General features: G+C 43.9%; 1 protein-coding gene across 10 annotated transcripts; it reads right to left on the reverse strand.

Annotated features, from left to right (window-relative positions):
* Window positions 1–25,094: 25,094 nt before the first annotated feature.
* arnt2 (aryl-hydrocarbon receptor nuclear translocator 2) lies at window positions 25,095–120,355 on the reverse strand. 10 transcript variants are annotated; one of them, XM_045223998.1, is made up of 22 exons: window positions 120,048–120,355; window positions 115,734–115,848; window positions 115,340–115,381; window positions 112,635–112,682; window positions 110,989–111,036; window positions 108,319–108,520; window positions 107,960–107,992; window positions 107,177–107,390; window positions 87,384–87,486; window positions 84,617–84,682; window positions 82,791–82,876; window positions 78,319–78,395; window positions 73,311–73,445; window positions 57,038–57,112; window positions 52,193–52,344; window positions 44,443–44,518; window positions 41,757–41,880; window positions 40,687–40,789; window positions 40,138–40,276; window positions 38,670–38,820; window positions 28,166–28,311; window positions 25,095–26,670 (listed from the first exon to the last, which is right to left on the reverse strand). In XM_045223998.1, exons 1-22 carry the CDS (start codon window positions 120,076–120,078, stop codon window positions 26,572–26,574), a joined length of 2,265 nt encoding a protein of 754 aa, XP_045079933.1. In that variant the 5' UTR covers window positions 120,079–120,355; the 3' UTR covers window positions 25,095–26,571. The 10 variants fall into 10 exon arrangements, with proteins under 10 accessions (XP_045079933.1, XP_045079932.1, XP_045079935.1 ...); XM_045223997.1 differs by having other exon boundaries at window positions 108,319–108,532; XM_045224000.1 differs by lacking the exon at window positions 115,340–115,381 and having other exon boundaries at window positions 108,319–108,532.
* Between the last annotated feature and the right edge of the window lie 5,565 nt (window positions 120,356–125,920).

Genomic DNA, 125,920 nt, shown 5'->3' on the forward strand with positions numbered 1-125,920 from the left:
GAAAACGGAGCAAAGTAGGGTACAGTGATGAGAATGACCATTCGTATCTAGTAGGAGTACGGTTTGTTAATAAGGAGCAGCTGAGCAGAGGACCAATCTTGAAGAAGCAATTTGAGTTATCCAAACTGGTGGAGAGAGTGCTGGGTAAAGTGAAGGCTGTGAGGATCACGAGAGGCGGCCATGTTTTGATTATTTGTGTTTCTGCGGATCAGAAGGAACGTGCGTTGTGTCTTAATCAATTTGATACGTTTGAAGTGTTGTGTGTGTCTCTCTGGCGTTTCGTGGGAAGTTGATTTGGAAGAGATACAAAATATTCCTGGAGTGATTGAAGCACGTCGGATGAATCGAGTGGTAAATGGGGAAAAAGTGAAGAGTTTATCTGTTCTTTTGTTTTTTGAAATGGAGTCTCTCCCTAATGAAGTGCAGTTAGGGTATATGAACTACAGAGTTAGAGCATTTATCCCAAGACCAATGCAGTGTGAACATTGTAAAGCTTTTGGTCATGAAGAAAGTGTTTGCAGAAGGGAGAAGCCGAGATGTACAAGATGTCGAAAATATAATATTAAGTGTTATAAAAGTTTTAAAAAATGTAACATGTTGTAATTGCGGTGGGAATCATGAAGCCATGTATTCTGAATGCCCCACAAGTGTAAAGGAGAATGAGGTGGTCAAAGTCAGGGTTGTACAGAGTATTTCATATGCAGAAGCTGTGAAAAGGGTTGAGGGTTTGACTGTTGCGCCAGAAGAGTCCATGGTAGTGGATAGGCCTTCACTGCAGGCTGCAGGGGTTGTCTTAAACCAAGAGGATCCTGACATTTTAAAGGTTAAAAAGGTGGACTTTGTGGCCTTTATCGCAATGGTGATAAATGGCACTGCCAAAGTGGAGAAAAGGTCTAGGAAGATAGAAATCATTGTGATTGCGGCGAAGCAGTTCTTGGGGCTGAAAGATTTCACAGCAAAGGAGTTACATGGAATATTAGCAAAAGCCGTACCAAATTCTCAGGTCCTAGAGCCTGAGAAGGGAGACATGGAGAACTAAAAGAAGGAAGAAGTGGGAGTTTTGTTTGTTTTGGCAATGTACTATTTTTATTAGGGTGGATTGTTAGTATCACTATTAAGTATGGATTTATTTTTATTTTAGGTTTCAAACCGTCCAGTTGGTGGCAGCAATACAACTTTTGGATGTAGTCCGCCATTAAACCCACAGAAGAAGAAGAAGAAGAAGAAGAAGCGATCAAAAGTACAAATAGGATTCCTTAGTTTCAATGTTAGAGAATTTGTCCCATATGCACTGCAGTGTTTTAAATGCCAAAGAATGGCATTCAGTGTAAAGGAAAGAAAAGATGTGCCAAGTGTGGAGGGGCACATGATTACAGTGAATGTGAAAGCAATGTGAAGGTTAAGTGCTGTAATTGTGGCGGAGAATGCAGTGCAGAATTCGGTGGATGCCAGGTACAGAGAGAGGCTCAGAGATATAGGATCAGTCATGATGTATCATATGCAGAGGCCGTAAAACAGATTGGTAGAACTGCAGTGTGGACTGATGGAGCTTACATGGATGTACCTGTAGTAAGTGGACCTACTGGCGGGGCTGGTGCTTCTGATGGTCCTGGCATGGTTTCAAGGCCTGTTCAGAAATATTGTGCTCATGAATGTGCGGTGTCAAAGGACACTTTGATAATGAATAAAGTTGACTTCATAAGGTTGTCAATACGTCTCGGGTTGTGGAAAGCAGAAATGCTAGGTTGAAGGTTATTGTGGAGACGGCAAAAGAGATATTGGGGTTAACAGATGTTACTGTTGAAATGGTTGTTGAAATGCTGAACAATCCTAAGGGTGGAGTGTTTCAGCATGATATAAAGTGATAATGGGGGAGGGGTTTTGGGGGGAGGGTGTGGTAGAAGTTAGGGATTTATTTGGTTTTGAAATTTATTTTCATGGTAGTACAGAATTGGGCAGATCATGATTGATCGTACATTCCAGCACAGTAGGTGGCGGCATGCACTTAAATGGATATCCGTGGAAGAACCTAAGAGATACTAGATAGAAGGTGGAGATGGGATGCACAACTTGATAAGGCTAGTAACTTGACATGCACTGCAGAGCAAAGAGGAGGAATGTTAGTTTGGTCAGGTTTAGGTAGGGAGGCAGTGGTGATTAAGGAGAGTGCGGACAGGTGTGGAGGCTGATTAGCAATTAGCTGCAGCTGATGCTTGTTGAGTTGCTAGGGAGCTGCGTACAAGACAACTAGTTAAAGTGTTGCAAACTGGCGTGGAGGGTGATTGGCAATTAGTAGCAGCTGGTGCTTGTTGAGTTGCTAGGGAGCTGCGTACAAGGCAACTAGTTAAAGTGTTGCATTCAAGTCTAGTCCTCTCACCTGAATTTTAGTTCATTCTTAACACCAAAGTGTTCCTCGTGAATGGAAACGTGAATTAGCGTGAAAGCATATTTGAATACCATAGAGCACAGGCGCCAAACTCATTTCACAGAGGGCCGAGTGGCTGCGGGTTTTTGCTCCTCCCTTGTACTTGATTGATGAATTAAGGTCACTAATTAGTAAGGAACTCCCCACACCTGGTTGTCTAGGGCTTAATTGAAAGGGAAAAACCAAAAACCTGCACACACTAGGCTGTCCATGGAATGAGTTTGACACCCCTGCCATAGAGGTTGCAACTTGCATTCTTTCCTTGTATTTACAGAGTTGGGAGTGGTGTGTCTGCAGTATCATAGAATCCCTCTGGTGGGGCTCCACTAACGTTATACACATACACAGTTGCACTCTCTCAAACACACATTGCAATCTCAAACACACTGCACATACTGCCACAATCAGTAATAACCATATGGCGTCGAGACTGGGCTGGATTTATCATAGCTAGAAGGATGAAGCACATTACCAGATAGTCTAATGTGCTTAAAGCTGACAGGATGCAGAGACACGTGGCCTGGGACTTCGCTGAAAACGACTCGGCTGCCTGGGAAATTAAGTGGAGTATAATGTGCCGATTGCGCCAACCCATCTGCTTAATATTCGGATGAGATAGGCATAACTTCAATTCCCGTGCAGAGCCCCGTGCAGCTGTAAAGTGTAGGCATGTGCCCATCACAGGAGGTTGGTGGCACCTTAATTGGGGAGGACGGGCTCGTGGTAATGGCTGGAGCGGAATTGGTGGAATGGTATCATGTGTTTCCATGTGCTTGATGCCATTCCATTTACTCTGTTCCAGCCATTTATTATGAGCCGTCCTCCCCTCAGCAGCCTCCACTGATGCCCATATGCACCATATAATTAACATGTTACAGTGTGTTCTGTAGTCTAGGCATGCACCAGTCACTCACGGACACGCACCAGTCACTCACGGACACGCACATGTTAGAAGAGAAGCATCCTAGAATGTCACATTCCTACTCTCCTCTTCATCATCTGCCCTTCATCATCCCTAGGTAGGTATACACACACACTCCTCTGCCCTATGTTCATATACGTTGACGCGCATTCTCAAATTAATGAAAGGAGACCGACAGGGATCAAGCATTTTAACTGCATCAAACGTCTAGTTGTCCGATCAAAGCAGATCTTTAACCTCATACAATGGCAATACACATCATTATCCTCGGATGAAAGATGAACCAGATAAATGAACGTTCGAGTAAACCCTGATGATCTTGCAGGCACATTGCTCTGAGTCCTAGTAGTCGTCACATGTTGTGTATTTCTCTGAGTTTCAGTGCGCTATGATAGGCTAAACACAAACTGTGGGAGAAATTAGCAATGGCCAGATTGGGCACCATGTCCTTTGTTTTATACCATGTGACATGATCTGGACACTGAGCAAAGTGTGTCACACACTGCACTTGAGCAAAAGCACTAATAAGAGATTTGAACAAGTTCACACATTTCAAGTTTACAAAAGCCTCATTAGCCAACCCATTAGAGAGTGTAAACGTTTAGTTTAATACGTGCTATTAATGCCCAGTTTAAAGCGACAATCAGCAGTTGAAACAATAACAAAGCATTTTCCCCACCCCTGTTTCGTTAAAAAGCTGAGGGATAGGCCTGGAGAAATGTAACCACTCTCAAATTCATAGACAGAGCTATGGATGCAAGGACTGACCATCCATGATATCAACATGATAGGCTATATGGTGATTTTACATTTACTTTGTTTACAAACATTGGAGTGAAACAAGCTTATGTTCTGATGGGGTACAACGGTTGAACTAAGTTCAAGAGGCATACGTTATATTCTTCAACAATCAATGGGTATCAATTGCATCAATTCAGAAGTCCAAAAATGGATGAAGCAACTGCAGATTTCCCCTTTTTATATGGGTAATTCAGCACTATTGAAACTCATGTTCATTATCTCCATCACTTTACCAGTGTCTAAATATGTGAAATCTGCAATTTTCTGTTCTGTGTAAAAAGATAAGAAAAGGTCCTAAGAAAATGATCTCCTATGAAAATCAGCTGATCGAATGCATTAGAACAGTGTTTCCGAACTCCAGTCCTCGAGTTCCCCCAACAGTACACATTTTTATTGTAGCCCCGGACAAGCACACCCGATTCAACCTGTTGACTAATAATCAAGCCATCAATGAATTGAATGAGGAGTGTTTGTCCGGGGCTACAACGAAAATGTGTACTGGTTGGCAGCAAGTTGATTCAGTTCAGTTGCACAAGCTGCCCTCTAGTTATGAAATTCTGCCCTTAGGACAGAACAGGGGTTTGTCTATCCCAAGACAAATAAGATCCAAAGACAGCCTGCTGATCATTGCCTCTACCCAACTGGGAAGGCCATGGCATGGCTTCCCCCCCATATGGTTTGTTTGCAGAGTAGTATGACACTGATCTTAGGCCAGTTTTGAGTGTCCCCTTAGTGGTTAAGGGTTGGATGTCGAGAGTGGTAAGCTGATCCTAGATCGGTGCCAAAGGGCAACATTAACCTGGAGTGAATGTTTGTTTAAATAGATCTGATTCCAGCTATGAGAGAGAGAGGTTTAGATCTTTCTCTCTAAGGCCGATGAGTATGAAGGGTTGGGTTAAAGTCCGGTCACAAGCAGGGACAACAATAACAGTCTTGCATTGCTGCTATAAAAGACCTCTTGCTGCCAAGCCGTCTGCACAGTAATCCATCTCATGTTTTGACACATTGCAGTATTTTTATTCTGATGGTATCTCATGTCCATATTCTCAGCTGTGCCTGTGGTAGACGTGAGAAGAAGAAGACAATCTGCATTTGAAACAGTAAGTGTAATCAAAGGAAGCAGAATATATTTTTAAAGGAACACATTATTTCGTAAGACCCTTTTCTTTATTTTGGAAGTTGAGGCGCTACTCTGGGTGGTTCTAAGGCCTGTACTCAGACCAATTCACCACTCACACCCCAGCCCAAAGGATTTGGTAACAATCCCCCATCATATAATTGGCATATACATTACTCTTACTGAATTTCCACGTGGGCGAGGATATTGGAAATTTAATCAAAGCCTATTGGATGATAACTTGTTTTTAACTAGGACAGAGGAATTTATAACTGATTTTTTCCGACATAACATAGGTACAGCAAATCCCCTTATTGTATGGAACACTTTTAAATGTGCTTTTAGAGGCGATGCAATTCAGTACTCATCTCGAAAACAAAAGCAATTTAGGTCAAAAGAGTCCATACTAACAAAGGAAATAGAAGGTCTAACAGAACAGATAGATATCAATAAAAACTGTAACATAGAGGCTCAGAATAAATTAGAGGAAAAACAAAAAGAAATGGAGAAACTTATTCAAGAAATATCAAGTGTAATATATTATAAAAATAAAGCAAACTGGATGGAATATGGGGAAAAATGCACCAAATTATTTTTAAATCTTCAACATAGAAATGCTACCAAAAAGAATTTACTGAAACTGGTTACAAATGACGGAGTCACCCATGATTCACCAAATGATATTTTGAAGGAGGAAGCAAAGTACTTCAAGCATATGTTTTCGTTTCAGTCACCTCCATCTCCTCTAACTGAAGCTATTTGTAGGGATTTTTTTTCTGTTGATAATGTAAAATTAACAGACATACAGAAAGACTCATGTGAAATTACAGAGAAGGAACTTCTGGATGCAATTAAAGACTAAGTCCGGGAAAACTCCAGGGTTGGATGGCATACCAGTCGAGGTATACCAAACCTTTTTTTATATACTCAGAGGACCGGTATTAGCATGTTTTAACCACTCCTATGTAAATGGTAGATTATCAGACACTCAAGAAGAAGGTCTGATTTCATTATTACTGAAACAGGATACAAGTGGAAAATACAAAGATCCAGTTCATTAAAAAAATTGGAGGCCCCTTACAGTTTAGTGTTGTGATGCAAAAAATCTAGCAAAATGTATAGCGCATAGAGTTAAAAAGGTATTATCGGACATTATTCATTACATTTTTTTACATTTTAGTCATTTAGCAGACGCTCTTATCCAGAGCGACTTACAGTTAGTGAGTGCATACATTTTCATACTGGCCCCCCGTGGGAAACAAACCCACAACCCTGGCGTTGCAAGCGCCATGCTCTACCAACTGAGCTACAGACAGATTTTTTTACATGGACGATACATTGGAGATAATATAAGGCAAGTATTGGAAACAATAGAACACTATGAAAAACCTGGGAAACCAGGCCTGCTATTCATAGCAGACTTTGAAAAGGCATTTGATAAAGTACGACTGGAGTTTATATATAAATGCCTGGAGCATTTCAATTTAGGAGAATCTCTTTATAAAATGGGTTAAAATCATGTATAGTAAGCCTAGGTGTAAAATAGTAAATAATGGCTATTTCTCAGAAAGTCAAGAGGAGTAAAACAAGGTTGTCCACTATCGGCATATCTATTTATTTTGGCCATCGAAATGTTAGCTATTAAAATCAGATCCAACAATAATATCAAGGGATTAGAAATCCAGGGCTTAAAAACAAAGGTGTCATTGTACGCTGATGATTCATGTTTTCTTTTAAATCCACAACTTGAATCCCTCCACAGCCTCAGAGGATCTCGATACATTTTCTAACCTCTCTGGATTACAACCAAATTATGATAAATGTACTATATTAAGTATTGGATCACTAAAGAATACAATTTTTACATTACCATGTAGTTTACCAATAAAATGGTCTGATGGTGATGTGGATATACTCGGAATATGTCAACCAAATGACATAAATTATCTCACTCCAATACATTTTAATAGAAAGTTAGCAAAAATAGATAAGATTATGCTACCATGGAAAGGGAAATACCTGTCTATTTGTGAAAAAATCACCCTGATTAACTCTTTAGTATTATCCCAGTTTACCTATTTGTTTATGGTCTTGCCCACGCCTAGCGAACAGTTTTTAAAATTATTCCATTTTATTTGGAACGGCAAGCTAGACAAAATTAAACGGGCCTATTTATATAATGAATATAAATTCGGAGGCAGAAATTATTAAAATTAAAGCATTATACCTATCACTAAAAGCTTCAGTCATACAAAATATATACTTAAATCCGAACTGGTTCTCTAGCAAATTAGTAAGATTGTCTCACCCCATGTTCAAGAATGGCCTTTTTCCCTTTATTCAGATTACATCCTCTCACGTTCAGTTATTTGAAAAGGAAATAATCTCCCAAATATCATTATTTCTAAAACAAGCCATAGAAAGTTGGCTGCAATTTCAATTTAATCCTCCAGAAACGACAGAACAAATAATGCAACCAATATTGTGGTTAAACTCAGATATACTAATTGATCAAAAACCTTTTTTTTTTTTTTTTTTATGTTTAAAAAAGGTATAATCTTCGTAAATGATATCATAGGTAGGACTGGTGGAGTTATGTCGCACATGCAGCTAACAAAAACATATGGAAATGTCTGCTCTACCCAAAATTACAACCAACTAATTGCAGCATTACCGCAAAAATGGAAAAGGAAAGTGGAAGGGAGAAAAAGTAAGGCCCTGCATAAAGAACATAATTGGTTAAAGAAAATTGTGATAAATAAAAAAGTATACCAGTTTCATTGAAGGACCAAATGATTGACAGCCGTCCCATATAGATTGCAAAATAGTTGGGAAGAGATTTTTGACGTACCGATTCCATGGCATAGTGTTTATGAAATGTTTTTTGTTTTGGTACTGTCCATTTGTAGCTTGTTTTTGGTCACAGGTCCAGGAATGGCTAAAGGATTGCAATATTTACCTGGAGCTAACCCTGCAGATAGCACAACTGGGTGATCTGAAAAGTCATAGTCAATCGATCAATAATATAATAATACTTTTAGCAACAAAAAAATATTTTCAATTTACAATCTGTAGAAACAATGAGAATAGAAGGGTTCAGAACATTTGTGAAACATCACAGTACAGTTGAAAAATATATGGCAAATAGAAATCCAATATGGATGGTGTTAAGAGATAGATGGGAGGTGTTGAATGGAGCTGAAGGATGGGACTAATAACAACTAACAACAACTAATAACAACAAGATAACTAATGTAAAGCATACTGTGTCCATAATAAGTATATAGGTTATAGGTTGAGAGCTTTTGTGAAAGAGCACAGTTAGAAAGATGTGGCATATAGAAGCAAACCGGATGGACATCATGAAAATGATCAGAGAGGTTGAGGGTAGAGGAAGTTCAGGAGTAAAAACAAACTAAATAGATTTATTGTAAAATTGACTGTGTCCATAAAATGTACAGTGGGGAAAAAAAGTATTTAGTCAGCCACCAATTGTGCAAGTTCTCCCACTTAAAAAGATGAGAGGCCTGTAATTTTCATCATAGGTACACGTCAACTATGACAGACAAATTGAGGAAAAAAAAGCCAGAAAATCACATTGTAGGATTTTTTATGAATTTATTTGCAAATTATGGTGGAAAATAAGTATTTGGTCAGTTACAAACAAGCAAGATTTCTGGCTCTCACAGACCTGTAACTTCTTCTTTAAGAGGCGCCTCTGTCCTCCACTCGTTACCTGTATTAATGGCACCTGTTTGAACTTGTTATCAGTATAAAAGCCACCTGTCCACAACCTCAAACAGTCACACTCCAAACTCCACTATGGCCAAGACCAAAGAGCTGTCAAAGGACACCAGAAACAAAATTGTAGACCTGCACCAGGCTGGGAAGACTGAATCTGCAATAGGTAAGCAGCTTGGTTTGAAGAAATCAACTGTGGGAGCAATTATTAGGAAATGGAAGACATACAAGACCACTGATAATCTCCCTCGATCTGGGGCTCCACGCAAGATCTCACCCCGTGGGGTCAAAATGATCACAAGAACGGTGAGCAAAAATCCCAGAACCACACGGGGGGACCTAGTGAATGACCTGCAGAGAGCTGGGACCAAAGTAACAAAGCCTACCATCAGTAACACACTACACCGCTAGGGACTCAAATCCTGCAGTGCCAGACGTATCCCCCTGCTTAAGCCAGCCCTGCTGTCCAGGCCCGTCTGAAGTTTGCTAGAGTGCATTTGGATGATCCAGAAGAGGATTGGGAGAATGTCATATGGTCAGATGAAACCAAAATAGAACTTTTTTGGTAAAAACTCAACTCGTCGTGTTTGGAGGACAAAGAATGCTGAGTTGCATCCAAAGAACACCAAACCTACTGTGAAGCATGGGGGTGGAAACATCATGCTTTGGGGCTGTTTTTCTGCAAAGGGACCAGGACGACTGATCCGTGTAAAGGAAAGAATGAATGGGGCCATGTATCGTGAGATTTTGAGTGAAAACCTCCTTCCATCAGCAAGGGCATTGAAGATGAAACGTGGCTGGGTCTTTCAGCATGACAATGATCCCAAACACACCGCCCGGGCAACGAAGGAGTGGCTTCGTAAGAAGCATTTCAAGGTCCTGGAGTGGCCTAGCCAGTCTCCAGATCTCAACCCCATAGAAAATCTTTGGAGGGAGTTGAAAGTCTGTGTTGCCCAGCGACAGCCCCAAAACATCACTGCTCTAGAGGAGATCTGCATGGAGGAATGGGCCAAAATACCAGCAACAGTGTGTGAAAACCTTGTGAAGACTTACAGAAAACGTTTGACCTGTGTCATTGCCAACAAAGGGTATATAACAAAGTATTGAGAAACTTTTGTTGTTGACCAAATACTTATTTTCCACCATAATTTGCAAATAAATGCATAAAAAATCCTACAATGTGATTTTCTGGATTTTTTTTTCTTATTTTGTCTGTCATAGTTGACGTGTACCTATGATGAAAATTACAGGCCTCTCTCATCTTTTTAAGTGGGAGAACTTGCACAATTGGTGGCTGACTAAATACTTTTTTCCCCCACTGTATATAGTATGCATCAGCTGGAAGTAGAGGCCTAGGCGTTGTTATTCACTAATTTACTCCAATTAGGGAAGGGGTCGTGGGGTTGGAAAGTAATAAAGGGAAATATATATTTTTTAAAGGATATGTATATAAACTCAGCAAAAAAAGAAACGTCCTCTCACTGTCAACTACGTTTATTTTCAGAAAACTTAACATGTGTAAATATTTGTTTGAACATAACAAGATTCAACAACTGAGACATAAACTGAACAAGTTCCACAGACATGTGACGAACATAAATTGAATAATGTGTCCATGAACAAAGGAGGGATCAAAAGTAACAGTCAGTATCTGGTGTGGCCACCAGCTGCATTAAGTACTGCAGTGCATCTCCTCCTCATGGACTGCACCAGATTTGCCAGTTCTTGCTGTGAGATGTTACCCCACTCTTCCACCAAGGCACCTGCAAGTTCCCTGACATTTCTGGGGGGAATGGCCCTGGCCCTCACCCTCCGATCCAACAGGTCCCAGACGTGCTCAATGGGATTGAGATCTGGGCTCTTCGCTGGACATGGCAGAACACTGACATTCCTGTCTTGCAGGAAATCCCGCACAGAACGAGCAGTATGGCTGGTGGCATTGTCATGCTGGAGGGTCATGTCAGGATGAGCCTGCAGGAAGGGTACCACATGAGGGAGGATGTCTTCCCTGTAACGCACAGCGTTGAGATTGCCTGCAATGACAACAAGCTCAGTCAGATGATGCTGTGACACACCGCCCCAGACCATGACGGACCCTCCACCTCCAAATCAATCCCGCTCCAGAGTACAGGCCTCGGTGTAACGCTCACTCCTTCGACGATAAACGCAAATCCGACCATCACCCCTGGTGAGACAAAACCGCGACTCGTCAGTGAAGAGCACTTTTTGCCAGTCCTGTCTGGTCCAGCGACGGTGGGTTTGTGCCCATAGGCGACGTTGTTGCCGGTGATATCTGTTGAGGACCTGCCTTACAACAGGCCTACAAGCCCTCAGTCCAGCCTCTCTCTGCCTATTGCGGACAGTCTGAGCACTGATGGAGGGATTGTGTGTTCCTTTTTAACTCGGGCAGTTGTTGTTGCCATCCTGTACCTGTCCCGCAGGTGTGATGTTTGGATATACTGATCCTGTGCAGGTGTTGTTACACGTGGTCTGCCACTGCGAGGATGATCAGCTGTCCGTCCTGTCTCCCTGGAGCACTGTCTTAGGCGTCTCACAGTACGGACATTGCAATTTATTGCTCTGGCAACATCTGCAGTCCTCATGCCTCCTTGCAGCATGCCTAGGGCACGTTCACACAGATGAGCAGGGACCCTGGGCATCTTTATTTTGGTGTTTTTCAGAGTCAGTAGAAAGGCCTCTTTAGTGTCCTAAGTTTTCATAACTGTGACCTTAATTGCCTACCTTCTTAACGACCGTTCCACAGGTGCATGTTCATTAATTGTTTATGGTTCATTGAACAAGAATGGGAAACAGTGTTTAAACCCTTTACAATGAAGATCTGTGAAGTTATTTGGATTTTTACAAATTATCTTTGAAAGACAGGGTCCTGAAAAGGGGACATTACTTTTTCTGAGTTTATATGTATGTATATGTATTTATATGTATGTATGTGTATATGTATGTATGTATATGTGTGTGTGTGTGTATATATATATATATATATATATATATATATATATATATATTTGCGAGAGAAAAAAACATATGGGGGATTGGAAGTGATGCAGACAATTACATTGATGGAAGTTACAATCTATCTGCAATATTAAAGCTGATCTACCCCCATCCCCCCCCCCCATTATATATATATTTAAAACAATCCCCCAGACACACAATCACTGCAAATGTATATCAGCACATTGTGCTAAAATGGCTGTCTGACTTTGTCTTAAACAAAGGACGTTCTAAGAGCGTCATCCTTACGACCACAATATCTAGAAGAGTACTCAACTTATCTTTACCCAAACATTATTTTGACTCTAGACTTACAATGGCTACCACAAAAATGTGCATAGTGCCATATCTATTAAATCGACTAGACAAATACTAGACTGCAAGAACAAGACTTTGTTCTCACGTCAAACAACTTTAAAGTAGGTTTTTATGTGAGGTTTTATGTGAGGTTGGCTAGTTCATCATTTTGTACCGCCACCTCGTTAAATCCATTACAGGTTTAATGGAGGTGAGGGAGAAAGTGACCAGGAGAAAAAGAGACGATATGGGGGGAGTGAGAGAAAACAGAGAGGCCATCAAAAAGAGAGAGCTAGAGAGAGACAAAGGAAGATACATACTGTGAAGAGTGTGGTAAGGAGACTGTCATAACCAGTGATGTAGTGCTAAATAAAACCTGTCATAACCTGTCATAACCAGCCGTGTGTCATAACCGGTCATAACCAGCTGTGTGTCATAACCATGGCTTGTTCTTTCAGAGGGCACAATGAGGATATGACCCCTTTAGCGTCACACTCTAGCCAGCTTCCCGCTTTGTGAATCAGCACTCCCATCCCGTACCTCTTCTCTCTGCCAACTCTATCAGCATCTACTTCCTGTATGTGTTTGCTCCCCTCCCTCCCTCTGCCTGCCATGTCTATCGTCTGCCAGGGGGAAATCTTCTGCCCAAAAACTCTAACTCCAATTTCCGGTTCACTCAATGCTGGGGACCGTAAATCCTTTCATTGCCATATCCTAGCCTGCATCCCAAATGGCACCCTATTCCCTATATAGTGCACTACCTTTGACCAGGGCCCCTGGGCAAAAGTAGTGCACTGTATAGGGAATAGGGTGCCATTTGGGACGCAGCCCTCTTGTATTAGCATAACAAGACAGTGGCCGACGCGCCCAGATGGTGCAATAAAAAGGGCTTTGAGCAAACAGGGAGAAGTCACCGGGTAGCTTACGTTTGCAATTGACCAGAACTCTCCCAAGGCTTTTGTTCGGGCAACGTCAAAGACACCAATATAACCGGGTTCCTTCACCATATCCACACAGTATTCACATCAACAATGGAGGGAGCCAATTCAGCTGTTTACTCAACAGTACCTGACTCACTCCTTCTGGGAAGAGAAGCGTTCTCAGGCGCACACACACAGAGCATACAAACATGCAGACGCACAAACACACACACTCTCCACAATCACATCACTACCAACCACTGAGGGACTTCATCTAAAATCCTCAGAGTTAAATAAGTGTTTTATTTCAGCCAGAGAGACGGAACATCATCCATTCTGAGGCACTTAATGATCAAAGGGAGCAAGACAAATGATACTTTACCCACTGGGGAGACGGAGAAGAGAGATGTTTACCCCCCCCCCCCAGAACAACAACAATCCGAGGTCATCAGACTGCAGTCTACAGCTGTGCTAGCACAACACCAGTACTGAATGTGATGTTCTGAGCTTGCCCTGATAAGACTTTCATTATGTAAGTCCAGATACACTCAATGACACCTAGACAAGCAGCCAAAGTTCATCGTTTTTTAACCTGAGATGTCTTGCAGGGGGGTGGATTTGGACGCCAACATCTGCACTTAGATCGAGGCGGATTCATTTTCTGTGGGAATGATGCCTTAATGGGCCTATGGGAGTCCTTTCTCAGGCAAGCTGAACGCTTATCGTCTGAATTGTCAACACATGCTCCATTATGCAAACACACACACACACAAACGCCCTGGCAAAGTGGTGCAAGGAAAATAACCTCTCCCTCAACGTCAACATTTACGTCATTTAGCAGACACTCTTATACAGAGCGACTTATAAATTGGGGCATTCAACTTATGATAGCCAGTGGGACAACCACTTTTATTTATTTTTGTGGGGGAGGGGGGGGTAGAAGGATTACTTTTATACTATTCCAGGTATTCCTTAAAGAGGTAGGGTTTCAAGTGTCTCCGGAAGGTGGTCAACAAAACGACGATGCTGATCATGGACTACAGGAGACAGCAGAGAGAGCACGCCCTCATCCACATCGATGGGGGTCGCAGTGGACAAGGTCAAAAGCTTCAAGTTCCTCAGCGTGCACATCACTGACGACCTGAAATAGTCCCTTCACACACACAGTGTGGTGAAGAAGGCGCAACAAGAGGCTGAAGAAATTCATCTTGGCCCTTAAGACCCTCACAAACTTCTACAGATGCAACATTGAGAGCATCCTGTCAGGCTGTATCACCGCCTTGTACGACAATTGCACCGTCCGCAACCGCAGGGCTCTCCAGAGTGTGGTGTAGTCAGCCCAACGCATCATCAGGGGCACACTGCCTGCCCTCCATGACATCTACAGCACCCAGTGTCACAGGAAGGCCAAGAAGATCATCAAGCACCTGAGCCAAGGCTTGTTCACCCCGCTACCATCTAGAAGGAGGAGACAGTACAGGTGCATCAAAGCTGGGACCGAGAGACTGATAAACAGCTTCTATCTCCAGGCCATCAGACTGTTAAACAGTCACCACTAGCACGGCCTCCGCCCAGTACCCTGCCCTGAACATTAGTCACTGTTACTAGCCAGCTACCACCTGGTACTCTACCCTGCACCTTAGAGACTGCTGCCCTATGTACATAGTCATTAAACACTGGTCACTTTAATAATGTTTACATACTGTTTTACCCACTTTATATGTATAGACTATTCTAGTCAAGGCTCATCTTATATAACTAGTGCTGTACACACCTTTTCTATTCATATACTGTCCATACTGTACGCACATTATATATACAGTGCATTCGGAAAGTATTCAGACCCCTTGACTTTTTCCACATTTTGTTACGTTACAGCCTTATTTGAAAATTGATTAAATCGTTTTTTCCCCTTCATCAATCTACACACAATACCCCATAATGACAAAGCAAAAACAGCTTTTTATCATTTTTGGCTGGGCTACTCAAGGACATTCAGAGACTTGTCCCGAAGCCACTCCTGCGTTGTCTTGGCTGTGTGCTTAGGGTCGTTGTCCTGTTGGAAGGTGAACCTAGCCCCAGTCTGAGGTCCTGTGTGCTCTGGAGCAGGTTTCATCAAGGATCTCTGTGTACTTTGCTCCGATGATCTTTCCCTCGATCCTGACTAGTCTCCCAGTCCCTGCCGCTGAAAAACATCCCCACAGCACGATGGTGTAGGGATGGTGCCAGGATTCTTCCAGATGTGACGCTTGGAATTCAGGACATAGAGTTCGATCTTTGTTTCGTCAGACCAGAGAATCTTGTTTCTCATGGTCTGAGAGTCCTTTAGGTGCCTTTTGGCAAACACCAAGCAGGCTGTCATGTGCCTTTTACTGAGGAGCGGCTTCCGTCTGGCCAATCTACCATAAAGGCCTGATTGGTGGAGTGCTGCAGAGATGGTTGTCCTTCTGGAAGGTTCTCCCATCTCCACAGAGGAACTCTGGAGCTCTGTCAGAGTGACCATCTGGTTCTTGGTCACCTTCCTGATGAAGGCCCTTCTCCCTGATTGCTCAGTTTGGCCACGTGGCCAGCTCTAGGAAGCATCTTGGTGGTTCCAAACTTCTTCCATTTAAGAATGATGGCGGCCACTGTGTTCTTGGGGACCTTCAATGCTGCAGACATTTTTTGGTACCCTTCCTCAGATCTGTGCATCGAAACAATCCTGTCTCGGCGCTCTACGGACAATTCCTTTGATCTCATGGCTTGATTTTTGCTCTGACATGCACTGTCAACTGTGGGACCTTATATAGACAGGTGTGTGCCTTTCCAAATAATGTCCAATCAGTTGACTTTACCACAGGTGGACTCCAATCAAGTTGTAGAAACATCTCAAGGATGATCAATGGAAACAGGATGCACCTGAGCTTAATTTTGAGTCTCATAGCAAAGGATCTGAATACTTATGTAAATAAGGTATTTATGTTTTTATTTTTAATACATTTCAAAAAACCTGTTTTCGTGTTGTTGTTACGGGGTATTGTGTGTAGATTAATGACATTATTATTTTAAATCCATTTTAGAATAAGGCTGTCACGTAACAAAATGTGGGAAAAGGAAGGCGTCTGAAATCTTTCCGAATGCACTGTGTATGTGTGATATATAGATATATATACATACATACATGCATATATACATACATACATACATACATACATACATACATACATACATACATACATACATACATACAGTACCAGTCAAAAGTTTGGATACCTACTCATTCAAGGGTTTTCTTTATTTTACTGTTTTCTACATTGTAGAATAATAGTGAAGACATCAAAAATATGAAATAACACATATGGAATCATGTAGTAACCAAAAAAGTGTTAAACAAATCAAAATATATTTTATATTTGAGATTCTTCAAATAGCCACCCTTTGCCTTGATGACAGCTTTGCACAGTCTTGGCATTCTCTCAACCAGCTTCATGAGGTAGTCACCTGGAATGCATTTCAATTAACAGTTGTGCCTTCTTAAAAGTTAATTTGTGGAATTTCTTTCCTTCTTAATGCGTTTGAGCCAATCAGTTGTGTTGTGACAAGGGTATACAGTAGATAGCCCTATTTGGTAAAATACCAATTCCATATTATGGCAAGAACAGCTCAAATATGCAAAGAGAAACGACAGTCCATCATTGCTTTAAGAAATGAAGGTCAGTCAATACGGAACATTTCAAGAACTTTGAACGTTTCTTCAAGTGCAGTCGCAAAATCCATCAAGCACTATGATGAAACTGGCTCTCATGAGGACCGCCACAGGAATGGAAGACCCAGAGTTACCTCTGCTGCAGAGGATAAGTTCATTAGAGTTACCAGCCTCAGAAGTTGCAGCCCAAATAAATGCTTCACAGAGTTCAAGTCACAGACACATCTCAACATCAACTGTTCAGAGGGGACTGTGTGAATCAGGCCTTCATGGTCGAATTGCTGCAAAGAAACCACTACTAAAGGACACCAATAAGAAGAAGAGACCTGCTTGGGCCAAGAAACACGAGCAACGGACATTAGACCGGTGGAAATGTGTCCTTTGGTCTGGAGTCCGAATTTGAGATTTTTGGTTCCAACCGCCGTGTCTTTGTGAGACGCGGTGTGGGTGAATGGATGATCTCCACATGTGTATTTCCCACCGTAAAGCATGGAGGAGGATGTTGCATGGTGTGGGGGTGCTTTGCTGGTGACACTATCTGTGATTTATTTAGAATTCAAGGCACACTTAACCAGCATGGCTACCACAGCATTCTGCAGTGATACTCCATCCCATCTGGTTTGGGCTTAGTGGGACTATCATTTGTTTTTCAACAGGACAATGACCCAACACACCTCCAGGCTGTGTAAGGGCTATTTTACCAAGAAGGTGAGCGATGGAGAGCTGCATCAGATTACCTGGCCTCCACAATCCCCCGACCTCCACCCAATTGAGATGGTTTGGGATGGGTCGGACCGCAGAGTGAAGGGAAAGAAGCCAACAAGTGCTCAGCATGTGTGTTATTTCATAGTTTTGATGTCTTCACTATTATTCTACAATGTAGAAAATAGTAAAAATAAAGAAAAACCCTTGAATGAGTAGGCATGTCCAAACTTTTGACTGGTACTGTATATATATATAAACATTACACACTAACAAACACGTATGTGGACACCCCTTCAAATTAATGGATTCGGCTATTTCAGCCACACCCGTTGCTGACAGGTGTATAAAATCGATCACACAGCCAAGCAAATTCCATAGACAAACATTGGCAGTAGAATGGCCCGTACTGAAGAGCTCAGTGACTTTCAACTTGGCACCGTCATAGAATGCCACCTTTCCAACAAATCAGTTCGTCAAATTTCTGCTCTGCTAGAGCTGCCCTCAACTGTAAGTGCAGTTATTGTGAAGTGGAAACGTCACAATAACGGGACCGCCGAGTGCTGAAGCGCGTAAAAATCATCTGTCCTCAGTTGCAACACTCACTTCCGAGTTCCAAACTGCCTCTGGAAGCAACGTCAGCACAAGAACTGTTCGTCGGGAGCTTCATGAAATTGGTTTCCATGGAGAGTAGCCGCACACAAGCCTAAGATCACCACGCCCACAATGCCAAGCGTCGGCTGGAGTGGAGTAAATGAGAACGAGATGTTCGACGAGCAGGTGTCCACATACCTTTGGTCATGTAGTGTGTGTGTGTGTATATTCCTGACTCTGACATTGCTCGTTCTGATATTTCTTAATTGCTTTCTTTTTACCTTTTGGATTATGTGTCTATTGTTTTGTATTGCTAGGTATTAAAACTGCTGTCGGAGCTAGAAACACAAGCATTTCACTGCACCTGTGATAACATCTGGGAATCTGTGTACGTGACCCATAAACTTTGATTTGACATGCACTCACGCACATATTTGACCCCCACGGGTTCTCACACTGATAGGCTCCCAGCTGGAGGAGATTTGACCCCCAGAAGGCCCCTGGCAGACCCCAGCCCTGCATACCTTCTCCCTGGGTTCAGTCCAGCTGGGGCCTGGGCCGATCAGGATAGAAGATCGGGAGAGGATTCCTGCTTTCAGCAATCTCACTCCCCTGGAGTTAAAAGACAGAGGTTTGACTTGAATTGAATGAGTTTAACTCAATAACTTTAGTGTAAATCATCCAATTGACGTTAAAATAACAAATTATATTTATTTACCAAGGCAAATGGACATTGGTGACTTCGGCAAGTTGTTGTATTCAGTATTCAGCTAGTAGCCTAGCTGCTAGTAAGGTGATACATTGAATGGATAAAGTACACAAACATGTTACTAATGGTACTAGTTTTAAAGTCCTGAAGCTACAAACACCTGAATGAGACAGCAGTGATATGCTTTATTAAATCCACTGTAGAACTTTTAACAGTTGAGTGCACAGATAAAGGCATAAAAGAGAGAAAAACATGGAACAAGCAGAATCCAATTCACTCCTCCCCAAAGATTTGTTATTTGAAGCCTCTCTTCCTGTGAGAGATATGACAAGGAAACAAAGTCACACATTCTGCCTGAGGGTAAACCTCCTAGCCAATGAGCGACCTCTCCTTCCTGCCCATCTCAGTGTATGTGGTAGAAACCTATTATGAAACAGTCATATTCATGTACCTGTGCTGTAAAAGCACTCAACCACGAAGCACTGCAATGCGGCTGATTATAGAAGTGGGTAACACCAGTTATAATTGATGCCCTAAGGCAGGGTTTCGCAAACTCCCCCCCCCTCCCGTGTGCATGTTTTGGTTTTGCCCTAGCACTACACAGCTGATTCAAATAATCATCAAGCTTTGATTATTTGAATCAGCTGTGTAATGCTAAGGCAAAAAACAAAATGTGCACCCTTTGGGACCAAGTTCGGGAAACGCTGCTCTAAGTTGTTCTTTCCTGACTACGATTGAACACCACCGGACTACATTTACATTTACATTTACATTTTAGTCATTTAGCAGACGCTCTTATCCAGAGCGACTTACAGGAGCAATTCGGGATAAGTGCCTTGCTCAAGGGCACATCGACAGATGTTTCACCTAGTCGGCTCGGGGATTAGAACCAGCGACCTTTCGGTTACTGGCACAACGCTCTTAACCACTAAGCTACCTGCCGCCCCACCATTGGAAAACACTCCCCTCTAGAAAATGTTTTTTTTTTTTTTTAGCAAGGTTGTAATCTGGTTATCTGATAGTGTGAGGAATGTAGAAAAGTTCCCTGCAGAATATACAATTCTCACACATTCCTTCTGAATATGAAGTAGTATCCTTTCAGCACAAAACTCATTGTGTTATTAGGCAGGGTTTGGGCTGTGCAAAGCAAAACAGAGAATTTCTCTCACCAGAATGAGATCTGATGATTTACCATCCATCAGGTAAATCAGTTGTCAGAGCACCTTACCAATCACTGCACCTGTACACAGCCCATCTGAAATTAGCCCACCCAACTACCTCATCCCCATATTGTTATTTATTTTGCTAATTTGCACCCCCAGTATCTCTATTTGCACATCATCTCTTGCACATCTATCATTCCAGTGTTAATACTAATTGTAATTATTTTGCACTATGGCCTATTTATTGCCTTACCTCCACATAACTTGCTACATTTGAACACACTGTATAAATATTTTCTGTTGTATTTTTGACTTTATGTTTTGTTTTATCCCATGTGTAACTCTGTGTTGTTGTTTTTATCGCACTGCTTTGCTTCATCTTGGCCAGGTCGCAGTTGTAAATGAGAACTTATTCTCAACTGGCTTACCTGGTTAAATAAAGGTGAAAAAAAAATCAGGACAGAGGTGGTGTCACTAGTGTCTTATTTTTAGGACCAGGTTTTCCTGACCCTGTGCCCTGACCAGGAAAAACTGCTACAGTATGATATCTACCTCATAATAGTAGATCAACAGTTACCTTTAAGAGGCAATGTTTGTTCACAGCGCATGTGTGAGATGACATTGCCCAAGATATGCTTTGATTTCTCTGTCAGCTCAGTTTCACATGCACGCACATTGGCAAGCTCACTTGGTAACACCTCTCCAGAATCTATTTACGAGGTCTTGAATGTACAGGTAGTCAATTATAAATGACTGCCTGGCCTGCATTCCTTCCTGACATGACACGCACTCAGATTAGCCTGTAAATACCTATCTGACATCTGCTAAACTCTGCAGCATTTCAGATGGACTGGTGGAGGAGCCTGAGACAGAGAGAGGGGAAAGAGAGAGATGGAGGGAGAGAAAGGGTTAGAGTGATGGATAGTGTGAGAAAGGAGAGAGAGGGAGGTATGGAGTGAGAAAGACGGAGAGAACTAGGGGCGTGGTCTTTCTGTAGCTACATGCACTGGTGTTTGTCTGGCGCAGTCTATCATGCCTGATTGTCATACCCTCATGGAAGGTAGCCTCGTGTTTATTTGAAAGAGTCAAGCTGAAGTGTTGTTAATGGTGTTTGTGTTTGTGTTCGAAAGGCATGTCGTTCACACAGCTCTCTGCTCCAGGCCCTGCAATCATCGCTGAGATGAGATTTGGAATCCGCTGTGGGGTGTGTGTGTGGAATTGTGCTTGTGGAATCTGTCGTGTTTGCCAGGGCTGGGTTTTGAGTCTGTCTTTCTGTTTGTCTGACAGTCTGTGTGCTGACAGGCTTGAATCACGCTCTTCTGCTTCTCAGCCATCTGAACGTACAACGGCAACAAACCCCAACACACCAACAACCTGTTTACTTGGGGAATCGTGTTGCTTCGGCTGTGCTTTGGAAGTCACCCATTCCACACACTCTCATTAACGATACACTTTGGGCTGGTTCCCTAGACACAGATTAAGCTTAGTCCTGGACAAAACATAATTTTCAATGGAAAATAACAATTGAAGTGTGACAGACTAGGGTTCAAACCCGGGTCTCCTGCGAGCCACAAGACTGTGTTAGCCCGTTGAGCTAACACAGTCATCGAGGAGCTAACACAAGTCTTCAGGTCTCAGGCAAAGTTACTCAGCACTTGAGCGTGGTTAATTAGCCCACTGCACATCGTTGTGGTTTTTTGCTTATATCAATTGTCTTTGTATTGTGATAGGCCTACTCTTTCACCACGTTCCAGGCTGACTACATTGCAGTCGCCTGCCAGATCGCACAACGCCTTGATAGGTGTTAAACATACTGTATCAGCTAACCACATGGTATGCTATAGCAATCTGATGCTTGACTGCACAGTCGATGATGTGGCACACAATCATTGGTTTCTGCGTGCAATGTGACTACAATAATCGTCCTGGAACGTGACCACTGTCATGCCCATGAATTTCAGTTTGTATTGGTGCGTTCCAGGCCAACTACATGCATAAGCATCAACAATGGTTATGCGCCACTTCATCGACTGCGCAGTCGGACATCAGATTGCTATATCACATGATGTGGTTAGCTGATATGTTATACACCTATCCAGTCGTTGTGAGATCTGGCATGTGTCTGCAATGTAGTCATCTATGACCACGGACATTGTGATATAGCAATCTCAGTGAGGATCTACCTGGATCCCTCAGAGTTAATGATAACCTCACAGTTAACCCCAGCCTGGGGGAACAGGCCACCCCTCAGAGTTAATGATAACCTCACAGTTAACCCCAGCCTGGGGGAACAGGCCACCCCTCAGAGTTAATGATAACCTCACAGTTAACCCCAGCCTGGGGGAACAGGCCACCCCTCAGAGTTAATGATAACCTCACAGTTAACCCCAGCCTGGGGGAACAGGCCACCACTGCTTTTCTTCTCTCCCTCCCTGCTAGCTCATGTCATAATGGTGGGTGGAAGATTCCACCGTTTGAAAGCAAACAGATTCAGTACAGTAGTTACTAGTGTCAGGAGAACAAAGTCCTAGTAGGTTAAATACACTATAGCCAACTGAAAACACACACATCCATCTCCTGTGAAGTGTTATTGAATCCTCCCATAAACCCTGCTCACACTGAAACCCTTTTCACCCTATTGTGCCATCTCCAATATTTTCTTCAGACCAAGTTTCGGCAACACCTTTCCTTTTTGACCACTGAATAACGTTCAATAGGTCAGCAGTGCTTTTTTTTAAAAACCATATTGCCTCATCTTGTCATCTCAGTGTGTTCGTGAAGGAAAAGAGAAAGGAAGAGGTAGCCATTTGTTCTTTCTGCAGACTCATCTCCCGGTACTCTAGGGTAAGTCCACCTTAATGAAAACAGACAAACGCCCATCTTGTCTTGTGTGAAGTGATAGTGTGGAAAGAGAGGGACATGCCTGCGAACTCTCCACACACAAATACTAACTCATGGACGTGCGTGCGCGCGCGCGCGCTCACACACACACACACACACACACACACACACCATCAGACTGAGAACTATGGGAGAGAGCCCAACTCAGCGCCTCCCTCACGTTCACCCTGATTCCTTCCGGAAAGGAAGGGCACACTGATGCTCCTGGCACTAGGACAGGGCTCGGAGGACACCAATGAATGAGTGATACACACGTCTTCATGACGATATGTTTTGACAAGCAACGGAAACCTACAGTAGAGACAGATCTAACATATCCCTTTGTAAATCCAAACTGTAGACTAGATTGGAGAGTTGCCATTACAAAAACACAGGACAAGGATGTGTCTCAAACAATGGAACACTACAGTGAGGGAATAAAGTATATGATCCCCTGCTGATTTTGTACGTTTGCCCACTGACAAAGAAATTATCAGTCTATAATTGTAATGGTAGGTTTGAACAGTGAGAGACAGAATAACAAAAAAATCCAGAAAAACGCATGTCAAAAATGTTATAAATTGATTTGCATTTTAATGAGGGAAATAAGTATTTGACCCCCTCTCAATCAGAAAGATTTCTGGCTCCCAGGTGTCTTTTATACAGGTAACGAGCTGAGATTAGGAGCACACTCTTAAAGGGAGTGCTCCTAATCTAATTTTGTTACCTGTATAAAAGACACCTGTCCACAGAAGCAATCAATCAATCAGATTCCAAACTCTCCACCATGGCCAAGACCAAAGAGCTCTCCAAGGATGTCAGGGACAAGATTGTAGACCTACACAAGGCTGGAATGGGCTACAAGACCATCGCCAAGCAGCTTGGTGAGAAGGTGACAACAGTTGGTGCGATTATTCACAAATGGAAGAAACACAAAATAACTGTCAATCTCCCTCTACCTGGGGCTCCATGCAAGATCTCACCTCGTGGAGTTGCAATGATCATGAGAACGGTGAGGAATCAGCCCAGAACTACACGGGAGGATCAGAACTACACGGGAGGATCTTGTCAATGATCTCAAGGCAGCTGGGACCATAGTCACCAAGAAAACAATTGGTAACACACTACGCCGTGAAGAACTGAAATCCTGCAGCGCCCGCAAGGTCCCCCTGCTCAAGAAAGCACATATACAGGGCCGTCTGAAGTTTGCCAATGAACATCTGAATGATTCAGAGGAGAACTGGGTGAAAGTGTTGTGGTCAGATGAGACCAAAATCGAGCTCTTTGGCATCAACTCAACTCGCCGTGTTTGGAGGAGGAATGCTGCCTATGACCCCAAGAACGCCATCCCCACCGTCAAACATGGAGGTGGAAACATTATGCTTTGGGGGTGTTTTTCTGCTAAGGGGACAGGACAACTTCACCGCATCAAAGGGACGATGGACGGGGCCATGTTCCGTCAAATCTTGGGTGAGTACCTCCTTCCCTCAGCCAGGGCATTGAAAATGGGTCGTGGATGGGTATTCCAGCATGACAATGACCCAAAACACAAGGCCAAGGCAACAAAGGAGTGGCTCAAGAAGAAGCACATTAAGGTCTGTGGAGGGAGCTGAAGGTTCGAGTTGCCAAACGTCAGCCTCGAAACCTTAATGACTTGGAGAAAATCTGCAAAGAGGAGTGGAACAAAATTCCTCCTGAGATGTGTGCAAACCTGGTGGCCAACTACAAGAAACGTCTGACCTCTGTGATTGCCAACAAGGGTTTTGCCACCAAGTACTAAGTCATGTTTTGCAGAGGGTTCAAATACTTATTTCCCTCATAAAATGCAAATCAATTTATAACATTTTTGACATGCGTTTTTCTGGATTTTGTTGTTGTTATTCTGTCTCTCACTGTTCAAATAAACCTACCATTAAAATCATAGACTGATCATGTCTTTGTCAGTGGGCAAACGTACAAAATCAGCAGGGTATCAAATACTTTTTTCCCCTCACTGTATAACTTGTATGGAAATATATTTTTTATGTTCTTCTTGTACTTTAAGGTTGTGTGTTAATTATTTCTACACTATATTCTGTGACACAAAAATCTGCCCAGAAACATATCTTTGATTGGAAGCCACATAACCAATAAAGATTTATTTTCACAAGCACAAAAATGTGTTAAACAAAAATAAATGGGTAACATTTACACAATTTTATACAGGTTCCTTAAACTCAATGTACAATTAACAGACTAAACTAAATACCGATAGTTAAATATGTACTCACAATGCACACATTGATGACCTACACAAACATACACAAAAAACAACGTATACTGTGTAAAAGTAACACGAGTCAACATAAAAATCACATTATTTACAAAAACATCAATTTTGAGATTTTTTTTTAGCAAAAGGATTCCAGTTCTAGATTCTGTCCCATCAGTCGTTTACCAGAGACACGGTACACAATCTATCATGTAAAAGTTCCCTCGCTATAAAGTATTATTCAGTCTCTGTTAATAATCATAAAAGATAATAATATTATAAAGTTATAAAGTAGAGCAGTGAGAGCCACAAGGATACACTAGACTAGTATAATATACTGTACTGCGTTGCTTTGACGGTATGGCGTTTTTTTTTCCCTTTTTTGCAAGCTGGTGAGTTTTAGCCGTTAGCTTCGATGAAGTGCACTTAAGCATTGTAGCTTAGACTCTTTTTCCGGTGAGTGAATTCATTTTTTACGTTTTCTTTTTATACACAGAATCCTTCTAGACTTCAGTAGGTTTTAGCCAGGGGTTATGAACATCACTACATATAGGTATAATTTACGTCATAAGCTTAATGTAATACTGAGGGAAGAGCAGCAGCGACATACTGTATGATAATATGTATCGATGATATCAACATTGATCAGCGTGGTGAGTGTCTCTTGGCCTGGGGCAGTTTGGCAGAGTTGACTTCAAATGGAGTGCAAAGTGGATATTGGCAGCTTAAAAGGTGCAATCTGTAATTTTCATTTCCCCCAAAAAAGTGCTGCCTGCCTCTGCAAGTGTTTGCAAATGGAAGGGGGGTGCCTGCATTGTTGAATTTTCTAGTCTTTGTATTTTTTACTGCTTCTTGGCATATTTTGTAGTACTTCAAGATGCCACTAGGGGAAATGAAAGATTACAGATTGCACCTTTAAATTCACAAGGCTTTGATAAAAGAGTTTATGAAAACAGCCATCATTTGAGTGAATTAAGACATTATTACAAAGGAAAAGGTCAGTACACCACTAGTAATGTACCGGTCTTCTATAGAACCAACTCTCCTCTCGTAAAGGAAAGAGGTATGTGTCAGAGAGATAAACTTGGCCTCAATGCCTTAAAACGTAGTGTGTGTGGGTGTGTTTATGTGAGGGTGTGTGTATGTGTGTTATGACAAGTGCATCTGGACATTCACTGTGCTCTACTGCATGTGTGCGATAACAAACTCTCTGTGTGTGTGACGATGGGTAGCCATGAAGGACGGATGCACATCGTGTTCTGTTCCTTTCTCCACCATCAGTGGGTTCTAGTGGAAGAACAGAGCAGCGTTCCATTGATAGAACGTAAAAGGGTTCTACTCAACGGGTTCTACTCGGAGAAGGGAGGGAACATGCCCAGGTCAGCAAAGTCTTCGATGTTGTAGTTGGCTGTTCCTTGTGTTGGGTCTCCTGCCATCGGCAACATGTCCTACAGAGAGACAGACGGGGGAGGGAGAGAGAGGAAAGGTTAGACTTTCATGTGGAGCCATATCAGACAGCACTGTGTACACTGGGCTCAGGCCAGGAAAGGAGAGGAAATAAGCCATTGAAGCACAGTGTGTCCAAGGTGGCCTCTCTTCCTGGCTCCCATACACATGGATTACTGTAGGATATTGGCGCTCGGTGTTGGTGTGCATGTTACCTGGAAGGGTTAGAGTGTGTCTCTGTGTGTGTGAGTTACCTGGAACAGTGCTGTCTGGGAGGGGTTAGGGTGTGTCCCTGTGTTACCTGGAACAGTGCTGTCTGGAGGCGGTTAGGGTGTGTCTCTGTGTTACTTGGAACAGTGCTGTCTGGAGGCGGTTAGGGTGTGTCTCTGTGTTACCTGGAACACCTCTGTCTGGGAGGGGTTAGGGAGTGTCCCTGTGTTACCTGGAACACCTCTGTCTGGGAGGGGTTAGGGAGTGTCTCTGTGTTACCTGGAACACCTCTGTCTGGGAGGGGTTAGGGAGTGTCCCTGTGTTACCTGGAACACCTCTGTCTGGGAGGGGTTAGGGAGTGTCCCTGTGTTACCTGGAACACCTCTGTCTGGGAGGGGTTAGGGAGTGTCCCTGTGTTACCTGGAACACCTCTGTCTGGGAGGGGTTAGGGAGTGTCCCTGTGTTACCTGGAACACCTCTGTCTGGGAGGGGTTAGGGAGTGTCCCTGTGTTACCTGGAACACCTCTGTCTGGGAGGGGTTAGGGAGTGTCCCTGTGTTACCTGGAACACCTCTGTCTGGGAGGGGTTAGGGAGTGTCCCTGTGTTACCTGGAACACCTCTGTCTGGGAGGGGGTGAGGTCGCCTGATATGGAAATGAGTCGCGGGAGAATTAAATTGAAATATAAAATTCAACCAGAGAGTGCCCTTAGATCATGGGGAAAGGCTGCCCTTGACAGTTGCAGAATGATTCAAGTGCAGCCTTTCGAGCTGTCATGTATGCTGCAGACAATGCATTCACAGTTCACTACGGAGGAGTTTTGGTTCCTGACTCAAAGGGAATACCCTGCAGTCTCCCTCAGAGCAATAAAACTCATGGTACCCTTCGCCAGCTCATATCTGTGTGAAGCTAGATTGAGCAGTGCGCTCGTCTGCATTAAAACTAAATATTGATCCAGGTTGGATGTGACAGCAGAGATGAGGTGTCACTGCTGACCACGGCCCCTGTCTTTGAGAAGCTCCAACGTGACATGCATCAAGCACACCCATCTCATTAGCGGTGGTGAGAAAATTGTGCCTTCAAGACAACTGGGAACTGTGAAAAAAAACTAGGTCAAACTAATTTGCAATTGACTGTCATAGCCCCACATTAAAAGGATGTGATGGTGAGTTGAGCCCCAAATAAAAAAGGAAACATTGGCTGTTAATTACATCATTTTTTTCACATGGTTGGGGTCGCGGGCAAAAAAAGTTTGGGAACCCCTGTGTTAGGGTGTGTCTCTGAGTTACCTGGAACACCTCGGTCTGGGAGGGGTTGGGGTGCGAGTGTGGCTCTCCTCCCTGCTGGCTGTGGTGCTGGTTCTGCCACTGGGACCAGACCTCACTGGGCCGACCCTGGAACTGACCCCCACTCTGACTGCCCTCTCCTGACACATCTAGAGAGAGAGGAGGGGGGGGAGAGAGAGATAGGGAGGGGGAGGGGGAGAGAGAGAGAGAGGGAGGGAGGGAGAGAGAGAGAGGGAGAGAGGGAGGGGGGAGAGAGAGGGGGGAGAGGGAGGGGGGAGAGGGAGGGGGGAGAGGGAGGGAGGGAGGGGGGGAGAGGGAGGGAGGGAGGGGGGAGAGGGAGGGAGGGAGAGGGAGGGAGAGGGAGAGGGAGGGAGAGAGGGAGAGGGAGGGAGGGGGGAGAGGGAGGGGGGAGAGAGAGAGGGAGGGGGAGAGAGAGAGGGAGGGGGAGAGGGGAAGAGGGAGGGGGGAAGAGGGAGGGGGGGAAGAGGGAGGGGGGAAGAGGGAGGGGGGAGAGGGAGAGGGGGAGGGGGAGAGAGGGAGGGGGAGGGAGGGGGAGAGAGGGAGGGGAGGGGAGAGAGGGAGGGGGAGGGGGGAGAGAGAGAGGGAGGGGGAGGGGGGAGAGAGAGGGAGGGGGAGGGGGGAGAGAGAGGGAGGGGAGGGGGGAGAGAGAGAGAGGGGAGGGGGAGAGAGAGAGAGGGAGAGAGAGGGAGGGAGGGAGGGAGGGAGAGGGAGGGAAGAGAGAGGGAGGGAAGAGAGGGGGAGGGAGAGAGAGGGAGGGAGGGAGAGAGAGGGAGGGAGAGAGAGGGAGGGAGGGAGAGAGGGAGGGAGGGAGAGAGGGAGAGGGAGGGAGGGAGAGAGGGAGAGGGAGGGAGGGAGAGAGGGAGAGGGAGGGAGGGAGAGAGGGAGAGAGGGGGAGGGAGGGAGAGAGGGGGAGGGAGGGAGAGAGGGAGAGAGGGAGAGAGGGAGAGAGGGGGAGAGGGAGAGAGGGAGAGAGGGAGAGAGGGAGAGAGAGAGAGAGAGAGAGAGAGAGAGAGAGAGAGAGAGAGAGAGAGAGAGAGAGAGAGAGAGAGAGAGAGAGAGAGAGAGAGAGAGAGGGAGGGAGGGAGGGAGGGAGGGAGGGAGGGAGGGAGGGAGGGAGGGAGGGAGGGAGGGAGGGAGGGAGGGAGGGAGGGAGGGAGGGACAGCGAGAGAGAGCGAGAGGGAGGGAGGAGGAGAGACAGTGAGCAGTCGGCAGATACATTGCATAAGTGTGAGGAGACACTTCACCACCCTTGGTGTTCAGACAGGATCAAATCAAATCAATCAAATCAAATCAAATTTTATTGGTCACATGCGCCGAATACAACAAGTGAAGACATTACAGTGAAATGCTTACTTACAGCCCTTAACCAACAGTGCGTTTATTTTAAACAAAAAAAGTAAGAATAAAACAACAACAAAAAAAAGTGTTGAGAAAAACAAAGAGCAGAAGTAAAATAAAGTGACAGTAGGGAGGCTATATATACAGGGGGGGTAACGGTGCAGAGTCAATGTGCGGGGGGCACCGGCTAGTTGAGGTAGTTGAGGTAATATGTACATGTGGGTAGAGTTAAAGTGACTATGCATAAATACTTAACAGAGTAGCAGCAGCGTAAAAAGGATGGGGTGGGGGGCAGTGCAAATAGTCCGGGTAGCCATGATTAGCTGTTCAGGAGTCTTATGGCTTGTGGGTAGAAGCTGTTGAGAAGTCTTTTGGACCTAGACTTGGCACTCCGGTACCGCTTGCCGTGCGGTAGCAGAGAGAACAGTCTATGACTAGGGTGGCTGGAGTCTTTGACAATTTTGAGGGCCTTCCTCTGACACCGCCTGGTATAGAGGTCTTGGATGGCAGGGAGCTTTGCCCCAGTGATGTACTGGGCCGTACGCACTACCCTCTGTAGTGCCTTGCGGTCAGAGGCCAAGCAGTTGCCATACCAGGCGGTGATGCAACCAGTCAGGATGCTCTCGATGGTGCAGCTGTAGAATTTTTTTGAGGATCTGAGGACCCATGCCAAATCTTTTTAGTCTCCTGAGGGGGAATAGGCTTTGTCGTGCCCTCTTCACGACTGTCTTGGTGTGCTTGGACCATGATAGTTCGTTGGTGATGTGGACACCAAGGAACTTGAAGCTCTCAACCTGTTCCACTACAGCCCCGTCGATGAGAATGGGGGGCGTGCTCAGTCCTCTTTTTTTCCTGTAGTCCACAATCATCTCCTTTGTCTTGGTCACGTTGAGGGGAGAGGTTGTTGTCCTGGCACCACACGGCCAGATCTCTGACCTCCTCCCTATAGGCTGTCTCATCGTTGTCGGTGATCAGGCCTACCACTGTTGTGTCGTCGGCAAACTTAATGATGGTGTTGGAGTCGTGCCTGGCCATGCAGTCATGGGTGAACAGAGAGTACAGGAGGGGACTGAGCACGCACCCCTGAGGGGCCCCCGTGTTGAGGATCAGTGTGGCAGATGTGTTGTTACCTACCCTTATGGATGATATAGTCATCCATGTTCTCTGTTCCCTACAGGCCCAACACTAATACATATCTACATCCCAAATGGCACCCTGTCCCCTATATAGTGCTATATATAGAAGGCTCTGGTCAAATGTATTGCACTATGTAGGGAATAGTACATGTCTCCCTCAGGGGAGAGGTTAGAGATGCAGTTAGGAATGTTTCAGGAGAGCTGGACGCAAGCACAAACACGCTGGTCTGCATTCATGTATGTAGGCATGTACTTTATCAGGCACACAAACACACACACACCTCCCTATCCCATAAAACGCCTACATGCCACGACGGGGGAAGTTATGCAGTAGTTAGTAAGGCTGTAAAACCATCATAAACAGCTTTGAAGTCTTGACCTGACTAGACAATAAATCCTTATCTGAGAGGAGCTGAGGGAGCGCCACGCACCGTTGGCTTCCTAGTGCTGTGTGTGTGTGTGTGTGTGTGTGTGTGTGTGTGTGTGTGTGTGTGTGTGTGTGTTTCTGTACCGCTAATGTGTCAGAGCCATTGTAATGAGGACATCCTACTCATAAATCCATTGATTTGCTGAGTGTGCCCAAGGTCTCTGATATTTCACGTAGGTGTTCCTAACGAACAATAATGTGTCTGTGTAGGATACATCATGAGTCACCAGTGAACAATGCACAAAGCCATAGGCCTAGGGGTGCATCCCAAATGGCACCCTATTCCCTATATAGTGCTCTACTTTTGACCAGAGCCCTATAAAGTGCACCATATAGGGAATAGGGTGCCATCTGGGACACACAGAAGGAATAATCCACAGGCAGAACTCATACTAGGAAATACATTGAGGTATGAGGTATTGGGGATATCTAAGCTACATGTTCCTCCTAGCTGGAATATGAAAAACAGGGAGATATCTAAGTTACATGCTCCTCCTAGCTGGAATATTAAAAACAGGGAGATATCTAAGTTACATGTTCCTCCTAGCTGGAATAATATTAAAAACAGGGAGATATCTAAGCTACATGTTCCTCCTAGCTGGAATATTAAAAACAGGGAGATATCTAAGTTACATGTTCCTCCTAGCTGGAATATTAAAAACAGGGAGATATCTAAGTTACATGTTCCTCCTAGCTGGAATAATATTAAAAACAGGGAGATATCTAAGTTACATGTTCCTCCTAGCTGGAATAATATTAAAAACAGGGAGATATCTAAGTTACATGTTCCTCCTAGCTGGAATATTAAAAACAGGGAGATATCTAAGTTACATGTTCCTCCTAGCTGGAATAATATTAAAAACAGGGAGATATCTAAGTTACATGTTCCTCCTAGCTGGAATAATATTAAAAACAGGGAGATATCTAAGCTACATGTTCCTCCTAGCTGGAATATTAAAAACTGGGAGATATCTAAGTTACATGCTCCTCTTAGCTGGAATATTAAAGACAGGGAGATATCTAAGTTACATGTTCCTCCTAGCTGGAATATTAAAAACAGGGAGATATCTAAGTTACATGTTCCTCCTAGCTGGAATATTAAAAACAGGGAGATATCTAAGTTACATGTTCCTCCTAGCTGGAATAATATTAAAAACAGGGAGATATCTAAGCTACATGTTCCTCCTAGCTGGAATATTAAAAACAGGGAGATATCTAAGTTACATGTTCCTCCTAGCTGGAATATTAAAAACAGGGAGATATATCTAAGTTACATGTTCCTCCTAGCTGGAATAATATTAAAAACAGGGAGATATCTAAGTTACATGTTCCTCCTAGCTGGAATATTAAAAACAGGGAGATATCTAAGTTACATGTTCCTCCTAGCTGGAATATTAAAAACAGGGAGATATCTAAGCTACATGTTCCTCCTAGCTGGAATATTAAAGACAGGGAGATATCTAAGTTACATGTTCCTCCTAGCTGGAATATTAAAAACAGGGAGATATCTAAGCTACATGTTCCTCCTAGCTGGAATATTAAAGACAGGGAGATATCTAAGTTACATGTTCCTCCTAGCTGGAATATTAAAGACAGGGAGATATCTAAGTTACATGTTCCTCCTAGCTGGAATATTAAAAACAGGGAGATATCTAAGCTACATGTTCCTCCTAGCTGGAATATTAAAGACAGGGAGATATCTAAGTTACATGTTCCTCCTAGCTGGAATATTAAAGACAGGGAGATATCTAAGTTACATGTTCCTCCTAGCTGGAATATTAAAGACAGGGAGATATCTAAGTTACATGTTCCTCCTAGCTGGAATATTAAAAACAGGGAGATATCTAAGTTACATGTTCCTCCTAGCTGGAATAATATTAAAGACAGGGAGATATCTAAGCTACATGTTCCTCCTAGCTGGAATATTAAAAACAGGGAGATATCTAAGTTACATGTTCCTCCTAGCTGGAATATTAAAAACAGGGAGATATCTAAGTTACATGTTCCTCCTAGCTGGAATAATATTAAAAACAGGGAGATATCTAAGCTACATGTTCCTCCTAGCTGGAATATTAAAGACAGGGAGATATCTAAGTTACATGTTCCTCCTAGCTGGAATATTAAAAACAGGGAGATATCTAAGTTACATGTTCCTCCTAGCTGGAATATTAAAGACGGGGAGATATCTAAGTTACATGTTCCTCCTAGCTGGAATAATATTAAAGACAGGGAGATATCTAAGCTACATGTTCCTCCTAGCTGGAATATTAAAAACAGGGAGATATCTAAGTTACATGTTCCTCCTAGCTGGAATATTAAAAACAGGGAGATATCTAAGTTACATGTTCCTCCTAGCTGGAATAATATTAAAAACAGGGAGATATCTAAGCTACATGTTCCTCCTAGCTGGAATATTAAAGACAGGGAGATATCTAAGTTACATGTTCCTCCTAGCTGGAATATTAAAAACAGGGAGATATCTAAGTTACATGTTCCTCCTAGCTGGAATATTAAAGACAGGGAGATATCTAAGTTACATGTTCCTCCTAGCTGGAATAATATTAAAGACAGGGAGATATCTAAGCTACATGTTCCTCCTAGCTGGAATATTAAAAACAGGGAGATATCTAAGTTACATGTTCCTCCTAGCTGGAATATTAAAAACAGGGAGATATCTAAGTTACATGTTCCTCCTAGCTGGAATAATATTAAAAACAGGGAGATATCTAAGCTACATGTTCCTCCTAGCTGGAATATTAAAGACAGGGAGATATCTAAGTTACATGTTCCTCCTAGCTGGAATATTAAAAACAGGGAGATATCTAAGTTACATGTTCCTCCTAGCTGGAATATTAAAGACAGGGAGATATCTAAGTTACATGTTCCTCCTAGCTGGAATATTAAAAACAGGGAGATATCTAAGTTACATGTTCCTCCTAGCTGGAATATTAAAGACAGGGAGATATCTAAGTTACATGTTCCTCCTAGCTGGAATATTAAAAACAGGGAGATATCTAAGTTACATGTTCCTCCTAGCTGGAATAATATTAAAAACAGGGAGATATCTAAGCTACATGTTCCTCCTAGCTGGAATATTAAAAACAGGGAGATATCTAAGTTACATGTTCCTCCTAGCTGGAATATTAAAGACAGGGAGATATCTAAGTTACATGTTCCTCCTAGCTGGAATATTAAAAACAGGGAGATATCTAAGTTACATGGACGTATGTGCACACACACAGAGCGTTGAGGATTGGCCTGGTTGTGTCCCACTGTGTTGACGTCACCCACAGAGCGTTGAGGATTGGCCTGGTTGTGTCCCACTGTGATGACCTCACACACAGAGCATTGCTGAGCGGCCTGGTTGTGTCCCACTGTGATGACCTCACTCACAGAGCATTGAGGAGCGGCCTGGTTGTGTCCCACTGTGATGACCACAAACACCCTCACTCTCAGATGTGAGAGACACAGCAGCAGTCGCTCCACTTCATTTCCTCTCTCCTCTATACAGACAGACACATACTGAGCCAGACAGACAGATAGACAGACCGACACACAGGGAGACAAATACTTTCTGGTGCGCTAACACACTGCATGACACACCCTGTAGGGGGATGCTTTCAGAGTTATGTTCTTCTGTGTGCGTGTGTGTGTGTGTGAGATGGGTGGGGGTCGCTCCACATTAAACAGAAGCAGATTGATAAGCTCTACAATATCATATCCCCTAGCATAACTCATATCCTGCTGCTGAGAGGGATAACCATAAACACACTCACACCTTGACAGTTTAGTGCCGTAAATAATGGAGGGAGGGAGGGAGGAATGCGAGCAGAAATAAAGGAGGAGAGGAACAATTAGTCAGGAGAACGGAGGGATGATTGTTTGTTTATAGAATGGAAACAAATCTGTAAATGACTACAATAAAGGGAAATGACAAAACACACAACGACAGAGGAAGTCAGAGGTGCTGAGAAACAGATTGGCTGTAACTCACTTCTATTCCTTAGTATCTCTCCTCACCTCTGTCTCTGCACCAAGACTAGCCCGGAGGAGAGAGGGAGAAATAAAGAGAGAAGGAGAAAGAGAGAGGGAGAGTGTGTGTTAGAAAGAGACAGAAGGAGAGCGAGAGAGAGAGAGAGAGAGAGAGAGAGAGAGAGAGAGAGAGAGAGAGAGAGAGAGAGAGAGAGAGAGAGAGAGAGAGAGAGAGAGAGAAAAAAGAGAGAGCTAGTCCATTAGTGTAAAGATTGTCAATTAAAAGCTCATCAGATGGTCATGGCTAGACCAGACCTCCATTCCCCCCAGCTGAGAGATGAAGAAAAAGAGAAGAGAGAGAGAGAGAGAGAGAACACAGAGAGAGAGAGTACAGAGAGAGAGAGAGAGAACAGAGAGAGAACAGAGAGAGAGAACAGAGAGAGAGAGAGAGAGAGAGAGAACAGAGAGAGAGAGAGAGAACAGAGAGAGAGAGAGAGAGGGAGAACAGAGAGAGAGAGAACAGAGAGAGAGAGAGAGAACAGAGAGAGAGAGAGAGAGAGAGAGAGAGAGAGAGAGAGAGAGAGAGAGAGAGAACAGAGAGAGAGAGAGAGAGAGAGAACAGAGAGAGAGAGAGAGAGAGAGAACAGAGAGAGAGAACAGAGAGAGAGAACAGAGGAGAGAGAAACAGGGAGAACGAGAGAGAGAAAGGACAGAGGAGAGAGAAACAGAGAGAGGGAGAGAGATCTATGACGTCCTGAGATGTGCCACTACTACTAATGCATTCTAATACACTATTTAAATGCACAAGCTAGATTTTCTGCTCCAACAGTAAAGTATGGCATGGACAGTTTTTGGACGACTGAGGGGGGGTTTCGAAAGTGCTGCCGTCTGTTCTTTTCCATTTCCTAAGTCTCATACGTAACTACAGCAACATCTGTCATAAAAAACAGTCTACTTTCCTCCTATAGCTGCCGAATATCTTGTGTGGATTCCATTCCCCTTGGTTGGACTGCAAGGCAACCCCAGCATACAGTACGTTTAGCTTTGACCTTTTACCTCTACCCTATGAATGACTTGTCCAAGAGAGATAGTCAGTGCACAGCCCACATGGAGAGGTTTAGGTATGTTACCAGGTTTCCTTTATGGAGATGCTACATTGCTAAAACATGACCCGACTTTACATAACATATCCCAAAAGACATGGACATACACTGTACTGTCAATATTTCCCTTCCAAAATCACCCAAAAGGATATATTTAAAATCTTTTCACATTCCTGTGTGTGTGTGTGTGTGTGTGTGCGCGCACATGGTTGGGTAACTTCATTTGGCGTGCCTTGGATCCTCTCACCCGATCTGATGTCATGGGGTGAAAGGGGTAATGGCTGTGTGTCGATGTGTGTTAAATGTATGGAAAACAGATTTTGCCAGCGAAGCGTTAAGAGGAGAGAAACATGACATCAATGAAAACCCACTGCTGTCCCACAGGAACGTTTGAATGTCAGACAGTGTGTGCGAGAGTGTGCGCGTGTGTGTGTCTGTGCTCACGTATGTGTGTGAGTGTGTGTGTGTGGTAAGCTGGTATGTCACTATAGAAAAGTGTAGACAGTTTGATGATACGGGCCGACACCTGTGAAGTAGCAAAAAAACATGCCTTTCAGCAGATGTACTGCTCACACATGAACATACACACGTTCAACCAAGCCTCTACCACACAGACACATGCTATGAGAGCAAGAACAAACATTTCAAATTCCTACTCTTTTCAGGCTTTTCAAGAGAACAGATTCCCAGTGGCTTTTTATGAGAGCTGATTCCCAGTGGCCAATCATGAAAGATACAGGCTGTCCCAGGCTTTGGGTTCAACTCATCAGAGAAGAGTCAGGTGTGCTAGTGCTAGGCAGGAACAAAAGCCTGCACCAAAACCTGTAGGTTAGGACTCGGGTTTGGTTAAGTAAGTTAAGTTTCACAAAATGTCCAAGGTTTCCAGAAATCCCGATTGGAAGGTTCCCGGAATCAAGAGGGAATAAGCAGGAACTCTGGGAACTATCCAACCAGGATTTCTGGAAAATGTGGGAATGTACGGAACATTACTGGAATTTTGCAACCCTAGCAGGGTGTGTGTGTGTGTATATATATATATATATATATATACACACACACACACACACACACACACACACTCAGCAAAAAAAGAAATGTCCTCTCACTGTCAACTGCGTTTATTTTCAGCAAACTCAACATGTGTAAATATTTTTATGAACATCACAAGATTCAACAACTGAGACATTAACTGAACAAGTTCCACAGACATGTGACTTGCAGAAATTGAATAATGTGTCCCTGAACAAAGGGGGGGGTCAGGATCTGCATTAAGTACTGCAGTGCATGGACTGCACCAGATTTGCCAGTTCTTGCTGTGAGATGTTACCCCACTCTTTCACCAAGGCACCTGCAAGTTCCCTGACATTTCTGGGGGGAATGGCCCTAGCCCTCACCCTCCGATCCAACAGGTCCCAGACGTGCTCAATGGGATTGAGATCCGGGCTCTTCGCTGGCCATGGCAGAACACTGACATTCCTGTCTTGCAGGAAATCACGCACAGAACGAGCAGTATGGCTGGTTGCATTGTCATACTGGAGGGTCATGTCAGGATGAGCCTGCAGGAAGGGTACCACATGAGGGAGGATGTCTTCCCTGTAACGCACAGCGTTGAGATTGCCTGCAATGACAACAAGCTCAGTCTGATGATGCTGTGACACACCGCCCCAGACCATGACGGACCCTCCACATCCAAATCGATCCCGCTCCAGAGTACAGGCCTCGGTGTAACGCTCATTCCTTCGACGATAAACGCAAATCCGACCATCACCCCTGGTGAGACAAAACCGCGACTCGTCAGTGAAGAGCACTTTTTGCCAGTCCTGTCTGGTCCAGCGACGGTGGGTTTGTGCCCATAGGAGACGTTGTTGCCGGTGATGTCTGGTGAGGACCTGCCTTACAACAGGCCTACAAGCCCTCAGTCCAGCCTCTCTCAGCCTATTGCGGACAGTCTGAGCACTGATGGAGGGATTGTGCATTCCTGGTATAACTCAGGCAGTTGTTGTTGTCATCCTGTACCTGTCCCGCAGGTGTGATGTTTGGATGTACCGATCCTGTGCAGGTGTTGATACACGTGGTCTGCCACTGCGAGGACGATCAGCTGTCTGTCCTGTCTCCCTGTAGCGCTGTCTTAGGCGTCTCACAGTACTGACATAGCAATTTATTGCCCTGGCCACATCTGCAGTCCTCATGCCTCCTTGCAGTATGCCTAAGGCACGTTCACGCAGATGAGCAGGGACCCTGGGCATCTTTCTTTTGGTGTATTTCAGAGTCAGTAGAAAGGCCTCTTTAGTGTCCTAAATTGTCATAACTGTGACCTTAATTGCCTACCGTCTGTAAGCTGTTAGTGTCTTAACGACCGTTCCACAGGTGCATGTTCATTAATTGTTTATGGTTCACTGAACAAGCAATGGAAACAGTGTTTAAACCCTTCACAATGAAGATCTGTGAAGTTATTTGAGAACGAAACAAACATTGATGGAATGCTTTGCTGTGATTGGCTGGTGCTTACCGAATGCCGTGCTGCGGTTGGCCAGTCCAGAGTAGGCGTTGCCGCTGGGCGATGAGGTGGCCGGGGAGGACAGGGGGCTGTAGGAAGACGGGTCTCCTTGGTAACTGTGGCCGGAGCCTATCCCAAACGGACTGGACTGGGCCTTAGTGGACTGGATGGAGAGAGAGAGAAAGAAAGAAAGAAAAAAGAAAGAAAGAAAAGAGAGCGTGTGTGTATTACTAGACTAGCAGAGAGACGTGTGTGTGTGTGTGTGTGTGTGTGAGTGTGAGAGACTGGTATAGGGTGAGGAGAAGACAGATGAGCTGCTCAAGACCATATGCTCAACACACTACCCTTAGCATGCATGTTGTGTGGTCCGTTATGCAGATCAGAGAACACACACACACACACCATCTATCCATAATCAGGCTCTGCTGATGCGATTCACTAAAGTGAGAAGAGAGAGCTCTGCATAGCGAAAAGAGAATCTGCATAGCGACCACAAACGCATTTCATTAGAACTACTACTGATGCTTTTGGCTAGCAGTAGAGGATTCCTGTTGTAAACCAAAGGAGAGATGACTACATTCTGTAGCTATGGGAGTCAGTTTGTGATCAAGTGTGTCGTCTGCCTGACTGGAAAACACCTAGAACACCTAGGCATTAGATCTGGAATGGAACCAGTCTCCACGTCTGGATTGATTCTACAGATATTTGTTCAGTTTCAGATTTCTGGATTCTATCTGGCTCTACACACAATGCAAACCACCTCTGCTACATGTTCAGGCCTGTGTGTGTGTGTGTGTGTGTGTGTGTGTGTGTGTGTGTGACCTGGCCAGAGAAGGGGGGTCTGTTGCTAGTCCTGTGTGTGTGTGACCTGGCCAGAGAAGGGGGGTCTGTTGCTAGTCCTGTGTGTGTGTGTGACCTGGCCAGAGAAGGGGGGTCTGTTGCTAGTCCTGTGTGTGTGTGTAACCTGGCCAGAGAAGGGGGGTCTGTTGCTAGTCCTGTGTGTGTGTGACCTGGCCAGAGAAGGGGGGTCTGTTGCTAGTCCTGTGTGTGTGTGACCTGGCCAGAGAAGGGGGGTCTGTTGCTATTCCTGTGTGTGTGTGACCTGGCCAGAGAAGGGGGGTCTGTTGCTTGTCCTGTGTGTGTGTTTTTTACCTGGCCAGAGAAGGGGGGTCTGTTGCTAGTCCTGTGTGTGTGTGACCTGGCCAGAGAAGGGGGGTCTGTTGCTAGTCCTGTGTGTGTGTAACCTGGCCAGAGAAGGGGGGGTCTGTTGCTAGTCCTGTGTGTGTGTGACCTGGCCAGAGAAGGGGGGTCTGTTGCTAGTCCTGTGTGTGTGTGACCTGGCCAGAGAAGGGGGGTCTGTTGCTAGTCCTGTGTGTGTGTGTAACCTGGCCAGAGAAGGGGGTCTGTTGCTAGTCCTGTGTGTGTGTGACCTGGCCAGAGAAGGGGGGTCTGTTGCTAGTCCTGTGTGTGTGTTTTTTACCTGACCAGAGAAGGGGGGTCTGTTGCCGGTCCAGGTCACCTGTCCTGGGTTGAGCTGTCTGGAGATCTGAGCTAGGTTCTGATTGGACGATCCCGACGGCTGGATTTCATTAACCCCCGGGACATGGATCACTGAAGAGCTGTAACACACACACACAGAGAGAGAGACAGCATTCCAAGTTAATGTGTGACATGTGAGCCTTTATATAGGCCCCTGCAGACAGTCATATTTAGACTTTAGACTTTAACAAAACAACACATTTAACTGTTCACATCTGTCAACTCTAGTCTGCTCAATTGTTTAACCATCACCTGCGGCCCTGTCTTTCCCCATGGCTTTCAACTTTAAACACACGTATATACACACACACCAATGTGCATGCACGCACACACACACACACACACACACACACACACAGGGCACACACACACACACAGGGCACACACACAGGGCACACACACACACACAGGGCACACACACACACATAGGGCACACACAAACACACACACAGACAGTCAGACGCACCCACCCACACACAGAGAGGTGTACCTGAAGCTCTTGGCAGAGTGTCCGGGCTGGAAGGGAGAGTTCTGGGAGTAGAGCTGCTGACCTCCCGCCGTAGACGAAGGAACCATCATCTTCTTCTCGCCAGCTAGAACCACACAATACACACACTGTTTAGAGAGAGAGCGAGGGAGAGAGCGACAGAGAGGGGAGAAAGTCACACAGACAGACAGAGAGAGAGAGAGAGAGAGAGAGAGAGAGAGAGAGAGAGAGAGAGAGAGAGAGAGAGAGAGAGAGAGAGAGAGAGAGAGAGAGAGAGAGAGAGAGAGAGAGAGAGAGAGAGAGAGAGAGAGAGAGAGAGAGAGAGAGAGAGAGAGAGAGAGAGAGAGAGAGAGAGAGAGAGAGAGAGACACATTCAGAGAGAGAGACAGATAAAGAGACATTCATTAACTCCCGAGTGGCGCAGTGGTCTAAGGCACTGCGATGCAGTGCTAGCTGTGCCACTAGAGATCCTGGTTCGAGTCCAGGCTCTGTCGTAGCCGGCCGCAACCGGGAGACCCATGGGGCGGCGCACAATTGGCCCAGCATTGTCCAGGATAGGGGAGGGAATGGCCGGCAGGGATGTAGCTCAGTTGGTAGAGCATGGCATTTGCAACGCCAGGGTTGTGGGTTCGTTTCCCACGGGGGGCCAGTATCAAAAATTAAATTATGAAAAATAATAATGTATGCACTGGATAAGAGCGTCTGCTAAATGACTAAACTGTAAAATGTAATTCAGAGCGAGAGATAAAGAGACATTCAGAGAGAGAGAGACAGATAGAGACATTCAGAGAGAGAGAGAGACAGATAAATAGACATTCAGAGAGAGAGAGAAAATACACCACACAGTCAGAGATAGAAAGAGGGAGGGAATGGAGAGAGAGAGAGGAGAAACTGCAGTCCTGATTGAGTTGTGGGGAGGTTGTTTTACATTTCTCCCCTGGATGAAATACCACCACCACAACCAACTGCCTACCATGGGCCTTACGACAAACACTGGCTGATTAATGCTTGCTTATCTAAACACACACACGTAACAAGACAAGTAGAGGTGAGAATATAACTAGATAGCGTACAGCCAGAGATGCCGGAGTACATGTCAGCGAAGCGCGGGTCTCTCTCCTGTGAGAACATGGTGTCCGTCTTGTCAATGTTCTTGCCCGCCTCGTGAACCCCTCCTCCCACACTGGGAACGGGCACCTGGAGGGAGCGGGGAGGGAAGAACAACTTCATTTAATAACACTACCTTTATTTATACAAGGGTGTGAGTATATCCCTCTTGCTGATGTACAGTCAACAGCTAGAGGAGAGCGAGTGGGAAGGACATCTTCACTTAATGAAACCCAAGTAACTGTTGGGTTGGGCTCAATTCCATTTGAATTCAGTCAGTTCAGGAGGTGAACTGAAATTCCAATTCCAAACGTTTTTTTCCTCATAGACAAGCATTGAGGAAGAATTTGATTTCAAATGGAATTGACCCCAAGCCTGTTATACAGTTGAGCCCTTTTAAATGTCCAATGCAGCCATTTTTTTAAAATCACAATATCAAATCATTTCTGGGCAACAATTAATTACATGACTGTAATTGTTTTCAATTAAAATGGTCAATAAGAAACAAAAATAGCTTCTTAGCAAAGAGACATTTCTCAAGCAAGAATTTTGCTAGGATTGTCTGGGAGTGGTCTGAGTGGGGAGGGGAAAACTGAAACTAGCTGTTATTGGCAGAGAGGTTTGGAACTCTTTATTATTGGTCTATTAACTAATTTACCGCCTGGTGAAGTCACCAGTCAGGCCAAAACTCCATCCCACCAAAACAGGGTGACATTTCAGGTGGTCTTTTCAAATAGCTCTTAACCTAAAAGGGCATTATAATAATTTTCACAATTTCAAGAGGGATATACTCACAGTATTATTCCAACCTCATAGTATGTTAATACACTGCTCAAAAAATAAAGGGAACACTTAAACAACACAATGTAACTCCAAGTCAATCACACTTCTGTGAAATCAAACTGTCCACTTAGGAAGCAACACTGATTGACAATAAATGTCACATGCTGTTGTGCAAATGGAATAGACAACAGGTGGAAATTATAGGCAATTAGCAAGACACCCCCAATAAAGGACTGGTTTTGCAGTTGGTGACCACAGACCACTTCTCAGTTCCTATGCTTCCTGGCTGATGTTTTGGTCACTTTTGAATGCTGGCGGTGCTTTCACTCTAGTGGTAGCATGAGACGGAGTCTACAACCCACACAAGTGGCTCAGGTAGTGCAGCTCATCCAGGATGGCACATCAATGCGAGCTGTGGCAAGAAGGTTTGCTGTGTCTGTCAGCGTAGTGTCCAGAGCATGGAGGCGCTACCAGGAGACAGGCCAGTACATCAGGAGACGTGGAGGAGGCCGTAGGAGGGCAACAACCCAGCAGCAGGACCGCTACCTCCGCCTTTGTGCAAGGAGGAGCAGGAGGAGCACTGCCAGAGCCCTGCAAAATGACCTCCAGCAGGCCACAAATGTGCATGTGTCTGCTCAAACGGTCAGAAACAGACTCCATGAGGGTGGTATGAGGGCCCGACGTCCACAGGTGGGGGTTGTGCTTACAGCCCAACACCGTGCAGGACGTTTGGCATTTGCCAGAGAACACCAAGATTGGCAAATTCGCCACTGGCGCCCTGTGCTCTTCACAGATGAAAGCAGGTTCACACTGAGCACGTGACAGACGTGACAGAGTCTGGAGACGCCGTGGAGAACGTTCTGCTGCCTGCAACATCCTCCAGCATGACCGGTTTGGCGGTGGGTCAGTCATGGTGTGGGGTGGCATTTCTTTGGGGGGCCGCACAGCCCTCCATGTGCTCGCCAGAGGTAGCCTGACTGCCATTAGGTACCGAGATGAGATCCTCAGACCCCTTGTGAGACCATATGCTGGTGCGGTTGGCCCTGGGTTCCTCCTAATGCAAGACAATGCTAGACCTCATGTGGCTGGAGTGTGTCAGCAGTTCCTGCAAGAGGAAGGCATTGATGCTATGGACTGGCCCACCTGTTCCCCAGACCTGAATCCAATTGAGCACATCTGGGACATCATGTCTCGCTCCATCCACCAACGCCACGTTGCACCACAGACTGTCCAGGAGTTGGCAGATGCTTTAGTCCAGGTCTGGGAGGAGATCCCTCAGGAGACCATCCGCCACCTCATCAGGAGCATGCCCAGGCGTTGTAGGGAGGTCATACAGGCACATGGAGGCCAAACACACTACTGAGCCTCATTTTGACTTGTTTAAGGACATTACATCAAAGTTGGATCAGCCTGTAGTGTGGTTTTCCACTTTAATTTTGAGGGTGACTCCAAATCCAGACCTCCATGGGTTGATAAATTTGATTTCCATTGATAATTTTTGTGTGATTTTGTTTTCAGCACATTCAACTATGTAAAGAAAAAAGTATTTAATAAGATTATTTCATTCATTCAGATCTAGGATGTGTTATTTTAGTGTTCCCTTAATTTTTTTGAGCAGTGTATATATAAAACAGAGGAAAATCACATTTTTGACTGCACTGGGCCTTTAATGATATACATGCAACAGCTTCAAAGTCTGTCTAGCATGAAAAGCCAGGGGTATGGATAGGTAATGGGGCTACACTGGGTACTGTGGGTATAGGGCATATTTTATATTATGAACAGGCAGGTATAAGGGCAGCTATAGGGGTCCTGTGGGTAATATGAACAGGCAGGTATAAGGGCTGATATAGGGGTCCTGTGTTATACCTGTGATAGATCATATGCTGTCAGGCCGTCTCTCTGATGGACCTCCAGCTCTGCCTGCTGCTGCTGTTGGAGCTGCCTGGAGAACACACACAATGACAACACATTAATACACAATCACACAATACCATCACTACAACACAATACCAGCACTGTAACACAATACCAGCATTACAACACAATACCAGCACTATAACACAATACCAGCATTACAACACAATACCAGCACTACAACACAATACCAGCACTACAACACAATACCAGCACTACAACACAATACCAGCACTACAACACAATACCAGCACTACAACACAATACCAGCACAAATACCAGCACTACAACACAATACCAGCACTACAACACAATACCAGCACTTTCACACAATACCAGCACTATAATACACTATAACACAATACCAGAACTATTACACAATACCAGCACTACAACACAATACCAGCACTATAACACAATACCATCACTATAACACTATACCATGGTGTTACCACTAGACCATGGTGCTTGCCTATGGAGCAGTGAGGGGAACGGCACCTCTGTACCTTCAGGCTCTGATCAGTCCCTACACCCAAACGAGGGCATTGCGTTCATCCACCTCTGGCCTGCTGGCTCCCCTTCCTCTGCGGAAGCATAGCTCCCGCTCAGCCCAGTCAAAACTGTTCGCTGCTCTGGCACCCCAATGGTGGAACAAGCTCCCTCACGACGCCAGGACAGCGGAGTCACTCACCACCTTCCGGAGACATTTGAAACCCCACCTCTTTAAGGAATACCTGGGATAGGATAAAGTATTCCTTCTAACCCCCCCAGCCAGGGCGTTGAAAATGGGTCGTGGATGGGTATTCCAGCATGACAATGACCCAAAACACACGGCCAAGGCAACAAAGGAGTGGCTCAAGAAGAAGCACATTAAGGTCCTGGAGTGGCCTAGCCAGTCTCCAGACCTTAATCCCATAGAAAATCTGTGGAGGGAGCTGAAGGTTTGAGTTGCCAAACGTCAGGCTCGAAACCTTAATGACTTGGAGAAGATCTGCAAAGAGGAGTGGGACAAAATCCCTCCTGAGATGTGTGCAAACCTGGTGGCCAACTACAAGAAACGTCTGACCTCTGTGATTGCCAACAAGGGTTTTGCCACCAAGTACTAAGTCATGTTTTGCAAAGGGGTCAAATACTTATTTCTCTCATTAAAATGCAAATCAATTTATAAAATTTTTGACATGCGTTTGTCTGGATTTTTTTGTTGTTATTCTGTCTCTCACTGTTCAAATAAACCTCCCATTAAAATTTTAGACTGATCATGTCTTTGTCAGTGGGCAAACGTACAAAATCAGCAGGGGATCAAATACTTTTTTCCCTCACTGTAAGGGTGCTTTGTGTACTATTAAATACAGACTACAAGCTGGTCTGTACATCTGTGCTGTAGGTGTTTTTTTCTTCTCTCTCTCTCTCTCTCTCCCTCCCTCCCTCCCTCCCTCCCCCCTGTACACTGGAAAACAACAGATTCTAATTCGGTACTCTCAAAAACAAGCCTTTTTTTTAGCGTAGGGGAATGGTTATGTTATGAACAACATCAGCTGTGTCCCAAATGGTACCCTATTCCCTTTATAGTGCCCTATGGTCCCTGGTCAAAAGTAGTGCACTCTTAAGGTGCCATCTGGGACACATTCATTGTTGCAGAGTCAGTATATTGTGAATGGCTAAACGAGAAGAGCAACACCTGCACGCAAACAAATATTTAGAATAGTCAATGTGGTGGCAATAAGATGTTCTTAACTCAAAACCATTTCTGGACAGAATGTCTCCGGTCAGCTCTTATGCACCATTAGTAAGCTGGCAACAGAATGACTTTATTTCTCACACACAAACAGGCAGATTAACTTTACACAAACACACACTCTTGTGCCTCGAATCCATTTGTTGTTGGAAAATTGCACCACAGCAGCACAATCTAATTCAGGCCCTTAATTTCAAAAGCCTTGGAGTGATTTCCTGCTAAGTTCTTTTCTGGAGCATCCAACCCTGACATTTCCTGTTTCTTTCTTTCTGGGTAAACTGTTTTTCTTCTTCTGCCATGAGAAGTAGGCAGCACTCTCTCTCTCTCTGAGGAGATGCGATGAGGAGAAGAGATGAGGAGAGGAGATGAGGAGGCCACTAGACTACAGAGGACCAGTTGGGTTTGAGACAGACCGAGACAGACAGACCTCAGGAATTTGACAGCTCATCTCTCTGTCTCTTTTTGCTTTCTCTCTCTCCAAGTACATCACAACCTTCCTCTTTCCCTGCCTCAAATAAATTCCTGAATGTCAAAGAGAGCGAGCAAGAGAGAGAGAGAGCGAGAGATGGAAACACGTGTGTTAACAACATGAAAGCGTCCCCTGGCAGTGTACATAGACTGGTGCTGTGCTGAACTTAGTGACCCTGGCCGCCACAGCCTATAAGAGCCTAGCGTCTGACAAGAGACCTAATGGGAGTAACTAGAATATATTACGGCCAGAGCGCCAGTGTGTGTATGCGTATACTGTATGCCAGTGTGTGTGTATACCCGTGTGTTTGTGTCCAGATCAAAAACACCTGTCACTAGGAATAAAGAGCTTCCATTGAGGAAAACAAACTACTCTAAAACCCCATTATGTCAAGTGCTGCTTAGTGGTCCTCTCAAAGAGACACTTGTGAGTGAGAGAGAGATAGAGATAGAGAGAGGGAGGAGTAGAGGAAAAAAGGAGGTAGAGATGTAGGGGGGAGGAGGGGGGAGCACAGAGGGGTCACCTGGACTGAGAGAGGACAAAGATGGATAACACTTGGCCAGGAAAACTCCAGAGGATATTTGAACTTCTGAAGAATGTGCAAAAATACGTCCAGCCAAGCAGACTCCAAGTTTCCACCAGTTTCACAACTCTCCTGTTTAACTACCTCTAATGCACTCAGCATCACATGGTCGGGAAGAAACATTATTATGAAAATGTAACCGGTTCAGAGTGTGTGTGTCTGATGTTTGTGTGTGTTTGTAAGTGTGTGTACATGTGTGTACGTGTGCACTTGTACATGCGTGTGTGTGTATGCTTGAAAGTGTGTGTGTGTGTGTGAGACGCAGATGGAGTTGCTAAGGTTTATAATTTGTTGTTGTTCTGCTCTGGTGCCCCTGGGTAAACTCCAGCAGTAATAAACAGCGGATGGGGAATGGCTTCATTGGTGACTTGGCTGCTATGGTGTGTGTTGTCTCTGCCCACACATTCAGAGCTGGCCTGATAGTGGGGTTCTGAGGGAAGCAGCCAGGTCACACAGCAGTGGCTGATGGGATGTAGCAAGGGTGCAAGTGGGCAGCCTGAGGCTTGTAGCCATGGTAACAATGCCAATGCACGCACGCACACACAAAAGCCCTCCACAGATTGCTTCCTAAACAGAAACAGTTCCAGAAACAGGGCCAGAAGTGGAGGCTAGCCTCTTTAATATCTCAGTTTATGGTTCAAACCTAGAGCCAGCCAACATTACTAACCAATACAGATGGCTCTGTTTGGCTTGCCCGTCAACTGAGGCACACAGATGGGGCAGTGTGTCAGGTGTGTCATGGTTCCACAGTCATCTCCTTGTACAGTCCTGCAGGCTAAACGAGACTCAGGAAGCAAGTTGGAACATTGACCACATTACCATGCAGCTGCTAAAATACTATTCGAGTTGTTAGAATACACACACAATCTCCATTACAATGTTGCCATTCCCTTTAATCCAGATACACTGCATGACCAAAAGTATGTGGACACCTGAACATCTCATTCCAAAATCATGGGCATTAATATAGAGTTGGTCTCCCCTTTGCTGCTATAACTCCACTCTTCTGGGAAGGCTTTCCACTAAATGTTGGAACATTGCTGCGGGGACTTGCTTCCATTCAGCCACTAGAGCATTAGTGAGGTCGTGCACTGATGTTGGGTGATTAGGCCTGACTCGCAGTTTGCGTTCCAATTCATCCAAAAAGGTGTTCAATGGGGTTGAGGTCAGGGCTCTGTGCAGGCCAGTCAAGTTCTTCCACACTGATCTTGACAAACCATTTCTGTATGGACCTTGCTTTGTGCACGGGGGCATTGTCATGCTGAAACAGGAAAGGGCCTTCCCCAAACTGTTGCCACAAAGTTGGAAGCACAGTAATTGTAAGCTGTAGCGTTAAGATTTCCCTTCACTGTATCTAATAGGCACTATGCGTTCTCCTGGCAAACCCAGATTGGTCCATCAGACTGCCAGACGGGGAATGGTGATTGTGTTTCCACTGCTCCACAGTGTTCCCGACCAACAGTTCTGGTGCTGACGTTGCTTCCAGAGGCACTTTGGAACTCGGTAGTGAGTGTTGCAACCGTGGACAGACGATTTTTAAACGCTACGTGCTTCAGCACTCAGCGGTCCTGTTCTGTGGACTCGTGTGGCCTACCACTTTGCAGCTGAGTCATTGTTGCTCCTAGATTTTTGCCCTTCACAATAACAGCACTCAGTTGACCAGGCCAGCTCTAGCAGGGCAGAAATTGTATGAACTGACTGGTTGGAAAGGTGGCATCCTATGACGGTGCCACGTTGAAAGTCACTGAGCTCTTCAGTAAGGCCATTCTACTGCCAATGTCTGTCTATGGAGATTGCATGGCTGTGTGCTTAATTTTATACACCTGTCAGCAACGGGTGTGGCTGAAATAGCCGAATCTACTAATTTGAAGGGGTGTCCACATACTTTTGCATATATAGTGTAGATGCAGATTCACCATGCATGGTATGGTATTTTCATTGTCCAAGGTCCACAGCGTGTGTACTGCAACCGGCTCTGAAACAACAGGGTTTTTCCCACTGGCTTCCCCCACAACTACATCTTACTTTATTTACTTGGTCCAGTAGTAGTAGCTACCACGGTAATGAAATATGGCCTACACTGAGTGTGTGTGTTTTGTTGGCTGTCTATACATGGGCTGGCTATACATGGGCTGTCTATACATGGGCTGGCTATACATGGGCTGTCTATACATGGGCTGGCTATACATGGGCTGGCTATACATGGGCTGGCTATACATGGGCTGGCTATACATGGGCTGTATGCATAGATATATGCCCAGCTAGTTTTCCAGAAATGATTGAGTGTGTGTAACCTATAGTTTGCGAAGAGATATCCACTATGAGAGGGGAATATAACCCAGGAGAGTAAAGACATTGTCCAGATCCCTATATTCTTTCCCTATTATATGAAGTGTGCATTCATTCACTCCCCCTCAAGAATTTGAACGCATTGGACTGCATCCCAAATGGCATCCTACTCCCTCCATAGTGCAGTGGTTTTGACCAGGGCCCATAGGATAGGGTGCCATTTGGGAAGTATCCTTGGATTGGTGTAAGAAATATGGCAGTCGCTCTACATCAAACACTCCTAAATCTTGGAGGGGAAGTGAACTAGTGCCCACCAGAGAGAAGTCAGAAGAAACAGAGTGGTGTCTCTCATGGACAGCAAATTTACTGCAGGGTAACACTCAGCTATATCAACGACCAGATGGTCTGTCTCATAACCCTGTGTGTGTGTGTGTGTGTGTGTGTGTGTGTGTGGTGTCGCTGGGTGAGACTTGCTCAGGTACCCCGGTGGTCAGATGCTGAGCTTCACAACTGTTGTATAGGGTTGATGAATAAGATTAGATATTTTATGGAGCCTATAAATCAAGTACACAGTCTGTAGCCAGCCAGGTTTCCACTGCCCTGGCTCTCACCTCAGCTAGAGAGAACACTGGCACACAATGGAGCGCACACACACACACACATACATATGCGTACCCACACACACAGACACACACAATGGAATGTTTACTCCGCTAATCTGATCTCCAGACAGAAACATTATGTTACTGCCTTCCTTAACTCATTATAATGTCTGAGGAAATTGAGAAAATGATGTTTCAGACCATGTTTCCACACACACACACACAGACAGAGACACACACAGAGACACACACAAACACACAAACGGGTGGAGGCAAAACAATCACAATCTAGCAATCTAAAACAAACGGAATAAGGGAACTCTTCCAGTGTTTCCGGAGTGTTCCCCAGTTCTCCGGAGTGTGAGTGGGATGTTAGTGTTGGAAGCGTCAGGATCATTCATAAAGTGTAAAGTCAATGTTGATGGTCCTGGGGTATGAGGTTTGCACCCATTCTCTGATTCTTCACCCACTCTAAAAGGCCTTTCCTTTTCCTCTCTGGTCTCTATTTAGGCACAGTGACAAAATCAACAGTGACGCCACCGCCCCCTACTGACCAGGACCTGGTAGTGCAGCTGAAACGCGCAGGTAAGCAGCCCCGCGCACGTTAACAGTACGTAAACACAAACGCTCAGGAGTACACATACACACAAAAACATGCACAAACTCACACACACTCAACAATACAGTATCTGCTACAGTTAGAGGGGATAACTGGGCCTGCTACAGCTAGAGGGAATAACTGGGCCTGCTACAGCTAGAGGGGATAACTGGGCCTGCTACAGCTAGAGGGGATAACTGGGCCTGCTACAGCTAGAGGGGATAACTGGGCCTGCTACAGCTAGAGGGGATAACTGGGCCTGCTACAGCTAGAGGGGATAACTGGGCCTCTACAGCTAGAGGGGATAACTGGGCCTCTACAGCTAGAGGGGATAACTGGGCCTCTACAGCTAGAGGGGATAACTGGGCCTGCTACAGCTAGAGGGAATAACTGGGCCTGCTACAGCTAGAGGGGATAACTGGGCCTGCTACAGCTAGAGGGGATAACTGGGCCTGCTACAGCTAGAGGGGATAACTGGGCCTGCTACAGTTAGAGGGGATAACTGGGCCTGCTACAGCTAGAGGGGATAACTGGGCCTCTACAGCTAGAGGGGATAACTGGGCCTCTACAGCTAGAGGGGATAACTGGGCCTGCTACAGCTAGAGGGGATAACTGGGCCTCTACAGCTAGAGGGGATAACTGGGCCTCTACAGCTAGAGGGGATAACTGGGCCTGCTACAGCTAGATTGGATAACTGGGCCTCTACAGCTAGAGGGGATAACTGGGCCTCTACAGAACATGTAACCGTCTCACCAGCAGTCGTTCAATACAGCAGTGTAAAAAGGTGCCTATTATGACTGGTCACTCTAGTCCTTTTGGGTTGATGGCTAAAGGCATATTATGGATTTCCTTTGGACATGCTAGAATCACATTCAAAAGAAGAGATCTTTCCCGGATACATATTGCATAGCCATTTAATTTCCTGCACTACAAAACAATTAATGAATTGGACCAAGAAGTCTATTGGTGATGTCCAGCGAGTGTACAGTATTGTGCGTGTGAGAGATCGAAAGTCGGACTAAAGGCTGACAGTGTGGAACAGGGTTTCCCAAACTCTGTCCTGCCCCCCAGCCGTTTTGTTTTTTGCCTTACCACTAGCTGATTCAAATAACCAACTCATCAAGCTTTGATTATTTGAATCAGCTGTGTAGTGGTAAGGCAAAAACCAAAATGTGCACCCGGGGCCAGGGCCGATTTTGGGAAACCCTGTTCTAGAACATTCCACTGGTCTATTTTTGTCCCAGGACGTGAAACATGTGTCAACAATTTCCACACACATGTGGCGTGTGTGTGTTTATTACTCAGTGTCTATCTCTGTGTGTGTATATATGTCTCTGTCTGTGTAAGTAAATATGTCTGTGTGTGTGTCGGTCCTTGTGTGTGTGCGTGCGTCGGTCTGTGTGTGTGTGTGTATGTGTCCACCTACTTGACGTTGGTGTTGGTGCAGATGATGTACTCGATCTCGTCGGAGTAGGGGTTCTGGAAGGTGAAGGAGCTGGTGCGGATTAACATCCACTCTCTGTTCTTCATACGGAACCTGTACATCACCGACAACACCTGGCCCTTCAACTTTACCACCTAGATGGGGGGGAGAGAGAGAGAGAAGGTTAGATAAGACACATCACAGACAACCTGACCACCTAGAATGGAGGGAGGGGAACCTTGCGTGTGTGGTGGTGGTGGTGGGGGGGGGGGGGGGTTCAACATACAAATGCTGAAATCAGCACATTCAAAACAGCACATATTGCTAAGGGAGAGAGAGAGCGAGAGGGAAATATTCCTCCATCTAAAGGGCTTACAAATAAAAAAAGGACTAATTCGAGGAAGAAAGGAGTTGGAGTACTCAACAAAAAAGGTCAGCTTTAATCCATTGTCAGGATGAGAACAGGTGACTGACGTTGCTGTCAAGCTGACGTCTTCCTCAGAGAGTTTCGCCATCTTGGGTGGGGAGCGTGGAAATCAGGTGGACTTCAGAAGATTTTAGGTTTTCGGTTCCACCCAGTCTAATCTCCCCATACCTCTCCTAGCATACCTCTCCGCACACACACACTGACACACACACACACACACACACTTGACACACCTCTTTCTCTGAATATGCCCTCCATATGCATACCAGTGAACCTCACCTGTCAATCTGGTTAATGGACGTACTGCTTTGCATCTAAATGCCTTTCAAATAGGGGATCTGAAATGGGCTTCTGAAATGGGCATTCGTAATGAAAGCTCTGTGGACAATCTCAGAGACATGGAAGAGTGTTTTTCCATTCACACAGCGGGCACCACCAGCTAAACGAGAGCGGCAGAAGGCCAGAAGTTTAATCTTATTTTGAGAAAAAGGCACGATTTCCTTATTTACTTGAGCAAATGTGGATTAGACACGTTTCGACCGCACCTTTTATTCAGCACATATCTCATTGCTTAAACATGGACTAGGGAGGAGTGAGCATCCTATTGGTCAGAATGTATGACCTGTGACCTCAGTAACAGGAAGAGATAGTGGAGCAGTCCTTTGTGCTTGGCAGCAAATCTCAAAAGGCACACTATTCCCTATGTACTGCACTAATGTTGTCCGAGGCCTGGGGCTAAGTGACCAAAACTAGTGCAGTATGTATAGGGGCTCAAAAGAGACACTGGAAGGTGTGTGTGTCCCTGCTTGTTAGGATCTCAGTGTTTGTGCGTGTGTGTGTTCGTGCCTTCATGATTATCTGTATGAGAGAAGTGAAAGGCCAGGGCAGGATGGGGCTACAGCATAGAGGGTGTGCCCCAAATGGCACTATATTCCCTACATAATGTCCTACTTCAGACCAGAGCACGTAGTGCGCTATAAAGGGAATAGGGTGTCATCTGGGACACAGCTGTTAAGACGGACCACCAATTATCCCAATACTTCTACTCTACTGTCAGCGACTGAGGCTGGGCTGACAGTGGCAACTACATAGAAAGAGACAGGAGGTAGAGAGGAGGTGAGGGGAAGGGAGAGAAAGAGAGAGGGGGGAGAGAGAGTGCGGGAGAGAGGGGGGAGAGAGAGAAAGAGAGCGAGAGAAAGAACGAGCGAGCGAGGGAAAGAAAGAAAGAGCGAGAGGGTGTGCAAGAGAATGAAGTGCGTTTGATTGAAAAATACTTACACCCCTCATCTCTATCTCTCAATCTTTCATTACCTTGAGCTGGAGTGGTTCCTACATGCTACGTGTGCCTGTGTGACTGTGTGTGTTGTCATTACCTCTGAAGATGTTAAACTGTCAGTAGGCTGGGAATACAAAAAATGATTTTCTGGCACGAAAACAAACTGTGTGTTGCACAAAAGTAAATCGCATACAAACCAATCAAAGCTGACACTCACAGCTGAGAGCCAAAGCTATTGGTCTGCCAATACCTGAACAAAGGTACCAGAGAGTCAGTCTCTCTCTCTCTCTCTCTCTCTCTCTCTCTCTCTCGAGCTCTCTCTCGAGCTCTCTCTCGAGCTCTCTCGAGCTCTCTCTCTCTCTCTCTCTCGAGCTCTCTCTCTCTCTCGAGCTCGCTCTCGAGCTCTCTCTCTCGAGCTCTCTCTCTCTCGAGCTCTCTCTCTCTCGAGCTCTCTCTCTCTCGAGCTCTCTCTCTCTCGAGCTCTCTCTCGAGCTCTCTCTCTCTCTCTCTCTCTCTCGAGCTCTCTCTCTCTCTCTCTCTCTCTCTCTAGCTCTCTCTCTCTCTCTCGAGCTCTCTCTCTCTCTCTCTCTCTCTCTCTCTCTCTCTCTCTCTCTCTCTCTCTCTCGCTCTGGGTGATAGCGCTGAGGTCTCTATGCTGCTCATATCAGGAGATATCTGGGACAGACAGGTGGACATGAGCTCTCTGCCAGATGATAGAGAATCTGAGTGTGTGTCAGAGGGTAAGGAGTGTGTGTCTTAGACATTTTGTCTGTGTGTGCCTGTCAGAAAGGTGTGTGTGTGGGGTTCTGTTCCATGGAAGGAAACCTCTGCCAGAGAGGAGTGTATTAGGGAGTATCAGGGAGTCAAACATGTAAAATAATATTGCCCTAACAAAACATTCCTCAACATTTCACCTTTCACCTCATTGCTGGCATTCAGTACACGGTGCTCCCCTGGCAGAGACACTGAACCGCAACGCAGAGGACACACACCTGGGTGCTCAGATATAAATGTTTCATGTAGAACAGATCCGTCAGTCCAGTTTATTAGGGTTAGGCAATAGGGTTCGCTCTATTCCTTACATTTCTATCTGCAACGTTGTGAACTTTTCACCCTTCTAAAAAGGACCCTGCAGTGTGTTCCTGTCAGCTGCTGCACATCTTAAACCATTACAGATTGGCCAATAGTATTAGCCTGTCTGCCAGTCCTTGGCATGGCTCCAGTCTTCAGGCTAGGCAGATGGAGGCACTGGATTTATGACCTTTAATTCACCAGGTAGGTTATTTAGTGTCTTTTAGAATCACGACCTGGGGTGAGTTCCCCCAAATAATGAAGATCTTATTAAGTACAATGGTAGGCAATGGATGAACGATGGTCTCAATGCTAAAGATGACCTTGATGGTTTGGGGGAAACTCACCCCTGAGCAAGAGCATGTTTCTGCTAGTTTAATTTCCAGGTGAGCCTAGGGTTGCAAAATTCCAGTAACTTTCCCGAAATTCCCAGGTTTTCCCTGTGGGCCCTGGTCAAAAGTAGTGCACCTTAAAGGGAATAGGGTGCCATTTGGGACGCTCCCCATGACTTTGGATGGGCTGTCTGTTCTAATGGGCTGTTCGTTGTACTCAGTCTCATTCGACCATAATGACGGGCTACTGGTGTCTAATTAAAGAGCGCCTCCCTTTTCACCTCGGGGTGACAGGGTCAGGAGAGGACCTGAGTGGAACCACTGGCGTGTGACAGGAAGACGAAAGGTTTTACTGCCAGACAGAGTAATTAAACCTCTGTTGTAATTCAACATTATGATGCCCCATCTCCTTATTAATTCAGCCACTTACTTAGATAACTAGCAAGTTAAAAGTAGGGGTCGCGTTAACAAAGAATTCTTAATTTTTCACAAAGGAAAAATATATTTACATTTTTGTCATTTAGCAGACGCTCTTATCCAGAGCGACATACAGTAGTGAGCTCATACATTTTCATACTTTTTTCGTACTGGTCCCCCGTGTGAATCAAACCCACAACCCTGGCGTTGCAAGCGCCATGCTCTACCAACTGAGCTACACGGAACCATAAAACTCATAAGAAATAACTTGCTGTGTTTTGTAAATGCAGATCTAAAATGCTTCTTATTGTAATTTCTGCTCGGCATCAGACTAATTTTGTCCCCCAGTTGCACTTCTCCACTGGGATGAGAATGAACTAAACTGGTATTCTATCAGCAGACAGCGCTCTGACTGATGTGGAGCTACTTTTCTTGCTTACTTTAAGCAAAACATTAGGAAATGTAGCTAGCTACATTCTATCTATGATACACATTAAAAATAGGTAATTAGGCTTCTCCAAGCTCTGATGCTGCTGACAAAATGTAATGACCACAACAGTCCTATCCCTGATCACCCTATTGAAGAAAGAAAAAACAGTCAATACACAGCTGGACTCACCTGCTCCCGCTTGCTCCTGTTGTGCTATTTACAAACTAACACGTGACTGGCTCAACTATTCTGGGGAACTACGGTAAGCTTCATAATGTCAAAAAATGTGACAGGTGAAATGGAAAATGCGATCTGCTTTATCTCCTAACGTATTGCAAAAGTTGACTGCAGGTATTTACTTAAAAAGTAGCTACATATAATATAATTTCTTGGAAAACTTCAAAGAAATAGTTTCAATGCTATTGACTGTATTGAAAAACCATCCCGTGGCTACCCCGGTATACAGTATACTGCCCAAGCTTAATTGAGATACGCCTACTCCCCCTCTCCTCTCCTCCTCCCCCTCTCCACACCTGATCCCCCTCTCCTCCTCCCCCCTTCCCCTCACCTGCTTCCCCTCTCCTCATCCCCCCTTCTCCATCTCCCCTTCTGCTCCCTCTTTTTGCCTGATCCACCTCTCCTCTTCTGCTCCCTCTTTTTGCCTGATCCACCTCTCCTCTTCTGCTCCCCCTTTCCTCCTCCCCCTCTCCTCATCTGCTCCCCCTCTCCTCACCTCCTCCCCCCCCCCCCAGTGGTGTAGTACCTGTTGAAAGATCTCTCAAGTGGTCTCTCTGTGGTCCTCTAAGTGACAGAACTCTTCCTCATCCCGCTCTCCTCAACCCTCTCCTCAACCCTCTCCTCCTCCCTCCCTCCCACCCTCTCCTTCTCACCGTACCTGTTGAAAGCTCTCTCTCAGGTGACTCTGGTCCTCTGGGTGGCAGAACTCCAGGATGTCTTTCCCCAGCAGATCCTACACAAGACGACGACACAATAAATACACACAAATTCATAAAACTACACACTTCAGGTCAATTTCAAATCATGAAATACAAGTTCATGTTTTAATTTAATAAAAAAATAAAAAATTCAGATAAAATATATGTTGGCATTAATATCACTCCATACACACCATTTCACACTATAAAAACATAATTACACACAATAACAAATACACAATTCAAATACTTTCTTTGGGATCCACAATTAAACTTTGTCCAATTACTGGACAAAAAAGCATTTTCAATGTAGATTATTTCTTGACAATGCCTTTTAGTCCAGGACTAGGCTTCCTCTGCCTGGGTTAGGAAAACAGGCCATACAGGTCATACATCATTCAGACCCTTGGACTTGAGTCACTGGCCTTTACTGAATTAATCTGTCTTCCATTCCTTGCATCCGTTCTCCCCGGCTCTTTCTCATTGGAGAAGAAGGTCTAAGGGTAGCCACCTTGGACCTTCTCCTCCAATACGGTTGAGAAGGAGCTGAGGAGAGGATACGAGAAATTGAGGGCAGAGGAATTGAGATCAAGCCAGTGATACATCTTTAAATAATTCTTCCTGTCATGAAAAAAACCCAACAACAACTGTGCTTCCCAAATGGCATCCTTTGCCTATCAGTGCACTACCTTGGACCAGGGCCCACAGGGCTCTACACTACCCCACTGGGCTCTACACTACCCCACAGGGCTCTACACTACCCCATAGGGCTCTACACTACCCCACTGGGCTCTACACTACCCCATAGGGCTCTACACTACCCCACAGGGCTCTACACTACCCCACTGGGATCTACACTACCCCACTGGGCTCTACACTACCCCACAGGGCTCTACACTACCCCACAGGGCTCTACACTACCCCACAGGGCTCTACACTACCCCACTGGGCTCTACACTACCCCACAGGGCTCTACACTACCCCACAGGGCTCTACACTACCCCACAGGGCTCTGGTCAGAAGTAGTGCATGATGTAGGGAATAGGGTGCCTTTTGGGAAGCAAACTGTCTCCTTTATACAAACATCCTACATACACACACCATCTGCGCTGTAGACAATCATACATCATTATACATTAACAAGGGAAATTAAATTACAAAAGAAACTCCCACCCTGCCAAGCGATCATACTTTCTCATCCTAATAAAGCGACTTTACGTCAGGAATCGGCCCAATTTCGCTAATCTGTTTCTGTAGTGTGAATGGCGTTGAAAGGAGAGGGGTAGATTGGGAGAGAGTGCTATTTGACCAAAGGAATTCCAACTGCATACCACTTTGATCCAGAGCCTTCCTACCAATCAGGAATTATCTTTTCAACGCTATGAGAATGGAGTGTATTTCCCGAAGGGTCTGTGTCTGTGTGTGATTGTATGCGTGAGTGGTATGCACGTCCTAAACTTTCCCACCGGTCCAGAGCCAACAACTAAACAAATCAAATCAAAATGTTATTTGTCACATACACAGGTTTGCGGGTGTAGCGAAATGCTTGTGCTTCTAGCTCAGACAGTGCAGTAATATCTAACAACTAATATCTAACAATTTCACAACATATACCCAATAAACACAAATCTAAGTAAGGAATGGAATTAAGAATATATACATATATGGATGAGCAATGACAGAGCGGCATGGACTAAGATACAGTAGAATATTATAGAATAGAATGCAGTATATACACATATGAGATGAGTGATGCAAGATATGTAAACATTAAACACTATGGATGACCAGGGGGACACAGACAATACCGTTCCTGGTGCAAAAACAATGTCCTATCCCGGAGCTCGAGAAAAATGACATTACTAAGCTGCTCCCGAATGTACTATGCCAGGACATGGAAATCGATTCTATCGTAGTCCATGTAGGTTTTAATGACATTATGAAGGGCAGCACTGAACAGTTGAAACTGGAGTTTAAAGAGCTGATTGACTCTCTGCTAGACACTAACAAAAACCCAATCATATCTGGCCCTGTGCCCTCTCTGAATCGTAGCATTGAATGCTTTAGCAGGATTCTTGCTCTTCACAACTGGCTACGTGATTATTGCAGCTCAATGGGTGTAACTTTTGTTGACAATTTCGATACCTTTTGGAAACAAAACACGTTTTATAAGGATGGGATCCACCCAAATCATTTGGGTTCCTGGATCCTTTCACAGCATTATAAGGCTGCGTTGAGACAATGACTTAACAATGACCCAAGCCCAGCTCAGCTAATCCCTACCATTGTGACGCAGAGTTGTCAAAACGCTTCAGCAAATGTACATTACACCAGGGGCATCGGTAGACACAATATAAGTAACCTAATTTATGTCCCTCTAACTGCCCTGAATGCCTCTGCTGACCCTACAGCTATTGTATGCAGTAATCATGTGCCTAAGAACCAGATTTATACTGTTGTTAGCACTGAGCCGGTGTGCCCGAGGGGGAAGACCACTGTGTGCAGCTCACCCTGCACTAACATTAAGAACATGAGCACATCTACTGCTGCTAAACTTCCCAGTAAAACAATAAAAACAAGTAAAAATCCCAGAAGAAAAGTGCTCAAAATAGCCCACGTTAACATATGTAGTTTAAGAAACAAGGTTCATGAATTCAATAACTTGCTAGTAACAGATTACATTCATATTCTGACTATCTCTGAAACTCACATAGATAATACATTTGATGATACAGTGGTAGCAATACAAGGTTATAACATTTACATAAAATTTAGAAATGCCAATGGTGGAGGTGTTTCTGTTTATATTCAGAACCACATTCCTGTGAAGATTAGAGAGGATCTCATGTTAAATACTGTTGAAGTAATATGGCTACAGGTTCATCTGCCTCACCTAAAGCCCATTCTGGTGGGAAGCTGCTATAGACCACCAAGTGCTAACAGTCAGTATCTGGATAACGTGTGAAATGCTTGATAATGTATGTGATATCAATAGAGAGGTATACTTCTGGGTGATTTAAATATTGACTGGCTTTCATCAGGCTGCCCACTCAAGAGAAAGTTTCAAACTAACCAGTGCCTGCAACCTGGTTCAGGTTATCAGTCAACCTACCAGGGTAGTTACAAACAGTACAGGAATAAAATCATCAACATGTATTGATCATATCTTTACTAATGCTGCAGAGATTTGTTTGAAAGCAGTATCCAAATCCATTGGATGTAGTGATCACAATATAGTAGCCATATCCATGAAAACCAAAGTTCCAAAGGCTGGGCCAAATATTGTGTATAAAAGGTCATACAATAAGTTTTGTAGTGATTCCTATGTTGTTGATGTAAAGAATATGTGTTGGTCCGTGGTGTGTAATGAGGAGTAAACAGACACTGCACTTGACACATTTATGAAATTGCTTATTCCGGATACTAATAAGCATGCACCCATTAAGAAAATGACTGTAATAAACTGTTAAATCCCTGTGGATTGATGAGGAATTGAAAAATTGTATGGATGAGAGGGATGAGGCAAAAGGAATGGCAAATAAGTCTGGCTGCACAACCGATTGGCAAACATATTGCAAAATTGAGAAATCATGTGACTAAACTGAATAAAAAGAAGAAACTACACTATGAAACAAAGATAAATGACACAAAGAATGATAGTAAAAAGCTTTGGAGCACCTTAAATGAAATGTAGGGAAAAAAGGCAAACTCAGCTCCATCATTCATTGAATCAGATGGCTCATTCATCACAAAACCAACTGATATTGCCAACTACTTTAATGATTTTTTCATTGGCATGATTAGCAAACTTAGGCATGACATGCCAGCAACAATTACTGACACTACACATCCAAGTATATCTGACCAAATTATGAAAGACAAACGTTGTAATTTTGAATTCCGTAAAGTGAGTGTGGAAGAGGTGAAGAAATGATCGTTGTCTATCAACAATGACAAGCCACCAGGGTCTGACAACTTGGATGGAAAATTACTGAGGATAATAGCGGACGATATTGCCACTCCTATTTGCCATATTTTCAATGTAAGCTACTAGAATTTGTGTGCCCCCAGGCTTGGATGGAAGCAAAAGCCCCCTTTACTGGCTCAAATAGCCGACCAATTAGCCTGTTACCAACCCTTAGTAAACTTTTGGAAAAAATGGTGTTTGACCAGATACAATGCTATTTTACAGTAAACAAATTGACAACAAACTTTCAGCATGCTTATAGAGAAGGACATTCAACAAGCACTTACACAAATGACTGATGATTGGCGGAGAGAAATTGATGATAAAAAGATTGTGGGGGCTGTTTTGTTAGACTTCAGTGCGGCTTTTGATATTATTGATCATAGTCTGCTGCTGGAAAAACATATGTTTTATGGCTTTACTCCACCTGCTATATTGTGGATACAGAGTTACCTGTCTAACAGAACACAGAGGGTGTTCTTTAATGGAAGCCTCTCCAACATAATCCAGGTAGAATCAGGAATTCCCCAAGGCAGCTGTTTAGGCCCATTACTTTTTTCAATCTTTACTAATGACATGCCACTGGCTTCGAGTAAAGCCAGAGTGTCTATGTATGCGGATGACTCAACACAATACATGTCAGCTACTACAGCGACTGAAATGACTGCAAGACTTAAAGAGTTGCAGTTAGTTTCAGAGTGGGTGGCAAGGAAGAAGTTAGTCCTAAATATTTATAAAACTAAAAGCATTGTATTTGGAACATATCCTTCACTAAACTCCAAACCTCAATTAAATCTTGTAATAAATAATGTGGAGATTGAGCAAGTTGAGGTGACTAAACTGCTTGGAGTAACTCTGGATTGTAAACTGTCATGGTCAAAACATATTGATACAACAGTAGCTAAGATGGGGAGAAGTCTGTCCATAATAAAGTGCTGCTCTACCTTCTTAACAGCACTTTCAACAAGGCAGGTCCTACAGGCTCTAGTTTTATCGCACCTGGACTAATGTTCAGATGTGTGGTCAGGTGCCACAAAGAGGGACTTAGGAAAATTGCAATTGGCTCAAAACAGGGCAGCACGGCTGGCCCTTGGATGTACACAGAGAGCAAACATTAATAATATGCATGTCAATCTCTCCTGGCTCAAAATGGAGGAGAGATTGACTTCATCACTGCTTGTGTTTGTGAGAGGTGTTGACATGTTGAAAGCACCGAGCTGTCTGTTTGAACAACTGGCACACAGCTCAGACACCCATGCATACCCCACAAGACATGCCACCAGAGGTCTCTTCACTGTCCACAAGTCCAGAACAGACTATTGGAGGCGCACAGTACTACATAGAGCCATGATTACATGGAACTCTATTCCACATCTGGTAACTGATGCAAGCAGTAGAATCAGATTTAAAAAACAGATAAAAATACACCTTATGGAACAGCGGGGACTGTGCAGCAACACAAACATAGGCACAGACACATGCATACACACACATAACATACGCTCTATACACACATGTATACATGGATTTTGTGTTGTGGATTTGTGGTAGTGGAGTAGGTGCATGAGGGCACACACTTAGTGTGCTGTGAAATCTGTTATGAATGTATTGTAATGTTGTTTTAAATGTATAACTGCCTTAATTTTGCTGGACCCCAGGAAGAGTAGCTGCTGCCTTGGCAGGAACTAATGGGGATCCATAATAAATACAAATACAAATACACAGCATATGTGACAGGTTAAAGGACATATTCATAGCCTGTTATACACTAAAAAGTATTAGTAAGTTCATGGTATGTAAGGATCTTAAAATATCTAAGGTTAAAAAGATCATGCATCCAGTACTAGTTCATAGAGATTGATAAAATTCATAAATGTGTTAAAATCCGTCAAGTGTAAAAGGGTAAATATTGTAAGAGGAATGTGTAAACGTTATATTGACTACTTTATTTTGTGGTGCCTAATTTAAGGGTAAAAGTGTTAATCTGTGATCTACTAAATGCTCTTAATCTATGAGCCTGAGATCGATTGCTCTGGTCTCCACCCAACTTTCTGGGGAAATCGCGGTCTTTTTCTCATTACACTAAAGTTTTCAGTGAGGAAACAACTGCGTCACTTTCGTGATTATTTCTCCCCTTTTTCAGGTACGTTATTGATATAAAACGAGTTAATTTGAATGTAATAACTTGCTAACATGTCAAGAGAGTTTAAGGTATGTGTTAGTAACATATTGAGTAAGTTAGAGTTAAGTTGAAGAGAGTACTAGGTGCGTGTGTGAGGGAAATCTGCTTGGTTGCAGCGAAATAGCTTCGTACTGAGAGTAGCTGCCATTTTATGCTAATTGTGAATGAACATGTGCGTTGTTAATAATATATTTTGGGGTTATTTGTATAATGTGTTTCGAATACTTTGTTGACATGGTTGATAAATGTAGTTATGGGTTACTGAGCTAAAGCTACTTTGTGTTTGACAGTTATATTGAAACATTTGTATATGTTTTAGTGAATTACAGTTTATGCTGTTGTGACTTGAATAAGCTTTGTACCCTACAAAACTCTGGTTCCTGTAGATCTGTTGTTCTGTAAAATGTGGTATTTTTGTAAAAAGATTACACTAAAGTTTTCAGTGAGGAAACAACTGCGTCACTTTCGTGATTATTTCTCCCCTTTTTCAGGGGCGTAACATTTTGGAGGCTCCGCTGAGATTGCTGCTCAGATGTCCGGCTTCCACATCCTGGTCGCTGAATTCTGAGCCAGCCAAATCCCTACATAACAACCCAGGCAGGCTGCAGTGAGGAAAGTGTTGCTGTTCGAGGGGAGCTGGAAGTTGGTGGTTAAGTACGTGTCAACTGAGGCCGTTGAGAGACCATCAGAGACAGTAAGGACCATCTAATTCAGAGTCAACTCCTGCACAGTAAAGGTTCCTCCTGTCCTGTCAACATGACAACCGCCTTGGAAGAACTACAGGAAGAGGTAGTAGGAGAATTGCACACCCTGACTAAAGACAAGTTACTAGACGTATGTGATTTCCTTGACATATCAGGCGAACAGAGAAGAGTTATTCAAGACAAATCCCGCATATCACTGATGACTCACATTATGATGTTCCTTGAAAGAGAGGAAGTTGCAGAGTTAGAAGATGGCGGCATGTCGGAATTATTGCTACTTAAAGACAAAATGACAGAGATGATCAGTGGCATAGATAGCAAGACAGGGCAAACTGACCATGATATTGAAACAGCCAGAACACATCACATAATCGAGGGACTGAGAACTGTAACCCCACAACAAGGGGTGGGAACTGAGCAGAGTACTGCAGACAAAGCCAGTGATTCTCTGCGCCAGCCCCAACCCCCTGCCCATCTTCAGAGGAGCATGCAGCTCTCACCCAGTGCACAGCCCGGCTCATACTGGCGCAAAGAGTTAAAAATTTCTGGGCAGATAGGTGAACCGGGCCAGAAAGATAAACTGACTTTTTCCAGCCTTGCCCATCAGATTGAGAATGGACTTAACAGAGGCTATCCTGAGGTAGAAATAGTAGACGCAGTAATCAGGGCTATTTCTCCAGGCTCACAGCTACGCAGCTACTTGGAAGGTAAACCCCAGCTAACTCTTCCCACACTTAGATGCATCCTGCGTTCCCACTTCCAAGAGAAGAGTGCAACAGAGCTTTACAAACAGCTAGCTTCAGAAGCACAGCATAGCAAGGAGACCCCTCAAAGCTTCCTGATGCGCGTCTTAGATTTGAGGCAGAAAGTACTATTTGCGTCCCAGGAGTCAGAATCAGGGCTTAAGTATGACCCTGCTCTAGTCCAGCGCATGTGTTTACACACAGTCCTTACAGGTCTCCAGAGTGACAGTATCAGGATAGACATGCAGCCTCTCCTGCTTGATAGCGAAACATCAGATGAGGTTTTGCTAGAGAAGCTTAACATTACTTGTGCTAATGAGATAGAAAGACGAAACAAAAAGCGTTTTAATGCCCCACAGCCTGCTACAACTGTAAGTGTAGTCCAGTTAGAAGATACGCCATCTGCAAAGTGTCCTGTGAAGGAAGCAAAGGCTAAGATACCCGCAGAACTGTTAACAGAGTTAGCTGAACTTAAGACAGGTGTAGCTTCCCTAAAAGGTCTCAGTGCAGAGATTGCTCAGATTAAGGAGACATTACAGCAGCCTATGTTTCAGTCATCGCCTTATGCCCATGCCCCGCTTCCAGTTAGGAGGCCAGATAGGGACCCCCAGCCACCTGTTTCCCAGCAGCAGTATTACAGCAACTACAGTCAGCCCCAAGCACCTGACCCTGCGCAGTATCAATATGCACCTAACCTGTATACCAACCGCTCTGCTCAAGCTCCAAGGAGGTGTTTTGTCTGCCAGCAGGCCAGAACAGATGCACGCTGCACACACTGCTTCCGATGTGGGAGTGGAGAACATTTCCAAGCTGGATGTAAAATCCGGGGAGTCAGACCATCCAAAGAGGCCCCTTTAAACGGGGAAGGGTTACCGCTGAGGGACAAGTGTTAACCGTAGCTACCAAAAAGTCCCAGAAATGTGCAAATTGTGCCAGAGAAGATTCATTTGAGAACCTGAAACAATGTTCATCATGTAAAGAGACACTGTACTGTTCCAAAGGATGTCAAAACCAACATTGGACTAAACATAAGGAAAAATGCACTCACCTGAAAATTGACTCTACCTGTGAAAAGCTTTCCTGTACAGAAGAAAATGCCCACTCTTTACCATCCCTAGCTCAAGGTTGCCACCCACATAAGGTCACCTCGCTAGTCGGTAGACAGTGCCTTGTTGAGTGTCACCTGAATCACCACCACCTCCAAGCTCTATGGGACACAGGCTCTCAGGTATCGGTCATTGATGAACCGATACCTCCTGTACCATAGCTCCTGAGTGGCGCAGTGGTCTAAGGCACTGCATCGTAGTGCTAACTGTGCCACTAGAGATCCTGGTTCGAATCCAGGCTCTGTCGCAGCCGGCCGCGACCGGGAGACTCATGGGCGGCGCACAATTGGCCCAGCGTCATCCAGGGTAGGGGAGGGAATGGCCGGCAGGGATGTAGCTCAGCTGATAGAGCATGGCGTTTGCAACGCCAGGGTTGTGGGTTTGATTCCCACGGGGGGCCAGTATAAAAAATAAATAATAATAATAATAATATGTATTCACTAACTGTAAGTCGCTCTGGATAAGAGCGTCTGCTAAATGACTAAAATGTAAAATGTAAAATGTAATGAACGATGGAAAGCGGAATCTCTCCCAAACGCAAGGCTGAGGGATGTTTCAGAAATTCTGGACTCACCTGATGATCTAAGATTGACGGCAGCAAATGGGACTGAAATGCCGTACCTGGGATGGATTGAAACAACTTTTCGGCTAGCCTCTGAAACTGACCAAACGAAGGAACTGATCATCCCAGTGCTGGTAATGAAAGGCTGTCACCTATCTCATCCCATCATAGGTTTCAATGTTATTGAGCACATCCTGACAATGACCGAAAAGACTAAACGGTACAGTACAGTAAAAAAAGCTTTCCCAAGCCTCAAAAGAAATAAGGTGAGAGCTTTTATACAGGCTGTTAGTGCAGAACAGACAGATGAATACGCAGTGAAAACCAAGAAAGAGAAGGTTGCTGTACCAAAACACAGTAGCATTCAGATTGAGTGCCGGGTAGCTTCCCAGCCTTTCAAAGATGACATGACAATGCTTTTCCAGCCAGACCTGAACCCGCAGTGGCCAGATGAACTTGAGTTCTTTGACACACTAGTCAGAGTTAAGAAAGGTGTTTTTCCAGTTGTCATGCTTGATGTCTCTAACCCCACTGACCACACGACATTGCCCTGCTAGGACGCACCATAATCGGTACAGTACAAACCATTATGACTGTGTTACCTGCCCAAGTCTTTGAAAAAGCTGTCACCCCAGCCACAGTGAATCACACCAGTGTTCAAACCCCATGTACTGCTACTGAACAGTGGGATCCACCAGTAGGTTTAAGTCACCTAACCGAAGAACAGAGAGAGGTTGTTAGGAAAATGCTTAGAGAAGAGTGTCACTCCTTCTCCAGATCAGACAATGACATTGGCTGCATTGAACGATTGAAAATGACTATTTCTCTAAAGGACTCTGAACCAGTCAAGCGCACATACATGTCAGTGCCCAGGCCACTGTATCAGGAGATGAAGGGTTACCTTCATGACCTCATAGCCCAGGGTTGGGTTAGGAAGTCAAACTCTTCATATTCTTCACCTGTCGTGTGCGTTAGGAAGAAGGACGGGACCCTCCGGTTGTGTATAGATTACAGAGACCTGAACAGAAAGACACATCCCGACCGCCAGCCCATCCCTCGGGTCCAGGACATCATGGACAGTTTAGGTGGTAATTCCTGGTTCTCCCTTTTAGATCAGGGGAAAAGCATATCACCAAGGGTTCATCTCTGAAGAAAGCAGATCACTGACAGCATTTGTGACCCCATGGGGACTCTATGAGTGGATACGTATGCCATTCGGCCTCATGAACGCTCCTGCAGCTTTTCAGCGTTGTATGGAGGAATGTTTGGAAGGGCTCCGGGACAACATCTGCATTCCTTATCTGGACGACACGCTAGTTTTCAGTAAAACTTTCGACAGCCATGTGAATGATGTGCAAAAAGTTTTGCAGCGTCTCAGAGAGTATGGCATCAAACTCAAGCCAAGTAAGTGTGATCTCTTTAAACCCCAGGTCCGTTATTTGGGCAGAATAGTGTCTGCAGACGGCAGCAAAGTTGACCCAGCCGATTTTGAAGCAGTAAGAGCATTGAAAGAGATCAGGCCACAGACTGTGGGCCAGCTCAGAAAAATGCTTGGTTTACTCACTTACTACAGACAGTACATCAAAGACTTTTCTAGGAGGGCCAGCTGTCTGTATGACCTCCTGAAAGCAGATTCAGAGAAATTACCTGACCACCCACGGAAAGCAAAAACAAAGAAAGTAAGTCATGTGGTGCCCTCAAACAAGCCAATCCTGTGGACTGACCAGCATCAACAGGCACTTGAACAGCTGATTGAGTGTCTGCTTCACCCACCAGTCTTAGGTTTCCCTGACTTCACTCAGCCATTTGTTGTACACACTGATGCGTCACACCAAGGCTTGGGAGCAGTTCTTTATCAAGAGCAAGATGGGAAGCTTAGGGTCATTGCTTATGGCTCTCGAACCTTAACAGCAGCTGAGAAGAACTATCACTACCACTCTGGCAAGCTAGAATTTCTAGCTCTGAAATGGGCAATCACTGATAAGTTCCATGATTATTTGTACTATGCTCCGACCTTCACTGTATACAGTGATAACAACCCGCTCAGCTACATTCTGTCTACTGCAAAACTGAATGCAACCACTTCCAGGTGGGTTGCAGAATTGGCTGATTTCCACTTTACAATAAAGTACAGGCCAGGTAGAGAGAACAGTGATGCAGATGCTTTGTCGAGGATGCCACTGGATGTAGAGTCACTGATGAGAGAATGTTCTGAGGAGCTTCCACCAGACACCATTGCCGCCACGATACAAGCAGTAGAGGTACAGAAAGAGCCTTTTGTGCCTTGGTCAATTTCAGCTGCATCTATGTCAGTATCAGCTGAAGGTGAGACAACTACAGCAACAATCAGCTCGATCCCAAAAGAGGGGATAAGAGAGGCACAAGAGTCTGATCCGGTCATCCGTCCTGTGCTCGATTTCAAGCTGTCTGGTTCCAAACCGCCAGTTAAAGAGCAAAAGGAATTCAGTCCAAAGACAAAATGCCTATTCAGAGAATGGGACAAATTGACAATCGACAGTGATGGTATTCTTTACAGAATCACTACAGCCCGCAAGCAGTTAGTTCTACCAGAGCAGTACAAAGGTAAAGTGATGGAAGAGTTGCACAATAACATGGGACACCAAGGTACTGACCGCACTGTATCACTAGTACGTGACCGCTTCTTCTGGCCGTATATGCAATCTGACATTGAGCACTATGTGACTAAAACTTGTAGCTGTGTCAAGCAGAAAAAGCCAGGCCATGAAACAAGAGCTCCTCTGACAAACATTGTGACAACACAGCCATTTGAACTGGTATGTATAGATTTCCTCCATCTCGACAGATGCAAAGGGGGATATGAGTACATCCTCGTGATTGTTGATCATTTTACACGTTTCACTCAAGCCTACGCCACCACATCAAAGTCAGGAAAAACTGCTGCAAATCTCATCTTCAATGACTTTGCCCTGAAGTTTGGGTTCCCCTCCCGCATCCACCATGACCAAGGGGGAGAATTCGAAAATCAGTTGTTCCATCAGTTAAAGAAACTCAGTGGCATGGTGGGGTCCAGAACAACACCCTACCACCCGATGGGGAACAGTCAAGTGGAACGAATGAACAGAACATTGTTGCAAATGCTAAAGACACTAACTGAGACACAAAAGTCAAACTGGAAGGAGTCTCTAAACAAACTGGTTTATGCCTATAACTGCACCCGTTGCGAAGTGACTGGCTATTCACCATTTTATCTTCTGTTTGGGAGATCACCCAGGCTTCCAGTTGATATGTTCTTTGGATTGTGCACAGAGGCAGGTTCCAGTAACCAGCGAGACTACGTGGAGAACTGGAAACGAGGAATGGAAGAAGCATACGCCATTGCAAATGAAAATGCTCAGAAAGCTGCTGAAAGAAGCAAGAAGTACTATGACACTAAAGTTAGGAGTTCAGTGCTACAGCCTGGCGAGCGAGTTCTGATTAAAAACCTGACACCAAGAGGAGGACCAGGCAAACTCCGTAACTATTGGGAAGACCAAATTCACACAGTAGTGAGACAAATGGGTTCAGACCTGCCGATTTATGAGTTGAGACCGGAAAAGGGTAGGGGACGCTCACGGGTCCTGCACAGAAACTTGCTCATGTCCTGTGACCACTTACCTTTTGAGAGACAACCAGAAATGACTAAAGATGACAAAAGTAAGAAAAAGAGACATCAGCCTGGATCACAGCCTCTAGATTCTGATGAAGACAGCGGGGATGAATATGACCTTCATCATGAGCCGCTACAGGTCCCCACATCTCCTACAGTACCTGAGAGATATGCTGAACCAGCGAGAGAGTCGGAAAACAGGCCCCCACCAGTGAAACAAACAGTGGCGGTGCCAGTTCCTGATATGCTACCAGCACAGCCGCTTGTTGAAAATCAGCTGGAGGAGAAAACAACAGTTAAAGAACTGCCTGCTGAGGAGATGAACTTGCCTGCTGAAAATGTGCCTGATGATCGTCCACTAAGTGCCTTTCCTTCATTAACTGCTGCTGCTGAACCCGAGGAACCAGCTTACCAGCTGCCACAAAGAGAGAGACACCCTCCAAGACGTATCACCTATGATCAGCTTGGTATCCCTTCCTGCTACAGTATCCAGCCACAGCCACAGTTGTTCCCTGTCTACCCTGCACCAGGACTGGTTCCATGGCTGCCATCACTACAGCGATATTACCTTCAGCCACCCTACATGTATGGACTTCAGCAAACTTGAGGCCACAGACAGAGTTGACATGTTTGACCATGGACTACTGACTGATTTCACAGACTTTCACGAGACAATTAGCAGACTATGCATATAGATCATTAAAACTGATGGACTGTTGACAATAGTATGAGAAAAGACTGCTTATGGACTGTTTATACTGCTGGTCAACAGATATGGACTGTGAATATAACTTCTTGGTTCTATTTGAACTGTGAACTTTGACCTCTGCTCAAGTACTAGCTTACAGAAGAGGATTTTCTACGTCCAGTGCTTATAGACTGTTTAAGAAGACAATGTTGGTAATGTTGGGACAACATTTATTTTGTCGGGGAGAGTGTGACAGGTTAAAGGACATATTCATAGCCTGTTATACACTAAAACGTATTAGTAAGTTCATGGTATGTAAGGATCTTAAAATATCTAAGGTTAAAAAGATCATGCATCCAGTACTAGTTCATAGAGATTGATAAAATTCATAAATGTGTTAAAATCCGTCAAGTGTAAAAGGGTAAATATTGTAAGAGGAATGTGTAAACGTTATATTGACTACTTTATTTTGTGGTGCCTAATTTAAGGGTAAAAGTGTTAATCTGTGATCTACTAAATGCTCTTAATCTATGAGCCTGAGATCGATTGCTCTGGTCTCCACCCAACTTTCTGGGGAAATCGCGGTCTTTTTCTCATTACACTAAAGTTTTCAGTGAGGAAACAACTGCGTCACTTTCGTGATTATTTCTCCCCTTTTTCAGGTACGTTATTGATATAAAACGAGTTAATTTGAATGTAATAACTTGCTAACATGTCAAGAGAGTTTAAGGTATGTGTTAGTAACATATTGAGTAAGTTAGAGTTAAGTTGAAGAGAGTACTAGGTGCGTGTGTGAGGGAAATCTGCTTGGTTGCAGCGAAATAGCTTCGTACTGAGAGTAGCTGCCATTTTATGCTAATTGTGAATGAACATGTGCGTTGTTAATAATATATTTTGGGGTTATTTGTATAATGTGTTTCGAATACTTTGTTGACATGGTTGATAAATGTAGTTATGGGTTACTGAGCTAAAGCTACTTTGTGTTTGACAGTTATATTGAAACATTTGTATATGTTTTAGTGAATTACAGTTTATGCTGTTGTGACTTGAATAAGCTTTGTACCCTACAAAACTCTGGTTCCTGTAGATCTGTTGTTCTGTAAAATGTGGTATTTTTAAAAAAAGATTACACTAAAGTTTTCAGTGAGGAAACAACTGCGTCACTTTCGTGATTATTTCTCCCCTTTTTCAGGGGCGTAACACATATAGAGCTCTCAAGACATGCTGGAATGTAAGGACCACTCAAAAGATAATGATTAGGCCATGATAGTCTTTGATTGATTGATTGATTGTAGGGTTTGCAGAAATCTGGTAACTTTCCCAAAATTCCCAGATCTTCCTGAAATCCCGGTTGGAAATTACCTGGAATCAGGATGGAATAACCAGGAAAATCGGGGAATGTTGAGAAAGTTATTCGAATTTTTGCAACCCTAAATGATTAATTGATTGAGCGATCAGTCGACAGTCTGTCAGGTTTAAAATGTCGCTCTGTATTCTGGTGTAGGCTAAATTCAAGCGCTTCGGAACACAATATGTACATTCTTTACACTGTAACTCTATCCTACAGTCTTTACCAACATCTGAGCTATCAAGAGTCATGCTGGGAAAATGGAGAACACTTCAATCTTAAGTTATTGAAGCTTTAAATAACTTAAAAGATAGTTGTCTGTGTATACACTTGTAAATCATCTTTAAAACCTGCAGTTGGATTGTCATCTAAAAAGGCTCTACTGTAACTTATGTCTGTAAACTCACAAGTACGTACTAACACACAGACAGGGGTCTTACATTACAAGCCAACAAGCAGGGTTCATCTCTCCTTATAAGGCAATATTAGGAACCAGGGTTTCTATAGCTTCTGTGAAAATGCATTCTACCCTTCCTCCCTTTCACTGCTGATCTAACATGGTGGGACAGGTGAAAACAAGGACTCCACTAAGTACAGCCTGTCCCCTTGATCTGTTATTAAACACACGCTGGTCTGAAAAGAAGATTATCTTCCTCAATAGTGCGCAGCGAATTCATACTAGGAAAGGAGTAGGACATCCTGGCATTTAAAGTGTACTTATTTCTTTTTTTCAATTATACATACTATAAAACATACTATTGTTGCATAGCCAAAAAAGCCTATTTAGTACATAGGACCATTCAGTATCCGGACACGGTTGGCGTTTCCCATAGTTTAGTTTCCAGGCGGTGCATAAAGACCATGAAATCAATATTCCGGGCCTCTTCAATTTCAAATGAAACACTGCCTCATCTTTACATTTAACAGTCTGTGACATGGCATCAGCTGCTCCATTTCGTCAAGGGGGGTTGGAAACCTATTAACAGGTTACGTCACTACTGGTCACTATTTGCAACATTTTCACAACATTTCACAATGTCTTGCCCTAAAGAATGAGTAGAATGTGATGAGTGGGCATCGAACGAGCGGCTCCAGTTCACCATAGGGCTTTTATTGTGAACTCTGACAGGTGGCATCACAGGCAACAGATATGTTTTGCTCAATATGGTTCCGCTCAATAACATGATAGTTTTGATGTCACCTCACAGACTGTTCCGGTTACGTTTCGCAATTTTCTAAATGTTTCGCAACGTCGTGCCCTACTAAACGAGACCCTGATTGTGATGAATAGGGGGAGGAACCAACCTGAGGCTGGTATCCAATCACATTGATGCACCGCGGGTCCACAAAAGTGATGATGCCGTCTGAGTTGTGGCGCGACAGGAACTCTGTGGGAACCGACAGGCCATTCATATCCATGGAAACGGGAGAACTGGTCACCTAGGAGATGAGGGGGAACATGTCATCGATTAATTAACCAATCAGTTAATAAACATTTCTGGAAAATTGATTGATGAAACATTGGCACAAAGGTTTTGACAGACTCGCTGAAAACTTTTTTTTCAATTGCTTTTAGCGCATTTCTTCTCTCAACCTCTTGAATTTTCATCAGGTGGGAGATGACTCTTTAGACATGGTCACATAAAACCTCAGAACTCTTCATCTCCTAAAACATGTTGACTAAGAATGTGAAGTTCCTCCCTTGCTAGTTAAAAGCGGATGAAAAAGGACGAAGGGACCAGAGGGTTAGATACAGTATATGTGTGAGAGATTAAAGGACGAAGGGACCGGAGGGTTAGATACAGTATATGTGTGAGAGATTAAAGGACGAAGGGACCGGAGGGTTAGATACAGTATATGTGTGAGAGATTAAAGGACGAAGGGACCGGAGGGTTAGATACAGTATATGTGAGAGAGATTAAAGGACGAAGGGACCGGAGGGTTAGATACAGTATATGTGAGAGAGATTAAAGGACGAAGGGACCAGAGGTTTAGATACAGTATATGTGAGAGAGATTAAAGGACGAAGGGACCGGAGGGTTAGATACAGTATATGTGAGAGAGATTAAAGGATGAAGGGACCAGAGGGTTAGATACAGTATATGTGAGAGAGATTAAAGGATGAAGGGACCAGAGGGTTAGATACAGTATATGTGAGAGAGATTAAAGGACGAAGGGACCGGAGGGTTAGATACAGTATATGTGAGAGAGAGAGAGATTAAAGGACGAAGGGACCAGAGGGTTAGATACAGTATATGTGAGAGAGATTAAAGGACGAAGGGACCGGAGGGTTAGATACAGTATATGTGAGAGAGATTAAAGGACGAAGGGACCGGAGGGTTAGATACAGTATATGTGAGAGAGATTAAAGGATGAAGGGACCAGAGGGTTAGATACAGTATATGTGAGAGATTAAAGGACGAAGGGACCAGAGGGTTAGATACAGTATATGTGAGAGATTAAAGGACGAAGGGACCGGAGGGTTAGATACAGTATATGTGAGAGATTAAAGGACGAAGGGACCGGAGGGTTAGATACAGTATATGTGAGAGAGATTAAAGGACGAAGGGACCAGAGGTTTAGATACAGTATATGTGAGAGAGATTAAAGGACGAAGGGACCGGAGGGTTAGATACAGTATATGTGAGAGAGATTAAAGGACGAAGGGACCGGAGGGTTAGATACAGTATATGTGAGAGAGATTAAAGGACGAAGGGACCGGAGGGTTAGATACAGTATATGTGAGAGATTAAAGGACGAAGGGACCGGAGGGTTAGATACAGTATATGTGAGAGAGATTAAAGGACGAAGGGACCAGAGGGTTAGATACAGTATATGTGAGAGATTAAAGGATGAAGGGACCAGAGGGTTAGATACAGTATATGTGAGAGAGATTAAAGGACGAAGGGACCGGAGGGTTAGATACAGTATATGTGAGAGATTAAAGGACGAAGGGACCGGAGGGTTAGATACAGTATATGTGAGAGAGATTAAAGGACGAAGGGACCAGAGGGTTAGATACAGTATATGTGAGAGAGATTAAAGGATGAAGGGACCAGAGGGTTAGATACAGTATATGTGAGAGAGATTAAAGGATGAAGGGACCAGAGGGTTAGATACAGTATATGTGAGAGAGATTAAAGGACGAAGGGACCGGAGGGTTAGATACAGTATATGTGAGAGAGAGAGAGATTAAAGGACGAAGGGACCAGAGGGTTAGATACAGTATATGTGAGAGAGATTAAAGGACGAAGGGACCGGAGGGTTAGATACAGTATATGTGGAGAGAGATTAAAGGACGAAGGGACCGGAGGGTTAGATACAGTATATGTGAGAGAGATTAAAGGATGAAGGGACCAGAGGGTTAGATACAGTATATGTGAGAGATTAAAGGACGAAGGGACCAGAGGGTTAGATACAGTATATGTGAGAGATTAAAGGACGAAGGGACCGGAGGGTTAGATACAGTATATGTGAGAGATTAAAGGACGAAGGGACCGGAGGGTTAGATACAGTATATGTGAGAGAGATTAAAGGACGAAGGGACCAGAGGTTTAGATACAGTATATGTGAGAGAGATTAAAGGGACGAAGGGACCGGAGGGTTAGATACAGTATATGTGAGAGAGATTAAAGGACGAAGGGACCGGAGGGTTAGATACAGTATATGTGAGAGAGATTAAAGGACGAAGGGACCGGAGGGTTAGATACAGTATATGTGAGAGATTAAAGGACGAAGGGACCGGAGGGTTAGATACAGTATATGTGAGAGAGATTAAAGGACGAAGGGACCAGAGGGTTAGATACAGTATATGTGAGAGATTAAAGGACGAAGGGACCGGAGGGTTAGATACAGTATATGTGAGAGAGATTAAAGGACGAAGGGACCGGAGGGTTAGATACAGTATATGTGAGAGAGATTAAAGGATGAAGGGACCGGAGGGTTAGATACAGTATATGTGAGAGAGATTAAAGGACGAAGGGACCAGAGGGTTAGATACAGTATATGTGAGAGAGATTAAAGGACGAAGGGACCGGAGGGTTAGATACAGTATATGTGAGAGAGATTAAAGGATGAAGGGACCGGAGGGTTAGATACAGTATATGTGAGAGAGATTAAAGGACGAAGGGACCGGAGGGTTAGATACAGTATATGTGAGAGAGATTAAAGGATGAAGGGACCGGAGGGTTAGATACAGTATATGTGAGAGAGATTAAAGGATGAAGGGACCGGAGGGTTAGATACAGTATATGTGAGAGAGATTAAAGGACGAAGGGACCAGAGGGTTAGATACAGTATATGTGAGAGAGATTAAAGGACGAAGGGACCGGAGGGTTAGATACAGTATATGTGAGAGAGATTAAAGGACGAAGGGACCGGAGGGTTAGATACAGTATATGTGAGAGAGATTAAAGGACGAAGGGACCGGAGGGTTAGATACAGTATATGTGAGAGAGATTAAAGGACGAAGGGACCGGAGGGTTAGATACAGTATATGTGAGAGAGATTAAAGGATGAAGGGACCGGAGGGTTAGATACAGTATATGTGAGAGAGATTAAAGGATGAAGGGACCAGAGGGTTAGATACAGTATATGTGAGAGAGATTAAAGGATGAAGGGACCAGAGGGTTAGATATATGTGAGATGATGGAGAAGGTAAAAGCAGGAGGAGGATGGGAGTACCAGGAAGGTTATATTTGAGAGCCTTCAGGGCCCTTATTCATAAAGCGTCTCAGAGTAGGAGTGCTGATCCAGGATCAGGCCCCCCCCTGTCCATTTAATCTAATTCATCAAGACCTAAAATACTAAACTGATCCTAGATCAGCACTCCTACTCTGAGAAGCTATATGAATACGGGGCACTTTTTCAGGAGCATGTTTAATGCAGCTTAAATGTATCCTGTGTTGTGCTCAATTCTGTTCCCCCATCAGCTTCCGTTCCCGTTCACGACACCAAAGGCCTGTTTCTTCCAAATGTCATCGGATCATATGAACATGATATTTGTTGTAGCATGTGATGTGGTCTCATAAAGACTTCAGTTGTATCTCAAAAGTTTCGTCCAAAAGCAAAGAGACGGAATCTGGATTACAATGTCCTGAAAACTGTCCCAAGTGGTTAAATGGTCCTGAAAACTGTCCCAAGTGGTTAATCGGCAGCGTTTGAGATACAGTAGAAAAGGTTTTATCAAAATTTAACAGAAAATATTACCTACATATTAACACATTGTTTTGACCATTTAGCCAGATACTGTACGTCTGGTGTGTCTTAAGCACATGTAAGCATCCTTTACGTTTGTCTGTATCCTGCAGAAATATCCTGTTTTTGGTGTTCAATACATGTCCCGGTTCGATATTGCCCGTTTGGTTGACCGGTCAGTCTGACTCAAGAGGTTCCCATCTCTCTATGAGGTTCTACTGTATATGGCAGTATACTCAAGTACTATTTGAGAAGGTCCAGTCACACAAATGTTCTAGGTGGCGAAGGTCCGGATGGATATTGTCATTTATCGGCATAGTAACAAACCCCCACCTCACACCCCTCTTGTTGGTGGATAGAACATTTTGCAGTTTTAAAGCTAATTTCCCTTAATTCTACACATTTTGCATGGGGTAGATAATGGTTTGCTCTTTTAAAGCTCATTTCCTGCAATTTCACACATTTTTCCATGTCTTATGAGTGTTTATATGATACCAGGGGTCGAAGCCCGACGAGTAAACCAGGACCCCCGGTCCGCATTGACCCCGTTCTGGGTTCAGATCCAGACTGCGGTCCGCCAGTTGAGTATGGGGGGTATATGGGATACTATGAGGGGACAGTAGCAGTTCAACTCCTTCTAAAACATCAGAGAAGTCTGGGAGCTGAGAAGGTTAAGGTGGGAGAGGGAAGATGTTGGACATATGTAGAGGAGTTGAGCTGGTTGAGCTATTGGGCGGGGGGGTGAGTTATGGGAGGAAGGGTGGAGCTCTTCACACCACACACACGAGACGCAAGTTATGGGAGGATGGATAGAGCTCTTCAGTGCACGTTCCACCTGTCTGCTCCATTACTGTAATCCTCCTGGACTGATGCTCCCTGACAACCCCGTGCTCAGGTCACACACCTTGGCATAAACGATATGCACCCACCCAACCACACAAACATAGATCACAGACACAGACAACATGAGACAGGTGATTGGGTTTCCATTTAATTTGAGCAGAGGCTTTTTGTGGATCCATAACCTTATATAGCAATGGGAGAGGAGACTGTGTCGTGTGCTAATCTCTGCACGTCATCACAGAGCGTGTACACACACACACACACAGGACGGTACCTGCAGTCTTCCGATGGCCACCAGGCAGTATTTACTGGTCTGTCCTGCCTCTGTGTCTTCTTCTGGTATGGTCATACCTGAGATAGGGAGAAAGAGGGAGCGCAAGAAAAGAGGGAGAGAGAGAAAAGAGGGAGGGAGGGAAAAGAGGGAGAAAAGAGAGAGATAAAAAAAAGAGAGAGTGGGGGAGAGAAAGATATTAAATACACGAGACAGTGAGATATCAAGATGGCAGCTTTCCAATAAAGTGTAAATTTTGTGATTTTGCATTTCAGATGTGAACTTTGTGTTGTTGAGAGGTGATTTCCAGCATGACACTGTGTAGTCTAGTACCGTACCAGTGTGATGTATATTTCCAGCATGACACTGTGTAGTCTAGTACCGTACCAGTGTAATGTATATTTCCAGCATGACACTGTGTAGTCTAGTACCGTACCAGTGTAATGTATATTTCCAGCATGACACTGTGTAGTCTAGTACCGTACCAGTGTAATGTATATTTCCAGCACGACACTGTGTAGTCTAGTACCGTACCAGTGTAATGTATATTTCCAGCATGACACTGTGTAGTCTAGTACCGTACCAGTGTAATGTATATTTCCAGCATGACACTGTGTAATCTAGTACCGTACCAGTGTAATGTATATTTCCAGCATGACACTGTGTAGTCTAGTACCGTACCAGTGTAATGTATATTTCCAGCACGACACTGTGTAGTCTAGTACCGTACCAGTGTAATGTATATTTCCAGCATGACACTGTGTAGTCTAGTACCGTACCAGTGTAATGTATATTTCCAGCATGACACTGTGTAGTCTAGTACCGTACCAGTGTAATGTATATTTCCAGCACGACACTGTGTAGTCTAGTACCGTACCAGTGTAATGTATATTTCCAGCATGACACTGTGTAGTCTAGTACCGTACCAGTGTAATGTATATTTCCAGCATGACACTGTGTAGTCTAGTACCGTACCAGTGTAATGTATATTTCCAGCATGACACTGTGTAGTCTAGTACCGTACCAGTGTAATGTATATTTCCAGCACGACACTGTGTAGTCTAGTACCGTACCAGTGTAATGTATATTTCCAGCATGACACTGTGTAGTCTAGTACCGTACCAGTGTAATGTATATTTCCAGCATGACACTGTGTAGTCTAGTACCGTACCAGTGTAATGTATATTTCCAGCACGACACTGTGTAGTCTAGTACCGTACCAGTGTAATGTATATTTCCAGCATGACACTGTGTAGTCTAGTACCGTACCAGTGTAATGTATATTTCCAGCATGACACTGTGTAGTCTAGTACCGTACCAGTGTAATGTATATTTCCAGCATGACACTGTGTAGTCTAGTACCGTACCAGTGTAATGTATATTTCCAGCATGACACTGTGTAGTCTAGTACCGTACCAGTGTAATGTATATTTCCAGCATGACACTGTGTAGTCTAGTACCGTACCAGTGTAATGTATATTTCCAGCATGACACTGTGTAGTCTAGTACCGTACCAGTGTAATGTATATTTCCAGCACGACACTGTGTAGTCTAGTACCGTACCAGTGTAATGTATATTTCCAGCATGACACTGTGTAGTCTAGTACCGTACCAGTGTAATGTATATTTCCAGCACGACACTGTGTAGTCTAGTACCGTACCAGTGTAATGTATATTTCCAGCATGACACTGTGTAGTCTAGTACCGTACCAGTGTAATGTACAAGCTGCTTTCTCAATAACGGCTGAGACGCAAGCAGATAAATCACACACACACACACACACACAGGCAGGCATGTAAACACATACACACAGTCTCTATGAATCTCTGCAAATCATCCGGAACAAATATCCAAAAACTTCTCTCTCTTACTGCCAGTATCAATAATCATGTACATCACAGAGGGAGAGAGGGAGGGAGGGAGAGAGAATGAGCAAGAGAGAGTTCTTGTTCCATCAAGTTTTATATTGATTTAAATGTTGATATCAGTTTCCCACAATAATGAATTCCTTTGTTGTTTCCTTGACAACACAAAAACACTTATCAGTCATAATGAAGACTGTTCGCAGATCTCCCCCCCCCACCCCCAGTAGAGGATCAGTGTGTTTTTCGATCTGTCTGTCTTATTGTCTGTATAATCTTTCAAATGACAAATAAAAAACCTTGATAAAAAAAGACAATCTGTGTTGAGGACTTTTACTTGCATATTCAACCAACTAGTCAGCCACGTCAATGCAAGAAGTAGTCTACGGCCCAAATGGCACCCTTTTCCCTATATAGTGCACTACTTTTGACCAGGGCCAATAGGTACCCTATTCACTGTATAGTGCACTAATTTTGACCAGAGCCATATGGGAATAGGGTGCCAATTGGGACACATACGTCTAGATTCAATAATATACGCAACTATAATTTTGATGTTCCATCCCAGCCAATTACCATCCATCCTACTACCTGACCTCCATCCACTTTAGTCTCCCCAGGGCCTTTGTTCAGAAAGACAGAGTAGGAGTGCTGATCTAGAATTGCCCTTTACATGAACAGGGGGGACCTGATCCTAGATCTGCACTCATAATCTGAGACGTTTTATGAAATGGTGCCCAGAAGAGCTGACATGAGCCATGCGCTACATCCTACCAGTTCCTGTGCTGTTTTCATAACTCAGAAGGATGGATGGTCTACGTACGTGTGTGTGCACGCGGGTGATGCGTCCGATTATACAACGGGCGGGTCTAATCCTGAATGCTGATTGGTTAAAACCGCATTCCAGCCGGTGTCTATTCCACAAGTTACCACCGGCTAAATCTATGACGTTAAAATGCCTATTTACTCTGTTCCATCTGACTGCACAATCCACTGTCTCATCAACCCAGCCAGGCACTTTATAAACTTGATCTCTACTATAAAAAGCATCTAGACATTATCTCACATTTCTTTTAGACTAACATTTAGTTTTCAACAGCGGAGATTTGTATAACCTTGCTGTCTGTCTCTCCGACATTTGCAACATTGTTTCAATATTCAAATTCGATCTCCTGAGACAGACAGGCAGTCAGCGTTTCTCAGTCAGTCGAAATCATGAATCAGCTGGCATAATCTTTATGGATATATCCAAAGAAATGTCAATTGAAAAAAGGTAAAACGAAACAAAGTGCAGCTAGTTTGCAGTCTTTCCAGCTTCATTTTAAGTGATTGTGTTAGCTGTGTTGTTGGCTAGCTCCTCTGAACAACAGTGTCCTGACAAGAGAGCACATTTTCGATGCCAGATGAAATCGCGCCTCATTAGCTCATTGTTATGGATGTATCCAAATAAATGTCACTAGAAAACAGCTTAAACAAATGCAAATGCATCTACAGTTGACGTGACTAAGTTAGCCGTAGTTGGCTAGCTAGCGAGCAAGGGATCAGAACGTTGCCAACCAGTATGGCAATAGAACATTTAGAACCAACGACTGGGTCACGTCCATAGATACAGAACAAAAAGACTGAACGACTTATCCCTTATCTCTGGGAACCGAACCAATAGAATGAACGACCAGCCGGCTTGTGTCGGGATTTGTGTCGGGACTATGTCTCGTGGAAGGATGAAATAGTATGAATAAATTCAAAATAATTTTTTTAATGAAAATATGTCAATCATTATTTGAATATGTTGGTAACCGTTTTATAAAAGTGATAATGCTCGAGAAGCCGGTGTTTGGAGGATATATTGGCACGGTTTGCCAGCCCTCTACTTCGTCTCGGGCCTAACAACACCCATGCCAATATATTCTCCAAACACCGGCTTCTCGGGCATTATCACTTAATTCAGTACCTTAAGACTGATAGTGGGCGAGCGATAGACTGACAGACCAGAACATTCCACTGGTCTATTTTTGTCCCAGGAAGTAAAACATGTGTCAACGATTTCCACACACGTGTAGTGTGCGTGTGATCGGGATTCTGGGAATCATCCAGTGCAGCCTCAAAGCACTTTAAGTACATTTCATACTGTGATGCTAAAAGTTGCTCAACCCCACCCCCCCACCCCACATCTAGACACCTGGTTCTGGGAATTGCAGACAATTCCAGACCGGGGGGTTTCGTGACTCTGTAAACACTTGGAAGAGTTGGCGTGTGTGTGTCAATGAGTGCATCCGAGGTCCTGTGTGATCTCTGACCCCCATCCATCCTGGATGCGACGTCACCTCTGTCAGTGTGTGTGTGTGTGTTTGTGTGTGAGAGAGACTAATTAAACATCCCAGACCCCACAATCACACCATCAGACACCTGATAATATTTTATTGAACCTGAGGAATCTATAGAATAGAATGTAGAAAACGTGTGTGTGTGTGTGTGTGTTCTGCTACCACCACTGTTGTCTCAATGTTTTGAATGGAAGACCCACACACTGCTAGCATCAACAAAGCTATTTGTTGACCTAGTTAGGGAGAACTCTGGGTAGAAAAGGGTTGTGTATGTGTGTCAGTAACTACCTGCAGGGGGCCATGCCTTGATGTAGCCGGTACAGTGCACCACAGAGTACTGATCCTCTCCCTCCTTCGAGGGTCCCAGGCCGTTCCTAGAAACATTCAGATTACACACACATTTTATAACACACACACACACACACACCAGGGTTTTTTCTGGATCAATAACGGGCTTAGGTGGTGGGCGTGACAGGGGCGGCGTGAAAAATACTAATTCTACACATTTTTCCATGGAGCTGAGCGAAAATGTTGCAGTTTTAAAGCTAATTTCTATGCATTTTGCAATGGCTAATGCTGTGTTCTTTTGCTCAAACATAATAACAAAATCAACACTGCTAAATTCATTGTTTGTGGAAATGTCAATTCTCTCTGACTGTCTAGCTTTTTATTTTGGTGATTGTTAGTTCTCAAAGATTATATTATTTAAAAATACACAATGAGTGTACAAAACATTAGGAACTTTTTCCATGACAGACTGACCAGGTGAATCCAGGTGAAAGCTATGATACCTTATTGATGTCACTTGTTAAATCCACTTCAAAATCAGTGTAGATGAAAGGGAGGAGGCAGTTTAAAGAAGGATTTTTAAGCCTCGAGACAATTGAGGCATGGATTGTGTGTATGTGTGCCATTCAGAGGGTGAATGGGCAAGACAAAATATTTAAGTGCCTTTGAACAGGGTATAGCAGTAGGTGCCAGGCGCACCGGTTTGAGTGTCAAGAACTGCAACGCAGCTGGTTTTTTCACGCTCAACAGTTTCCCGTGTGGGAAGCATTTGAGTAAACATGGGCCAGCATCCCTGTGGAACACTTGACACCTTGTATAGTCCATGCCCCAATGAATTGAGGCTGTTTTGAGGGCAAAAGGGGGTGCAACTCAATATTAGGAAGGTGTTCCTAATGTTTTGTACACTCAGTGTATAGGTCCGTTATATTTTCTATATACTTTATATATGGTTTTAGTCGTTTAAGCATTTATCAAGCCCCAAATGTATAATAATAATAATAATGAATATATAATAATAAAAAATATATATACACACACACTTTTATTTTTAAATACTGTTTGGACCAAAAAAATGCTTATGCAGCCTAGGTTCCTGCCTTTCTAGGGAGTTTTTCCTAGCCACTGTGCTTCTGCATCTGCATTGCTAGCTCTCTGGGGTTTTAGGCTGGGTATCTGTAAAGCACTTTGTGACAACTGCTCATGTAAAAGGGGCTTTATAAAAATGTTTTACCTTTATTTTACCAGGTTAGTCTCATTGAGATCAAGAGAGACCTGGCCAAAATAGCAACACACAAAGTTGCAGACACATTTACAACATAAAACACTACAGTTAGAAAAATCTAATTTACACATTGAACAGCAAGATGGTTTGGGAAAGAATGGTGCAAATAGGGGTTAAAACATTGACAGGCCCCCCCACACTTAATTTCCCATCAGTGTTTAACCTTTAAGCTTTAAACTCATTTAAAGGGACGAGCTCCTGTAATTTCAGGACCTGAAGCTTGTTCCAAGCGGAAGGGACAGAGAACTGGAAAGCTTTTTCCCCTAGCTCTGTACGGGTCTTAGGCACAATCAACAAAACACAGTCATGTGATCACAGGCGACAGTTTTCATTTGTCTGCTGGACAACGTAGTTACACAAGTAAAATGGGAGCTGTCTCAATATGGCCTTATAAATAAAAAACGTTCCAATGATGGAATCTCCGAAGGGCTAAATCATCGGTACGTTTTTATTTCTAAGGCCATATTGAGACGGGGAGAAAAGAAATGGAGTAAAACAGAAAGGTAGGAATAGTAAAGTGACAGCGGACGTCTGTCTGCCTCACCTGTATCTCTTCCTCATGTTGGACAGTCGGTTGAGAGAGATGTGGTCCAGTGGGGTGCTGCCACATCTGAAGAGAAACACACACAGGATACTATACATCAGGGATCATCAACTAGATTCAAATGCGGGACGATCTTTTCTTGAGCGGATGGTCAGGGGGTCGACACATAATTACAAATCATTTGTAGACTGCAAATTGAACGCAAGAAGAATATTTGACAAAAACAATCATTTCAAACCTCACTTACATTTGTATACGATCACATATCTCTTTCTGTTATGCGTGTGAATACTTTAGAACAGATTTCCAAAATGTAAATCACTTGGAGCTGATTTGCTGGTGTTTTTACAGTCTTTTTATATTTTTTGGGGGGGAACCCTGCTATACATCATACACACTATGGTAACTCTGGGCCTAAGACTCCTATTTGGCACACGTGTAGTGCACACACACACACACACACACACACACACACACAAATGCAGAAACAGACACATAGGCGCACACACACACACACAGAGAAAGGAAGGGAGCGAGAGAAGACAGAGATAGAAAGAGACAGAGATGTGAACCAGTCCCACTGAAAACAGAGATGTTAAGACCAGAGAGCTAGAACACACTGACTGAACAAATAACCAGGGCCTGACATGATATAATGTACTGTTGTGTTAGCTGTGTGAGACTACAGATGCATGACAAATGGCACCCTATTCCCTATATAGCACACTACTTTAGACCAGAGCCCTATGAACTATATAGGGAATAGGGTGCCATTTAGAACGCAGCCATGGTGAGTGTTATTGGAAAAATCTTGTTTGGTGTGTTTGCCATGTTGCTGTGGATAGGATTCTCCTCAATGAGAACAATACTTTTGAAATCTGAACATACTTGTGTATGCGTGTCTGCTAAATGACACGTGTACTGACTAGATGACTGCACAGAAATGGAGACGGAAAACATTACATTTTACATTTTTGTCATTTAGCATACGCTCTTATCCAGAGCGACTTACAGTTAGTGAATACATATTTTATATATAAAAAAATAAATAAAAAATACTGGCCCCCCATGGGAAACGAACCCACAACCCTGGCGTTGCAAACGCCATGCTCTATCAACTGAGCTACATCCCTGCCGGCCATTCCCTCCCCTACCCTGGACGACGCTGGGCCAATTGTGCGCCGCCCATGAGTCTCCCGGTCGCGGCCGGCTGCGACAGAGCCTGGATTCGAACCAGGATCTCTAGTGGCACAGTTAGCACTGCGATGCAGTGCCTTAGACCACTGCACCACTCAGGAGCAAACAACGTGTACTGTTGGACCAGGTCTCTCTTACAGAACAGATTGTATCTCACTGAGACTTGAGAACCTGGATAAATTATGTTTAAACCAGAAAAACGGATTTATCGTCATTGATGTCAGCTTTAACCAAGTCTACACAGTCTCACATTATGTATGAAAAAAGTATGAAAAATGTATGCACTCACTAACTGTAAGTTGCTCTGGATAAGAGCGTCTGTTAAATGACTAAAATGTAAAAATGGAACAAAGACAGAACCCATTTGACATGCGAGTTTCTTTTAGCCGGTGAGTCAGGTATTATTGAGAGTAGGGAGGAGGGACAACCTCCAGTTTTTCCACTGATCAACAAAAGGTTCAAGATGACATCATCTTCTGCTCTTCTGGAGTTAGCTAATATTAGCTTCCCTGAAATGATGTTGAAGAATGAACAATTCCTTTACACTTTGTTGCATGGCGTGCTGTTTGGGACTCTGTGTATGTGTGTTGTGTATTCTCAGCTGTGGTCACTGCAGAGTGCAGACAGTCATCCCTGCATGCTGTTTTCAATTTGCCAAGCGGCCTGAATAGCAAACTAACAAAAGACACACACACATTCCAATCCTCCTAACAAACTGTGATTAGCATCTGTGTAATGTGAGTGAGGCAGATGCAACAAGCACAAACATCCCCATTCCTGTGCTAACGAAGCTTTACGTATGCCAGGACGCATCGGAAATATCGGGAAGACGCGTGTCCTTGGGCCGTCCATTTCAAAAACATTTTAGCGGTCATTCTGTGTGCATCAGAGGAACCGGTTTCTAGATTTCCAAACATCCTGAGAATGAAATAAACAAGAGTAGTGCTCGGGGTTGAAGCGAGTGGGAGGGGGGCGGGGGTGCATGCTACACACACACAGGGGGGTGAATTCTGAGCTGGATTCCCAACAGATTAGAGTGATTATTTAAATATCTGCAGCAGCATATGTCATACATAATGACGTGTGAGCTATGGAAACATCCATCACTTTAACCAATGGTGTGTCTTCACTTCTTCATGTTGGGGATAGAAAGCATATGGCTCGATGGCCACGGGGGGAAGCATATGGCTTGATGGCTGCGGGGGAGTGAAATAGGTTATGGCTGCACGCACATCACAGTCTACGTCCCAAATTACACCTTATTCCCTATGTAGTGCACTATGGGCCCTGGTCAAAAGTAGTGCACTATATAGGGAATAGGGTGCCATTTGGTACGGAGAATGCATCTCACAGGCAGGTGCGAACCAAAGACTGGATGATTGCTGCTTAGTGATATAGGGAGACGAAGGTATCTACATATTATCAGAGCTGACTAAGTTTGAACCTGACAGAGTTTTAAAGGATGGAGGAGTCCTTTTGGAAGTGAGTCTACAGCACAGGTGTTTATCACTTTAAATCCCCCGCAGATGGAGAGATGGATCAAGTTGACATACTGTACGTGCACACACACCTCATTCTGCAGATGAAGGATCGTCTGGAGCCCATGCACATCCTCATAGACGACTGTTGCCCCTCCTTCTTCACTGTTCCTGTCTTCAGGTCCAGGATACGCCCTGAGGAGACAGAGGAAAGACCATGAGATGAGAGACGCTCACACACAGCCTTGCAGCATCCTGAGGTTCGGGAGTAGAGCTGCACCACTGTTTCTGTCTGGGACAGGACATTTTTGTTGGTCAACGTATCGCTCCCCTGTTTCTCATTAAGTGTTGGAGAGGAAAAACTATTTCATCCCTGATATTTAGCCTAATGTAATTGATGGAGAGTGTCTCTCCCTCTGTCTGTCTGTCTGTCTGTCTCTTCCTCCTCACCCCATTTAACCCATTTAGAGACTATTAGCTGCATCATCACTCACTTGTCTGTAAGAAAACATGTCTACAGTAATGCCAGACAAATAAGGTTTGTGTGTGTGTGTGTGTGTGTGTGTGTGTGTGTGTGTGTGTGTGTGGTGTGTCCCGCAGCGATCCGTTCTAGCTGACCCCAGTGTGTTTTTTCAGAGGAATTCCTCCTCCACACACGGTCAGTCTGAGCGGCGTTGCAACTAATTTGTTTGTTAGATGACTGTAGGCTTAGATCATGCTAACAGCTATCGGGTTAGCTAGGGCCAGCCAGAGGTTATTCAGCCGGACAAAGAGCGGATTCAAGCCACACACACAGATGAGTATGAGCGAGCACTCACACACACACTCCACAATTCACCTTCCAGCTGTAGACTACACAACAGGCCAATCCAAGGCCGGGGGCATTCAACAAGGAATATTGATGACAGGTGGGGGGGTTTAATGTTGAAGCTGGACATATGGACAACCTGCCAGTAACATTAGTGCAATGAACGCAGCATTAAACAATGTTAACTCTGCAAACTCCCAAAGCACTGATGAGGTCATCTATACGGTTCTATTCTAGCAGTGGCTTGTCAAGGGAGGGAGGGGGCCAGTGTTTGGCCACGGCTAAAGGCTGGATTTTAGTTTAGGCTACAATCTTGTATTGAAGGGGAGAGGATACAAGGATCTCAGCTCCCTCTCTTCCCGAGACTGACCCATCGAGGTCGAAAGAGAGCTCTGGGTGAATACAACCCGTCTTAGCATGGACATTGCCATTGAGAGCTTCCACCATTTTAAAGTAGGAGATGAAACCTCTTTCTACCTCTATGGACTGACCACTATGTTTAGCTAAAGACACTCTCTCCCTGGGGCTGTGGGTGCCCTGGGATGACATATAACGTTTATAATTGGCCAAGGTCAGGAGTCCAATTAGAAGGCTCTGGTTTCGTTCGGTGGATCACACATGAACATGTTACCAGCATTTACAATGGAGAGTATACAGACAGGAGAGACAGGAGATTGTTATTTATCAGCATTACCATGGTTTACCATGGAGAGGATGGAGACAGGAGATGAGGTTATTTACCAGCATTACCATGGTTTACCATGAAGAGGATGGAGACAGGAGATGAGGTTATTTACCAGCATTACCATGGTTTACCATGGAGAGGATGGAGACAGGAGATGAGGTTATTTACCAGCATTACCATGGTTTACCATGGAGAGGATGGAGACAGGAGATGAGGTTATTTACCAGCATTACCATGGTTTACCATGAAGAGGATGGAGACAGGAGATGAGGTTATTTACCAGCATTATCATGGTTTACCATGGAGAGGATGGAGACAGGAGATGAGGTTATTTACCAGCATTATCATGGTTTACCATGGATAGGATGGAGACAGGAGAGTAGAGGTATGTCTCCCAAACACAAAACCAGACCAGTAACACATTGGCTACATCATATGTTATTTTCCCTGAGACATCAACACACACCATTTACATTTAAGTATATTTAGCAGACGCTCTTATCCAGAGCGACTTACAGGAGCAATTAAGGTTAAGTGCCTTGCTCAAGGGCACATCAACAGATTGTTCACCTAGTCGGCCTTTCGGTTACTGGCACAACACTTTTAACCACTAAGCTACCTGCCACCCACACACATGCGTATGCACACTCCCACACGCTAAGACACCAACAAGTACAAACAAGTTTGTTTGTGTGAGCGTGAGTTTCCTCTACTGTGTTTGTGTCCAATTTGTAAGTCGCTCTGGATAAGAGCGTCTGCTAAATGATGTAAATGTAAATGTGTGACCTCATGTTCTAACTGACGGAGGTTAGAAGTCATCACACACACAGGGCTTGGGTTTCGGTAAGTGAGTTAAGGAGGTGATAGTTTAATCAGTGGATTCCCAGGCTTTGTCTGGAGGAGATTCCTAAGATGTTCTCTTGTTAGCAGGCGGGCTAGCTGCCGTGTGTGTGTATGTGTGTGTGTGTGTGTGTGTGTGTGTGTGTGTGTGTGTTCGTGCATGTGTGGTCGTGCGTGTGTGTGTGTGTGTGTGTGTGTGTGTGTGTGTGTGTGTGTGTGTGTGTGTGTGTGTGTTTATGTGTGTTGGTGCGTGTGCGGTCCTGCATGTATGTGTGTGTGTGTTCGTGCATGTGTGTATGTTCGTGCATGTGTGGTTGTGTGTATGTGTATGTCTGTTCGTGCATGTGTGGTTGTGTGTGTGGTTGTGTGTGTATGTGTGTTCGTGCATGTGTGGTTGTGTGTGTGTGTGTATGTGTGTTCGTGCATGTGTGGTTGTGTGTGTGTGTATGTGTGTTCGTGTATGTGTGGTTGTGTGTGTGTATGTGTGTTCGTGTATGTGTGGTTGTGTGTGTGTGTGTATGTGTGTTCGTGTATGTGTGGTTGTGTGTGTGTGTATGTGTGTTCGTGCATGTGTGGTTGTGTGTGTGTATGTGTGTTCGTGTATGTGTGGTTGTGTGTGTGTGTATGTGTGTTCGTATATGTGTGGTTGTGTGTGTGTGTATGTGTGTTCGTGCATGTGTGGTTGTGGGCTATCCTCTGCTTCTCTCCATCTGCCAGTGGAGCGCCACAGGTAAAGTTTATCCTGGAACTAATTCCATGGGAAACACTGCAGGGTAGAGGAGGAAGACAAACACTGCTGCACATGTCTGGACACCATCAGCTGTGTTTGTGTGTTTATTTGTGTTGAGCTCCCGTTTCTATAAATGTGTGTGTCTGCCTGTTATCCCCTTTGGTCAGGGATGGTCTCTACTTAGTGATGATTTCAGGGAAACCGGGAGGAAATGAAGGGATCAACACACCCCACAGAGGCAGGGGGATCAGCTGGAATGAAGGCATCCCAGGGAGATCCAAGGAAAGCGGAGCAGCAAACACATGCAGACATTTGTGTGTGTGATGTGTGTGTGTGTGTGTAGTGTGTGTGTGTGTGTGCACGCCAACTACAATCCAGTCCAGAAACCATGTGTTTCTATGGGTAGTGGCTAGGGGTTGTTTAAGGTCTAGGTGCACCACACATATGCAAGCGTGCGTACACACACACACACAAACACGTACTGTACGTAAACACACAAACACGTACTGTACATACGTACACACACACACACAAACACGTACTGTACGTACACACACACACACACACACACACACAGAAGGGATGTACGGTATGTGCAGTCCAAAACCATGTGTGTCTACAGGGTGTCTATGGGGTGTGACACACTCAAAGGAGATAGGATAAAGCAGTGACAGACCACTGCAGTCCTCAACAGCTGCAACATCACTGCTGCTTCTACTTGTTGACTTTTCATAAGTGAAAGAGTCAGACTGGAAAACCAGGGTCAGTCGGGAGAAAATGACTTCAACTAAATAATAATAACACAAAAACAAACCGGGATGGTAAAAGGTTTTCAGTGTAAAGTTAAAGGACTAAAACCAGATGTAGAAAAGATAATGGAGCTATATATAATGTTTGAGTCACTCAGACAGCATAAGAACAAGGCATAAGCCATGGCAAAATGTGAATAATTGAAGAAACATTTCCTTTAAAACTGCACATTTTCTCTGTCCCCAAACAAAATGTGTAGAAATGCAAGAAATTAGCTTAAAAACACCCTAACTTTGCCACTGCTGTTGAAACAAATCCTAGGGGAAAAACTGAATACAGATTTGTTTTTCCTTTACAAAACGTTTTACTACGGTGTGCGATTGAACACAACCCAGGTGTGAAGTCTCTGTGTCATTGTTCCATCACTGAATTGCCAGGGGATACACAACAATGATGGAATGATGCCCCCGGCTAGCTTGGCTGGCACCAAGCCTCCTTTCTCCCTTGCCAACCACAGCTACCCGTACTCAAATGACAAAAATAACAACATAGTTCTGGGAACCATACTTACGACATCTGGGTTAGCCCTATGGCTTAGACCTTTGTAACACATTCAGCAGCTGATAGCATTTATGCAGTAAAGGTGCACTATGCAGAAATCTCTACGCCATTTCCTGGTTGCTAAAATTCTAATAGTTCGCCTAATTTCAGTTTGTGACAAAACAAGCAAGTATAGTGTAGAGAATAATTGTACCATCTAAACCTCTGTGAAATATATTTTCCATAACCAAAAATATTGTATTTTCAGCTGTTTGAAGCTGGTGTACAAAACCGAAAGTAAAAGACGCAAAAACAAAACTTAAAGAACGGGAAGCATAGAAATAGCGCACATAGAACAGATCTACTGCTTCTTAGACTTGGTTTAAATTAGATTTCTATGTGAATTTGGTCAGGTCGCCCAAAAAGCTTTAATGTCAAGGAATGATGAGCACAGACGCATGTTGAAGATATACCCAATCACGTCGTAATATGGGGAACAACTATTGTTACCAGAAATCAAACTGTGCATGCCCAGGTCGTGTTACCACTGGTTTAACTCAAGTGACATGCAATGTCCTAAGTATGGACCCTGGGAGTTTAGGCCAAGACTCATCAACAACATAGAGTGTAGTTGCTGTCGACTGCTATACAGTAGCTTCCCATGCAAAGTGGCAGTACAATGATCATTTACAGAGAAGGGATGGCTAAGAAATTTGTTCTACACAGAATATTTAGTCATGGTTCAGGAAGAGTAGAGCCGGCTGTCTTGACTTGGTTGGTTTCACACACACACACACACACACAAATATGCATGTATTTGATGTACAGCGCCTTGCAAAAGTATTCATCCCCCTTGGCGTTTTTCCTATTTTGTTGCATTACAACCTGTAATTTAAACAGCTTTTTATTTGGATTTCATGTAATGGACATACACAAAATAGTCCAAATTGGTGAAGTGAAATTATAAAAAATAAATTACGGAAAAGTGGTGCGTGCATATGTATTTACCCCCTTTGCTATGAAGCCCCTAAATAAGATCTGGTGCAACCAATTACCTTCAGAAGTCGCATAATTAGTTAAATAAAGTCCACCTGCGTGCACTAAGTGTCACATGATCTGTTACATGATCTCAGTTTATATACACCTGTTCTGAAAGGCCCCAGAGTCTGCAACACCACTAAGCAAGGGGCACCACCAAGCAAGCAGCACCATGAAGACCAAGGAGCTCTCCAAACAGGTCAGGGACAAAGTTGTGGAGAAGTACAGATCAGGGTTGGGTTATAAAAAAATATCTGAAACTTTGAACATCCCACGGAGCACCATTAAATCCATTATTAAAAAATGGAAAGAATATGGCACCACAACAAATCTGCCAAGAGAGGGCCGCCCACCAAAACTCACAGACCAGGAAAGGAGGGAATTAATCAGAGGCAACAAAGAGATCAAAGATAACCCTGAAGGAGCTGCAAAGCTCCACAGCGGAGATTGCCGTATCTGTCCATAGGACCACTTTAAGCCGTACACTACACAGAGCTGGGCTTTACGGAAGAGTGGCCAGAAAAAAGCCATTGCTTAAAGAAAATAATAAGCAAACACGTTTGGTGTTCGCCAAAAGGCATGTGGGAGACTCCCCAAACGTATGGAAGAAGGTACTCTGGTCAGATGAGACTAAAATTGAGCTTTTTGGCCATCAAGGAAAACGCTATGTCTGGCGCAAACTCAACACCTCTCATCACCCCGAGAGCACCATCCCCACAGTGAAGCATGGTGGTGGCAGCATCATGCTATAGGGATGTTTTTCCATCGGCAGGGACTGGGAAACTGGTCAGAATTGAAGGAATGATGGATGGCGCTAAATACAGGGAAATTCATTCAGACAGAGGCTGTAGTGTAGTTAGTATTTAATAATAATTCCATATATGGCCATGTTTTATGACTTTAAATGATTTATTTCATGTTTTCATTCTTCAAGAAATTTGAGACTGGGACGGAGGTTCACCTTCCAGCAGGACAATGACCCTAAGCATACTGCCAAAGCAACACTCGAGTGGTTTAAGGGGAAACATTTAAATGACTTGGAATTGGCTAGTCAAAGCCCAGACCTCAATCCAATTGAGAATCTGTGGTATGACTTAAAGATTGCTGTACACCAGCGGAACCCATCCAACTGTCCCTCTGTAGCTCAGTTGGTAGAGCATGGCGTTTGCAACGGCAGGGTTGTGGGTTCGATTCCCACGGGGGGCCAGTAACTGTAAGTCGCTCTGGATAAGAGCGTCTGCTAAATGACTAAAATGTAAATGTAAACTTGAAGGAGCTGGAGCAGTTTTGCCTTGAAGAATGGCCAAAAATCCCAGTAGCTAGATGTGCCAAGCTTATAGACACATACCCCAAAATACTTGCAGCTGTAATTGCTGCAAAAAGTGGCTCTACAAAGTATTGAATTTGGGGGGGGGGTGAATAGTTATGCACGCTCAAGTTTGTTTTTTTGTCTTATTTCTTGTTTGTTTCACCCCAAAAAATATGTTGCATCTTCAAAGTGGTAGGCATGTCGTGTGAATCAAATAATACAAACCCCCAAGAAATCCATTTTAATTCCAGGTTGTAAGGCAACAAAATAGGAAAAATGCCAAGGGGGGTGAATACTTTCGCAAGCCACTGTACATACACAAACATGCACTGCCCACACACACACAACCAGGGTTTCCATTAGCTGGTAATATGAAAAGACGATAAATAAAACTGCCGCCGACCAATTGTCCGGGAGAAGAAAATCCCATTGCAAAATAATGGTTCTTAGCCTATTCCTTGGTGGAAATACCAGTCGATGGAAATACATGACCTATAAGTGTTTATTTATTTATTTTAATTTAGGGGGTAGATCAGCTTTAATACTGCAGATAGATTGTAGCTTCCATCAATGTAATTGTCTGCATAATTTCCAATCCCCTATATTGTTTTGTAAATATATATATATATTTTAAACAGGACAGGACCCAGAGGCTACATGTAGTTTCATTATCCAGAAAGGACCCAGAGGCTACATGTAGTTTCATTATCCAGACAGGACCCAGAGGCTACATGTAGTTTCATTATCCAGACAGGACCCAGAGGCTACATGTAGTTTCATTATCCAGACAGGACCCAGAGGCTACATGTAGTTTCATTATCCAGACAGGACCCAGAGGCTACATGTAGTTTCATTATCCAGACAGGAACCAGAGGCTACATGTAGTTTCATTATCCAGACAGGACCCAGAGGCTACATGTAGTTTCATTATCCAGACAGGACCCAGAGGCTACATGTAGTTTCATTATCCAGACAGGAACCAGAGGCTGAGGCTACATGTAGTTTCATTATCCAGACAGGACCCAGAGGCTACATGTAGTTTCATTATCCAGACAGGACCCAGAGGCTACATGTAGTTTCATTATCCAGACAGGACCCAGAGGCTACATGTAGTTTCATTATCCAGACAGGAACCAGAGGCTGAGGCTACATGTAGTTTCATTATCCAGACAGGACCCAGAGGCTACATGTAGTTTCATTATCCAGACAGGACCCAGAGGCTACATGTAGTTTCATTATCCAGACAGGAACCAGAGACTGAGGCTACATGTAGTTTCATTATCCAGACAGGACCCAGAGGCTACATGTAGTTTCATTATCCAGACAGGAACGAGAGGTTGCGGCTACATGTAGACAACTATCACTCCGTCTCTACATCCATCACTCCTTATATCCAGACAGGACCCAGAGGGCGAGGATACATTTAGACAACTATCACTCCAATCATCCCTCATCCATCCCCTCATCCCTCTATCCATCCCCTCATCCCTCTACATCTGTCCATCCTTTCATCTTTATATGATAGATGAGAATCCATCTCTCTCCATCCCTTTCTGACAGATTAGGCTCATCAGAGAGAAGCCATGTGAAGTGAATCCAACTGTATACCTACCACTCCATCCCTCTTTTCCTACCTCTTCATCCCCCTTTCCTTCCCTCTCTCCATCCCGACGGAAGGAATGGAGGTTGAAGCATTTCATCTCTCACTTTGCCAGCGGGTCCTCATTCGCTTTCGGCCTGGTCCAATCACTATTCATATAATACGCATGCTCATCCAATCAGTAACCTCGGCATGTCAACAGCTCATTAGCCATGCAAGGGCGTGGGAGGAGTAACCAGGCTCACTTAATCACTGTGAAACATGAGGCTAATCACACACAAACACACACACATCAGGAGCTGATGCAGGCTAAATATTTTATCTGGAGCTGTTTTCCGCTCCAGGACAAATGATTAGGCTACACTGAGGGGACACCAGCTATGAGATTCCAATTTCAGAGGAGTATATTCCGCCCACGTGCAGAAATCGGTGGTAATCTGAGACGTGTGGTTTGGGAGGCGACGGGAACATCCGTGTGCGTCGGAGTGGAGGCCCATAGGGCTTGTGTCAAAAGTAGTGCACTATATAGGGAATAGGGTGCCATTTGGGATGTCATATTCAATTCAATTTCACACTGGGCGCATGTTGTCTGACTGTGGTTTCTACAGTGGGCACTGGTGATTACTGAAGGTGACTAAAAGTGACTCTTACACTTAAAAAAAAAAAAAAAGTTAGCACTCTGTAGGATTACTGTAGGAGACTCAGTGTCTCGCTCCCACTCCAAAACCAAAGTTTACCGAACATTATCAGAGATGAGTACAGGTCCCACGCCATCTGTTGCAAATATGACTACTTGAGGTCTGAAAACCTCTGATAAACATATGCTAACGCATCACGTTGTATACAATGATAGATGCAAAATGTTTTACTACGGTGTGCGATTGAACACAACCCAGGTGTGAACTCTCTGTGTCATTGTTCCATCACTGAATTGCCAGGGGATACACAACAATGATGGAATGATGCCCCAACCACAGCTACCCGTACTCATTTGAGTACGGGTAGCTGTGGTTGGCAAGCCTCCTTTCTCCCTTGCCAACCACAGCTACCCGTACTCAAATGACAAAAATAACAACATAGTTCCGGGGACCATACTTACGACATCTGGGTTAGCCCTATGGCTTAGACCTTTGTAACACATTCAGCAGCTGATAGCATTTATGCAGTAAAGGTGCACTATGCAGAAATCGCTACGGCATTTCCTGGTTGCTAAAATTCTATTAGTTTGCCTAATTTCAGTTTGTGACAAAACAAGCAAGTATAGTGTAGAGAATAATTTTACCATCTAAACCTCTGTGAAATATATTTCCCATAACCAAAAATATTGTATTTTCAGCTGTTTGAAGCTGGTGTACAAAACCGAAAGTAAAAGACGCAAAAACAAAACTTAAGAACAGGAAGCATAGAAATAGCGCACATAGAACGGATCTACTGATTCTTAGACAGTTTAAATTAGATCTATAACTCAGATTTATATGTGAATTTGGTCAGGTCGCCCAAAAAGTTACATATTTCAGCTTTAAATGTCAAGGAATGATGAGCACAGACGCTTGTTGAAGATATACCCGATCACGTCCTAATATGGGGAACAACTATTGTTACCGGAAATCAAACTGTGCATGCCCAGGTCGTGTTACCACTGGTTTAACTCAAGTGACATGCAATGTCGTAAGTATGGACCCTGGGAGTTTAGGCCAAGACTCATCAACAACATAGAGTGTAGTTGCTGTCGACTGCTATACAGTAGCTTCCCATGCAAAGTGGCAGTACAATGATCATTTACAGAGAAGGGATGGCTAAGAAATTTGTTCTACACAGAATATTTAGTCATGGTTCAGGAAGAGTAGAGCCGGCTGTCTTGACTTGGTTGGTTTCACACACACAAATATGCATGTTTTTTTATTTTTTTAAAAATATATTTTCCTTTATTATTTTCACCTAACCCTACCACCCCTCCCCTAATTGGAGTAAACTAATGGACAACAACACTTAGGCTTCTACTTCCAGCTTATACATACTATATACATTTTACGGACACAATGTATTTTACAATAGTTATCTTTTGTTTGTTTTTAATCCCATCCTTCAGCTACCATCAACCCCTCCCATCTATCTCTGAAGACCATTCCGGTTTGATTTCTATTTTGCCATATATTTTTAACTGTGCTATTTCACAAAAGTTCTGAACCTATATACATTTTACGGACACAGTATATTTTACATTCGTTATCTTGTTGTTTTTAAACCCACCCTTCAGCTCCACTCAAACCCATTTGGCCTAGAAGATAATTTCAATAATTTAGTGGAATTAAATTGGCGCTTGTGTATTTTCGTTAGTCGTTATGTTTATCACACGCACACAGCATACAGATACAGAGCCTATGCACACAGCATACAGATACAGAGCCTATGACCACAGCATACAGATACAGAGCCTATGACCACAGCATACAGATACAGAGCCTATGCACACAGCATACAGATACAGAGCCTATGACCACAGCATACAGATACAGAGCCTATGACCACAGCATACAGATACAGAGCCTATGACCACAGCATACAGATACAGAGCCTATGACCACAGCATACAGATACAGAGCCTATGACCACAGCATACAGATACAGAGCCTATGACCACAGCATACAGATACAGAGCCTATGCACACAGCATACAGATACAGAGCCTATGCACACAGCATACAGATACAGAGCCTATGCACACAGCATACAGATACAGAGCCTATGCACACAGCATACAGATACAGAGCCTATGCACACAGCATACAGATACAGAGCCTATGCACACAGCATACAGATACAGAGCCTATGCACACAGCATACAGATACAGAGCCTATGACCACAGCATACAGATACAGAGCCTATGCACACAGCATACAGATACAGAGCCTATGCACACAGCATACAGATACAGAGCCTATGAGCGTAAAATCTGTCAGACAGCGCGAGAGCTGCTGCTGCTACAGCTTCTCAGACAGCTCCTTCGTTGCTGCTGGAGTGAAACATGCTTTAATAAGCCCCATAATGGCGTAACAATTCTAAATGCAATGGCGTCTTAAAAACAGTTTTTTGTTGGCCACGATTAAAAAGAGCAACTATTTTTATTTCTCAACTGAAGTGTGCTTCCCATTCGCCATTCAAACGCATATAGGCAACGGTAGGCAGGCTTCAGTGCATCACGCACCACTATGCAATGAGCTGGAAGCAGCATCCATTTTGAAAACGTATAGTTAAATTGTTTGAAACCTGTACGTTTTACTTCATATTATGGAGGCATGTCTTACCTTGCTTCAAAGTAAAATCCGACCATAGAAACGTGGAGGCAATTATTTTATAAATACTTCCATATGCCATTGGCACATGGATACAATGATAGATAGATATATTTTTAGTTGTTCCCACGACCCGAGCGTTGCAAGCACCATGCTCTACCGACTGAGTGACACAGTATGTTAACCTGTATGTAAGGAGTTAAATAAGATAAATAAGGAGTTATTGACCTGAATTGACCTCCTCAACAACCTTCTCTTCCCATCACTATGACTCCCATCACTAAGCTGCAGACAGACAGCAACAACTTCTCCATCACTATGACTCCCATCACTAAGCTGCAGACAGCAACAACTGCTCCATCACTATGACTCCCATCACTAAGCTGCAGACAGCAACAACTTCTCCATCACTAAGCTACAGACAGCAACAACTTCTCCATCACTAAGCTGCAGACAGCAACAACTGCTCCATCACTAAGCTGCAGACAGCAACAACTGCTCCATCACTAAGCTGCAGACAGCAACAACTGCTCCATCACTAAGCTGCAGACAGCAACAACTGCTCCATCACTAAGCTGCAGACAGCAACAACTTCTCCATCACTAAGCAGCAGACAGCAACAACTTCTCCATCACTAAGCCGCAGACACACCATCACTAAGCTGCAGAAAGCAACAACTGCTCCATCACTAAGCTGCAGACAGCAACAACTTCTCCATCACTAAGCCGCATACAGCAACAACTTCTCCAACACTAAGCCGCAGACACACCATCACTAAGCTGCAGAAAGCAACAACTGCTCCATCACTAAGCTGTAGACAACAACTTCTCCATCACTAAGCAGCAGACAGCAACAACTTCTCCATCACTAAGCCGCAGACAGCAACAACTTCTCCATCACTAAGCCGCAGACAGCAACAACTTCTCCATCACTAAGCCGCAGACAGCAACAACTTCTCCAACACTAAGCAGCAGACAGCAACAACTTCTCCATCACTAAGCAGCAGACAGCAACAACTTCTCCATCACTAAGCCGCAGACACACCATCACTAAGCTGCAGAAAGCAACAACTGCTCCATCACTAAGCTGCAGACAGCAACAACTTCTCCATCACTAAGCCGCAGACAGCAACAACTTCTCCATCACTAAGCCGCAGACACACCATCACTAAGCTGCAGAAAGCAACAACTGCTCCATCACTAAGCTGTAGACATCAACAACTTCTCCATCACTAAGCAGCAGACAGCAACAACTTCTCCATCACTAAGCCGCAGACAGCAACAACTTCTCCATCACTAAGCAGCAGACAGCAACAACTTCTCCATCACTAAGCTGCAGACAGCAACAACTGCTCCATCACTAAGCAGCAGACAGCAACAACTTCTCCATCACTAAGCAGCAGACAGCAACAACTTCTCCATCACTAAGCCGCAGACACACCATCACTAAGCTGCAGAAAGCAACAACTGCTCCATCACTAAGCTGCAGACAGCAACAACTTCTCCATCACTAAGCCGCAGACAGCAACAACTTCTCCATCACTAAGCCGCAGACACACCATCACTAAGCTGCAGAAAGCAACAACTGCTCCATCACTAAGCTGTAGACATCAACAACTTCTCCATCACTAAGCAGCAGACAGCAACAACTTCTCCATCACTAAGCCGCAGACAGCAACAACTTCTCCATCACTAAGCCGCAGACAGCAACAACTTCTCCATCACTAAGCCGCAGACAGCAACAACTTCTCCAACACTAAGCCGCAGACAGCAACAACTTCTCCATCACTAAGCTGCAGACAGCAACAACTTCTCCAACACTAAGCTGCAGACAGCAACAACTTCTCCATCACTAAGCTGCAGACAGCAACAACCACTCCATCACTAAGCTGCAGACAGCAACAACTTCTCCAACACTAAGCTGCAGACAGCAACAACTGCTCCATCACTAAGCTGCAGACAGCAACAACCACTCCATCACTAAGCTGCAGACAGCAACAACTTCTCCAACACTAAGCTGCAGACAGCAACAACTGCTCCATCACTAAGCTGTAGACATCAACAACCGCTCCATCACTAAGCTGTAGACATCAACAACTGCTCCAAATAAAACAATAGTAGCCTGAACTGATCTGTCTGGTCTCTCTCTGTCAGCTAGCTGGCAAACACACTTGATTCTAATCATTCACATACAGGCAGGCAGGCTCTCACACACACACACACACACACTTCCACTACAAAACAGGGGGAGAAAGGAGGACAGACAGAACAAAACATAGTTGGTTTAGTTCCACTGGGTTTCACACTGGGCCAAGGCTCTAATGCTCTGACTGACTTCAAAGGGCATGTGTGTGTGAAGTGTGTGTGTCTCAAAGAGTCTCTACGCGTGTGTGTCTACGTGTGTGCGTCCTCAATATTCTCCAGAGGGAGAGAGGAGTGTGTGATAGTTGTGTGTTGTGGATGTCATGCTGCTTCTGCCGGCGTAATCCGTTAGATTCAGAAGAGAGGCTGTAGCGTCTATGTGAGGACAACCAAGCTTTTCTCAGGTCAACAGGACCAGAGTGATGGTGGTATTCACATGGCTACAGTGCCCTCTAGTGGACACAGTTATTGTATATCCCTCCTATTCAGATGCAATACAGTGTACTAGGGATGCCATCCTTTCTTCCAGGCAGGGCAACAGTCATTCTTGTTAGTCATCCTAACCAGAGAGGATGGATTGGAAAACCTCTTGGTCTTAACTATTGAGGAAACAGTCATGCTTGTTTTTGGAGTAGAATTCCATAGCTAAAGTACGGGTTTGTGCGCTATAGGATGCAATATAATCTGTCATGGACTTCTGGGAATAAGAATAAGAGTGAAGACCATGGGACCGTCACCATCTGTCAGAGTTGGCTATAGAACAGGATGGGACTGTCACCATCTGTCAGAGAGTTGGCTATAGAACAGGATGGGACTGTCACCATCTGTCAGAGAGTTGGTTATAGAACAGTATGGGACCGTCACCATCTGTCAGAGTTGGCTATAGAACAGGATGGGACTGTCACCATCTGTCAGAGAGTTGGTTATAGAACAGGATGGGACTGTCACCATCTGTCAGAGAGTTGGTTATAGAACAGGATGGGACTGTCACTATCTGTCAGAGAGTTGGTTATAGAACAGGATGGGACTGTCACTATCTGTCAGAGAGTTGGCTATAGAACAGGATGGGACTGTCACCATCTGTCAGAGAGTTGGTTATAGAACAGGATGGGACTGTCACTATCTGTCAGAGAGTTGGCTATAGAACAGGATGGGACCGTCACTATCTGTCAGAGAGTTGGTTATAGAACAGGATGGGACTGTCACCATCTGTCAGAGAGTTGGTTATAGAACAGTATGGGACTGTCACTATCTGTCAGAGAGTTGGTTATAGAACAGGATGGGACTGTCACCATCTGTCAGAGAGTTGGTTATAGAACAGGATGGGACTGTCACCATCTGTCAGAGAGTTGGCTATAGAACAGTATGGGACTGTCACCATCTGTCAGAGTTGGCTATAGAACAGGATGGGACTGTCACCATCTGTCAGAGAGTTGGTTATAGAACAGGATGGGACTGTCACCATCTGTCAGAGAGTTGGTTATAGAACAGTATGGGACTGTCACCATCTGTCAGAGTTGGCTATAGAACAGTATGGGACTGTCACCATCTGTCAGAGTTGGCTATAGAACAGGATGGGACTGTCACCATCTGTCAGAGAGTTGGTTATAGAACAGGATGGGACTGTCACCATCTGTCAGAGAGTTGGTTATAGAACAGGATGGGACTGTCACCATCTGTCAGAGAGTTGGTTATAGAACAGGATGGGACTGTCACCATCTGTCAGAGAGTTGGTTATAGAACAGGATGGGACTGTCACCATCTGTCAGAGAGTTGGTTATAGAACAGGATGGGACTGTCACTGTCAGAGAGTTGGCTATAGAACAGGATGGGACTGTCACCATCTGTCAGAGAGTTGGTTATAGAACAGGATGGGACTGTCACCATCTGTCAGAGAGTTGGTTATAGAACAGGATGGGACTGTCACCATCTGTCAGAGAGTTGGTTATAGAACAGTATGGGACTGTCACCATCTGTCAGAGTTGGCTATAGAACAGTATGGGACTGTCACTATCTGTCAGAGAGTTGGTTATAGAACAGGATGGGACTGTCACCATCTGTCAGAGAGTTGGCTATAGAACAGTATGGGACTGTCACCATCTGTCAGAGTTGGCTATAGAACAGGATGGGACTGTCACCATCTGTCAGAGAGTTGGTTATAGAACAGGATGGGACTGTCACCATCTGTCAGAGAGTTGGTTATAGAACAGGATGGGACTGTCACCATCTGTCAGAGAGTTGGTTATAGAACAGTATGGGACTGTCACCATCTGTCAGAGAGTTGGCTATAGAACAGGATGGGACTGTCACCATCTGTCAGAGAGTTGGTTATAGAACAGGATGGGACTGTCACCATCTGTCAGAGAGTTGGTTATAGAACAGGATGGGACTGTCACTGTCAGAGAGTTGGCTATAGAACAGTATGGGACTGTCACCATCTGTCAGAGAGTTGGCTATATGACAGGATTCAGTGACGGTATTGTGGAGCAGTATTCCAGTAAATCCACTTCAATCAGTGTAGATGAAGGGGAGGAGACATTTTAAAGAAGGATTTTTAAGCCTTGAGACATGGATTGTGTATGTGTGCCATTCGGAAGGTGAATGGGCAAGACAAAACATTTAAGTGCCTTTGAAAGGGCTGCTGGTTTTTCACGTTCAACAGTTTCCTGTGTGTATCAAAAATGGTCCACCACCCAAAGGACATCCAGCCAACTTGACAACTGCGGGAAGCATTGGAGTCAACATGGGCCAGCTTCCCTGTGGAACGCTTTCGACACCTTGTAGAGTCCATGCCCCGACAAATTGAGGTTGTTTGGAGGGCACTCTGTGTAGTAGTGGTGATACTGTTTATATTGGCCTCCACCAGCACGCTGGTATTGGCGCGCCTGTCCTCGCAACCGATCCTCAGGATTCTTCGAAAGGATATTTGGAGGTGTTGTTCCAGTGCTTTCAGGTACCTACTGTAGGTGGTCCATGCGCTCCGTATACAGTGGGGGAAAAAAGTATTTAGTCAGCCACCAATTGTGCAAGTTCTCCCACTTAAAAAGATGAGAGGCCTGTAATTTTCATCATAGGTACCCGTCAACTATGACAGGCAAATTGAGAGATTTTTTTTTCCAGAAAATCACATTGTAGGATTTTTAATGAATTTATTTGCAAATTATGGTGGAAAATAAGTATTTGGTCACCTACAAACAAGCAAGATTTCTGGCTCTCACAGACCTGTAACTTCTTCTTTAAGAGGCTCCTCCTCTGTCCTCCACTCGTTACCTGTATTAATGGCACCTGTTTGAACTTGTTATCAGTATAAAAGACACCTGTCCACAACCTCAAACAGTCACACTCCAAACTCAACTATGGCCAAGACCAAAGAGCTGTCAAAGGACACCAGAAACAAAATTGTAGACCTGCACCAGGCTGGGAAGACTGAATCTGCAATAGGTAAGCAGCTTGGTTTGAAGAAATCAACTGTGGGAGCAATTATTAGGAAATGGAAGACATACAAGACCACTGATTATCTCCCTCGATCTGGGGCTCCACGCAATATCTCACCCCGTGGGGTCAAAATGATCACAAGAACGGTGAGCAAAAATCCCAGAACCACACGGGGGGACCTAGTGAATGACTTGCAGAGAGCTGGGACCAAAGTAACAAAGCCTACCATCAGTAACACACTACGCCACCAGGGACTCAAATCCTGCAGTGCCAGACGTGTCCGCCTGCTTAAGCCAGTACATGTCCAGGCCCGTCTGAAGTTTGCTAGAGTGCATTTGGATGATCCAGAAGAGGATTGGGAGAATGTCATATGGTCAGATGAAACCAAAATATAACTTTTTGGTTAAAAACTCAACTCGTCGTGTTTGGAGGACAAAGAATGCTGAGTTGCATCCAAAGAACACCATACCTACTGTGAAGCATGGGGGTGGAAACATCATGCTTTGGGGCTGTTTTTCTGCAAAGGGACCAGGATGACTGATCCGTGTAAAGGAAAGAATGAATGGGGCCATGTATCGTGAGATTTTGAGTGAAAACCTCCTTCCATCAGCAAGGGCATTGAAGATGAAACGTGGCTGGGTCTTTCAGCATGACAATGATCCCAAACACACCGCCCAGGCAACGAAGGAGTGGCTTCGTAAGAAGCATTTAAGGTCCTGGAGTGGCCTAGCCAGTCTCCAGATCTCAACCCCATAGAAAATCTTTGGAGGGAGTTGAAAGTCTGTGTTGCCCAGCGACAGCCCCAAAACATCACTGCTCTAGAGGAGATCTGCATGGAGGAATGGGCCAAAATACCAGCAAGAGTGTGTGAAAACCTTGTGAAGACTTACAGAAAACATTTGACCTGTGTCATTGCCAACAAAGGGTATATAACAAAGTATTGAGAAACTTTTGTTATTGACCAAATACTTATTTTCCACCATAATTTGCAAATAAATTCATAAAAAATCCTACAATGTGATTTTCTGGAGAAACATTTTCTAATTTTGTCTGTCATAGTTGACGTGTACCTATGATGAAAATTACAGGCCTCTCTCATCTTTTTAAGTGGGAGAACTTGCACAATTGGTGGCTGACTAAATACTTTTTTCCCCCACTGTAGCAGTGTGGGAAGAAAAAAAAAAAGAAAAAATATTTTTAATGAAGCTTTTTTCTACCGAATGTGTTGTACTAATGTATTTTCTGTGAAGGAAAACTATAGTTGCATGTCCCCGATCACTCTATTGAAGCAAAAAACATGTCATTCAATATAAAATGCGACCCCTTTCAATACACAGCTGGACTCACCTGCTCCTGCTTTCAGCCATTGTGCTGTTTTTACAATCAAACTCGTGACTCGCTCAACTGTTCTGGGGAACTACTGTAAAATAATATGACAGTTGAAATTAAGAACATGATCTCCTAACGTATTGCACAAGTTGACTGAAGGTATTTACTTAAAAGGTAGCTAGAAATATTAACATTTATTGAAAAACTAGTTTCAACGGTATTGACGGTTCTGAAAAACCCTCCCGTGGCTATTTCCAAATACCCTGGTATACGGTATACCGCCCAAGCCTAGTTTGTAGGCTACTGTGAGTGTGAGCGAGTGACACGGGGAGCAGGGAGGGAGACGAGAGACTGCAACCAACCAAGCCGACTCACACTATAGTAGGGTAAAAGCTGCCATAGCTAGGTTATTTATCTTCCAATATGATTACGTAGTACCTGTCTTGACTGCATCAAACCGGGAGAAGCTAGTTAAGCTAACTAGGCTAATTGAGGCTGCATGCGCTTTCTCGTCCTACACAGTTACAAATAACAACAACTCCATCCAGAATATTAAAAATATATATTGTAGTCCATCCTTCACCTATTAATTTCATCTTCCATTGATTTGATATCTCCTAACTTCTGCCCCACATGGAGGCTCTATGACTGTAGCCTATTGCTGCTCTTATGAACAACAACAAGTTACTCGCCACTCTCGTGAAAAGAAAAAGCAGCAGTATAAATTATAAAATCTCTCGCTCTCTCGCAGCAGTCGCGTTCGGATCTGTATGGGTCCTTACGGACAAGTCAGTTAAAATTACACATACCCGAGACCCGTGACAATCATATCAAATCCGACCCAGACCCGTGACATTATTTAGAATTGTGGATCCAGACCCGCTCGGGTCCCGGATCAGGTCTCAGGTATTAAGGTACAGGTGGATCTGTGAAAGACATCTAGTGTGGTGATTATTGGTCCGGTGTCGAAGGCTTAGTGGCAACTGTGTCGAAGGCTTTTGTTAGGTCTATGAAGGCCTTGTTCCCGCCATTTCTCTTGTAGTTTGCGTGCTGTGAAGATCATATCTGTAGTACCTCTGGATGGGCGGAAGCCACACTGCGATTCTGGGAGTACTTCCTCAGACAGGGGCAGTAGTCAGTCAGACAGGGGCAGTAGTCAGTTGGCAAGGACACATGCAAGTACTTCTAGCTATAGGAACAGTGGTTTTCCTGAATGGTATACCGGACCAATATTCCTTCCTATCATGGAGTTCTAGCTTAGGGAACTGCAGTATTCCTAAGCAGTATTCCCGACCAACATTCCTACCTCTGTCATGGAGTTCTAACAGTATTGCAAACCAACATACCTTTCACTAGGAAATATCAAAGCAGTATTCCAGGTCCTACCTGTCATGGAGTTCTCCGAGGTGCTGAGCTGTTCCCGGAGCTTGTCCACGTCGTCAGGATGCACCTGCTCATACAGCGTGCTGCCGAACCACTCCGACTGCGGGTGGTTGAGCACCGGCGTCACCGAGTCAGACACGTAGATCACGCGGCCCGTCTCCGCGGCGACCACAAACAGGAAGCCGTCGGCCGCCTCCAGGATCAGGTGCTTCAACTCCTATTAGACGAGAAGAGAAAAGAGAAACAGAACACACACGTGTGTGACGGCAGAGCAGAAACACACGTCACAGTAAAGATGAGGGATATACAGTATTGATTGACATACCATTGGTGAAAATCTGGGACAAACAGACACACACACCAAGGGCAGAGGCAGGGGACATGACAGACAGCCTGCAAAAGCTTTATTTAATTTTTTCAAATTGATAAGATCAATATGCTGACAGGAAATTGTGTCAGCTGATATCACTCGTAGAGCTGCACAGATGAGCAGACCCCAACGTACAGAACCCAAATGTAGAGTCAAAGAGAACAGAACAAAACCAGTTCATAGACTCACCTTTTCAGTTTGGCTTTGTACTAGTCGGGCATTATTCCCCTTTATTTTTTCATTTCTAATTCCTATGTGTTTGTATTCATTTTCTGCTGCTTTTATTGCCTTCTATGTTACTGTCTTTTTATTGTTTACTTTTTAATGACTATTATTACTATTTTATTATGTACAGCACCTTGAGTTGCGGTCTATGTATGAAATGTGCTATACAAATAAAGTTGTTTTATTATTACCTGTTTGGTGAGGAGGAGGGTTTGTAGACCCTGCTAAATTACTCACACACACACACACACACACACACACACACACACACACGCAAAACGCACACACACACGTGCGCGCACATCAGCCCCCATGACCAACCCACCCACAAAACACACACACACACACACTGGTCGTGTTCCAGGCCGACTACATTGCAGTCATTGCATGGCATCAACCAATGGTCGTGTGCCATGTCATAGACAGCGCAGTCGGGCATCAGATTGCTATATCATACGATGCGGTTAGCTTAAACACCCTGTGAGATCTGGTAGTCGTCTGCAATGTAGTCAGCCTGGAACGCGGCCTTCGTCACCCCCACCTATAATACCTGTTCGGTCAGGAACGAGGGCTTGTACGCCCCGTCAGTGGACGTGTTCCCGGTCCCTCTCATGGACTTCATGTGGGACACGGCCATGCGGAGGATAGTCAGCTTGTCTGGCTTGCGGGCCAGAGCGCTGCATGTGGGCACCATGTCCGACAGCTCCGTGATGTACTGCGTCATCTTGTTACGGCGACGCCGCTCTATCTCGCTGTGGTTCTCTCTGGAACAGAGAGGAGGAGTTAGACACAAAGGGGGAGGAGTCGCTGGTGGTCAGGGGGGTTAGGACACAGCTGCAGATCAGAGGGCTGTCCTTTCTAACATGACCATCCAGTGACTACCATCAGCATATACCAGTGTTTCCTCTAGCAGTGCTTAGGCAGGATGGGCTGCCAACAAAATAATTTGCCTCCATTGGTTTGAATTGGAACTTTGGGTGTTAAAAGCTTAGTGTGTTAGTTTTGGTGCAATAAGGCAAACTCTAGTGAACCGACTTCAAACTTGGTTGTTCAACACCTACCTATGGCTGGATACACACTTTTACTTAAACTGAACTCATTGTCAGCCATTCTTGGAGATACAGTACGTATACATACTATACATAAGAACCATAATGCTCTGTACTAGAGAAGACTGAAGGTAAGTTAGGAGAAGAGAAGTCATTCTGTTGCTTTTCAGGGTTTGAGTTTTGTCTTCTGAGGATCTAAAGAACATACAGGGATTAATGAACACAGCAGACCAGAACACAAATCTCTGAGCTACGGATAGACGGGTCCCCGAGTTCTATGTTCATTTCTTTGATCATGAAAGTAATGTGTGAATAACGTACAGTGCCTTCAGAAAGTATTCATACCCCTTGACTTTTTCCACATTTTGTTGTTACAAAGTGGGATTAAAATGAATTGTCATTTTTTCCAAAGATCTAAACAAAATACTTGGTAATGTCAAAGTGGAAGAAACATTTGTAAAATAATTCATGAAAAATAACACTCTAATATATCTTCTCCCAGTGTCTGGTGGAAAGCCGACTGAACCAGGTTTTCCTCTAGGATTTTGCCTGTGCTTAGCTCCATTCATTCAGATTACAAGCATACCCATAACATGATGCAGCAACCACTATGCTTGAAAATATGGAGAGTGGTACTCAGTAATGTGTTGTATTGGATTTGCCCCAAACTTAACACTTTGTATGCAGGACAAAAAGTGAATTGCTTTGCCACATTTTTTGCAGTATTATTTAAGTGCCTTGTTGAAAACAGGATGCATGTTTTTGAATATTTGTATTCTGTACAAGCTTCGTTCTTTTCATTCTGTCAATTAGGTTAGTATTGTGGAGTAACTACAATGTTGTTGATCCATCCTCAGTTTTCTCCTATCACAGCCATTAAACTCTGTTTTAAAGTCACCATTAGCCTCATGGTGAAATCCCTGAGCGGTTTCCTTCCTCTCCGGCAACTGAGTTAGGAAGGATACCTGTATCTTTGTAGTGACTGGGTGTATTGATACACCATCTAAAGTGTAATGAATAACTTCAACATGCCCAAAGGAATATTCAATGTCTACTTAATTTTTGACCCATCTACCAATAGGTGCCCTTCTTTGCTAGGCATTGGAAAACCTCTGTGGTCTTTGTGGTTGAATCTCTGTTTGAAATTCACTTCTTGACTGAGCGACATTACAGAAAATTGTATGTGTGGGGTACAGAGGTAGTCATTCCAAAATAATCTTAAACACTATTATTGCAGACAGAGTGAGTCCATACAACTTATGTGACAAATGTTTACTCCTGAACTTATTTAGGCTTGCCATAAGAAAGGGGTTGAATACTTATTGACTCAAGACATTTCAGCTTTTCATTTTTTATTAATTTGTACAAATTTCGACATTATGAGGTATTGTGTGTAGGCCAGTGACAAAAACATCTAAATTGAATCCATTTTTTATTCAGGCTGACACACAACAAAATGTGGAAAAAGTCAAGGGGTGTGAATACTTCCTGAAGGCATTGTATTTCTATGTCCCAAATAGATGGTTTCCATACGAGCCTTTTTTGAGTCAGCACTAACTGAATTGGGTGCCATTTGGGAAACAACCTTCATTTCCATAGCAGAGGTCTGATGCCATAAATAATTTAGGAATATGAATTATGAATAAAATGTCAGATTAATAAATTGTAAATTATGAAGATTATGTTTGTACTCAGAGTTACTAATATAAATTAGGGAGCTTTGATAGATTTTTTAATTGGTGTGATTTACTTGAATTTGACTTGCACATTAATCAACATTGCTGTAAATGTGACAGGTTGAGCCTGCTGGGTAATTGCCATCTGAAGTCTCTGAGCATTTAGGCTTTCCTTTTGACCGTATTCTATCCAAGTCTCCATAGCTCTGTGGGCCAAATTCACTCAGTGCTTGGCTGCCTGTTTGAAATGACAGTTACACCTGACATATGCATTAAGGAATGAAAGACAACTCTAAAAACATCATATTTAACAACGGCCTTTTATCCATTCCTAACAGTTAGTGTTTTTAAAAATGCATGTAGTGTTTTATTCACTGGTGAAAAGAGCAGGTGTAACCTGGTGCCGCTGTAAACGTTAGGTAAGTGTTTTAGTCAAGCCCTGGGAGGTTGGGTGAGTCAGTGAAATCCTGTGGAGCTCTAGCAGGCCAGGCCTACCTGGCATATCTCTCCTTATGATCACCAGGTATCTGATCATCATCATACCTAGAGAGAGGAGCAGAGAAGAAACACAGCATGTAACACCTGGGACACCACTCACTGAGACGCAAACACCTGAACACAGAAGCATAACGAGGGTAGCCTGACACACCCTAACACAGTAGCCTGAACACGGTAGCCTGAACACACCCTAACACAGTAGCCTGAACACAGTAGCCTGAACACACCCTAACACAGTAGCCTGAACATGGGATGACACACATGTAGAATTAGAATGATACACATGCTATTTATGGTCTTTAAAAAGAGGTTGATATTTTGATGAGAGCGACATGCACAGGACAGGTAATGGGTGTTCTGGCAGAAAATGTCCATGCGTTGTATTAAGTGGTTGTAAAAGTGCTAACTATTCCCTTTGTAGTGCACTACTTTTGACCAGAGCCATATGGGCTCGGTACTCTCTGGACTCTAAGAAGGTCTAGGGAGTGCCCTTACTAGAGTGGATTAGATAGGGGAGAGCTGCTAAGTATTGTTAGAAACATAGTCCGTTTTGGTCACATCTAGAGGGCAATCAAGTACTATGTATATTTTGTGTGCAGTCAAAATGAAACTTGAAAAATGTGACTCCCCATGGCCTGGTAAGGTATGGAGTAACAAGTCAACATGGGACTTCCCATGGCCTGGTAAGGTATGGAGTAACATGTCAACATGGGACTCCCCATGGCCTGGTAAGGTATGGAGTAACATGTCAACATGGGACTCTCCATGGCCTGGTAAGGTATGGAGTAACATGTCAACATGGGACTCTCCATGGCCTGGTAAGGTATGAAGTAACATGTCAACATGGGACTCTCCATGGCCTGGTAAGGTATGAAGTAACATGTCAACATGGGACTCTCCATGGCCTGGTAAGGAATGAAGTAACATGTCAACATGGGACTCTCCATGGCCTGGTAAGGAATAAAGTGACAAGAGACTTTCAGAAGGTGTGTGAGAACACTATTTATAATAAGCTGTGACATGCTGGATGTCTGCAACAAAAGCCCACAATTTATCAATGTGGTATTTTTTGTAAATATGCTCTGGTTGCTTGGTAGGCTCTTCTCATCAGCTTTAAAATGAGAGACTTAGTAATGTGGTAGAGGTAGTAAGTAGTGCGTTTCTCATGATATAAAACATGCTGTTGTAGTTTATCCTCTCCCCAGCAGAGGGCATTGTCTCCACTCCACTAAAAGAGAGACCACTGCTGCCAGAGAACTCTTGATAAATCTGAGAGAACACAGAATAGAGGAAAAACCACACGTTGGAGAAAAACAAAACGTGAGAGAATGCCTGTGGGTGGAACGAGAGCTGAAGCTGCTTTTGAGGAACAAAAAAAGTTGTTAAACTGATCAAAAATGATAAAAACGCTTGAAAATATGAAACAATGGGTTTGGTAAATGTGATTGAATGTCCATAAGCACTAAGATGACAACAAGGAGAGATTGTACAATATATGGAATTCTGTATAATAATCACTCATCATAACACCAACTTCAAGTCTAGAACTTGACTGCTTCTCATAGAAAGAGTTATTTGTTACGACAATGAGACTGACTCTTAGTACATGGAAATATCAGTGGGCCATCTTTCACTGTTCTTACCTTGAAAATTTACTAGGTCCTTCCCCATCCTCGTCATCAAAGTCCATCCTGCAATCAGAGATCACAACAGTTACTCATCTAGTCTAGGGTGTGTGTGTGTGTGTGTGTGTGTATGTATGTATGTGTATGTATGACGTGTGTGTGTGTGTGCTGCTACACTGTTTTATGGCTGTATGGTTGTATTTTCCTGCTGAGGGAAATTAGCTTGACAGCCAACTCTTTCTAACTTTCTAATTCAGTGGACACAAAAGAGAAAACATTTTCAAACAGAGGAGCTACTACAATGAGAACGCTTATTTCCTCCCCTGCCCCCACTGAACAAGGCCCTGGTGCAACAGCACCACATAAATTGTGAAATGCATCGTCACTGCCAAACAGATAAATAAATGAATCGATTTCCCTCGACTCTAAGACTAAGTCCCAATTAGCACTTCTCCCCTATAGTGCACTACTTTTGGACTAGGGTCCATGGGCCCTGCGGTTGACATGTTATGATGAAAACACTACAACTCAACTCATTTGATTAAAGAGTATCAGAAAGAGTATTAAAAACCTTAAGATACGGCTACATTTCATATGTATTTTCTGACGCAGCATTTCACCATTCTTCTCTTACGTAGCATTTCAGTACATTACAAAGTTGCTGTTAACACAACATGTAATAGTAAGCAAGTGTGTCAAGAAACGATACAACATAAGAAGAAATCATAACTTTAACACAACTGTTTTAGTCAAGTGAGTCAACACACTGAATGGACAAACATGTCAGAATGACAAACTGTTCAAGAGGTGTTATGTCTTTGTAATGTAAAGCACTTTGTGTTGTTTGCCTTTTAAATGAACAGCACTATAGAAATAAAATGTATTGTTATTATTAAAAAGGTACTAGCGTGGGAAGTGCAAACCGCTGAGGCCGCCTCTGTAGCTCAAAGGTTGCCATGCCAATAGTGATGACTCGTCCAGTGTGGCGTTTTTCAATCTCACCTCACGCCTCTCTGTATCTAACTGACTACTGCATTGACCTGTGATGTCTTGATACAGCGATCTGTTGATAACAGACACGCTTTGTTCTGTGTGTGTGTGTGTGTGTGTGCGTGAGTGCTTGTGTGTGTGCGCACACGTGTGTCAAAGCAATGTACAACAGTACATTTCATGTAATCTGATGACTGATTAGATAGAGCATATATGACTGAGATTGTGAATGATTCTTAGGTTTGACTGAATTCAGCCTCCGGTCGAGTTCCCACCTGATCACGGACCAAGGTAGAGTTAAAAAGAGGGCCAGTTATTGTTATAACAGAGGTATAAAGGAACACACAGAGTCACTGAGGAGTGGCATTATGAGTGGAGTGCTCAGTAATTACAGCCGTCACCTTAATGCCATAGTCTGTGATAATAATCTTCTTTCTCCCACTCATTCTTCTGATAATAGTAGAAGTGCTGATGAGTATTTCTGTCTGTCTCTGTATTCCTAAGTATCACTGTCTCTGTCTGTCTGCCTGCCTGTCGTTCTACCCGTCTGTCACATGCAGTCCCTCAGTGGTGTGGCTTGCCACATTCAACGGCTCTTTCTCAACTGTCTTTCCTCGATTCCCCGCGTCCTCTCTCCTTGCCTCCTTCTCAAAACGCATTGGAGGAGAGAAGGTCTCAGGGGAGGGACCTCGGATCTTCTCCTCCAGTTAGAGGGAGGTGAGAAGAGAGGACGTGAGGACACAGAAAGAGCCTACACAGACTAACATGTCTGATAGGGGAGGTAATGCAGTATGTATGGTTATGTCTGATAGGGGAGGTAATGCAGTATGTATGGTTATGTCTGATAGGGGAGGTAATGCAGTATGTATGCATGGTTATGTCTGATAGGGGAGGTAATGCAGTATGTATGCATGGTTATGTCTGATAGGGGAGGTAATGCAGTATGTATGCATGGTTATGTCTGATAGGGGAGGTAATGCAGTATGCATGGTTATGTCTGATAGGGGAGGTAATGCAGTATGCATGGTTATGTCTGATAGGGGAGGTAATGCAGTATGCATGGTTATGTCTGATAGGGGAGGTAATGCAGTATGCAGGGTTATGTCTGATAGGGGAGGTAATGCAGTATGCATGGTTATGTCTGATAGGGGAGGTAATGCAGTATGCAGGGTTATGTCTGATAGTAGATGTAATGCAGTATGCATGGTTATGTCTGATAGTAGAGGTAATGCAGTATGCATGGTTATGTCTGATAGTGGAGGTAATGCAGTATGCAGGGTTATGTCTGATAGTAGATGTAATGCAGTATGCAGGGTTATGTCTGATAGTAGAGGTAATACAATATTCATGGTTATGCCTGATGTAATACAGTATGCATACAGCATGCTTCCACTGAGCATAAGCCTATCTCAGTGAACATTGAGGATCATTACTCTGTGTTAGTATCTGTTGTTGACCGTCTTAGTCAGGCTCCTACTGGAAATGACATGTTGCGTCTCCAGTTTTTAGTTTTTATCCACAAACATTAATGTAAGGAGTAAATAAGAGATGCCCTGGACAGGTCCCTGTTGTGTTCCCTGTGTCATGTCGAGTTGCCATATTGCCTGGATGGCTTTTGCTTTAATTTGTTCATGTTTGGGTAGGCTAGATGTATAATGGATATGTTGTTGTATAGGCAAAATGCCAGGGCATGGGGTAAATACGTCCTGATTTTGCCCCGGTGGATAACGTACCGTGGAATACTCCCGTAATCTTCTTTTCCCTCTGTCTTCGACCTGAGAGTGTTTTTTTAATCATACATGCAGCTATATGAGATTAATGTTTACTTTTTCGGTGTCACTATGTCAAACTATCATACATTGTATATCTCTGACATTGTGTTACCCTGTCCTGCTAATAAAACTTGTTTGAAATTCAACATTGGAATATTGGCCTGTGTGCTTGCTCTGTGTTTTGTTATCTGTGCCTGAAGTTCCGCTCATTGGAATAATTAAGCAATTTAATTCAATTCTATTGATATTTGGTCTTGGGAGAAACATGGAATACTGTTGGTATACAGGTGTAATACTACTGGAACACCAGTGGAATAGCCTTGTGGGTAAAATGCAGATATAAAATAGTACTCACCCTCCGGATCTCCTCTTGCCCCCGCGGCCAGGCATGGCTCCGCCCATCCTCACTTGGCCTGCCCCCACCACCGCCCCCGGCATAGTAACTGGCCCCGGCAACTCACTGCCCATCTCTGGAACAGACGACAGAGAAAGGTACCACATGAGAACATGGCATTAGACATTGTGACTGTATGACAGCAGCATTAATATTACTCTGAAAGCGTGGACATTGCCAAATTTGGTACCTGAACCGCCAAAAGAGCATGCCATGGTGGCTTTTCAGTTGTTTTCAATGTAGCCTAAACCCAGTCTGTTTTGGGACACAGAAATACTGAATATGGAGCTCTGTGTCGTGCTGGGTGGTGAGCTGAAGCACATTGCGTGCCAAATCACAATTTCTCTCTCTGTGCCTTTCCTTCTCCCAGGCCTACTAACTCACCCTCCCTCCCTCCCTTCCTTCTCTCTGGTCTACTCACTCACTCCTTCAGCCAGACGTTATGGATAGGCCAAATCAAATCTTATTTGCCACATGCGCCGAATACAACAGGTGTAGACCTTACAGTGAAATGCTTACTTACAAGCCCTTAACCAACAATGCAGTTTAAACAAACCCCCTCCTCTGCCCCAGTGCTCCCAGCAGTTCTGTTAATATTTGATACAAGCTAGCGTTCCCCCTCTCCTCTCCTCTTCCTCCTCTCCCGCTCTTCCACTACCCTCTCCTTCCCCTGTCTTGGAAAACCCCCAGTTGCAATGCAGACCCCAGTAAAGAACCAAATAATTAATTAATTCATGAAGTAGCCTAGACCTATATAAACAACAACTTAGCCTAGACCTATATAAACACCACACAACACTTAGCCTAGACCTATATAAACACCACACAACACTTAGCCTAGACCTATATAAACACCACACAATACTTAGCCTAGACCTATATAAACACCACACAACACTTAGCCTAGACCTATATAAACACCACAACACTTAGCCTAGACCTATATAAACACCACACAACACTTAGCCTAGACCTATATAAACACCACAACACTTAGCCTAGACCTATATAAACACCACACAATACTTAGCCTAGACCTATATAAACACCACAACACTTAGCCTAGACCTATATAAACACCACACAATACTTAGCCTAGACCTATATAAACACCACAACACTTAGCCTAGACCTATATAAACACCACACAACACTTAGCCTAGACCTATATAAACAACACACTACTTAGCCTAGACCTATATAAACACCACACAATACTTAGCCTAGACCTATATAAACACCACAACACTTAGCCTAGACCTATATAAACACCACACAATACTTAGCCTAGACCTATATAAACACCACACAACACTTAACCTAGACCTATATAAACACCACAACACTTAGCCTAGACCTATATAAACACCACACAACACTTAGCCTAGACCTATATAAACACCACAACACTTAGCCTAGACCTATATAAACACCACACAATACTTAGCCTAGACCTATATAAACACCACAACACTTAGCCTAGACCTATATAAACACCACACAACACTTAGCCTAGACCTATATAAACACCACACAACACTTAGCCTAGACCTATATAAACACCACACAACACTTAGCCTAGACCTATATAAACACCACACAACACTTAGCCTAGACCTATATAAACACCACACAATACTTAGCCTAGACCTATATAAACACCACACAACACTTAGCCTAGACCTATATAAACACCACACAACACTTAGCCTAGACCTATATAAACAACACAACACTTAGCCTAGACCTATATAAACACCACACAACACTTACCCTAGACCTATATAAACACCACACAACACTTAGCCTAGACCTATATAAACACCACACAACACTTAGCCTAGACCTATATAAACAACACAACACTTAGCCTAGACCTATATAAACAACACAACACTCATACACACATAATAACTAGTGATCAGGAGGTGTGCAGCCAGACAGGGGCTGGAGTAGCATGGCGTACTGTGGTTCTAGGTGAGAACACAGTGTCTGGCTACACAGGGCTGGAGAGGACAGCCAGGAACACAGTGTCTGGCTACAGGAGGCTAGGGCTGAGAGGACTGCCAGCAACACAGCGTCTGGCTACAGGAGGCTAGGGCTGAGAGGACTGCCAGGAACACAGCGTCTGGCTACAGGAGGCTAGGGCTGAGAGGACAGCAAGTAACACAGCGTCTGGCTACAGGAGGCTAGGGCTGGAGAGGACTGCCAGGGTTTCCCCTATCATTACTTAGGAGGAGCACCACCATGCCTAGTACCAGCATTCCCTGTGTAGCCTAATCTTTCAGCATACTTCCTCAATCCACCCAAAGAGGTCATAATATCACTGGTTCTCACAACATAACACAACAAACATGGATTACAGCCTATCGAATAACCTGACAAATAGGTTTGTTACTGGGATAGGAGGAGAGTAATGCATTCTGTAATTCTGAGTGGCGCGTGTGCGTAAGTGACTAGAGATCCTGGTTAGAATCAGGCTCTGGGGCGGGAGCATGGCGATGGCCAGCGTGTCCAGGGTAGGGGAGGAATGGCCGCCGGGATGTAGCTCAGTTGATAGAGCAGGCGTTTGCACGATATCCACGGGGGCCAGTATAAAAAAAATATGTACATAACTGTAAGTCGCTCTGGATAAGAGGTTGCTAAATATAAAATGTAAATTAAATGTATGCTTTAATGAGCAAAAAAAGGTCTTTGCTAAAAAAAAAAAAGGCAATGTTTTTAGATTTGTGGGAAGTAGTTAAAGGTAATAATAATCAGTTCATTCTGTTCCATGCTTCTCTTCACATGGCAACTCTATATGCAGCCACGGTGCTGTTAACATCCTAGTTCTTTATTTATTATACTTAATTTACATTTCCAGAGGAGAGAGAGAGAGAGAGAGAGAGAGAGAGAGAGAGAGAGAGAGAGAGAGACCTGCTGTTGTGGTTAATATGGGAAATGACAGTTAAATCAGTAAATCTGAAATCAATTTCTTATTAAATGTTTTTGGCAGTAGAACAGTTGGTTTCAATAATCCATTAGTGTACACGAAATACATTAGGCCTAGGCTAAACAGAGCAAATAGAACTGGAGTGTATGCACATTAGGAAACGTAAGATTTAGGCCTATTTTTTGAGTATTATTTTTTCAACACACAAGGCTAAGGCCACATTCCATAGCCTACAAATATTTGATGACAAGCAGCAATTCAGCAAAGCGTATATAAACCATTATTTGCCTTCCTCTAAATGTTTTGCTTCTATATCACTACCAAACTTGTATCACTGCCACAGAATTGATTATATTAATAAGAGCGCCAGCGATATAACTGCACCTCAGCATTGTAGCCTAGTACTTCCGCATAATAGAGTAAAAATTTAACAAAAACGTTTCGCTGTGTGTACATTTATTTGCTCAGTAACAATGTAAAATGTAAATGTAAAAATGTAACAACGTAATGGCTACATAACAGCAACAATGTAACTCCTTTGTGACTGTCATTACATGACAAATTGAGCTTCAAAGTTCAATCATAGACAAATGTAACTTATATCTTTCAACAGGCAAATAGGCAGATAAAGGTAATTATTTTACTGGTCATGCAAATAGACTAGCTAGGCCACTACTAGTTAGTTTGGCCATTCAAAAAAAACTTTTAACTTCTCCCCAAATAACATTGAGTAAAGAAAGCCAGCCTTCAAAAGTGTTGTTAGCACCTAGCAAGCTGCAGATTTAATCTATCTAATGACTATCGAATCAACCGACGATGGAGAGGGACCAACAACTCGCTGTCACCAGTGACAAACATCGAAATGATTCGATTCAAATAGCCCGAGATAACGTCGATGAACCAAGGGCTCGGATATGCAAAATAACCTTTGTATCGTGAAGGGGACTGACTATTCAGTGAAATCAGAGCACGTAAATTAGCAGCGGCTAGCTAGCTGCCTGTTGGATGGAGCCAACACGCAACCAGCATCTAATTTTGCAGATAATAAATGCAAGACATTTAAAGCTTCTACCCCTGTTTGTGTGAAAATAATGGTCGTATGTTCACGCTAAAATGAAGAAAATGCGTTTATAGGTGTACAGAAAGTGTTTTGAGGCTGCCATAGCTAAGTGGGGGAAGGGGATGCTGTGGAGAGCTCGAGCTCTGTGATCCTGACGTTGGCGTCTTGAGCTAAGCGCCTCGGCTTTCCATTTCGGTAAATGTCAAAAATACATTTTGCGTTTCCAAGATATAAAGCGCAGTTTTAACACCATTAAAACCCCACTGTTAAAATCGCGACTTACCCGATGGATTGACCGCGGCGGGAGTTGCCATGTTGCCTCGATGAAAAAACAAAATGCAGCTATGAAAATGACGCACGATACGGCTCGAGAGCCCGGGGAGAGACAATCCACTCAGGAGTTTGGGACACGAGCTCTCGGTTCAGCCACCTATAGCCTAACATGCATTAGGTCGAAATACAAATAACCCACGAATATCGGCAATAACGGCCCTGTTATTTTGGGTTCGCTTGGCCCGATGAAGCCAACGGTATTTAATAAATTCGTTCTTTCAGACTGAAAAATGCAAGATGTCTGAAAGGAGTCTAAACACCGCGAGACTTCACTTGAATTAATTATGTGTAGGCTATATCTTTGCTTTGAGTCAAATTAAGCTTTGAAAGATGAAAAGTAAGCTAATATCAGTGAGATGGAGTAGCCTAACATCCTTTGCCAGTATTTACTTCTTGAATCGTGGTCCTATCATTCATATAGAATAGAACAGCCAAACCAAGTAGGCTAAAACTGAATCACAAATAGGCCAAATGTTTGCTTTGTAAACATATATGGTGCCTCAACAGCATTTGTAAAAGATCTTATGCTTTTTCACCATTTTATCATTGTCAAACTAGGAGATGGAAATGAGAACTAGCTACATGTGTTTGATGTGAAGATCAATCCACTTGAGATGCATAGATGACATGACTTCCAATGTCACAGATCGTTTTAACTTGATGCATCCACAGGGTATTCTTTCAGAATCTGCACAAACCAGCAAGATTCTGGGAATAGGTGATCTAAAATCTAGGCCGTTCTCAAGATTCCACCCATCCTGGTTTCACTCACAATGTTCGCTTTTGTTTTTCAATGTATGTTTTCATTTTGTCAATAGGGTTATGCTTGCAATTTGATGTGCAAAATGCAACACAGCTGACGACAGCGGAAAGTACAGTCGTGGTCAAAAGTTTTGAGAATGACACACATATTAATTTTCACAAAGTCTGCTGCCTCAGTTTTTATGATGGCAATTTGCATATACTCCAGAATGTTATGAAGAGTGATCAGATTAATTGCAATTCATTGCAAAGTCCCTCTTTGCCATGAAAATGAACTTAATCCCCCAAAAACATTTCCACTGCATTTCAGCCCTGCCACAAAATGACCAGCTGACATCATGTCAGTGATTCTCTCGTTAACACAGGTGAGAGTGTTGATGAGGATAAGGCTGGATATCACTCTGTCATGCTGTTTGAGTTAGAATAACAGACTCAAATCAAATCAAATTTTTATTTGTCACATACACGTGTTTAGCAGATGTTATAGCGGGTGTAGCGAAATGCTTGTGCTTCTAGCTCCGACAGTGCAGTAATATCTAACAATTTCACAACATATACCCAATACACACAAAACTAGTAAGGAATGGGATTTAAGAATATATACATATATGGACAAGCAATGACAGAGCGGCATGGACTAAGATACAGTAGAATATTATAGAATGCAATATATACATATATGAGTAGTGCAAGATATGTAAACATTATTAAAGTGACTAGTGTTCCATTTCTTAAAGTGGCCAGTGATTTCAATAGGCAGCAGCAGCCTCTAATGTGCTAGTGATGGCTATTTAACAGTCTGATAGCCTTGAGATAGAAGCAGTTTTTCATTATCTTGGTCCCAGCTTTGATGCATCTGTACTGACCTCGCCTTCTGGATGATAGCGGGGTGAACAGGCAGTGGCTCTGGTGGTTGATGCCCTTGATGATCTTTTTGGCCTTCCTGTGACATCGAGTGTTGTATGTGTCTTGGAGGGCGGGTAGTTGCATTCAGCAGACCGCACCACCCTCTGGAGAGCCCTGCGGTTGTGGGTGGTGCAGTTGCCGTACCAGGAGGTGATACAGCCCGACAGGATGCTCTCAATTGTGCATCTGTAAAAGTTTGTGAGGGTTTTAGGTGCTAAGCCGAATTTCTTCCGCCTCCTGAGGTTGAAGAGGCTCTGTTGCGCCTTCTTCACTACACTGTCTGCGTGGGTGGACCATTTCAGTTTGTCGGTGATGTGTACGCCAAGGAACTTGAAGCTTTCCACCTTCTCAACTGCGGTCCTGTTGATATGGATAGGGGGGTGCACCCTCTGCTATTTCCTGAAGTCCATGATCATCTCCTTTGTTTTGTTGATGTTGAGTGAGAGGTTATTTTCCTGGCACCACACTCCCAGAGCCCTCACCCCCTCCCTGTAGGCGGTCTCGTCATTGTTGGTAATCAAGCCTACTACTGTTGTGTTGTCTGCAAACTTGATGATTGAGTTGGATGCGTGCTTGGCCACGCAGTCATGGGTGAACAGGGAGTACAGGAGGGGGCTGAGCACGCACCCTTGTGGGGCCCCAGTGTTGAGGATCAGCGAAGTGGAGATGTTGTTTCCTACCTTCACCACCTGGGGGCGGCCCGTCAGGAAGTCCAGGACCCAGTTGCACAGGGCGGGGTTCAGACCCAGGGCCTCGAGCTTAATGAAGAGCTTGGAGGGTACTATGGTGTTGAATGCTGAGCTATAGTCAATGAACAGCATTCTTACATAGGTATTCCCCTTGTCCAGATGGAATAGGGCAGTGTGCAGTGTGATGGCGATTGCATCGTCTGTGGATCTATTGGGGCGGTAAGCAAATTGAAGTGGGTCTAGGGTGACAGGTAAGGTAGAGGTGATATGATCCTTGACTAGTCTCTCAAAGCACTGGAAGCTTTAAAAGGAGGGTGGTGCTTGAAATCATTGTTCTTCCTCTGTTAACCATGGTTACCTGCAAGGAAACACGTGCCGTCATCATTGCTTTGCACAAAAAGGGCTTCACAGGCAAGGATATTGCTGCTAGTAAGATTGCACCTAAATCAACCATTTATCGGATCATCAAGAACTTAAAGGAGAGAGGTTCAATTGTTGTGAAGAAGGCTTCAGGGCACCCAAGAATGTCCAGCAAGCGCCAGGACCGTCTCCTAAAGTTGAGCTTGCTCAGGAATGGCAGCAGGCAGGTGTGAGTGCATCTGCGCGCACAGTGAGGCGAAGACTTTTGTAGGATGGCCTGGTGTCAAGAAGGGCAGCGAGGAAGCCACTTCTCTCCAGGAAAAACATCAGGGACAGACTGATATTCTGCAAAAGGTACAGGGATTGGACTGCTGAGGACTGGGGTAAAGTCATTTTCTCTGATGAATCCCCTTTCCGATTGTTTGGGGCATCCGGAAAAAAGCTTGTCCGGAGAAGACAAGGTGAGCACTACCATCAGTCCTGTGTCAGGGCTCACTCACAATTTTGCCTAAGAACACAGCCATGAATAAAGAATGGTACCAACACATCCTCCGAGAGCAACTTCTCCCAACCATCCAAGAACAGTTTGGTGACGAACAATGCCTTTTCCAGCATGATGGAGCACCTTGCCATAAGGCAAAAGTGATAACTAAGTGGCTCGGGGAACAAAACATCGACATTTTGGGTCCATGGCCAGGAAACTCCCCAGACCTTAATCTCATTGAGAGCTTGTGGTCAATCCTCAAGAGGCGGGTGGACAAACAAAAAACCCCAAATTCTGACAAACTCCAAGCATTGATTATGCAAGATCTCAGGATGTGGCCCAGAAGTTAATTGACAGCATGCCAGGGTGGATTGCAGAGGTCTTGAAAAAGAAGGGTCAACACTGCAAATATTGACTCTTTGCATAAACTTAATGTAATTGTCAATAAAAGCCTTTGACACTTATGGAATGCTTATTATGGAATTATACTTCAGTATACCATAGTAACATCTGACAAAAATATCTAAAAACACTGAAGCAGCAAAATTTGTGAAGACCAATACTTGTGTCATTCTCAAAACTTTTGACCACGACTGTACATTTCCTCCAAAAGATAAAAAAGGAAGATAACTTTGGGTGTAGGTTTCAGGTAGGCCTATCTGTAGGCCTAATCGAGGAAGGAGATGTTCTGTTTCACGTGAGTTACACATAGTTACTGTGTTACACCAATCATTTCAAACTACATGTATGTACAGATGGTATCTGTGACCATTATATTGATTGTGTCAAAGGAGGATTTGTTAATTGTAGGTCTATTTCCATTTCAAACGTGACCCCCAATAGTCTAAACCAGGGGGGTTCTACTAAGCTAACATATGGAATTGTTTTAAGATGGTCATACCAAGGATAATTTAGCTATTTGATTTTGAATTTTAGGACCCCTTTAGGTATAACTTTTTTTCAAAATAAAAATATTAACAGATATATATATCAAAAGGAAGTTTGTTTTGAAGTATCTGTCCTATATCTGAGAGATATAAAAAAATCAGGATTCATTTTTTTTGTTGTTGACATATTTAACCCTTTTTTTAGGCACAAACTAATTCAATATACATGTACTTCCATTCATTTTTTAAACTGGTACCGCGCTACCTTTAGACAAGGCTTGTAAGGCTTGTGGGCATCCTAGAGCAGAACAACTGATATGTACTGTACGTGTTCATGGGATTCTCACCTTTCCATAGAGGGGACATAGTTTGACCGCCAAACTGTTCCGACGCTACCAGAAGTTGGTACCGACTTCAGACGAGTCCCATGACGTTTGTGGGGGTCGTAGAGCAAAACGGAGAGCACCATCGTGTCCGTGAGAGTCATATTTTTCATTTTTGTAGGCCAAACCGTTTGGATTATTTTGTTTAATATTTAAAGGCCTACTCATGTTTAAAACTACTGTAATATAGTGTAGCTGTTGCAGCCTTAGTAAATGTTGACCACAACTGTGTGAAATATCCTAATGCTTTCCTAGTTTGAATGAACCTGTTGTAAGAGTGTCTGCAGCTCTGTGCCTGTATCATTAATTAATACAGCCCCCATTAGTTTATCACCTGCTTCTGGCAGAGGTAATGTACGGCCAATGAAGAATACACACACACACACAGGCAAAGGCACACCTAACTGCTCAGTTTTTTATCATGATCTCAAAATACGGAAAGGAGTAGAAGAGAAGAGATAGAAAGAATCTAACTAATCTTTCTAGATTACATTTAAAGTTTTCCTCTCCATTCCATACACTGAGTGTACAACACATTAGGAATACCTGCTCTTTCCATGACATAGACTGACCAGGTGAAAGATATGATCCATTATAGATAAAGGGGAGGAGACCGATTAAAGAAGGATGGGCCAGCATCCCTGTGGAACACTTTCGACACCTTGTAGAGTCCATGCCCCGACGAATTGAGGCTGTTCTGAGGGCAAAAGGGTGTGCAAGTCAATATTAGGAAGGTGTTCCTAATGTTTTGTACACTCTGTGTAGTACCATTGCAAAGTTTAAAATTGGATATTTTTTCCACATTCATTACAATATATTTGTATTTTATATTGATGTTCATTGGTGGTCAGTCACATTTACAGTATGACATTGTGTGTTAATAAGACATTGATCATGCCTTGAGAGAAAATGTAAATATGTCTCGGACCACTATAAACCCCTGAAGTGAAATGCCGATTTGTATCAACAATGGACAACATGACATAAAATTGCAGACATCTAGTTTGGATTCCACATAGCACCTACAGGGCTAGAGTTTACATTCCCTTGGGTCATTGAGTGTGTTAAGCCCTCTACTCGCAGTTTCTCAGATGGTGAAAAAAAATATTACAGTGTATTCTACTAGCTAACCACCATTACCTTGAGAGACTAATGCAGTACAATACTTTTCATAGTGACATGTTTGTCTTGTTACATAGCTGTGAAAAAGGTAATTTAAAGAGACCAATTCCTAAGAAATAATCGTTTTCAAGGTAAAAGTTATGCCAGAGGATAAAGTCTGAGAACAGCATTGATTGTGCAATTGTTGTCTACCGGTGGATTTGTTACTGCAGTGTGCAGCCTATGTATTG

The sequence above is a fragment of the Coregonus clupeaformis genome, chromosome 12, assembly GCF_020615455.1.
Source record: "Coregonus clupeaformis isolate EN_2021a chromosome 12, ASM2061545v1, whole genome shotgun sequence".
Taxonomy (NCBI): Eukaryota; Metazoa; Chordata; class Actinopteri; order Salmoniformes; family Salmonidae; genus Coregonus; species Coregonus clupeaformis.

Bases quoted from the DNA above. Each gene is read 5' to 3' on its own strand.
- arnt2 (XM_045223997.1), bottom strand. From the start codon at position 120,078: ATGGCAACTCCCGCCGCGGTCAATCCATCGG. The intron at 87,487-107,176 runs GTAGGACCTGGA...CTGTCTCCTCAG, and splicing joins CTCGGAGAACTCCATGACAG to GGCGTATCCTGGACCTGAAG. The intron at 40,277-40,686 runs GTACACCTCTCT...TGTGTGTTACAG, and splicing joins CACTCTGCCAAGAGCTTCAG to CTCTTCAGTGATCCATGTCC.